Source organism: Drosophila gunungcola (genome assembly GCF_025200985.1).
Source record: "Drosophila gunungcola strain Sukarami chromosome 2R unlocalized genomic scaffold, Dgunungcola_SK_2 000006F, whole genome shotgun sequence".
In the NCBI taxonomy this organism is placed as follows: domain Eukaryota; kingdom Metazoa; phylum Arthropoda; class Insecta; order Diptera; family Drosophilidae; genus Drosophila; species Drosophila gunungcola.
Genome location: NW_026453168.1, coordinates 3801594 through 3940866, shown reverse-complemented (window position 1 = coordinate 3940866; position 139273 = coordinate 3801594). Strand labels below are relative to the sequence as shown.

The following is a 139273-nucleotide window of genomic DNA, read 5'->3' as shown; positions in this document are numbered from 1 at the left end:
TACTCGCTCAACGGTTTGTTTATTACTACTTACTCAATTTTGAGGGGAGATTAAAATTTCTGTACGATTTCCTGCGTATACATATGGTATGGCAATGCTTTTACTCTCTTAAAATTGGTTTACTTGGATTTATTAAAGCTGTTTGCAATGCAAGGTTATAGGGAATGTTAGCATTAATGTGATGTTTTCCACACAACAAAAATGTATTTATTAAAACGTAAAAACAAATGCTACAAATCCGATCATAAAAATGGAGTTTCAATATTTTTGTAATTTAAATATTGATTAGGATAGGCGCAAAAATTGTTTAACAGTCCTTACTTACCATTAAAAATCTATGGGGGAAAGAGTATAATGAAGTCGACCAGCAAAATTTAAAATTTTTCCAAGACTCTCTTCTTATCGCTCTTCGCTGGCTTTCTGGGTTGGAGAACATTGCTCATTTAAAATAAATAAAAGCCCGGTTTCGAATTCGAATTCGATTTAGAACAGTTTTTTCATATTGCTTCCCCATTTTACAGTCGCATCCCAAATAAAAGACCACACAATCGTTTGTTTTGCTTATTAAAGAATCTTATCACATTTATTTACTGCATTTTACTTTTTATGTGTTTACATCTAATTTGTTTCTTCATTTGTATCTGTTATTCTGATTTTGATGTTTTCCGGAAATATTTCGATAGCTCGTGAACTATTCTGCGTTTGAAATTTATTCGATTTGAACCCTGAATTGAGTTGATTCGAATGATGGTTAAGCGCAAATCTTCTTTTATTGTATGAATACTTTGTAAAAGTCGTTTATCTATTTATATATATATATATATATATTTACCGCGAATATTTAATTACTTTGTATTAATATTTTTACAGTGAGTTGTTCGTTAAGTACTCAATTAATATTAATTTCCATCTTTAATTGCCACATTGGCAATTTGATTCATATTTTCTGCGTGTTTTTTTCCGAGTGTCAATTTGTTTTCCTCTTTTGTTTGGTTTTTTTTTTATTTTTTACTCAACATCATGTGATTGTCATACAAAACATTTCACATAATCTTTAAATTATTTACAATAAACTTCCAAACAAAACACTCTACTAAAGGCAACGCAAAAACATTTCATCCATTAAAGTTAGAAGCTCAGAGCATTAGTAGCTTTTAAATATTTCTCGTTTAATAGTTTTCTATTTGTGGTTTTGGTTTAGTTCATTTACAATGCATTGCCTGTATGCAATGCTAAAATGTTTGCTTATTTTTTTTCTTTTTATTGGGTAAATCCTAAGATGAAAACATTAAAAATTTTGCAGAGAAAATCTTTAGAAAAATACTTTGAGTGTGTGTACGGGTGAGAGTAATGCTTAAGAGCTTCTTTTAATTATCTCTTTTGTTTTGGTTTCTGTTGAACAAACCTATTTTGGTTTTGTGTTGAATGAAGCGTTTGGGTTTTCCTTGATTTTTGTGTTATTATGGCAGTTTTCGCGGATATAAATATGTTTACTAAATGCAACGAGTCGTGTTTTGAGTTCTTTTTTATGTTTCGTGTGAATGAATTTCTGCAATATTACTAAAAACGTTTTTATTAGCCACATCAACTTACCTACGCTATTTACGGTTAAGTAATCATGAGCATGTTGGTCTCAATGCAGTAACTTCATGTATCTATTTTATTTATAAGTACGCGTATGCATATATAACTATGTATTGCTTATCGTAAACATTAGGCCAACGCACAATCTATACAGGAGCGAGTTAATGCCGAATAGATAATTTCAAATCAGAATCGGAGCCGAGTAAAAATCAAATTCAATGCTGGTTTACTTATCGTCTAAAGCTCTCCTATTTACAAGACCCCCTTATGCTATATCCCATATAGCCTTTATGCTGTGCGTCATGTCGAAACTGTATTTCCGTTTCTGGTTTTGGCTATCGTATTAAGTTGGTTCCATACTCGTCTATGACCTAAACAGGGGCAGCTATCCGTGTATATGCCTATATATCTTACGCTAGTTTAGTCGAACAAATATGGCTAAGTAATATACAAATTCGTTTAAGATCTTCCCAACCCCAAACCCGAAATGGCCAAGCGACGAGTTGCCGGAAACTGAACCAAATCGAAATCAAAATCAAATCGTTGCGCCTCATGAGCTTGGTTAATACTTTGCCTTACGTCAGATTCTCACTTAGGTGGTTGCAGTTCCATCTGTATCCATATCCGTATCTGTATCCGTATCTGTATCCGTATCTGTTAGATTAGATTACCTTAACCTTAGCTCGAAATAGAAATAGTGTCTTCTGTAAGTGTTTCTTGTGTGAGTGTAAAACCGTAATTTCCATTTGACTTATGGCAGGATCCTTTTGCTAGTAACTTTTCTCGTTTACTCCATCTTTGTATATCAGTTTAGTTAATGTCGAAAATCATTCAGTTTGACGCTGACAACATCTCAAAACGAAACGAAAGCATGACCAAAAAACGCATCGAAATTATTGGAAATATTGTCGATTTTAAAAGCTTAAAAATTTCAGTCTTTGTAGTGGTTTTTTTCCTCTATCTTCATATTTTTTGTTCTGATTTTTGTTTTTGTTTTTGTTTTTGTTCTTGTTTTTGTTTTTTCTTTTTTCCTCAGCTCGGCCCTTGTCACATTTTCATAGTGGTTCTCCGAATTTTCCTCGGATGCTTACTGCCTCTCTGCGCCTGCAAACAGAATGAACCCAAATAAAGCAAATATGTTTAGATATAGAAAGTGAGATTGAGTGGGCAGCAGTCGGGGAAAAAGGAGGGGGAGGTGGAGGGGGGTTAGTGTGGGTTGTCTTACATGGGCACTCAACTTACATTTACATTTTAACTAGAAACTTTAGAAGCGAGCAAATATGGTAAGCACGAACACGAAAATGTACAATTTGCGGTGGGCGGTGGCCACGCCCTCCGTCGACGACGACAAGAACTCAAAGCTGTACAAGTACTCTGGGCAGCGGCAACAACAATTTTTGTGGGTGGGCATCCGCAGCAGCCAAGGGGGCAGGGGGGGATGGACAAAGGACATTTTTGGTTAGATTTCGTCAGGGTCTAATACTACTAGAACTACGACTACTGGTTATGCGGGAACTGGTGATGATGGCAGGGTATATGTTACTCAGGAATAAAACACCTTCCAAAGTCAAGAGAATAATGATGGCTTAAAACACATAACTAGATTCATTCTAGAATTCGTACTAGTAAACTTTCCTTTAATTTAAATCTTGTAAAAGTGAAATACTAATGTAATTTTGATTTTTAATGTACAATATATAACTCTCTTGGTTGTTTTAAATTTTTGAAATCTCTCAAAAGTAATCAAATATATTAACACCTTTTTTTATTTAAGAATGTTCTTCTTGTTTTTATAAATGCAAATAGCAAAAGTAAGACATTTGTTTTCTGGACACTCAGCTTTGTTTTTCGGAGCACATACTTGACTGTAGAAGGCATTTTTCTCAGTGCTCTGATTATGCAGGATATCATGGGTTGCTGCTATATTCTATAACTCAAGGATACTCACTTCTGGGTCAGACCAAAGCATCGTTGCTGAACACATCATTCACATGCTTGCCGTTGCTGCTGATTGGTCCTGTTTTGTCCTTCAGGCCACATTGCTAATAAAAGGAATGAAAAAGATGGGGTAAGAAACACTTAGATCTCTGCTAGCAAATTACAAAATAATTAAAACTCTAAAAAGCACCCCCGCACCTGACGCCGAAAAATTAATTAAAACAATTAACAGCAGCTGGCGCCAAAGCCAAAGCTAAAGCCAAAAATATAATTCCCTGGGATACACACCTCCTGTTTGGCCTGCCATTGCTTCATGGCCGATTTGTATTTCTCGAACTCGTTGCACCAGTGCGAGTAGATTTTCTGGTAGTCCTGCTTCTGCGACGGCGGGGAGCATCTAAGTGGGGAAAATTAAGCAATAAGTTATTGACATTTTCGCGGAAATTAGGCTCCAGGGGGTTGGGTTTTTGATGCGCGCGGGCAGGGCAGTGTTGCCAAGTCGGGTTTTATTTCAGATTGCATTACTCTGGGAATATTACTAATATATAAAAAATTAATCTATTAAAAGCCTACTAATAATGCAACTAATTCGCTCTTGAAACAAATTAAAATTTTTTAAATTTATTTAGTTACAGACCGATTTTGCAAAATTTTAAAAGTTTGTAGTTTAATGAGTAAACGAATTTTAGGCTGTTTCAATGGGGACTCAAATAACTATAAAAAAGTTTGTAACTTAGTAATAAAAGAAACAAGCAAACGTCGATTCCCGATATAAACCATTTTATAAAATGTAAATTTATCAGATTTGCAAGTACCGTAGAAATAGAAATTTAGTTATAAAGCGACTTTACATAGTATATTAAAGTATGCCATTAAAAGTCTTTCGGTAATTTTGTACCATACTTTAAGACACCTTATTAATTGGTTTTTAATCTCAAGAGGTTTCTGTGACATCCCCTATATATATTTACATGTCTTATTCCATTTTGCGTTTATTTAAAGCTACTTTCAGCCCCTGTTTTGGCAGCACTGGCTGGGTGACATAGAATTTTAGAGCTGACTCACCTGTGGGCGTCCACGGTGACGCCGTAGCTGCAGAGCAGAGTGCCATCCAAGTAGCTGTCGTACCGCCCGCCGTCGCCCTCGTTTACCGCCAGCAGCACCAGACCGCCCTCGTTCGTCTCGATGTATTTGGTGGGCGTGTAGCGAACCTCGTAGCTGCCAGACAGAGATGGAAGACACACGGAGAGAGATAGGGATAGATGTAGAGAGATGGCTTTTCAGATGGCTGCTGCGATAGCGCGCAGGGGATTTTCCATTTTCTATTCTCATTGGAAACGCACAATAAAAATCAATATAAACTGTGTGCGCGAGACACACAGACTTCGACTTCGCTATTCGACTATTCGGTTGGAAAGTTGAAAGTTTTTCCATTACTTGGGCACCGGCAGCAGCGCAAATGCCAAAAAGCAGACTTGGAGCGCATTTTAAAGTGTCAATTTACCGCAGCATTGGCACGACTAAGTGAGATGAAGCGGCGTTTCCCTTACACATTTTCCCTTCCATTATTCGCTTTCAATTTTCCCTGAGATCTGCGATTCAGATAGATGAGAACAATGTGGTTTTTCCCCCAAAAAACTCAAAACACAATGGTCCCTCGGTTTTACTGATATTTGTTTGAAAGTTTCCTTTTTGTTCAAATGGATGGGCTTGGTTTACCATCTCATGAAGCTGTCATAGGTGTGCATACAAATCGCTTAGTTTTCTTTACATAATTTGCTTTGGGCTTGATTTAAATTTTAAATTAAATGAATTAAAATATTTGTTTTTGATTCATTTAATGGTTAAAACTTCTGCTTTATAATATTGAATAAAATGCTAGAAATTGTCATTAGCTCCTACATATTGATCCCTTTTCTTACGGATTGTCATGACTATAAATATTTACTCACCGTCCTTTTTCGGTGGAGTGATGGTACCAGCGCGTCTGCTTCTTTCTCAGCACTTCCGGCATTTTGACAAAGCAAGCGAGGTGCAGGGTTTGGCCATATGAGGAGGTGACTCTCTTTCGCAGGACACTGGTGTCGCAGATGCCCGACGTCTCGTTGGCCACGTCCTGCAGCAGACCCAGCTGGTAGGGTCGGCAGGCGTTGACCTCCTGGTCCCAGCCGCAGTAGGGATCCGAAACGCAGCGGAAGCAGCTGTCGTAGCGCCTGGCGCACATGGCTATGTCGATCTGCTTCACCTGGTGATCGGTGGCCAGGTACAGGGATCCTGTTTTGTGGCTTAGTGTCAGCTCCCTGATCGGCTCATTAGTGCGGCGAGGCCTCGAATATGTCCACCAGATTCGAGTGCCGCTGGCCATAGTGCATAAACTGCACTATCTTGTAAATGTGACCCGTCGTCGTGGCCACAAAGTACACTAGGAACTCCTGGTTCAGCTTCTCGATCCGTATCCTGCGGGAAAAACGAGAAAAAAAATGGCGGGGAGGCCAGCGTCAGTGGCAAGCGCTTAACTGAAAACACATCCTGCGGCACTTTGTTCACAAGTTCCGGCCAAGACAAAACATTTTTCGCTGCCAGAACAACTGACAGCACAGAGCCAGCCCAGGAGTCTGTTCACTTAAAAAAAAGTATTTGTTTAGGAGCTTGTCTACCAAAAATTAGTAAACTAGTAAAAGCAAATAATTTTTATAAAAACCCCAACTCTATTAGCAAAACAGAAAAACATTCATAAAAGTGCCTAAAAGTATGCTGTGAAAAATATACAATTTTCGTGCGGATTTTATTTTTAAATTCCGTATTCCATTGCATACTTTTAGACACTTGAATAATAAGAAAATTATGTGACACCTTTTGTGTTTTAAAATGGTTTGGAAATACTATTGTGTTTCTTATGAACACCTTAGTAGTTAAGAATTAGTATGTATTGACGTTCGTATTCTGTTAAAATAAGATCTCACTGCACCATTAGTTGCTATTGACAGTAGGTTATAGAAAAAAATACATAATTGTCAAATTGTTCTCCACAACAATAATACTTAAAAAAAAATGGTGTTTCTTCCAGTGTACCCATTCATAAGCCCCGGCAAATGTCAACAGGGATACTCCCATGCGACTGGCTGCTTGCCAGACGGGCAGACTGGCAACTGACTACCGACTACCGACTAGCGACTACGGACTACTGGAAACTGGCTGGCGGCGCTAATGAATACAGTTCTCACTTACTTGTCCACCACCAGCTTGGTGAGTATGACGTCCCGCTTGAAGAAGACCGGATTGCCAAATTCATGATCGACCGCCTTGTCCATTAGCGGATGTTTGCGAATGAAATTCAACACGGAGTCCGGCAGCGTGGCGGTGTCGTTGTGGCAAGTTCCCGGACGTGGCTCCGGCACTTTGGAGTTCAGCACGGGCAGCCAGGCGCTGTTCGAGGTGGCCTGCTCCTTGAATTTGCCTGGACGGAGTGGGAAATGTATGTAGAGACCATCAGTACGGAGTAGAGTGTCGGGAAGAATGCTGCACTTAATTTATGTGTGTCAGTGATGTGCGAGAGCTGACTTGTGGCACTGGCACTCGGTAAATAAAAATACAATTTAAGAGTCACAGTCAGAGCTTTAATGTTTATGGCAAGTGCAATTTACTAAATGGGTTTCAACGAAATAGGAGTCAAAACAAATCGGTTAATTATTTGGAATTAGTGTGAATTGAGGGCAATTTAATTTACTTGTACATGACATTTTTTGAATGATTTTATATTAAGTGTGAAATAAATTTATATGTTTTAATTGACTCATTAAATATAACATCGTCATTTCATAAATCTTATTAAATAGAGTCCCAATTGTGACCCTGAAAGTGATTTACATTTGCCTTAGATATTCTTAGACTTCACCAAGTGAGACCAAAAATTGAGTATCGGCAAGAAAATATAAGCAAGGCGAATAATCAATATAAGGGACCAAAAAAAAGCAAAGCCTCAGGAATTTTTCCAACTAATGGATATGTTTTCATTAAACTTCCTTGTCATACTATTTTCAGAGTCCCGCATGAACAGACGATATTACGTGGCAAGTATGAAATACAATTTAAGAATCGCATCCTGGCCTTCGAGAGCCGCTCCATAATCGTTTGTGGCCATAATTAATTGCTGTGGCTTTCCACTTTTTTCCATTTTTTTTTATCACACTCGCTGCTGTCTGTGCAACATGCCCGCAAACTTTTCGTAATGAATTTTAAGTGTATGCCAGATTTTTTGCACCACTTTGCCCGGTGGCAGTGTCTGTGTGGATCTGTCTGCCCGATTGTCTGCCCGTCAGTCTTGGCACCGCTCCACACACACAGCGAGACGCCCAACTTTATGGTGTTAATGAACTTTCCCGGGCCAAGTTGGGTTAAAAAAAGTGTTGGCTGTACTCATTACTTGGACCGGAGGCCGTGCAGTTAAAGAAATTCAACTTGAATGCGAGACTGTTTCAATAAAATGGGAATGAGGATGGGGCGGTGCGGTGCGGTGCGGTGCGGTGCGGTGCGGTTGCCACCATCAATTCAATGCGCACCATTTAACGCTCAAATTCCAGGGACAAGGCTTCCACCTGTGCGCGTAATTCCATCCGGAGTCGCCCGAGGAAAAGGAATCCCCCCGAAGAATTATGGACAGTGCAATAAATCACCTGAGCATCCCCCACACAAACATACACACATACACACACACACACACACACACACACACCTACGCTCATACAGTGAACACTCACCGTCGAAGGCCGCATTGATGTCCCGGATGTCGTAGCTGCAAACTGCCGACCCAATCAGACCATTCGTATTCGTTGTGAACGTGGCATAGAACTTGGTGTCGTCCGTGGGCATCTTGTACACCGACTGAATCTCGTTGAAGTAGAAGGGAAATTCGCTGGAGATGCTGCAGTTCATTCGCGCCTTCAGATAAGTCGCCCAATTCTGGCTGATCATGTACTTTCCACCTCGATCGTTCTTGCAAACTCGAGCTACTCTGGAGTACACCGCCTTGCCGCAATTTATGTACTCTACGGCATGTTCGCGGAAGAAGAAGTACACAAACTCTCCAATCTCAAAGGAGCCGACAAAGTTGGGTTCTTTAAGGAGAATTAAATAATAGTTATAATATTGTTATATAGTTTTAATTTTAACTTGAGCTAGTACACATTTAAAAGAGTTGATGGATGTAAAAGAAAGCTATGAAAAATCTCCTTCGACATTGACTTGTATTTTTATATTTTACTTGTATTTTGAACTTACCAAAAATTATAAGCCTCTTTATTTATTACATTTACCCTAATAGTACATTTTCTAGTAAATTAATTTAAATTAAAATTAAGAATATTAATAAGCATAGACATCTTATTTTTGCATCAAATTTTGTATTTAAGTGTTAACTGTGTTAAAGATTTATGATTCACATTTTAAACTTGTTCTACACAATAAAAATTCTAAAGCACGACGGTTTTCAAGACATAAAATGTTGAATATAAATTCAAACTTATGTTTGTCAGATAAACAAATAGGAGAATGAATTAAGATTATTACTTTCCCTCGATTGTTTATTTACTATTAAAAGGAATTGAACTATTAAGGTCCACAACTTACTGTCCAACAGCTTGGAGTCGTATTTCACGGTCCTCTTGAAGTTGGCCTCCTTGCGTCCGTTTGTCAGGTTGTACAGGTCCGAGCGGAATATGACGGAATCCGCCTTGGTGAACTCTGCATTCGTGCCGGCGTACTGCATTTTTTGGTTGGTTTTTGGGAGCGGGATGAAAGGACACAGACATACATGGTTAGCAAAGGAAAACTTTTGATAAGGCCCGAATATCACGCATACGCCCAGTAAGCCAAGGCACGCACGCACACAATTACGCACAAAGTGTACGCACGTGCCCCCTTTTCTTTTGTGCGTTTGTCACTCTGTGTGTGTGTGTGTGTGTGTGTGTGTGTGTGTTTGAGTGTGTGTGTATGTATGCCTTGCTCTAATTTAATTTCAGCTGGTTTATTGCTGCCTTTCTATGTTTTTGCTGCCTTTAAAATATTCCAGCCCCCCAAACACAACTTTGCCAACTTCCTTCTTTCGGCCCCGCTTTACTTTTGTAATTTTATTACAATTGACATTTTTCTTTTTATTTGCGCCTTCCTTTATCCCCACTTTTATTCCACTTCCGCTTTCAGGGTCGAACTTACCAGGGCGGGCAGGCCGAAGGGATTTCCGTTCTCCACATAGACGGCGGTTGAGTTGTCAGCGGGATCGTAGGGACACTTGCCAATGCCCAGACCGACGCCGGGCACGTACTGGGATCTGGGTAAATGTGTTAAGTTTGCCTGGGGGTTCCATGTGGCCCATTCGGTGCGGGAGGGTTAAAGCGAGAAAGAGATGGACAGAGAGAGCAGAGCGAAAAGCACATTAGATGACTTTAATTTTGGACGCCCGCTGGCCTGAAATGAACTGCTAAAACTTGACTGACATTCACAATTAGGCACATTGATGAAGTCGCTGAAAAATCCCTTTTTTCTACATCGCAAAAAACGGGTTTTTAAATTTATGTTAATCAATAAAGCAAAGACTTGAAAAATAAAGAATATTAAACTTTTAAATATTTATAATAAGGATAATTTTATATTTAGTTGTGCTTTTATATACAAATTTCTTAATTTTCATTTTAAAATTCTCACCATAAACTTTTGATTTGCAAGAGTTATGTCATATATAATGGTGCTTTTATACACACAATTTAAATATCTTTACATTTTAAAATCTCAAACATAAACTTTTGATTATCAAGAGCTACCTTTAGTAAATGTCAATCATCTTTTTCATTACTTTTTTTCTGTGTACTTACATTGATTACGTAATCCTTGGGATTGTGTGCATTGGTTCCGCAAACATACAGCTTCTGACCATTAAAGTTCATCGGCTGGATAACCCTTATGTGATTTCGGCATTCCACCTTCTTGTCGAGCGCCCGAAAATGCCAGTGCATTCGATTTTGTGTTTTTTGATTTGTGTAATTGTAATAAATTTTAGAAAACAATAGTCGTAAGGAAATCATACGGCGGTTTTGGTGGGTTTGTGGTTTTAAAAATGCAAATTGAAATGGAAAATGGGCGAGGCCGTGAGTTCACAAATTTGTTTATAATAATAGAAAATTTTGCACATGCTTTGGAATGGTTTTAATGGTTTTCATTGGGCCAGACTCACCTCTCGTTTGCCTTTGGACACACAATTCAGGATATCCGATCCGGTGGGCTCCAGTATGAGGACATCGCGCTGAAAGAATGAGAAATGGCATCGGGCTTAAATTTATGTTAGCCAAGTTTATTGAAAGCGTGTTGGAATGCGATGCCGGGGATGTTCAACCGAGAGCACGCGCCAGCATTTTTGGTATACTCGCATGTCGCGCTTTTATTTTGTTTTGTGTTTGGTATGTGGCTCACGTTGGACATTTGTTTATTTAATTCAATTCGTCTTTTTTTTTTTGGCGACACTTGAATCGAAAATGAATCTCCTTTCGGTGTTTGTCTTGCAGCAAATACTTCTGCCCAAGTGAAAGCCACAAATCAATGAGGGGGAGCCCAAGCCCAAGCCAAAGCGAAAGCCATCGACTGACAATTTTTATGCTTGACATATAGACACAATATCCGGTGCCTCTGTGGATGCACTTTCCACTTTTATTTCCACTTGCCCCAAGTGTCAGTCCCTTTGGCCGGGTCTAAGTGCTGGGACTCGACTTGAAATGGTGAAATGGAATTCCTTTTGGCCGCCGCCCGCACAGAAGTCAGCAGAAATAATTGCTGTTAAAAGCATTTGCTACGTCTCAGGAGGTGGCGATAGTGCACTGGGCTGCAGCTTACAAGGACGAAAAAAGTGGCGGAAAATGGTTGAGCGGACAGAGGCGGATATTGATAGTTGAAGATGGAATCATTAAAGAGCAATTGCGAGCTGTCAGTGACAAGTTGGTCACCCAGAAATGCAAAGGGTGGGTCTCAAACGCACTCATTTCTATAGTTGTCATGGCTTGTTAATTCATTGATTTTTATATTGATATGTAGACCGGTTGTACTATAAAAAAAAAAAAATATTTTTTATGGGGAGTACTTATAGATCCGTTATGACAATAACACAAAAGTGGCACTACTTAAAAAAGACGCGTTAAAGTATGCAACAATATATTTTGAAGCTCGGTAGACTCGTGAAAGACTACGTTCTGCTGGTCGCTGCATACTTTTGGGCATCTTTTTTAATGTGTTTAAGACAATAAACATTTCTGTGGTTTTTCCTATATATTATGCTTTACTTAACATTCATTTGAATATGAATATGGGATTATATACATTTTATGTATTTACTTATTATCTAAAAATTCCTAAACTGTCATGTATTTTTAGTATTAGTGTCCTTACGCATAGTTACAGCAAAAATAGAATATTTTAAATCCATTTTCTTACCTCGCAAATCGATTGGCTGATGTTGCGCAGATTGAGCCGAAATATGCGATCCCTGGAAGTGAGAAGGGCAAAGAAATGAATTAGCATGGTAAAGAGGAAAACTTTGTCATCCCGCGGCACTCGAGTTAATCCCCGGCTCGTGCCCCCTCATGCGATAAGTTAATGCCACACCAGTTGCCAGCTGTCTGGCCCCGGTAAACTTGGGCTCATTGACATTTTTTCTGTTTCACTCTGGTTGAAAAATCGTTGTCAGGCGCACACACCTGCTGTGCAGTGGGCTTGGGCTTTGGGGGGTGCCAGCGTACTTATTGCAGTCAGTGTGCCCTGATTGATTGATATGTCGAATGTGGCAATATTGCCACACAGCCAGCACTGACACAACTTTAAGCGCTGCCAGGCAAGCAGGCCATCTCTCACCGTTTTCCGGCCACTCGAAACTTTTGCGGCGCCACGGAAAACAAAAGGAAAACCGAACGCAAAGGGGCAGCGGCGGTCTAAAGTGTGTTTTATGTAGTTGCTGGCAGAGTTTTTGGTAGCTTTCCCCCGACAACTGTGAGACCATTAATCTTCATTTCCCTGCCTGCTCTAGGAGCCCGGCAATCGCTGACGAGAGCCGCCAGCTGTGGTTGCGTGGGGTCGTCGGCGGATCGGTGGCTCGTTTCCCCATCTCGGTGGCTCTCGAGTCAAGTGGTAATTTTGGTTACTTTGTTTTACCCGCTTTTAGGCGCCCCACCCCACCCCCCGTTGAATTTCCATGGGTTTTCCGGTCTTCTCCGCAGCCGCAAAACTGTGAAAATGCGGCCGTGTTCAACTCACCGCAGACAAATGAGCAGACGGGTGCGCTCCCTGTCAAATTGCAGACCCCCAGACTTTGCCCCGCCTCGGTGGCATTAATTCATAATTATGTATGCCGACAGTGTGGCCAAGACCCCTGGAAAAATGAAATATGCAGCCCCAAGTGCGTTCGGGTTGCCAAGTAGGAAGCCACATGCCGTCTCAGGCGGAACTTCCTAATTGTCCGCAACCGGAAAAGAAAGTTTCCCCTAAATTATGACAGATTTTTCTACATTAGAAGGGTTCTATGAAGCCCTAAATATTTATTGCCAAGAACTAATAACTATTTATATTAATAGTTAATTGTCTAGTTTCAAGGTAAATGTTTTCCAACTAGATGGCAAAAAGAAAGATTAAAGTTTGGCAAAGTTCGTATTTTATGACCAAATTTAAATGATTTACTTAGTAAATGTTTGATACGGGTATGCTAAGAAATGACTTGGGCTTTGTTATTACTTTATAGTGTCCAAAAGTATGCAACATTTTTTTAATTTATAAGTCCGACGGATTTATTGGTAAAAACGACTTTTTTTTATTTTACTGCATACTTTTAGAAACATTTACTAGCAATTTCCAAAGCCAACAGGGAATTCAGTTAAAGTTTCTAAGCAAAATGAATGATAAGGACTTAAAGAGTGCTTTTTAATTTGAAATTCCCCACAAATACCAAAATCTACTTACATGGCACCCACATAAAGTGCATTGTTGCGCTCATCCGTATAGAAGGTCTTGTAGTGCAGCGGTCCGCAACTGAAGTCCTTGACATGATCTACAAAAGAATGAAACAACGACAAGATTGAGTATACGCACTGTGTTCATTGATTAACAAAAAGTTCAGGCAGTTAATTAAGGCCTAATGAAACTGTCAGCAGCAGTTAGGAAAGTCAAAAAACGAAATGAACTAATTAAACTATTATAATTTCGGCTCAACAAACACAAAGTTAATTTATGGGGGCCAGAGTAAATACAACACAGTATGGGGACAGGTCCGCCTCGTCCATGTCCTTGCACATTTGACACTGACAGTGTCACGTACTTTGCCCCGTGATGTCACGTGCTCAAAGCCCAAGTCCGGACCCAAAAACACAAGCCGAAAAAGTTGCACCGCTGTCAATGCCATTAACAAAAGATTGAGGCATTTAGCTGAAATTTTTACGACATTAAGTTGTCAACTAATTTGGCACAATTAGTGGAACAACAAGAACACACTGCACAAACAAACACAAGAACACCACAGTGCACAAACAAACACAGGCGCACAAAGCAAAGGACAGTGGGCAAGGACAACTTTTTATTTTTGGGCCAAAGCCCAAAGCAAATCCTTTGATGGCCGCGCTAAGAGTCATTTGTGCTGACTTGGCCGGCTCCTTTGTCCTTTGTCCTTTGGTCACTGGTCATTGACAACCCTAATGGCCGGACAACAACAAAAGCAGTTACAAAAGTGATTTCCATAATAATGCATAATGAGTGATAGATACGGAACTGTTGGTGACCTCATGCAAATTAGCCCTCGTTTTGACAGCGACTTATTCAGCACAAAATGGCTTTTCGGCTTATTTTAAATACAAATTATTTCATTTGTTGTAATGGTTGAGCTATCAAGATTGTCTTGAATTCTTATAGCGAACTTTCCCTTATTTCCTTGTGCCGACCTATGCCAGTAATTATTTAAATTATATAAGACCCAAAAAGTTTCAAGCCGAAAGAGGCTTTGAGCCCCATATCATTTTATCCTTCAACACCGAAATTTCCAGAATTTTAGTTAATTTAGAGTTGCTTTTCTTTAGGCAAGATGAGTTTCTTTAGGATATTGCATTGTGGTTTTACACGTCAAACAGCCATTCCAAATGCACATCAATCAAATTCTAAGCGCAATACGAACACATTTAAATGTAGTGCCCCAGCATATGACACAATCCGGACTCCATTGGAGTTGGTTCTTTCCAAACAGAGTAACAAGGTAAGTCCAACAATGTACCAACAATTATCGAGGTACTCTTAGTATAGAACTCAACAGTTTCTGGGCTTCACGTTGGAGGAACGCCAGCGTTTGGGCATCCATGGTCTTATGCCGGCCTGTATTCGCTCCGATGAAGAACAGATGCTGGCCATCGAGTCGAACTTTTTGGCCTTCTCCGATAATGTCGCCAAGTATCGGTACATGAGGGCCTTGCGACTGGCTTACGAAAAGCTGTACTTCAAGTTCGTGGCTCGAAATGTTAAGTTGGTGTTGCCTATCATCTACACGCCCACTGTGGGCGTGGCATGCACTGTATATGGGATGTTGTACCGCGGAGTTGTGGGCATTCACATCACGAAACACGATCGCGGCCACATGAAGCAGATCCTGTTGAACTGGCCGACGCGGAGCAGCACCCAAGCCATCTGTGTGACCGATGGCGAACGCATCCTGGGACTGGGCGACCTGGGAGCCAATGGCATGGGCATATCCGTGGGAAAAATGGACCTGTACACATGCTTTGGCCGGCATTCCACCCTCCAAGCTCATGCCAGTTTGCCTGGATGTGGGCACAAACAACAAGTCCCTCCACGAGGATCCATTGTACATCGGGCTGCGCGAGGAGCGATTGAAGGGCGACGAGTATGTGTCCTTTGTCGATGAGTTCATGGAATCAGTGGTGGAGACCTTCGGCAGACAGACACTCATCCATTTCGAGGACTTTGCCACGCCCAATGCGTTCATGTTTCTGAACAGATATCAGGACTGCTATTGCCACTTCAACGACGACATCCAGGGAACCGCTGCTGTGGGCCTGGGCGGATTGCTGGGCATTCAGCGGATAACCAAGAAGCCACTGGAGGAGCACGTCATCCTGTTCGCGGGAGCAGGCAGCGCTGCCATGGGCATCTCGAGTCTGCTTAAGGAGGAACTGCTGTCCAGGGGCCTCAGCGAAGTCGAGGCAGCCAAAAACATTTACATTTTTGACCAGGGCGGTGCCATAACCAAGAAAAGAAAGGATATACCAGAAAATATTGTGATTTTTGCAAAGGAAATGTCGCCAATTAAGTCGCTAGAGGAGCTAGTTGAGAAGATCAAGCCCTCAATTCTAATAGGTGCCACGGGAACAGGAGGACTTTTCACAGAGAAAATAATACGCAGCATGGCAGCGAATCATGAACGACCCGGAATCTTTGCATATTCCAATCCCACCTCCAAGTCCGAGTGTACCGCCGAACAGGCCTACAAATTTTCAGATGTAAGACTTTCGAATTGTGCTTAAAGATAGATTATCCTTTGGGTTTTTTTCAGGGAAGAGCTATCTTTTCGTCTGGTTCCCCCTTTCCGCCAGTGGAATTTAATGGCAAGCGGCTGACTCCAGGCCAGGCTAACAACTGCTTTGCCTTTCCCGGTTTGGTTTTGGGCACAATGACCGTCCAGGCCGAACGGATGCCCAACGAGATATTCCTGCTGGCCGCCCACGAACTTGCCAAGTTTCCCACCGATGAGGATATAAATGGAGGACGCATCTATCCGCAGGTGGAGCAGGCCATCGAAGTGGCCCTTAAAATTGGCGTGGAAGTGGCAAAGTATCTAATAGAAAACGGTAGGAACATAATCCAAGAATCCAAAGTGCCCGATTTCTCAATGTCATGTTAAAAGTCAAGTTTGTAAATTGTAAGGGTGAGTTAACATGAGGTACAATTTTTTGAAAATATTTTTTGAGAAAGTAATTGTATCAATGTAACTCTATGTCAAAACTTAACATGCTATTGAGAAATCGGCCCAAAATTATGCTACCTCAAATTTATGAAATGAAATTCGAACTTGACTACTCATCTCACTTCCTTTGTAATTTATTTATAAACATATAAAAAAGATCTAGCTAAACGGGCTTTGGACCCCGATGAAGTTCACGACTATATCTTAAGGCATGCCTACCAACTGGAATATGGCAGCGCACTGGCCAAGACATGGAATTATCCAGAGATGAAGCCGCATCCAAGTACGGCGGGTCTTCAAAAGGAACTTGAAAAGAAAAAGTAGGCGCTATCAAAGGGAATATGTGAATTGTTGTCATTTGGTCTGAATCTCCAAATTTATAGATGATAAAGAGCTATTCAAAAATTCTCAGTATCTTGAACGATCTTAAAAACTAAAGCCATGACTTTCGCCGGCTGCATCCACTGTTGCGTTTATATTCCCGCCCACTTTTGAGTTTTTGCAGAAATATCAACGTCTATGATGATGAAATGGCACAAATAGCGCGACCCGACTGGCATCTTATCATGGATGGAAGATACAATAAGGTGGGCAATGCGATTTAAAATCAAATATTGATTTTAATATATATACACATTTAAGGGCCTTGCATTTACCATTGAGGAGCGACAGCGTCTGGGAATCATGGGATTGATGCCCTGCTCCGTGCGCTCCATTGAAGATCAACTGGATGCGGCTCGGGCGAATTTCGATGCCAGGCCGTCGAATATTAGCCGGTTCACCTACCTGAGTGCCGTCCACCATCGCCACAGACGACTGTACTATCGCTTTGTGCGCGATAACATCGAGCAGGTGCTGCCGATCGTTTACACGCCGACGGTGGGCGACGTGGTGGCCACCTACGGACTTAACTTCCAGCATGCCACCAGCCTGTTCATCAGCATCCACGACAAGGGACACATCCGGGACGTGATGCACAACTGGATCGACGAGGGTGTGAGGGCCATCTGCGTGACGGATGGCGGCAGAGTCCTGGGCCTCGGCGACATGGGCGCCAATGCCATGGGCATTAGTCTGGGCAAAATGGTGCTGTACACGGCGCTGGGCGGGATTCCGCCCACCTCACTGATGCCCGTCTGCCTGGACGTGGGCACGGACAACCAGTCCCTGCTCGACGATCCTCTCTATGTGGGCGCACGGATACCCAGAGTTAGGGGTCCCGAGTATGAGGAATTGGTCGAGGAGTTCATGGAGTCGGCGGTTAAGTGCTTTGGTAACTACACCTTCATTCACTTCGAAGACTTTGCCACACCGAATGCCTTAAAGTTCTTGGATAAGTATCAGTACAAATACTGTTGCTTCAACGATGACATCCAGGGAACCGGAGCCACTGGACTGGCTGCCTTCATCAATGTGGAACGCATCACGGGACTTAAACTGGAGGATACGATATTCGTTTTCGTGGGCGCCGGGAGCGCCGCCTTGGGCATAGCCAATATGTTGATAATCGAACTGGAGGAAAGGGGCATTCCGTCAGAGGAGGCGGCCAAGAATGTCTATCTGTTCGATGCCAATGGCTTAATGACCTGCGAGAGCAAGGATGTCCCTGAGCAGGCCAAGCGATATCTAAAGCCAGTGGAGCCCATCAAGCAACTCCAAGATGTGGTGGAGAAACTGAAGCCATCGGTTCTGGTCGGAGCCACTGGAGTGGGTGGAATTTTCAACGAGCAAGTACTGAAAACCATGGCCAAAAATCACGAGCGGCCTGCGGTTTTTGCCCTCTCGAATCCCACATCCAGTTCGGAATGCACCGCCGAACAGGCCTACACACATACCGAGGTTAGTTTTGGGAGAATATGGGACTATATTAACCATTTAACTAATATACTTTAAAGGGTCGCGTTCTTTTCGGTTCCGGATCACCTTTTCCACCCGTGGTGATCAATGGCAAAAGGTTTACGCCCGCCCAGGCCAACAACTGTCTTACATTCCCGGGCATCGCACTGGCCGCCATTACCACTAGGGCCAAATATCTTCCCAATTCAGTGTTCTCCGTGGCGTCGCACGAGCTGGCCAGGAACACCACCCAAAAGCAACTGGATGCAGGCACCCTATTTCCGGCCATCAAGGATGCCCACGAGGTGGCCTTCAATGTGGGAGTGGCCATGGCTCAATATTTGTTTGACAATGGTAGGTAATCAGTGGCTGAATTAGAGTCAGATTTGAATTTTGGGTGTGGCCATGGGAATCAATTTAAAAAGTGTCTAAAAGTATGCAATATAAAAACAACGGAATAAATGCCACGTTCTAGCGAACTAAAAATATATTGTAGCATACTTTTAGACACCTTTTATAAGTATTTTCAAAACCCTTATGCTTATGTTAGATTTCCCGAGAGCGGAAAGCGCTTCGTAAAAAATTTTAGAAAATTATGAATAGTTATGAATTTTAAAACTTGACTTTCCAGATCTTGCAAACATTTATCCCAAGCCCAAGAATGTATGTGAGTTCGTAAGGAAATCTTTGTACGAACTTGAGTACCGAAACTCGATGCCAACCACTTGGTGTTATCCGGAGCAGCCGCCGAAGCCCAAGGCAAAACCTAAACCCCAGCCAAAGGCGGAAGATGACGAGAAGTAAACTTTGAGGAAGACTGCTGACCTGCTTTTCTAGCTGAGAAAAAAAAGCGAAAGAGCCTTGTATAATTAGTTGCAACTACAGGCATTCACAGGACCAAATACACACAAGCTAGCACGATAAATGCCCGACATTTTAACGTAATTATTGTCCTGTCAACGGGAAGCCAGTTGACATGCTTGTGCGCCTGTCTGTGTGTGTGTGTGGTTGTGTATCCTGCTGATTTGCATATAAAATAGGACGAAATGTCTGCTCACCAAAAATGTCAATCAATTTCTTTGCCCTTCTTTTTTTATTTTTCTTTTTTTTTTTAGAGAAGAGAGAGGCGAGAGGACGTGCATGCATTAAAAAGCAATTGGTGTTAAAAGAGCAGTCAGGCGGCAGTCGCACGTTGTCTGCCTGTCTATCAGTTTGGCATTGGCATGTGCCCCGCCTCCGGCCCCTCGATTTTCCCTACGAGGAGAAGAGCTTTTCCTCCGCCGCCGCCGCCGCTTTCCCGCCCAAAGAAGCCCCGGCAAAAATGGAAGCAACAGAAATGCGAAATCATTTCCCTCGACTGACAGCTGTCAAAATATTTGCTCTTCGTCGATGGCTGCGTGGCTTCTGCCGCCGCGTGTGTCCTTGTCCTCTGTAAATTTCATTTTAATATTCATTACTTCACACTTAAGACCCCATGGTGACCACATTTGGATCTTTAATCGATGATGCGTTATGGGAGGAAAACTTAAAGAGCCGCCAGCCAAAAAATGAGATCTTGAGGCGCCGCTCGCTTTCGTTACGGTTAGCCTGGCTTATGGAATTTAATTGGCCATAAAAATGTATGCGGCTTGTTGAACGTGGCAAGCTGTAACCGTAAATCGTAAATTTCCCTGCCTTTCCAGCAGGGGGAGGGGAGGTGGGAGCAAAAGAAGGCAGTTTTCCGCATCGATTTACGCCCCACGATAAGGCTCTAAATTTAAATGCCAGTGGCAAAGGTTAAGGGTTTTTTTTTCGGTCTTCCCTGGGCTAAAGATTATATGATGCGTCAGCATATAAATTATAGGCCAGATAAACCAGATAAAAGGGAGCTAAACAAAGTCAGTACTTCCAGCCATCGGGGAGAAACTTAAGGTTGTTTTTATGTTTTATGTTTTATAAGCACGTTTTACTTGAAAATAAAAGTTCTTTTTTAAAGACGGATATTCCGCTAAGGCAATGAATTATTGTGCCATAATACTTTGCCCTTAGTTGGGCATAAATAAATATTGAAAGTTTAACATTTAAGCAACAAGTTATATATTTAAATATGAAATACGATAGGTGCTTTTACTTTATTTGTTTTGCCTTTTGTAAGAGCCATGCATATTTCAATATGAAACTATTGACTTTTTAGTATACTTCCTAGCAGTTAATTACCGGTTTATTTGCCAGGCTGGTATTTGAATTGGTTTCAGGCCTTAAGCCTCAGTGTTATCTATCTGGCCAAACTTAAGCCGCAAATGGGTCAAAGCCGAGGCCAGAAGTTGGGGGCCAAAGCTCACTTGACTGTGCTCAGTCGATAAGTAGCCCCAATAAACACAAAAGTCTACTCAGCGTGGCCTCTGTTGCTTTTCGCCGACCGCTACTTCATCTTTTTGAAGATTTTCATTTATCTGCTGGCCAAGATAAAACAGCCAGGCAGGCCAGAGAAAAAAAATGAAAATAAAAGGAGCACAAAAAAAGTGCGGCAGAAGGCAAAACGAAGGAAGGCGGCACTTAAATCCATTTAAGCGAATTTTTCAAGCATTAAATTTGCGTTTACGTTACGTATACTTAACTTCCAATGGCAACGGCATTTGCGAATGGAAACGGTGGGGATGCTGACTGAAATGAAAGTTGGAGGAGGAAAGTCTGAGGCTGGCAGCAGGTAAATGAAATATTTGCCTCCTTTTTCGTGGTGGCGCGTGGGCTCCAAATGTATTTTGCATCATTTGTCTTAGCCAGGCCAAGGATCTCTCTTTCCCTTATTTTTTTCACACACATACTATGCACCTGCCTTCGCATATGGTCACAGTTTTTGGACCGACTGTTGTTTCACACTTCCCATATGAAAATGGTGGGTTTTCTTTTTCGCCCCCACACACACACACACACGCAGTCAACAGTTTTGTTTTGCTGCGACTGCCATTGTTGTGTGTTTTGCGGCCATGTAAATGCCCTGCCACGCCCACACTTCTACTCCCCCTCCCCCCAATATGGCTGTTGTTATTGTGAAGCATTTTTTCTTATCTCCACTTTGCATGCCGCACAGTGTTTTCCCTCCGTTTCCATTCTTTTTTCCAGACGAACTGAGTCAGCACTTAATTTTTATTTGATTCTGTCTCAGTTTCGTTGCGGTTGCTTGACTTGACTTCACTTTACTTCACTTCAACGTAGATTGAAGTCGAGTGCCAGGCAGTGCGTAATTTTTTATGGCGTTAATTTAACAATGATTGGCTTTTCAGCAGCCCAGGGAAACAGAACCTGTACAGCCATGTCAGATTTTACTACGACAAATGAAATGAAACATTCCTGGGCTAGCATTTCAATGTCGGACTACATGGAAAGAAAAAGTAATATTCAAAATGAAGAAAGAAAAAGTTGTTGTTTAATTTATAAGTATATAACATTGCAAAACATTAGGTTTCAAATGGAAAATCATCGGAAAATAAACAAAATTGTGTACGATTGCGTTGGGTAGTGTGGCGGTTCCAGGAAGGCAAAGCCATGGGTCTTGGCCCATGCATCAAGCTTATCTCGCTCCCTGCAGCAGAAACTGTCGCACAAATCTCGAAGCCATTTGCCAATGTCCCGAGCCACCTGCATACTCCTTACATATAAATATGTGTTCGATATTTAACAGCTTCCAGTCGAATGCGCCTGGCAAAAGGACAAGCCGCTCGGCGGTGCAAAAGGAGATGCCAGGATGTTCGAGTTGGCTGAATTGGCGATGCAGACGAGACATATGTATGCAAAGTGAACTGCGGCTGATGTTGGCCAGGCTTAAATTTGGCTCTGGCTTTAGGGCAAGTTTGCTCAGCGAGCCCGTAAGCGCACGGGCCAAGTACAAATAGCAGTGGCACTGGGAAAAATATGTCAAGGCATTTCAAGTCAACAAAAAAAGTAATCTAGCTGTTTAAAATGTAAGCATAACATTTTAGTTGACTCAGCAAATTTAATTAAAAAAGTTTCATTTTTAATAAAATAATCAAATTAATTTAAATACCTAAAATACTAAATTAAATAGTGTTATTGTATATTTTACCATTATATATATATAACATATTATATAAAACAAAGGTATGGCTTAGTTTGTTTGGTATTTGAATTGAATTTCAACATTAATGTAGACAACGTTCCAACTTCAGGGAATTTTGGCAAAACTGTCTTATTAAAGGCACGAAAATTACTGTTACCATGGTATTATTATTTCTATATCATAGTTTTTTTCGGTGTTTGCTGTAAAAATCCAATAAGGTAAACGGCAAACAGCCTGCGATGGCAGTGTGTGTATTTGTGTAAGCACCTGGCATTTGTGTTGAGCACGTTCGTACCTTATGTGGGATTTAGTTTAGACTTCATTTTACTGGGCTGCGCTTTTGGTTTGGTTTCATTCCGTGTGTCTCACACTGGCCCTTTGCGCCCCTCTTTGGGCCCCTCTTTGTGCTCCTCTTTATGCCAGTTTATGATGGCAGAGCCGTAAAAAAGAGAAAAAGAAATTGGGCAGCGCGCGAGGAGAAAGCTGGAGGAGCATGGCGAAGTGGAGAAATGGAGAAATGGAGCAATGGAGAAAGCGCGCGGCGACGGCACACAGGAGTGTATAGTGGAAATAAAGCCATAGACAGGGCTGGCACCGGCACTTGAGTCCCCTGCAGGCTCACCAGCGTACTATAAGTATGTCTATGTCCCGGAAAGCTAGACAATGCTGTAATCTAGAAACACAAACGTGCAATTCCCTGCTCACTGTAAATGTGGAGTACGTCCGCTGGTATGTGTGCTTACTCGCACACTCTCGACACGAAATGGCGTGGGAATATATTACAAGTTGGTTTTAACAGGGAAGTATGTCAGTGGCTGGCTGGCTGAGAAAAACTTAAAGCACTCGATGAGCCACAATTTTTAAGGGCGAATCCCCCGGGGGGGAATGCCGGCCTGATCCCGAAACTGGTCAAAAATTGAGGCAACATAATTCAGCGGATGAGTTTTACGACTTCATCGGAAGCTGGATGTTGCAACTGCAGCAGCGAAAAGGAAACATTAGCAAGTCTAGACACCTACGTCATGCGTCAGCAGCAGCAGGAAAAGCCGAAAAAAGACGTGCAGCACCAGCAAAAGAATATGTACTCGAACGAAAGGAGCCGGAAAACGGCGAAAAACTAAGGAAACTGGGAAAAAATGAGACGTCAAGCAGACGATGAAGTCGACGTGGTCTGACAGCCAGCCAGCCAGACATACAGACAGACAGACAGACAGCCTGAGAACTCCCGAAAGGAGCAGACCAGAGTGAAGCAGAAAAGCAGGACCACCAGGAGCATTTGAACCTCTTGGCTTGCTTAACATGCTGAAAAATACGCGTCTCGACTTACTGCTGCCCGAATTTCCCTCGCCCCAGCTTTCCACTTGGAATGCATTTCCGAGTTTTACATTTCCATTTCAATGTAACGACACATGTATTTGTGGTTAAAGCTTAGGGGCAAACTGGAGAGAAGGTGCTCGGATAATGGGTGGGTACCACATTTCTCCGGAATTCATCAAGCGATCTGCGCTTTGAAGCGTTTTTAATTAGAGCGCATAATTGGAATTCGATATCTAACTGCGTCGAGGTCACCACCTGAAATTACTACAAGTGCTGCTGCAGCCCAGAGTACGTAATTCGAGTGTGTGGCTAACTTTTCAGCAGTATGATAAAAATTTTCCAATTACCAATTTTACATATTTCAAAGCGCCCGCATAAATATTTATGGCGAAAATTTATGAAATCTAAACGTGAGAGTCACACGATGGCAAAGTGGGTGCACAGCATTCGCATCCAAGTGCACTGAAAAACCAAACGTTGCTTAAAACATAAAGCATATAATTTAAGTTCTTTGAGAAATTAAATTGAAGCCCAGAATTTTAAGAACTATTTGTGAGAGGTTTCTTTTTGCTAAGCTTTTAGTTCCCATTTAAATTTTCCAATTAATAAGAGTTTATTAAAATGCCTTATTATTGATTAAGTCTTTGACTTGAGGCTCTTCAAATGTTAAAAGTTTAGTTGCCAAATTTCCCTATGCAACCCTTAGTTTCCCTCAGTGGTTAAACATATTTACATGCATCTGCGAGTGCAGTGGATAAGCTTTTACTATGTAACGTGGGCAGGGGGAAATCTCTTGCATATTTTTTAGGTGATTTGAATTTTTCAGAGGGGTATGGGGAGGGGGCCACTAAATTTTTGCCAGCTTATCCCCGGGGCTGGGTGTCACCGTGTTAAGGAAGCTGAATATCTCTGGCCATGAATGTGGCCCAGAACACTTTCCCTGCTGCCCACCGCCAGCCACCGCCGATTCCCAGCGGCCACGTGACATTGGAAAGGAAAACCACGTTTGCATGTCGAGGACTTTGTATGAGTGGCGCAGAAAAACAAAAAAAAAAAAAAAAAAGAAGAAATGCGAAAAACAACCAGAGCGGCGGCACTTTACCTTGATTTCCCCAAAGCTCAAGCGACCCCGCCCATCAGTCACTTACTCACTTACTCACCTACTCACTTACTTACCCACCCACTCACTGCGCAATTGGCCGCAATTTGTTTTCAGCTGCTAAACAAGTCGGGGGCTTCCCTCGGCGCCTTCGGTGCGTTGCAAGTGCTAATTAATCTTAGGCCCAGGTACACTTCAGCGATATGAAGTGACTGCTCACACCCCCCAGGACTCTGGATTCAGGAGGGCTGAGGACTTTGGATAAGTGAACTACCCCTTGCCCTGGCCATTAATTAAATTACGCAGAGGAAAAAGTTCAAAAACACATAAATCAGTCTGAATCATTGGGGTTGTCTCTCTCTGTGTGTGCTGTCCTGGGGGCCCAGGCAGATGGCTATTTTAGTGCCCTTGCGGGACTCTACATAAATATTTGTACTACTTTCCACTCCCCTGCAGATCCACACGCACTGATAAACTCATTTAAATGTTAATGCAGCGTCAAAAGTTTCACGAAACGTAGGAAATTGCATGCATTTTATTGGCCATTATGTGTCCGTATTGAGACGTGGTGGTTGCTGCTCGTTTGGGTGTTCTTTTGGGTGGTGGTGGTGCAATCCCCCGTTGAACTATTTCCCATCTTATAGTTTAATAACTGCAACATTGTTGGCTTAACCCCTGGCCTGCCAAGGGGCGAATGGTGGCCAGAGGGGTGCAAAACTATGGCATGGGTGTGTGCCTGTCTGCATGTTAATTACGTGGCGAAAAGAAAACTGAACAAAAACACACGAAACGGAATTTTTTAGTGGGCTTGTTTGTCGATAGAGATGTTTAGATAGAGACATTTACAGATATTATATAGTTAACTAAATATTTACACTTAAGATATTATTTACAAACAGAGTTATTTGTTTATTTTGCACAAGACTTTTACTTAGAAATCTATACACACGTGAAAGTTTTGCTAATTAGATAAGCGAAACCTTATGCAGTTGAAACTTTGCCCGACAAAATGAAGCATAACCAGACTTGATCCACCTGCCCCACCTGTTCCGCTCAACAGTTTCCAGAAAGCCTGTCCTAGCCCAGTTCATGTTATTGTTTATAACACATTTGCCCATCATAATAAGCAACATTTTCGCAAAAACATGCCAAGACAGTGGCGGCGCCATTAACCCTGTTAATGCTGCAATTATGCGGCAAGAATTATGTTCGGGGAGCAGGTGAGGTGGCAGTTACTAAGGGCGCACTGTTACAGTGGGTAACTGCCATAAATCCATGGCGCCTTCGCCGAAACTTTGGGCGGGCTTGTGTGCGGCATAATGAAAGCTGCTGGATGGCCTGGGAAAATTCGAAAGGAGTGAGTGAAGCTGCTCGAGTTGCTGGCAAAACACAAATACAAAGTGCACAATTTATACGTACCTACATTGGCACTAAGTTGTAAGTTTAATTACCCACATAACAGAGACATGAAAGGCGGAGAGACAGGAACTCTCGTCTAATTAGACAGACATGGTCTGTCCCCGGCAACTGGAACAGTTGGTCCGCCATCTTAATATATAGGAGCCTGATTCCCATTTACGATCATTTTATTGTGTTCTCGGTGTCCGTGCGTGCACTATAATTGCATTCGCCACAACGAACTACTGCTCTGCCATCGCCTTCATATAAATCGTAAAAATGTTGAAAAATAATCATCATAAAAGACAAACAAGAAGCCATGCGGCACGCAAGTTGAACTCCTGCTCCTGCTCCAGCTCCTCCACTCCACCACTCCACCTTTATGCGGGATATTATTTAAGTTTTTATGTCCTTTCTTCGGCTGGCGGTATCGTACCGTGGATACACATAAATCATTTGACTTGTTTGCCCATCCCGCCTTTCTCTTCATTTACTCATTAGATTTGGCCCATTCGCCCAGTGTCTCTGTTTGTGCTTGGGTTTTTGTCGCTTTCATAACACAAAGGACATAATAATATGCTTATTTCGGGAATACACCTTGTGTGTCAACAGTGTGCCAGCTTTTGTATCCTTATTTCCCCTCCTGCGTCAGCAAAATTCTCTGCAACAGCAACTGGCCTCGACGTTGATTGGCAGCTTTTGGGCTTGGGGGTTTTTTCGGCTGGTTGCCTGCTATTTTCTTAATTTTCAACACGTTTGCCTCTGCTTTGAGGCATTTCTGTTTCCGGACACGCCTCGAGGGCCGGACAAAGGAGTATCTGTTTCGTGACAAAAGGCAACTTTAACTTTTCCCCAATACCAATGCTACTTTGAGCCAAGACTGCTGGCCTACACCTGGCAGAAAAAAAAAGTATGCTAACGCCTTGCAGCACGCACATGTCGTGGAGTCTTGAGGACGAAGTGGAGTATCCTTTGAGCCTTTTTGCGTTTCGTATGCGCATAACTTTGCACCTCGACCAGACGCCGCCAAAGTGCGTGCGACACACATTTTTACAGAGCGAAAAAATACCATTAAAAAGTGGGTCAGAAATTCGGTTTTACAACTCGAGTGACGCATATCCCAAAACGATTAACTTACAAAAGCGGAATTATATTAAAACAATATAGTTTTGTTTAATCAAAGAAAGTCATTTAAATTTGACGATATTTTTTATAGCTCGAGTGACGCCTTTCGCTCAACGATTTAATTAAAAACACAGAATTATTTAAAATTAATATACTTTAAGAGTATTTTTAGTTTGACACTTGATTTTATAGCTCGAGTGACGCATATCGCAAAACGATTAAGTTATATAACAACAATATATTTTGGTATAAAAAATGAATTCATTTTCAATTCGAGAAATCTAAACTTTTTTTTTCATATAGCTAATATGTTGCAAGACTTAGCTGCAAGCATAAGCATTCTTTTTTTTCTTTTTTCCGAAAAATTTTGTTAATCTTTTAAATACATAAAATACATTGAGTAAAGCATATGGTATTAACACTGCTCAGATCTTTTCTCTGTGTTGAACACGACTTTAAGAATTCGCTTAAAGACAGCCCACGCAGCTTCTTTCTGTTTCTCGTCTTTATTCTCGGAAAATAAGAGGATGAATTGAGGAAAATTCGGACGCATTTCTTTGACGACGCGTGGCCTAAATTGTTTCAAATTACAGGACAGCACCTTGCCGCCTTAATCCGCAACTATGCCGTTGGTATGTATGTTTGTATCTCCGGTTTCGAGTGTGTGTGTTTGTGTGAGTGTGTATCTGTGTGCTTGCCGTTTCCGGCAGCTCATTTCCGTTTCACCTCAATTGGGTAAACCAGAAAAAATAAAAGCTTCTTCTATAAAACTCGTGTAGCACTAAAAAATCGCATAAAGGCAACTCAGAGGGGAGCACATGCAACGCAGCAGGTTGCGGCATTGCCTGCCGAAGGGTGCATAAATTAGAGAGTTAGACAGAGGGGGTGGTGTATGGGTGTGGGGGGTATGGATGAGAGTGGCAAGGTTGCAAGTTGACCGTAGACAGCTGGCGGGCAAAGACAGAAGGTGGAATCCACCCCTTGGGAGGAATAGCGGCCAACACCTCGGCACTTATTTATGGTGGAGAATTTAAAATTCAACCCACCATTGCTGCACACAGCCCGCACCTCCCCTCTAATTCGAAAGTGTGGCAAATTGCACAGCACAAAAAGCTCTCCTCCTACTAACCACGAAAAACAGAGCACAGAGCACCCCCCTGAAGGAAATTTGGCCCAAAAATTGCACGGTAATTGTAGCTGCTAAATTTCACTTTTGCTCGGGCTTTGCGCCAAAAGGTAGAGCAGGCAACAGCAATTGAGCGGTTACGGCAGCGGGAATAACAAAAGCAAAATAAAAAATAAAAGTGAATTATGCGGCAGACTGAAGTTCTCCCTTCGAAAACCCCGCCAAAAACCCGCCACCTCATCTCATGACAGCCTGGCCGGCAGTTTTCATTTTTAAATTGGCGGTTTTATGTGCAATTCGAAATGGCAATGCATGTGTGTGTGTGTGTGGGACGTGTGTGTATGTGTGTGTGTATTGGCATGACTAATATTTGCACACACCCACAAGAGCACCACTACAGGCGCACAAACGCCCACACCTACGGCCACAGACAGTCTGCTTGTTGTACGCATTAGCCAAATTTTATTGCATACTTTTGTTCGCTATTGCAATTTAATGTGCCACCCAACCCCCTTAACAGCCCGCCGCCCACCACCCACCAGCCCATGTCCTTTTCGCCATCTGCGCACTCCGTGTGCGGTTTTATGCTTTACGCATAATTTTTGCGTAACAATTGAAATACTCGCAATGCAAATGCAAAATTTCCACAGTCTGAGTTGAGATTTATATTTTGCTATTAAGCTATATTTTCCCGGGCAAACAAGGCGCGTTCCATTCCCCCGCCCCCTCTCCCCGCAGAAAACACACCTCTGCTCACCGCAAAGGGAAAGTTCATTTTTCATGGAAATGACTTTATATGATTATATGTGTCGGCCCTTATAAGCGAACGGTGCGTGACGGAACATTAAGGCGCTTTGAATGCCAACAGTCGATGGCTGCTGATTCTGATTTCGAACAAAGTGTCGAAATATTAACATAATCAGCTCAGTGCCTACATTATACTTTAAGCTAAGAAAATATATGCAAGGGTGCCACAGACTAACTAAAATTGTGTCTAAGCATATATTGTTAATTCAAAATTCAAACGGATTTTTTTATTATAGATGACGTCTATTTTTCACTGTAAAGTGAATTCATATATGGTAAACTCTAGTTACACCGTATTATATTCTTACTCTATAGAAATTGAGAACACTTTGGTTTTTAAGGCCAAAATGTTTTAATCCAAGTTAATTTAGAATTACAATTTTAATAAACCACCAATATCCTGCTAAAAAGAATTTAGCCTTAAAAGAATTTTGCGTATACTTATGCTACGCACTGTGCGAGTACAGATATGTTTTCCAAAATGACTTGAATATATAAATATACCATGCACTGCCATTGCGGTTACCATTTAAATTTCAGATAAAGTGAAAAGTATTTGTTTATCATCAATACTTTGTCTTTCTCACTTCCGTTCCCTGTCTCTTTCTGGCTCTTTGACTCTCACTGCCACTCATGAGTCATATACAAATGAAGTGAATATTTTCTCGCATTGATATCGGTTAGCGTGACTGCAGGACGCCATGGTGCCACACACGGCGAATGCGTAATAAATATTGAATATCCATATGAAGAAGTTGTTTGGCCATAACTTTCCTTTGTCTCCGGTTTGTGCGTGCGTTTGTGTGTGGGTGAGTCTTTTGTTTCAGGTTTATTATTTATTATAAATGACTGTACACACGGACGGAGCGGAGAATCCCGCTTAAATACTGTTATTGAGTGCGCCGGATCCGACTCCGATTCACAACCTTGAGTTGGGAGTATCTGCAGAGGAAGCAGGTCAATCGATTCCCATATTTTTTCCCCTTTTTCTGTATTCTGTCTTCTCTGCCACTTCGTAGGCGTTTCATTGTGAGCACAATTTTCAAACACAAACACACGGACAAGCTGCGCTATCTGGGCATTAATTAGAAATGGGTTTTCCACCCATTCCCTTGGCCTGGAACTTTGTCCGTCTGATTGCTTTGTTATCGCTTTCCATTGTGCGTCGATTAAATGATGTGTTAATTTTGCAGCCCCTTTCCTCGCTCACATTCCAACCGGAATATATCATGCAAAAACGTTTCGATATATCCATTTAAATCAGACAATTCCCATGCAACACGAGTATGAAAAGGGAGGAAGGCTGCACTTAATGCAATTATTTGGCATGCCAGAAACTTTTTTCTGTGTCATAAAAATGGACAATAAACCAATTTAACTTTTGCAATATGCTGGCCAGCAACCCCCGGGAAACCCCCCCAAACTTTCCCTGCCTTATGCTTTCGGTCAAAATAGTTCGGTGTCCACTCCAAAAACCCAGAACAGACGAATTCGTGCAGCGGGTCTTCCTCCAATTTAACGCTATTTCATATATAAATTCCCAGAAAAAGGGGGACTCAAACAACCACCAACGCACATGTGCTCGGGGGTCAGACCATAACTTTAATATATTTCACTACGAATTATTTCTGACGGACATACACCATCCACCCCCTTTTCTCTTAATGAATGAAAATATTTCGGTTGTTCATATTGTTCCTCGACTGACGTTGCCGTTGCCATTGCCTTTGTTGTTATCCTTGTGGCTGGTGTGTCTAAATAGGAGCAGATAATTGAAATCGAGTGTAAATAAGTGCACCTAGAGGTGTCTGTGTGTGTACAGTGCGTAACGGAAGTGTATGGCGGGAGGTGGGTGAGAACGATAAGTGCTCTTCCTGGAGATCAAAGTTTGCAATTTATGTCTACTTTTAATGATTATTTATGTTTATGATAACCTGGTACGGGCCAAAGTTTTGAGTATGTTTGTAATGGCCATAACTAATGAGTGAAGGAAATGTGGCTTTACTAGTAGTGTAGTGTTCTTAAAATTGAAACTCTTCTCATTTTCATAGGCTTCAGCAAAGAATAGCAATCGCACCTAAATAGGAAATATGACATTATAATAATAGTTAATTTTCCTGCTTTAACAGTATTTGCTTTGTAAATCTGATAATGTTTCTTGTTTCCATTACTGATATTTCTTCGTTTAAATCCTTAATAATTATGTGTTTTTTTGGCATCATTCACGCGTATGTTAATGTTTAAAGAGTTTAATTAAAAGCACACGCTCGACAACAATAGCGGCGTTATATTGTCAGGTCGGGTGTTGTGGCCTTTGGGTTTTTGCCATCATGTGTCAACAGCAGCAGCAGTTGCAGATGCAGCTGCAACAGCCACGGGAGCAACATGCGTGCTGCTGCTGCTGATGCTGATGCTTCCTGCAACAAAAGCCGCAACGGTCATGTAAAGTTAATTAAATCAAGCGACATGTGTTTTAAATAAATTGAATAAACTCGGCATTAACATAAAATGAAATTAATTTTAATAGGCTTTTGCCGTAAGTTGTTAAGCCAAAACTATAAACAAGTTGCCGTTGTCATTTGAGCGGTTCCAAAGAAAAGTTGAAAGACCAAAGTTTTAATGCCTGTTTTTTTTTTATTATTGGGGTTAATGTGTACAAGTAAAGCATCATTATGTTAACGAATTTATGGCCAAAGTAAAAAACAAACACCCACACACACTCACAGTCGGAGGGAAATTGGAATGGAAAACGTAAACTTTTATAATCAAATTTAGTGGTGCAGACATTTCTGGCTTAATTAATTTGTCGTCATTAACTTGAGCCGAAATGAGAGGGGCTGTGAGGAAACGTGAGGAGGGCTGGCCGGAAAAGTCCTCCGCTCTCTTTTGCGGTCGAGGAGCCCTATCCTTGGAGGTGTCGATACGCACACACACAAACACACACACACACACACACACAGTCTGGCTTTTGTTTATAGGCAACGAGAAACCGCAGCTCGTGTGGGTGTATGGGTATTTGTATCACGATATCTTTGTATCTTTGTATCTCGGGCTGCCGCATCTGATCCTTGGGAAGGTCGTCGCTATGCCTGCGCCTTTTGCGTTGAGATAAATTACACACTCTGTGTGTGTCAAACAAGCATTTGTACTTGCGGCGAGGCGAGCTGAATTATGGCACTCGGAGTTGCACTTACAGCTGGCTAATGAATCCGTAGGCCAGAAACCAGGTCAATGCGATTGTAAATTATGGCTTAGACGGCTTTGGATTTGGCCCAAAAACAGGTGAATCTGCCCTGTATTTGTGGCGGAAACACACACACATGAAAGCGAACACAGAGGCGTATTGATTTTCTTAAATTCCGCCCGCAGTCATCATCCCCCACATTGCGTATACGCCCTGTTAGCAACACATTGATTGTGCTTGCGTGTGTGCTTTTCGTTTGGTTTTGGGCAATTGTACCTTTGACTTGACTTCGATTGTGTGAATTTGCTGATGGACTTATGGAATGCCTGCAAAAGGAATCCTGCCAAAAGTTTTAGTAGTCAACCAGCCCGCCCGTTGCTCGTCCTTTGGCGTTTACAGCTGAAAATTGCTGCTTAATTGCTGAGCTGGGCTGGCTAATTTAGCCGACGATGGCTGCCCAGAGTACTTCCACCTGCTGGTCGAACGTAAAAGTTTCCTCGTTTTCGGAAAAATGTAAAAAACAAAAAAAAAAGCAAAAAGAAAACAGGGAGAAACAAGAAACTTTTGTTGGCTGCCAGCGCTAAATGCTCGAAATTCTTTAAGTTTACGAGAGGAATGAACATTTGTGAGCAGTTTTCATTTTGCTGCTTTACGGCTCCCCCAGCCATTTTCCTGTTTTCCCGCTTTCCCGTTTTTTGCGTTGTTTTTCTGTTTTCTGTTGTTTTTTTGGCTTTGCGTGCGTGAGGGAAATAAGGATCCAAGTTTTTTGTGTGTGTGCCTTTGCACCCCTTTTGCGCTGTTTCTATTTACGCAATGTCCGCAACTTTGGACCAAAGCCAGGTGGATATCGGGGTTGCGGCCGTGGTTGGGATTGGGACTACCTGGGGGTCATTCCGGCGGGGGGCGCTAATATTCGCCATTAAACTTTTGCTTGTTTTTCTTTAATTAACAACGCAAACATCTGATATGCTATCCCAACGCTTTTCGCCTCGAACTTTCCTTCTCGTTTTCCCTTTTTTTCTCCGCTTTTTGTTGCTTACTTTGGTGTCTCGCGAAACCTTTATGAAGTTGAAAAAATATCCCTCCTTCGCCTTTTCGGGTCGCCGGAAAGTTTGAGCGCTTAAAACTCGTTTCTGTTTACATTTTTGCGGCCGGAAAATCCCTCCCCAGATTGCAGTAATTGTAAAGAGGCGAATCTTTTGCGTAAACCGAAATTGTTTATGTAAATAAAAATGCTAAATAAAGGCGTTTTTTCACACATAATAGCCCTCGCTAGTCATAATTTCTCATAAGCATTAAAAAGTTTGGCACTACCGTGCTGTTGGATAGTGTTGCCCGCACTTTGTTGGTTAAAGCGGATTACTTACTCACATTCATCCGATATGCGAAATGAGTTTTAATTATTCAGCGACAGCTCAGTAAAACGGGAATCTGTGTTGGGCTTAGCTCGACTTTAGTCCATAAAAAGTCCACTTGAAAACTAATTAAACACTAATAGTTGGGGCAGGGGAAAAAAAAAAACCGGAGGAGCTCGGGTAAAATAAAACACATCTTAAGTGGCGGAAGTGACGGTCAAGATGGTTGGAAGGGGAAGGGGAAGGGGATGGGGAAGGGGTGGAGGATGAGGATGAGGATGAGAGGTCCTGCCATTGAACAAACAACAAAACGAAGTCCGTGCAGCAGGGCAAAAGTTTTTAATTTTGCTCGAGCACACTGGCGGAAAAGTAAAGTACAAGGAAGCACAGGCTGCTGCGCGCGAATGAGTCTATAAGTTCAGCAGAACCCCCGCACTTAACTTCACACAGAAGCGTCCTATCGGATTCACACAATACGGAAGAGAAATGTCTTGCCGATGAAATAAAACAATGGCAAAACAATAGCAATGCGAACGAGTTCTGCGTTCTGAGTTCTGGGTGCCAAATGGCCAGAGAGACGGGTGAAAAAGGATAACAGACGTCGCCGACGGAAGTGGAGCGAAATGGCAAATCAAGAAAAGTAGAAGGAGTCAGCGAGGACGATGGCGAGGGCGGCAAATCCGCTTAAAGTGAAAATTATTCCTTTTGGCCATAAAAAGGGAAACCCCCGCACACACACACACACACACACACACACACACACACACACACCACCACCACACCCACATCCATTTCGGCTTCTTGGCATTCGCGGCTATGTAAGCTGTTGACTTATTTCCCAAACTTCGATCCTGGCCGTCAGCCCATTGTTGTGAATAGTTTTGTATGCCGGGGCTTAGCTGGCCGAGAATGCGGGGCCCAACAAAGTGAGGAAAACGTTTAGGCCATTCCATTTGTATTTGCCATTCTACCCAAGTTTGGGCACCAAGAGAGAATATCTTATTTCAAAAGCTAAACATGTTTTTTAAGACTATTCTTGAAATTTGGGGTAAATATTTTTTCTGAGGGCCTACATTTCAAACATTTACTAAACATTTTAAAGACTCGATGAAAGTCGCTTAAAAATACTTCTTTGTCTAAATTATCTTTAAAATGCTTTTTCTTGCATACATTAAAATAAATTCTATTGAAAATAGTATTTTTCAATTTTAGTAATTATTTAACCAGAAAAATAAAAAGATTAATTGAATTGTAAATTGTTAGTTATTGATAAGACATTTATAGAAAATATATATAATAACATAAGCAAACGAAAGATAGAGCATTAAAGGAATATCTCTTTTCTTTTTATCAGTAAGCTACATATCTCCCAGTGCAGTGCCTAGTCAAGCTGAATTTACTTGCGTTGCTGTATAAGCCTCCCTAATCCGGCCACAAATTAGTCGGGGCTGCTTGGCCACTCACTTACCTTGACTGTGGAAGCTGTGGGTGGCTGAAATACACTAAAGCTGGTCAAGTGGAGGGACTCACCTTTGTGGTGGCGCAGATGATGGCCGGCAGAGGAGCCCGTGCAGCAGGGCGGCTCGTAATATAAATTCCAGGTGTTCTCATAGTCCGCCCGGGCGTACTCCACGTGGATGGCTTGAACGAGCAGGACGAGGAGCAGCGCTCTAAGGCTACTAGGGCGATTGAGGAGCCGGCGGTTCCCCGGGGCACACATGTTGCCTGCCTGCCTTTTGGCCTGGCTAGAGTCCGCGATAGAGTTGGTACTTATTTTGATGGGGCAGTTTTAGTCGCTGACTATGGTCACTAGTTCACAAATTGAGCAATCTTTTACTTGGCATTGAGCGATCTTTTCTTTGTATTTTTTTTGGGAGTGATCAGCGTGATCTTCCCGTCACACACACATGTTCCTTCGCTTCCGTTTCCGTTCTCGGTTGCGCACTCGTTTCCTTTCTCGTCACGTTTTCGTTTACGTTTCCGCTTCCGCTTTCCCTCTTCACTGTGGCGCGCACTTCGCGAGCAGCAGACACGAACTGAAGGCTTTCGCAACGAGGAAGTGTGTTAAATAAACACACTCGTTTTGGCTTCGCTCGTCTCGAGTTTCCTCGAGCCCGTTCGGCTGTGTTCGGAAAAACCTGAAAGAGCGACAGAATTCGAGAGCGTTATTAGTTGGGAAAATGACGCCGGCGCAGTGCGAAAAGTCCCCACGCGATGAGTGGATTTCCCAGTAATGTTTGTGTTTATGCCAAGTGTATTGAACTCATTTGCAACGGGCAATGTGCATCGTGCAACGTGCAACGTGCAGCGGAGTCTGCAGCGGCAACATTTTCAAGGGTAAATGCAGCAGACACTTTCGAGCTGAAGTGCATACAAACCCCAGCCCATTGCCACCCATTTCCCAACCTCCTGGAAAAACTGGACAGCCCAAAGCGAGAGCAGACGGCTAGACGAGTGAAGGGTTTTCAGATGGCAGATGGGGAACGGGACGGGGGAGCGGGACAGGGGAACGGAAAGCGGAAAACGGCAACGGGAATATAACAGAGAATCGGGGCTTTGAGCCTAGCAGACGCCTGCACTTAAAGTATTCTCGTGCATTATTATTTATGCATATGCCCGTAGTTGTGTGTGTCTGGGAAATTCTCTTCTTTTTCTTTTATTCTTGTTATTTTTTTTTTGTTCCATGTCTCTGCATCGCGTAGCGTCGCGTGTTTCAATTTGCAATGCAACATTGTATGCTGCAAAAAAAGTTCTCTAAAGCCAGACATAAGTCACTCAGACAGGCCCCACGGGGGCGGAAAGGGGCAAGGGGGAGGGGCCGGTCGACCAGACATAGTCGAGCCCAAAGACAATTAGGCATTGTGTGAGTGTGCGGTAACCTTCAGACAGTCGGCTCTTTCGAATGTCTTGCAGCTTACTTTTCCTGTCCCTGCTGTTTGACTTGGGAGCTCTGGTCGAGACCAAAAATAGGAGTCATAGTCTCGAAGAGAGGGAGTTAGAATCCAAAACTCTGGTCAGTTCTGGCCAGCCAGAAAGTTTTCCGGAATTTTCGGAGACTTTTGTTTGACAGGTTAGTCCAGCTCCACTGCGGAAAATAGCTCAAATTATATAAGGAGCCCATATTGATTGTATACCTAATGATTTCCAGACCCCTTATAAGTTGTACAATTTTATAAAACCATTGTCTTAAACATTATTTATCTTGTGAAGTTGATATTAAATAAAGATTGCTTGTTTTAAAGCCTTACAAACGAATTTGTAATTGTTGTTGATATAAAACCAAAGAGAGCTTAATATGACTAATATTGGATTTACATTTCATTTTTATGTTGTGTATAATTGTAGACCAATTCGTATAAATAATAAAATATTCCAATACGTGCTAAAGGCTTTTTAATATTTTTCATTTTATTAAAAGGAAGGGCTTTGGAAATATTTCTTTGATATGTTGCAATACAACTATATACAGATATCAATTTTAAGTGGCTGATTGAAACTATGATGCTTAGGGATCAACTATGCTTCTCAGTCTCTTCTCACTGTGTTTGTTGAAAAAACTAGCCATTATATATTGAGCTCTTATTTTCAGAGCCATCATTTTTCTCAGCGTGCTGCTGAATGTTTGGCCCTAATGCCATATGGCTTCAATGTCCAATGCAGCCTGAAAAGAAACGGGCCAAGAAGCCGGCACCCACACACACCTGTCGTGGCCAACGAAACGAGCTCCACAATTGCCTTATAAATGCCCTCAAACTTCGACTAAGCCCAACGAAAAACTTTGATTAATGTGCGCTTAAAGAGGAGCCAAATACGTGGAAAAACCTCAACAGAAAAGAAGAGAAAACAGCAGGAAGGCAAGAATGGCAGGCGGCAGGCAGGCAGGAAAAACAACGACAAAACTTTTCATAACTTAAAGCCAGAAAGGAGATGGAGGAGGAGCAGGTCTAAACGGCGTGCAGCCAGCGGCTTCTTAGCCAAAGCGCAGCACAAAAACTTGTGCAATCAAGACGGGTTAGCGGGGGGGAGTGGGGGTTCAGGGATGAAGGACGAAGAACGGAGAACGAAGGACGAAGGACTGCAAAAGGTTCAAGGCGCCGCACAACAATGTCAGGGACCCGCTGGCAGGACGAAGGAATCACAGCGCGAAAGCGTTAAAAAAGCGAATTGTAAAACAAGCAGCCAACAAACGAGCAACATTCGCTCAGGGCTGCTACAACAACATCACCCCACTATTGCCCTCAAGCCCCCCACATCCAGCCCCACCCCTTTTCCACACACAAAGTAGCCACACGATCCCAAACAAAGCTCCCCCCTTAAAGTTGGTTAATAGAAAATGTAATTCGATGCATTTAATGTTGGCAACGGTTGCTGAATGGAAATCAGTCTATGGCAACCGGAGTGGTTTGGGAAACCCCCCAATACCCAGGTTCCCCCCAGCACTTTCCAGCTCAAAATTGGCAGGCCATGTCTTTGTCTATTTTTATGAGTTCGCATTGCATCCTGGCAAAGGTCCTGGGCACTCGTTCCTGTTTGAGTTGCTTACCTAATCCCTGCAAACAAGTTAAAAATGTTGTAAAACAAACAACAGTACAAAAGTGGGTGGGTTCGCTAGTTGGGGCATGGGTGGTGCATACTTTTTCGGGGTTACAAATGGAATGGCTTTACAGTCGAAGTTCGCTAAGTAACATTTTCCTCGATTCTCACAAAATTGTGTGGCAATAGCGTTTAACGGCCAAACTTCACAGACTTTTCCTAAAACGTCTCATGAATGTAATTTTCGAAGTAATTTTGAATCAACCCCGTTGAATGAAATTCTAAATTAGGAAATTCTTTTACTGCTCAAGAAGTACATACATATTGAATTACAAATTAATCAATTTTTTACTAGAAGAAATTTGAGGTAACAGTCATTGTTGTCAAGGTATTTTGAAAAAAAAATAACTGAAAATTGCTGTTGTTTATTGAATAGTGTGGTGTTTCAGATATAAACATATTACATTTATATATATAAAACCGCTCTTTGTGACATTTTTAGTTGTTCGAGCTATGGATGCTTGCCTGTTTGAAGTTTGGGAATGGGTGGAAACGAAGCGATTTTGACTGACATCGAGTGCCATGAGAAATACAAACAATCAAGCCGGGCAGACAGTTGCATTCCCTCAGCCACGAGCCACCAGCCACCAGTCACCCTTCCACCCCCACCACCCACTATTCCACCCCTGCTGCAGGAACTTTTTCAACCCCACCAACCCCTCGGGTAACCTCAGCAACCTGCGAAGCGTGCCGCAGCAATGAAAACGAAGCGACAGCAATGCTAATAGAAATTAAGCGAAAGTTTGTGGGTTGGAGCGGGGGAGGCAGAGGCAGGGAAGGTTGTCATTCCCATCCACCCACTGCAACCACCTGCACCACCCTGCTGAAGGTCGCCTGTGCAACGCTTGCTTTCATTTCGTTTAGCTGCCTTTTATTTGCCGACTATTTACATTTGCTTTTATTAATCATAAAAAAGTGAAGAGACGGAATAAGGAGAGGAATGTTTTGCTGAAATTGCCAAAAACGTTGATGCGGCTCGTGACCTCCGCCTGGTTACCACCCTCCTCCATCCGCCACCCAAATTTATACTTCCTCCTGTTTCTGATTCTGGCTTAGTATCCTGGCCTGTGCTGCACGAAAGTGCAATTTGATTTTAATGGCGGCAAAATGTTGAATTCTAGTCGCATAGCCAGACAGGCGGAGTAGCCCCGTTCCCCGGCTCATCCCTCCATATCCCCATAGCTGTTGCTTCCTGCCTGCAATCAGGAGCCATTTGTGTTTGTCGTTGATCCTCCTGGTGCAAGGCTCACGCACGTGCACTGAGCAAAAAGGATTGGAGGAAATGCATACCGAATACGGAAGAAGGTTGTTTCAAATTGGAAGTATTCTATAGAAGATAGATATTTCTGTAGCTGGAAATGGGAAATGGCACACAAATCACTAGTATTTAATATGGCTTATAAAGGTGTCTAAGAGTATGCAACAAAAAAAAGAATGTCGTCTTCGCCATGATTCACACGTACTTTCAGACTCAAAACATATTTTTGCGTATTTTTAGGTAACTTTTGCCAACCCTAAATTAAAAGATTCGTGTTAAGGCTAATACCAATGCTAACAAACAGATTTATAGAATATTTTTTAATTATAATAAATTATGATTCTAAAGCTTATATTTTGTCAGGTATAGTATGATAGACTTTAACTTAACTAAATCTAAGATACCTGATATAAGTATTATGTCACCACAAGCTTATCTTTTGATAAGTTTTACACTACATACTTACGAACTATAACCATCTTAAAAATATGATTTTTCCAAGTGTAGAGACACACACGGTCACTCTCCCCATGGAGTGTCGTCTGCCTGGTTCCGTTTTGCATTTTGATTGTTTTTTATGAGTAAGTGTGAGTGTGTGTCGCCTGGAGTACGTGCGTGCACTTGTTTGTTTGTTTGTTTGCGCCGAATGTTTGGTCGAGAACTGAGGCAAACAACCGCTCGTCACTGTCATTAACGTCATTGTGGCTCCGGTCAGGAGCAGTATCCGCCACGCCAAGTACCTCCCACAGCCCACCGCCCACCGTCCGTGTCCCTGATGTCCTCTGTCTGACAATCGAACGCCAAATGCGTCTACTAGTTTAAATTATTCAAATGACATTCTTCCACTCTGGCTGTGCCTATACTCTTCCCCTAATTACATTTGTCCAAGGTTTAGTTCAAGGTGGAGTTCGAACAGAGCCATGAAAACTATCAATTATTCATTTATTTTCATTTAATTGACTGAAATTTCAGGCAAACACACGCCGACTCACGCACAAATGCCATTTGCATTTTGTTCTCCTTTTTTTTTCAGAACACGCCTTCAAAAGAAATTTATTGCCAAGCATTGACCTTTATAGGAGGAATAAAAATAAAGTCAACAACTTTTTTGGTTTTTTCTAATAAGGGAAAAGAGAAAAACACTTTACTTTGGCTATTTTTTGTAACCGAAATATGCTAAAATCCGATTTAAAAAAACGAACCGTAAAATTTACTTAGTCAATTCAGGAGTCTAAGTTTTGTGGTTTATAAAAGTACAAACCCTATTATGACAGTCAGTATTTTATTAAAGGTATACAAATTTTTCTATTAAGTTCAAAAACTTATTATTTAAACTATATCAAACAATCATTAATCTAAAAGGTTTTAAATTTATAAACCAATTTGTATTATTATTATACGTTTTTGCTCCACTGTCCGAGGAATAATATTAAAAGTGAAGTGCTGGAGTGAGCCTTCCGCTTTTGTTTGCTGATGCTTGCAGAAAGTCAAGTCGGGGTTGGACCTGCCTGACTGTTGGTGTGTCCTTGATAAGGGTTCCACAGCCCACCAGTCACACACCATCCACCCACCACCCCCTTAACACCCCACACAGCTCACAATGCAATGCTGTGTGCATGGGCTTAACTCTAGTTTATTTGTTAATGGTTTATTTATTAATTCCTGCGGATTATCACATCAGACAGACATTGCCAATGGCGACGAGATAAGGCATGAACGGACAACGGAAATCCATATGCCATTTAGTCGCAGGAGGGTGAAATGGCGGCGGGAAATGCTTATCGGGCTGCAGCTAATTCACGCCCATCCAGAATCTTGAGCAAATTGCAAATTTGTGTTGAACACTTTGCCTCGTGTATTAATAATGGATAAGGAGCAGGTTTAGCTGGCGAAATAGTTTCCCACATATACTATATCCGCTCAAGAGTGCCAGAAACATGCGTAGACAATTTCCTTAAGCGCGAGAGAGTGGGTGGGCCGGAAATTTGAAAATTTTCAAGCAACTTCGAAAGGGAAAAAACTGCAAGGGGATTTTCAGTGCGCAGTGCGTTTGACAGGCTGTGAGTGTTCAGGCGTGTGTGAACTTCCGCACATGCACACACGCACACACACACACATTCGTCCAGGAACTCGTTCAAGGAGAAACAAATTTCCCAAAAATATATATGTATATATGGCAAATTTCTAGCAATTAGTAAATAAAATGTTTCAACTAAAATTTTACCAACCCCGAAACTCACAAAAGGACAAGGGAAACGAGTGAAAATTGAGCAAGATTCGAGATTGGAAGTGGGGGTAGCCGAAAAAACCTTTTAAAGTATTCAATAACATGAAAATGCCAACCCTGTTCCACAAATAAACCCCGCCACTTTCATTTTAACCTGATGGACGTGACAACAAATTGAATTTCTCACGCCTTCAGATTCGGTTGCTACAATTTTTTGTCGGTATTTTAAAACTCGATATGAACCCAACCCCATCTCCCAACGTCTACCCCTTAAAAGCATATAAATGTCATCAACTTCATTTTAAGCAAAAGGTTATCGTAGGAATGTCATAAAAAGACTAGATATCCAAGAACTCGATTCCGGCGAGCGCATCGAATTTCCAGGAGTTCGTGTTTAATCTTGAAATGGTTGGAATTTTGATTATTTAAACTCTGTCCCCAGCCATAATCATGAAAATAAAGCCACTTAGCCTATGCCCCATTCTCCTCAACCCATAAAAAAACAAAATTGAATGTCAAATTCATACTCGAGCTCAAATTCAAATTCAAATTCAGACTGAGTCTGACATTGAAATTTGCATATGCCATGACGGTGCTTACGTGTTTTGTTTGCTCTTTGTTTCTGTTTTCCCCCCAGCCCCGCCCCCAAACATATTTCCGGCGGGGGCGGTGGAAAAGCGTGGCGGCCTTTGAAGTGTGCCAGCATGGCGCTTAGCTGCTGATAATCCTTTTTAAATAAATTTGTTGGCACAAATCGTTATGCCAGCCCACACAGAGGGGGGTTCAAAAAACGCACCTTTTCTGATTTTATTTTTTTGCAACCCCTTTTTCACATCAGCACTGCGTTTTGTAGCTTCCTCCGACTCTATTTCGATGTTTTGCTAAGCATGTTAATACACAGGAAATTAAACACTTATGTGGAAGTCATTGAAAAGGCAACTCCCACACATATGCACCGAGAAAAAAAATATTTATTTTGCGTATTGTATCACTGATTTGCCAACCAATAGTACAAATTATACAAAAGCTCTTTCTAACTAACTTTATTCACTTCTAGGTTCCTTGCAAATGGTAAAAAGATTCTACAGACTTCTGAGGTCCAGTGAAATTTAAAAATACTCAAGGATGATAGCTCAAATTTTTAAGGAACAGGATTAAAAAGTAAAATTAGAAAATTTTAAGCTTTTATAGGTGAAAATCTAAGGACCTTACCATATTCAAATGTTGATATATTGCCTTACTTTTTTAAATGGATAATCTCTTAAGAGCAAATATTGTAGATAATACTAAATGCCATTGGTATTTTTTCTCTATGTAGGCAAACGTATGCAACCCGGGCATTAAGTGGAATTTGAAAAGCGTCTGAGCATTCAATTATGCACAGGACAATGGAACAATGGGGCCAAGGTAACATCGGCCTTGTGAGGGCAAGTGGAACTACAACGGCGATGTTAATGATGATCATAAGATGGTAATGATGATGAGGATGATGTCTGCGCTGATGTACATGTAGCACCCTTAATAGACACCCCCAAACACATTAACACACAGCCGACAGAGCTGGCAATGCGGAAAACAAAAAAACCCACAAAGCTTGAGCATGAGGAAAATTTCATTTAGTTTGCACTAACACGCTGTCAACAAACGGGGCGGGAAAATGGGGGGCGGGGCAAGCTGTGTTTTCCCTTGCCGACGAACTTAAGCGATTTTGCATTTCATTACGGCTTCCCTTTATTTTTTTGCGGTAAGCTCTCTCTTTCGCAGCAGCAGCAGCAGCAGAAGCAAAACAGAGCAGACAAAAACTGAAGATAAACACAAATACATAATCCAGGAGGGCACACAAAAAGGGTTAACCCCCGACCCCCGCGCCAAGCCGTCCCATCCTTCAATTTACCAAATCCCATAGCCACTATCCGTTCTCCTTCAGCCAAATCTGTTTTGTTGGTAACGGCTTGAGTTACTTAAATACTTTGTGCGGCGCATTCGAGCGCAAAATGAGGCACGGATTGACCCCCACAGGATTGTGTTATAAGATAATTGCTTAAAAGGATAAAATCCTTGCGGGAGTGGGGTGAATCTCCACGGGGAAAGGCACCAGATCCAGTACGAGTCCCATAAAAATGGACAGGAAGCGTATGTATGTGTTGCGGGGACTTCTGATTGCCGGCGGAGTAAAGTTTCATTAAATCGTAAATTGCCATAATTCAACGATTTACATTAGCCGCTCTTTAAAATCAGGGATAAGAGCGGCGTAGATGGGGTGAAGTGGAGCACAGGCCAACAGCCAGACATCGATTAAATTGCGCAACAGAATGAAGCAATAAACATTTAGAGGGCTCAGGACCCAGGACATAGCGAACTCGAGCCAGGACCAAAGCCAGAGCTCACGACAAAAGCAGAAAAATTATCCCAGTATGTGTGTGCTACCCAGTAAAGTACACTGGTCAAAAATATATAGTTTTTTTTTTTTTAATTATTAAGCTGTATTTCAAGTCTAACCTCAATCTAATGCTTGGAAAAGTTTTTCATAGAAAGTAATTGCTTTTAAATTTTGTTTAGCTTGTGCGAATAATATTTATTGCACAAACTTTCTTTAATTCCTAAAATGTTATTATCTTTGACTTTTTCATACATATTTAATTTGTATAGCCTTTCATTTACATTTAACTTTAATTACTGATTAGAAAAACCATGTCATAAAATTAGCTGAATTATATTAATGTACCTCAAAGACATTTATACATATTTTTTTTAGTTTTGTATTTTAAGTTTATGATTATGATTAATTTGAAACGGCTAAAGCCTTATTAAAACATTATACTAAAATTTTGCTTAAAGGTATTGTCTAAATTGTTATTCATTGAAAACATACAATTTCATAAGCAGCATTTTCATCTCCTTTGCTCGATTTTCTGTAAGTATTGTTTTTCTGCGTGTCTTGTTTGTGTGAATATTTGCCAGTGGGTTAAACGTGTGCACATCGACATCGACGTCCGCATCAAATGGCCATGCGACGTTTAGCAGTCGATAAAGTCATTCAGTGCAGCACGTGAATGGCGGCTAAGTTATGCATGTGTGAGTGTGTGTTGGCCTCTGCCGTTTGGCCCTGCTTTGGCTCATTTTACGCTTTTGTGATAAAGTAATCAGCTGATGCCGTCGGCCAAAGTCCAGGGAGCGATAGCCATCGATGGACGATGTCAACTGGGGGCCACGACACTGACCGTCGGTAACCGCAAAATGTTTATTGATTATATGCGACACTCACGCACACTGGCATGCGAATTGCGAATTGCGAATTGCATTTTATGCGGTTAAATATTGATGAAAATTGTATGCAAACTTTTCGAATTTATTTACCCAACAAATAGAAGGGACAAAAAATATGTGTAAAACAAATCAAGCCCGAACCAGTCATGCCGAATTGGCCAAAACAAAACCGAATTGAGCAAATACCAAATCAAAATAGTTCGGCCAAAACAAATAGGGCCATCAAACGGGGCTGGGCCGCTGCCCTCGAAAAGCCTCTCTGGACAGCTCGGCGTCTAGACGGGATTGCATTTCGGCATTGGCCATGGCCATGGCCAATAAAGCAAATGCGAACAACACTCGTCCTGCACTAAAAATTAACAACGGCGACGACACGTTCTGGCCAAATCGAAAAAAAGCCACGAAAATGGGGAAAAGTGAGAGGGCAAAAGGCATAAACCAAAAGACAGACAACTGACAGACGGCAAAATGGAATAAGAAATGGCAATGAAAATAATAAAAGTCCCGAATGAAAGAACACGGGACTAGGCGAAAAAAAAGGGGTAGAGTGGGAAACGGTGTGGCCATGAATGAAAATCGGAAAATGCTAAGCAAACACACACTCACACTGAAAAGGCATAACTCCAAGTGAATCTGTGTGAGTGCGACGGTGTGTGTGAACAGGTTGTGCAGTGAAATAAAAACGCAACAATGCGCAATCATCATTATCGTTAAAAGAGGCGCTTACAGAACTAGACAAATTGCCACTTTAGAGAGCCAGTATCCCGACTGGACCAGGCCAAAAGCCAAAAGGCTCAGAGTGGCAATGGCAACGGCAACAACATCAGCAACACTTGCAGATGCCGCGGCAACATGGCCACATCAAGAGCAACAAGAACGGAAGTTGGCGGCCACAACGTGTCGAGGGGAGCAGCAGGACCAAGCAACCGTCTATAATGACCTCTGGGCAAATGGGCCAACACGCACACTCACACACACACACACCACACACACCGCCACCGACCCCGCATAAAACTAAAATGGCGCACATTAGAGACCCTCGGCGCACAGAAGTATGCTACGCTTGGCCATTTCTGGCCATGTCGGCTAACCGAAAACGACCAAAGAGCAAAAGAGCAACAAGCCAGCTCACAAACAGAAAAAAAAATAGAAAAAAATAAAAGCACGAAAAAAAATAACACTCATAATCAACTGCCGCCGACTGAACAATGAATAGAATCAAACAAGCCCAAATAGAAGCCGAGTTCAGCAGCCACATCAACAGCAGAGCAAGTTCAAGGTTCAGAGTCTCATTGCTGGCTTTTGTTTAGTCGTCAGAAGAGCATAGGCTGGCACTTTTTTGTTGGCCTTAATTATAGACACGCACACGAGCACACCCATCCACAAAAATGAAGGGAACAATTATGTAGGGTTCTGCACAGCAGCAACAGTCTAACGCAGCAGAAACCTGAACCTCAGATTCATGGTATTGCACAGGAAAAAATCTACTTTCCCATTTTACTGACTATTACAAGCCACACTTTATTATTATTTTTGATTATAAAGTCAATTTGTATTTTAAATATTTTACTTGCTTTGATACTTTAAGGATATCAGGACTTCTGTTAAATTGTGTAAATGTCATTATTTGCTTTAAGTCTTGAGATTATGGTATCCTTAATGTCTTAAAATTAATAAGATGAATGATATCTTAAGCAGAAATATTTTTAAATACAAGACGTATAACCAAGTGTTTAAATATGTTTGGTTATTACATTTTTAGAAAAATAGAATCTATAATTTTTAATGATTTTACTTACTTGCATTTGTTATTTTAATCTTAGTTGATTTATAGTTTGTAAGTTTTAGATTAAGTGATACCAATATTACAAGGCTTTAATTATTTATAAGGGAATTATATAGCACAAACAAATAATTATATACAAATAATTATATATTTTAAAAATTTTAGTTCACGTTAGGAGTATTTTAAGAATTTAAAATTGAAATATTAGCTGGTTGTCTTACTTATCACTTAATAAAAAAAACATAAACCTATAAAATATATGCAAGGTACTCTATTTTTCTCAGTACTGCTGCTCGGTAATTTGCAGGCATCTAAATGCTTTCCAAGAGCTCTCATTAATAGGAGGGTTAGACCCCTACCCCTACCCCTTTGAACCTTCTTAACAACTCTGATTGCTGCTACTGCTGCTGCTGCTCATGCAATGGCGACAGCAATTATTGTTACAATTAAAAAACCATTAGGCGTAATTTGGTTACTTTTTGTGGCTCCTTTTTCTCGACCATGTTGTGTACGAGTATTTGTTTGATTTGGCCACACGACACTTCCGTTGGGAAGGCGCCGGAAAACGCAATGAAAACATTAATTTGCCGCCTAAGAATCAATAAGGAAAAGTGAGCAAAGAGAGCCAAGGATAACTAATCCCCTGGCTTAGGTATTTAACCCCGATTTCAAATATTCATGGGTAATAACGCAGAAATTGCTTAATTCCATTCAATAAGCTGAAAATGTCTCTCTCTGCTGCAATTGATTGTGTACACACGGTGTGTAATTTACTGGCTGCCTCCTTTCTCCCTTTTTATTTCTAGGAGAATGTAACCAACTTTGAACTTAACTATTTATGAAATTGAACTTTGACTGCCATTAGCGCATAATTTCCCCAGTTCTTGGCCGAAAGGGAAGTTCGAAACGATTTCTGAAAACGCTTTTCCTCCTTTATTTTCCTTTTTCGACTTTTTCTATGGGCTTTTTCATTTATATTTTCTTTTTTTTGCGTTGTAACACACATGCAACATGCCACGTAGCAGAATAGCCGCAAAGTGATGGGCCTAGGCTGCCATTGATTGGCAGCTGTCTCACATGGCACCCGACTCCCTAATCCTGACCACGCCTCCTTTCATGCCACCAGCTGAGTGTCAAAGGCGCTTAAACGCTTTGAGCATGCCGGCCCCTTCTTTCTTCGCCCCCCCCCCCCCTCCTTCTTCATTTTTTTGGCCAGGTTCTTTTGGCCTTTTCTTTTTTTTTGGTTCTGGCCAATCTTCTCAGGTTCTTTTGTGCCGCGCGAATGCCAAGCGAAACTGGCTGAAACGCTTTTTGTGCCTTTGCATTTAATACTCTAACTGTCTGCGGGAAATGGCATCACGTTTTTTGGGGACTGTGTAATTAAAGTGCATTAAGCTGTTGTCTACAGCGGATAATTTCATGGACTCCTTTGGTCAACTTTAGCCAGGAAAAACACAGAAATTTTTGGTAGATGCTCAAAGGTTTTTAAATTAAAATCACTTTTTACTCATAAACATAAAGGGAAAACTAATCCACAAAATTAATACAGTAATGTCATTTATATATTAATAATACTATCAACTTTATATTTAGTAAAATAAAATAATGAATAGAATATGAATCATCCTAGATCCAAAACAATTGTTATCGTCAGAAAGCTGTTTTGATAAACTTATCCATGTTCTTTCAATAAATATTGTAAAATTTTTATTTTAGTGTTTGTCAATTTATATTATTTCACATACAAAAAACAAGTTTCGTAATCAATGCTTTTCGTATCAAACACGCCACTCCATTCATAAAATACATTTTTACCACATTCTTAGCATTTGCAAAGCGTATGCAAAACATAAGGGCATTTAACTTGCGACTCGTTGCACTTCTTCTTAACCCTCTGTTGCCGTTCTGGGCTCATAATCACCAAAAAAAACAGACGGAGGGTCGGAGTGCTTTTGAAGTTCTTTCTGTTTCGCATTGTTGTTGCTCTGGGGCGGCCAAGGGGGGTATGCAGAGACGTGGCAGCGGGCAGAAGGGGGGCGGAGGGGCAAGGGCATGCGAAACAACCTCGACATGCGATGCAATCGCCAGCGCTTTTTTCGACCACCTTTTGTGTCTTGGTAGCGTTTTTTTTTGTCGGAGCCGCGAGTCGCAAGTCGCGAATTGCGACCAGGTGGCTACTGTTACGGCCAAGATATTGCACACTTTGCTATGGAAAAAGTGAGAGAATTCCGCTTAGAGCTCTTCTAAGTGGCAATAACAATTTGGCCGTTTGCATTTGCAATTTATGCCCTGAATTGGCCAAGTTGGCTGCACAAATGCAAATGGCAACTGATGGCCAAAAATAACTCCTTTGTCTCCGTTCTTCACCGCTTGTTGCCGTTTTTTGCCGTTTTTTGCCGCTTTAAGCCTGCAAAGAGAACGGGTTGCAAACAAGTTGCAATCAACTGGTCAGCGCGGGTAATGCAAAGTGAAACACGCTTGGCAGGTAGCGCTCAGGTAGGATTCTGATTGGATTCGGTTCGAAGAATGTTGCACAGACTCTGCGTTCGAGATTTGTATATTCACCTCACTGCTGGAAACTGAGTCCCCCGATGACTATGATGATGAGTTGTTGCACTTAAGGTTTTTGATTCATTCGTTTTTGTACTTGTTTGTTTCTTGGCACTGCTCACAACTATTCACGAGTTTTCAACGGGGTTTTCCGCTTTTCCACTTCCACTTTCCCGTTCACTGTCCGCAAAAGAGAATCGCTCGAGTCGCGAGAACAATTTAATATGATTTTCGTCGACAGTCACGATAAGAACCACGAATAACCATGCGCTCAAGCACCCACGATAACCGTCCGAATCGTCGGAATAAACGCGAATGAACGTGAATGAATGTAAAAACTGGATTTTCAACCGAAAACAGCATTGTTAACAGCAATGTTAAAATACATGGTAAGGCCAAACTGAACAAACTGTCGATTTTGCTTTGCATCCGAAGTTTTCGCCCATGTCTTCGGCTCTTACCTCGGGCTCGCTCTCATTCGTTTCACTGGATATTCGCTTCAGTTCGGCAAAAACCAGTTTCAAGCTGGCAATGCCAAGCAAACTGTTACTGGGAACACTTTCAAGGGCTTGCCGGCTTTTTTAACATTTTGTTTTGCTGTTAAATCTACAGTTATGGCTTTTGAGAACAGCCTACCAAATGTTAAGATATTGTAAACCAAAATCCACTGTATGAATATTTTAACTTAGAAATGTTTTTAAAGTCTTCTTAAAACATTTGGGTTAAATTTAAGATTAATCTCTATATTTTATATTATATGTACAACTTTTTTTTATTCATTGTATACAAAATTGAAGGACGAACTCTGAGAGTTTATATTAATTTGATTGGCTTAAATTTGTTGTTGAATTTTTTCTCATTAAAAAAAAAAAATTTTAAATACGATTTAAAATAAAACAAAAACACTAAAAGAACAACCAAAATATATATTAAAGTATACAGTTTACGGATCTATTAATCCCATACACTTAGAATATATAAACTAAAGCTGTTTTTCCTAAAATTTAAGTCATATTTTGTTTTTCAGTTGTAAGAGTATCCTAAACTATACTTGATTTTTACAAAGCAATTTGTGTTGTTATTGTGTTGTTCAAAACAATTGTCAATTTTTCTTTAAATTTCTTTTGGGTTACATGAATATTTAAAATGTGTGCTGGATTTCTAAATCAGAAAACGTATATATATTTATACATGTCTATGTTGTCCTGAGATCATTCAATTATTAAGCTAACCGTATACGTTATTTATCCCTTAAAACGGGCATAAAATGAATTTCATGTACATAAATGATTTTTGATTATATCAGGCACAGTAGAAGGGTAAACCTCATCTGCACACAGTCTTAATAGGTCCAGGTTATTAATAAACGCAGTAAGCTTAAAAGGACATTTCTCTAACACCTTTCTTGGCTTTTATAGAACTTTCACTTAATTGCCATAAATTAGAAGTGCCAATACGTGTTGCATTAATATTTCAAATCCATTTGGTGAGCAGCCAATCAAGTGATTGACCACAGATTGCGCGGCGGGGGAGGGAAATCGTTTGAATTTAGGGCATGTGGAATAATTCATGCTCGAATTAATAATGGCACGTAGCCAATCATTTGAATGCGAATTAATTAATTTCCCATGCCGACCTTCACCTGGAACTAGGCTCAGTAATGACAGGACTTAAGCCGCTCGTTGGCCGAGATGAATATGCACTACTTACGACCGCTTGTATATCAATAAAATCAAATAAATATATCGTTTGAGTCCGGGTCCATCCACCTGAGATCCGCACGCATATAAATAACCAATGATGCGGCATTTATCTGCCCACCACTCCGACTCCTCGTTTCCCACTGCTGGCCATCAGTCTCGGCTTACGTTCCATTTAAAATGGTTTTGGGCCGCCGTGGGGGCCATTGAAACTAAAGACGAAGAAATTGTTCTTCCACTGCACTGCGGAAAAAGAATGGGTCATAAAAGTCATTGTTACTTTTCGTAATATAATATTTATTTTATTTATTATTTCTTTTGGGTAAGAAAGATTTATTCTGTAATATGGCTTACCAGGAATAGGAAACACTAACTTAAAGTTATTCACAACAAACAAAGTTATATAAAATATATACCGAAGGGTACATATATTTTGCAACGCTTTAGGTATTTATATTTTTCATTAAAAATATCAAGGGAATACATTGCTCTTTAATTAGAACACATATTGCTTAGCCTAACATAGTATCTAGATGGCTTTAGCTTGTCTTCAAAGATCTAAATAATCAAAACTGATGAAGTGTATTCCCAAATTCACACCAGCAATAATTTCTCGCAGTGTTTCTCCGCCATTGTTCTGAAGGAGTTGGCTGGATTCCTTCCGAGCCGAACTTGGGGCTAAAAGGGATAAACGTTTTTAGCATGGCCTGCACGATTTTTATGCAGGGTACGTGTTGTTGCTGCCCCCCTTGGTCCTTGGCCCCCTTTGCCCCTTTTGGCTCAGAGGCTCTTGGCCATGTCCGTGCGACTGTTTCGCGTCATTTGCTCTCTGCTGGATCGTAATTTTATGGCTGCCAGCAGCTTCTTGGGTCTCCTATTGCAGGGAAAGCGGGAAAAGGGGCGGCTGATGGCATAGCAGGCAGTCAAAGCAAACGGAAGTAAACTGAAGCCAAAAATTCGCCTTTTTATTTGACGAAGCGTTCAGTTCCCAGAGCATTCCTCCAGAAGTTGTCAAAACAAAGCGAGCGAAACTAACAATAAGTGAGTCGAGTGGAGTGGAGTGGAGTGGAGTGGAGGAGTATGATGGAGGCCAAGGTAGGGTAACAATGGACCAACTGCATCACCTGGCATCGAACCAAATAGCAGGCGGACTCGAGAATATCGCTTACCGACTCGTTTGGCAATTTTTCTCAATTTTCACATTGAAAACTAAGCGCCACAGCTACGAAAGAGCCGCCCCTCAACGGTATCATCCGCCCCTAGCCAACCCCTTTAAGCCCCCTCTTTTCGACTTGATATTTGGGCTTCCAATTTGAGTGGGGCGAGGGAACGGGCTGGCAAAGGGGTGGCAAGAGGTGGCAAGGGCGTTGCAAAAGGGTGGGGTGCCCAAGGGGAGGTGTCAGCGGCATAAAGCCAACTGGATTTCCGCAGGCCAACTCAGGTTCGCTGGGCACTGTTAAAATCAAAACGTAAACCTGGTCACTTAAATCACATTCTTTAATTATACCATTAAAACAAATTTAATGCCCTTGAAATTAGTTTTTATAAATTTTAATAGCTTTAGATTAATTAATTTATATAATTAATTTTTTTGCCTTAATTAAATGTAGAATAAGGCAAAGAATGTTACAGGATATTTAAAGTAATGAAAGTCAATGTTATTATTAAATTTATAACTAAACAAATCATACTAACAATGCATAAAGGGACGTAGTCAATTTAAAACAGCAATTAAAATAAGACACTGCTTTTACGATATTAAATTTAATATGCTTTTCACCGAAACCCAGCTACATGTCAAACTGTTTAATTCGAAATTTCAAAAACATTTCCAACTCATTAAATAAAATATCTTATAAAAAAAAATTTTTTTAAACAAAAAGGTATATAATTATGAAGTTACATATTAACAAGGCAAAAGGCTCACTAATAATAAAATATCCAACAATAGCATTCATTGAAATCTTTGTGGTAGTGTTTTCTGCGTGTGCAGTTATAGTATCCACCTCTATCTTGGGGCTGCTGGCCATGTTGCTGTTGCACGATTGCTCTTTGGTGATTTGGATTCCCAACTCACACACACATGGCAAAACAAAGCACAAATTGTTGTATGTAATTGTGCGTTGGCACACACGCCACACACACACTCGCTGGCATTAACACAACAAGAAGAGGAACAACAACAAGTGGAGCAGCCACACGAGCTCACCTGCCGCTGCGTGCGCCGAATTCCATTGCATACTTGGCGGCGCCTGCTCCAGCATTCCTCCCCCTGCCACGCCCACTACTGCAGGGGAACCCCCATGCCCCCTTGCCACCGCCTACCCCCTCTACCAACCCTCAAACTACGACGCTGTGCAAATAAAAAGTGATATACGCGCGACACTGAATGAATATTAATCGCCTTCTTTTTGCAGCTCCCATTCTGGTGAGAAAACCTTTCTGGCTTCCTGGCCTTTTGTTTGGACCATCTGGCTGGCTGATTTGGCAGCTTAAATGATTTCCGCTTCGACTTGACTGCGTGCGGAATTCACGGAAATTTATTAGTTAAGTCTAGCTGATTGTTCCTGGAATAACTCTGCTTCCCTTGATTTTCCGTCTGGTTTTCATTTCCCTCCGTTTTCGGAAATTCACACTCTTTTTTTTTGGACAGTAGGCGTGGCTACATTTTTTTATACCGAAGCACTTAGACGAAGCAGGGAAATAATAAAAACAAAGTAAAGTCTGGCCTTACTCATTAACTACACTCAGGGAAATAAGTAATAAAATACAATTTTAGACTTAGCTGTAACAAGAAACATTCTTTTAGCAAGTGAAGGCATTTTTTTTATTCAAACTTTGCTTGATAAAAAATTACTGGTAAAATATTTATTTGTATTAAACAATATATATTTACCCCCCTTTTTATATGACAAAAACTTTTATGAGTGGAAAAGCCCCCCGAGCCACAACTTGTCACGAGGGTTAACACCTTCCCTGTTGTTTTGGTTTGTCTTCCCGTGTACTTGGCACCTTTGAAAGGCTTCACTGTACAACCGACGAAAAAAAAACCCATTACAAATTTCGGGCAATTCAATTTTGGGCCCTTGGTGGATTCAAAGTTTGTTTCGCAATTCTTTGTGCTGAGGTGTTTTATTTTTAATGAATTTTTTCGCATTAAATTTCGCAACAATGAATCGCTTTGTGCCGAGGGGTTCGATGTCATCAAGGTGTTTGCATCGCTTGACACCTCGTCTGGTCGAATGACCCTTCCCAACCCAGTCCCCATAATCTAAGCCCACCCTCCACTACCTCCTGGGTTCCCTGAGTCTGTCAGGTATATCCGCAAACATGTTTGCATGTTTTGCCACACAGAATTTATAGTTAATTTTCAATTTTGTTCAACAAGCTGCACAGACACTAGCGCTCACAGGCTCACATAGATTTGAATGAATGGATTCCATTTTGCCGCCATGCCAGGTGGAAGGGGCGTGGCCGAAGGGGGGTCCTAAAGGAGGCGGAGCAGGCACCCCGTGTCAAAGGCAAACTTTGCAGACAACAAAAGCCCGTCGCAGACTGGGAAGGAAGATGCAGGATCTGTGGACAAGAAGGATCTGGCGACGAAGGAGCAAACGGGGGGAAGTTCAAACTTTACGCTCTCCATTCTAATTGCCAGTGAACACACCCCTTCGGTAGGTGTCACAGGCTACGCCCATGCGGCTTTTGATTCTCTGTGGTTGTGCGTCTGAAAAAAGACAACTAAATAACAACTAAAAAAAAACTCAGACACACTCGCAACGAAACTAATCTGGTAGTGAGCCCGAACATGACAAACTCACTGGAAAAAAACACATCGTTACTCCAACAGGAATGCGATTAAAGCGTTATTGTTTTTAATCAAAATATTTACACTTTTTTTTCGGATTTGTTGGCTAAGTCAGTGAAGGGGTTTGAAATTTTTACGGGCTATCCCATGATGATTTACCTACCGCCTTTTGCCGGGTTTCGCTTTTTTTCTCTGAAAGCTTATTGATGAATTTAAATCAATTTAATAAAAAATATAATTTATTTCTTGTCATATAAAGTTTTTAAACATTATTAAACGATTTGGTTTAACAATGAAAGGAGCTTTTTAGTTAAATACATAGTGTTATTATTAATGAAAAATAAACCTGGTTGTTAGATCGGTTTCAAGACCTTTTAACATAAGTATATTAAATGGCTAATTCTAATAAATAAATTTCTTAAAGCTATTCCTATTTCTTAGTGCTGAGTAAATTATTGAAAATAACCTAATTTTCTCCGTGCAGACAGATCCCTTTACACCAGAATATACATAGAAAAGCAATTTGTTTGCGGCTCTCACTATTGTTGCATGATTATTGTTTGTTGGATGCGTCTGCGTCTCCCAACCAAATCGCGGCTCGAGTTGCTCCCCTGAATTTTCCCCATTTCCCGCCACTTTTCCCCACCATCTTTGTCACACTTTTTTTGCAGCAGCCCCTGTGTGTGCGAGTCTGTCCTTGCGGTGTATTTAACCTGTCTGCTTGTTGGATTACGACAACCAGTCCACAGACAGACTGAAAAGCGGCAGGGGAAAGGGAAAGGCGGGGAGCAAACAAAACGGGCAACAAAACATGTATCTATTCATACGCCACTTTGTGCCAAAGGGGGTGGTAAAAAAAAGGGGTGCGAGTGGGTGGTTGGAAGGGGTGCAGGTCGGGTAATGCAATACGCATGCAACGATACCGCAAGAGCCCCAGAAGAGACCCAGAGCCAGACCCGTCGCTTCCACTGGGTTATAGCAGACATTTTAACGCTTATTTTACTTTTGGCTACAAAAGCACACTCAAACCCCCAAGCAAACACACACCGACCGCAATGCTCACACTTATTTGCCCTTACACTCAGCTCAATTGCGTTTCACTGGATAAAAAGTGCACATTAATGCCCCGCTTGCACCGACTCGATTATGCAGTTTTACCCAATGGATTGAACTTGCATTTGAAGAAAGTCCTGGAAGACTTCGTACACGTAATAGGTCCAAAAGCCTACAATAAAAATTCACTAAGTTTTAAAATTAAATAACTAATTAGGTGGAAGACAACCTGCAATGATTTGAAGTAGGGGAACCACCATCAGCAATTTTCCATCCAAATAGCTCAAATAAGCAATAGACTTGTAGCACAGCGTGTAAATAAATATGCAGGCAGCCACCAGCCACGGCAAACTGAACCAGTGATTATTCTGCAAAATAAAAGTAAAGAAACAAGGCAATCAAAAATTAAGTTTCAAAAATAAGCTCACATTTTCTTGTTACACAATAACCAATTTTATTAATTTATTTATATATGTGCTTAATAAAACACAATTAATCTCTAATATGAGTAATTTGTTTCATTTTTCTAATGCTGTAAGGCCTTAGAATTAAATTAAAAAACACGAATGAAAATGTATAAAAGGGGTTTTTTTTTGGAAGTGAAAAAAATAAACAAAAATAAACAACAAAAATTATAGGTAATATAGGAATATGAATAGTTTTCTTACCTTTAAGGAACCTATGAAGAGGAGCATGCCACCAATGAGCTGCAGCAAGCAAACGTGTTTCCAAACACTTATTTCATGGCACTTATAGGTCTCCACCCATGAAGTAATAAATCCCAAAATGAGGAAAGAAACAATTGCCGAAAGACCAGCGATGACCATACGCACGTGTTCAGCTTTGACCGATCGAAACATTTTCTGCATTTGGAGGACAGAACTCCACGAACAATCCACAACAACTGAACAGAGCTTATTTTTCAGAGCTCCCAGAGCTGGGAGCCCTTATCGATAAGCTTATTTAAAGTAAATAGAAATAAGCGAGAAGTGAAGTTTGTTTTATGAAACCGTAACTTGCATACCCTTACAGCTATGTTATCAAATGGAATAATCAGTTGTTATTGTTAACTATAAATTTTTAGTTATTTAACAATTTCGGCTGTGCATCTCCGGCTTTATGAGTAAACTTAAAGAAAGGCTATTGGAAAGTTATTTTTAAAATAAGCGAAAAATTCTCAAATAATTATGATACCCCCAGTAAGCGTATACATAATTACTCATCGATATATACATACATATATATATATTTTTTTTTGCGTTAAAACTTCTGATAACCCTTATGACGTAATTATAAATTTTTGTACGTTAAAAACTACGCTTTGTTTTATAGACCTGCGTTTTTAATAACTATGTATAGGTTGTGGATACTTTCCGTTAGTCGTAATTTATTACCAATAAGTTTATAAATCGATCCAGTGAGAATCAATCTCTGTTTTCAATAGTCATTGTCGGTAATGACTAATTTATAATTAATAATTGTAAAATTAACTTTAAGCCTGAATAAAAATGTTTGTAGATTGCTTACAATATTGCTTCCAATTATGTTTATTCTCAGACATCAATTTTTGTAAATATTTATTTGTGCAATTCAATGGAATTTAATGAGTATCAACCATATATATGTATACCATTATTTTTGTACTTTTGTTTTTTTATGATCCCAAAAACTGCTTACGAAGAACTTTAACCAAACTGGAGGCTATGGGCATGGGTCGCGATGAATGTTCGTCTTAAGTAGCTAGAGCTTTTCGCGTAAATTAGCCAAGTGTAGACTTCATTAAGTTGGGCCAGTAAATTAAGTGCTAATGTCGAAAGTTTTGACCGACAAAGTGCGCAATGAAATGCTGTAGTTGTTGCTGCTATCCGAACTGTTGTGCTTGATATTTTTGCGCCACTCTAGCGGCGGAAAACAGCCAGGGGCAATAGAAAAGCAACGGCAGGAGTGAAGGAACTTCATCCGTATCCGCATCCGCATTCTCATCCCCAGAAACCGCAACAACATCAACAACAACAACAGCAGCAGGAATAACACCAGAAATTCGAATCATCTCTTAGGATCGAATATTAAAACACCCTATTAAAGCCACCCAAACCATTTAATAAGATATAATGATAATAATTTTCCAGAAGACCACACACAACTTATATTTATTTTTCATTTTATCCACTTAAATACATATTCTTCAAGAGTTTGTCTTGCCAAACAGCTCTGCTTAATATTCTTGGTTTTAGAGTTACTTAATTAACTTTAATTTCTGGATATTATTACATTTTATTAGAATTTTGTAGTATACTTCAAAGCATTTGAGACCCCTAAAACGAAATAGACCAGAAGAGCAAAAGTGTAACGAACGCTAAATTGATGATGTAGACCAGTGAACGAAAATTGCACTCACTTTCCCCGTTAAGCCCTGCCTCCAACCTCCCTCCCCCCAAAAAGGGCAGCTGCCACCCCCACACCCCACACACCATTCTTTCCCTCCTTAACTGCCTGCGTGAGGCAAAAACAGTCTGCAAATTTTTAATGCTTTAATCTTGATGCTAATAAATCTTGAAGTTGCCTGGCACTTTTACATTACTTCCAGGCGAAAAGGGTTTGCGAAGAGGCGGTGGCAAATACAATTAGACAGCTGCACGCTTAACGTTCTTAGTTTAAGCCAATTTGAATGCACTTTAGTTCCCTGCTGGCCCACACCACCCGGCGTAATTGCAAGTGACACTTGAGGCGAGTGCCTTGCTGACATCGCCTCTAATCGAATTTCAAGCTGTTCGGTGCGTGTGGTGTTCTGGCCATTGATTAACCCCACCGTAGTTCCAGCCGATCGGGGGTATCCATCAAGCGGGGGGTGGTGGTGAAAACTTTGGGTATAATTTCCCTGGCAAAAGTTGGCCACAATGTCATCAGCGGCACTTGCCGGTTGACGGTTTTTGCGGTGAGGCAGGGATGAGTTGGGATTGTGGGCTGTGGGCTGTGACACACAACTGTCAGAATAGCGTGTGACAAATTTTTGTTATTAGAAGAGGGCAAACCTCGTTTTATTAACTTGAAATTTATGGCCAGCCATTTGCCAAGACAAATTAATCAAAAGCCAACGCTGCTTCGCTTTTATTTCCGTGTACATAAATTTGTATTTAAAAATGAGTTAGACGCGGAGCTTTGGCTCAATTTCACGCCATCTCGACTCCCAGATTCTTCTCCCACCTGCCAAAAGCCAAATGGATCCCATTTCTCTTCGCCCTTCCACACTTTTCTTATTATGTACGAATTTGTCATTTCCTCGAGCTGAAATGCAATTTAAATGCTGCCGGGTAGCGAAAAGGAATTTTAATGTTCTCCTTTTTAATGGGGGAGACATTAAAGCGGCGGCGAGTAAAGCAAACTTGAAGTCTTCAGTGAATAGCCCTCATCAACTCACTGTGTTGTCCAGTGGAAGCAGCATATGTTGACCACCCCGTTGGCCTTCTTTATGAGGTGGACCCCCACTTAATACTGCGAAGAGCTGAGAAAAAAGTGCAAAAATATGTTGCACATAAATTCGTATTAAGTTTGGCCCGCTGTCACTTTTTCTTCGGCCGCCTAAGCAATGCGGGCAGACAGCATAACGACATAATCATAAATTTAAATATGCAACCCAAAGTGACTGCCCATCCGCCCTTTACATCTGTGCCAAAGTAAGAAAAAAAACAACAGGAAAAGCGGCTGAGTCGAAAAAAAAACGCATAAGGGAAAACCTTGGCAATGACAGTTTCACTTTGCCTGGCATAAGGAATTTCCCCGGCTTGCCAGCCACACATGCTGCCCCAGCTTTATACGTCTTAAATGGAGTTGTTTTCCAGCCGAAGAGATGGAAATCGGAAAATGGGAACACGGAAGTGCTCCACTCCACTGGGAAAAGGTCTTTATTACCCCAACCTGGAATCAGATTAAAACAAGCACTTGGGGTTCAAGAGTCCTCCTAGCATTCAGGAAGACCAACACTTAAATACATATATGAAAAGGTTTTAAAAATTAAAATGGCAAATATATTTATTATAAATGATTTCTAACTGGCCCGTGCTGTCCTTCAATTTTGAATGTTAATTTTTGTTGGTAATTGGATTTTAAATGTTTTCGGATTCTCATAGAAAATAAATTAATTGCCGAAAAAGCTTCTGATAATTTTTAACTTTTAAAAAATATAAAGCAAACAAGTTTTAATTTTATTGAATTATTAAATATCCTGACAATTTGATTAGAACAAGTAAATAATTGATCACATTTAATAATAAACATTTCTCTTTAACATATTTTAAGTCTTCAAATTTAGTGACTCTTCCTTTCTTCATATCCCTTCTAATAAAATTACAATTAATTTTGGAGTAATACCGAAGAAAACTATTAATTAAATGTTAATCAGCAACTTATTTGACAATCTCAGTCCGAATGTCTTGAGTTATGGTCACCGTTGGCACCATTACTATATTCCCTGTTCAATCAAGTAATTTCGGGCGATTTACCGAAGAAAAGTGGTGGGAAAGAGTTAAGGGAATCCAACACCTGGGCCACCCATTTCACCCCTTTTTTCCCCCGAAAATCCCCAGACCCCCATCATCAGACCAAGGCCCCAAAATCTGACGCAAACATTTTCGAGTAATCCCGGAGAGAAGAAGGAGCGAGGCTGAAATGACAAATAAAATGTTTCGCAGAGCAAACTATGGGCCAACAATGGATTTGGGACCGCCAGGGGAACTGGAAGGAAGGATGGAAGGTGGCCCCAAAGGAGGGACATTAGTTTATTAGAGTGTGCGAGAAGCTTTAATGCCCGAATCCCGGACAGAAGATAAGATGAGAGCTGGAGAATCCTTGGCAGAACTGTGCGAGTGACAAGGCAAATGCATGTTATTGTGTGTGCTTAAAAATAAGAGAGAAATCTACTTAAATGGTGAAAAGTTGCGGACATGGAAGGTGCTTCCGGATCAAGGATATACGCAAATAATATTTGTAAACAATTTTTATTGCTTTCTGGTTGAGATGCGGCCCGCATTTGCTTACAAAAGTAAAAGTTGTTGATAGAAATCACAGAACATAAACAGAGAGATGCCAGCAATAGATAGAGATACGGATCGGGGTGTGTACAGTGTACACAATAACATAAATTGCAGAATGTGACAAAGGGTTGCCCTTTGGCCCCCAATCAACCCTTCGAATTGAGTGGGTCAGCAGCCCGAGGAATATAAATAACAAAGGCCCGAGAAATTCCCCCGGACTTCTGTCGATGACATCAGCAAACAGTCGAAGAAATTGAAAAACCAATCCGAGTTGGCCACATACATGAGTTTCCCCGGCCACCACATCCACTGACATGGCCCAAACCAAAGACAGCGCCAAAACCAGCCAACCAATTCGCCAGCAAAGCTTCGACTTTAAAGTTAAAGCCAGATCGGAAACTGGTGGGGGTGTAATCCTCCAAAACCCATACACACACACACACACACACACACTTACCTAGCCTAAAAGCAGACGAGGAGGAAATTGCTTGCCTTTCCTAACTAAAACTTGGGGAAATTATGAAATTCATACAGGAAGACAATTTTCTTCAACATCTAATTCGGTTGCTGCATCTCCAACTATTTGTACAGTCAAAATAAGTTGTGTTGAACTATGCTTTTATTACAAATACACACATTTCTTAATATGTACAATTGAATATTTATTTTGGGGTTTGCTAATCAAGTTTTCTGTTCAGTATTTAAAATCGTATGTTTTACAAAATAATAAATTTCTTAGAGCTTTTGTTAAATCCCAGAAAAAGATTTTTTAAACTATACATATATGGGATTTTATATTTAAATAATTTAAATATTAAAGGCAATCCAATCCCAGTGATGATCTAATATTAAAAGATTTTTGATTTTAATATTATGGCTCTTAATATAAAGCAAGTAATTTAATGTGCATATTATTATGTTAGCCAAGTTATATTTCCAAAATTTGCAATATGGTCCATTCAAAAAGTTCCACTTAGGTGAGTTGGCCCGTACATCTGTAGCTACATTGCAGCCACCCGAAATTTGTTTGCGGTCTTAGCCATAAGTTTGTCCGTCGACAGGCAACTTGTGGCGGCTGCTGGCTGTTGGCTGTTGGCTGCTGCTCCTTGCCAGCTTTTGACTTCTGACAGCGGTAGCTATCCAATCGCAAGTCCCGCATCCCGCATCCCGAATCCGGGCTGCCCTGCGCGAAATCTTTGGAAAGCCCTGTCAGTGAACACACTTCGGGGACGCGGTTAAAGTGCTCAAGTGCTCAACTCAATGCATTTATATGTTTCACCTCCAGTTGGTCTCGCAGTCGGCAGCTTGGCCTGGAAATAGTTGCGAAATCCCGTCGAAAGGATAACCAAAGTTCGTTGCGAGTCTTGGTCTTGGCCTGGTCTTGTGGCAGTTTTGACGGAAATCCTTAACCGCTCGCCTTCCGCAATCCTGACCAATTCGTTTGGCTTTATTTAAGTTGCAATTTGCCAACAACTGATAGGTAGCCAACCGCCAGTTGGCCAAGCTCCGACATCTTGACTTTCATTAAGATTCTGCATATTTGGCAACGTCTCCGTTTCAGTTTCAGTTTTGGTTCGTAGTCAGTGGCTGAGATAGCTGATAGCAGATAGCAGATAGCCGACTTTCTGGGCAACAGGTTTAATTCATTTTGGATTTGCTTATTTTTTATGCCAACCAAGGATTTCTTCTTCCACTCCAGCCAATGAGCAGCAGAAGGAAATCTAAAAATTACATAAGGGATCTGGGGATTTTTCGATGGCACGGCCTTGTCGCACGCCAAAAGGAACAGGAGCCACAGGAGCTCCTCAGCTAGATTCATTTGTTATTGTGTTCCAGCTTCAGCTCCAGCTTCATCTACTGCTCCCGAGTTTAGCTGCCTTCCGATTCCCAATGCAATAACTTAAAAAACACGAAGACAGCCTGACAGCTATGCTCCCAGCTCCTCTGGATTCCGTTCAGGATTCAGGACTCATTTCTCGGGCCTCAGTTCGCACAACAATGGACGGCAGGCAGGCAGCGCCTCTGGGCCGGAAGTGCCGCCATGACGAGCATAATTTAACAAGGCCAACGCAGCAGCCATAGCCAGCAGCCCACAGAAGGACCAAAAGGCCAGCAGAAGGAGCTGAAGAAGCTGAAGGAGCAACGGCAACAGCGGTGCCGCCAAATGGCCAATGGCAGTGGACACAGCGACCCAGGTCGCAGAGCTGCAAAAAAAATCATATTTCCCCCCAGCTATTGACAGCGTAATCAGCAGAGTTGTAATAAAAATCCAAATACAATTTATTGTGTTCAGAAACAGGTAATTCATTACTTTATCGCTGCGAGTAGTTCACAATACAGCACCTGCGACCACACAAGGCACTTGGAAAAATTTTACGAAATATGGGTTTGATCACTAATAAAATATGTATATTAAACATATATTTAAATAGAGATTGGTTAAATACTTTAAACCGGAGACCTCTTTAGATTAATTTATTACATATTTAAGCAATTAATGAAATTTACCTTTTAAAAATTAAAAACTTTGTTGTATTTCTAAATAATTTTAAATATTAGACACGGGGCGATCATTTTAGATCAAGGATTCCAAACACGAATCTTTTTATACTTTTACTTATAAGTCTGTCGTAAATGTTATGAGGATATTAGCCACATTTCGCTCAGTGTTCTGACTTGCAGACTCCCACTAAAGCCGACAATTTATGGTCTCTAGCCGGGCTTGTATATAAGATTGTCTAAATTGTCGCTGGTCCGATGCAAATGGTACAACATATTTCGATATTTTCCTTAGGCTTGCTTGGGCCGCAGACAAAGCCAAGACAAACAATCAACAAGCCAGCGACGGTGGACAGTGTCAACAGTCGTGTTTGGACAAGATCAATAAACACCTCAGAGCAAATAATAATGAATTTCTGGGGCCAGCTCTTTGTGCACAAATTATTGGTGATAGCCACTAACCCATACAGATACTATATATATCGTGCCAACAATAGCACGTACAAGTTTTCCCATTTTCCTCATTTTCCTTATTTTGGTTGGCCCGCAAAAGTATGCTACGGAAAGCGAGTGGACGAAAATAAATAAGCATAAATGGTCAACCAACCGACGGAATAACAATAATGCCTGCAATAATAACAAAAGGCCACACAGCTTATGCGACAAGAAAATCAAGTTAAAACACAAGCGGCCACAGCTGGCGAAAAAGCCTAAGAGAAGTCTCAACTCAGTGAATATTTTAAAAATAATGTCGCCCGGCGGCAAATTGAAAATTAAACGAAAAACTTTAAAATAACTATAAAAAAAATGCGGGCCAAGGAAAAGTTTCACAGCTCGCTGCTGACCCCAAATTGTAGGCACAGGCACAGGCGGCATTTCCATTTCCCATTTTCCATTTGCCAGTTGGCTGTTGCGCAAGTGTTGCCAACTTAATAAAATGAAGCTCAAACATGAAAAGTTGACCAGGCCAAGAGCACGCGGTCCGGCAACAACAAAACGCGGCAAGTGCATGTAAAAAGTTGTGCCAAAAAATAAATTTCCTCTTTTGTTTTTTTTTTGTGATTTTTCCCGCTGTCACTAAGTTTTCCCATCCCCTGGACGTCCCTTAGGTAAACAAATGGGGTCAAAATAGTATAAGTATTGTTTTCTTTTAAATGGAATTAAGAAAAATATTTATCTTTCGTGAATTAATGTTTAGAAAATTTCTAAGACTTTAGAGATGAAAGCCAAATTAAAATGTAAACTTTATTAGGCTTTGAAAAAGGATAACTTTCTCAATCTTAGCTAGGTTCTGATTATGTTGGGTTTGGGGTTCTCAATTGAAATCTTCTTTTTAAATTGCTAGCAACATATTTTCTTAAATATATATAATATATTTCCATAAATGAAAGAGCAATTTGATACAAGAATACTCATGAAACTGAGTTTAATATATATAAAGGGAAAATAGAGTTGGGTAGCCTCTTGAATTTCTCTGTTCATTAAACATACATATATAATTAATTTCAAATACTAAAAGTATTTTGAAGGGTCCTAAGTGATTTACCTATTTTTCTGACCAGATCTGTTTTTGTGTATCCGTGCACATAGGCCAGCTCATATTTTACAGTGGCTGCCTCCATTGTGAGTGCGCGAATGTGTGGACTTTGGGTTGGGGGCTCAGTGCCAGAAGTCTCAGCGGAGTGCCTAAATTGAATATCATCAAGGCTCAAATTAATGTCTTCAACAGCCAAAACTTTGCCACTTGGACCACGGGCCCACGGATCCAAGGACCACAAGGATTCGGCGGCTACTCGCCCGAGAAGTTTTGCACTTTTTCCTTTTGCTCATTTTTTTTTCTTGGCTTTCCTTCGTTCTTTTTTCTGCCTTTCCTGCTGTCCGCACATTTTGCGTTATTCCAAAGTTTTTGGGCGAGCTCTGACGCTCTGAAGCTCCAGCTTTTGGCTCCTGGCTGGTTGCTTCTTCCCGGAAAGTTTTATGCGCCTCAAATTGAAATATTTCCATAGAGCTTTGCACACACTAACGATATGAGGGTACTTTCAACAATCGAAGGGTCTTGCGAGAGGAAAACAAATGGTATTGTAAATATATATTAAAGTGGTATAGCTCTAAGGTTATGTAGAAAACATTATTTAATAAAATACAATAGTTTTTGAAATCAGAACTGACTATGTAGGATTATTGTCTGAATATACGGGGAGTAAAATGCAAAAGCTTTTTGAAATCAGATCTTACGTTAAGGATTATAATTTGCATCTATAATTAAAGCGCTTCATGATGTGGTCGCTTTCCTCTATTTTAATTTCTTTAGCATTATCAACCTAAAAAGAAACAATTTCTTAGGAATTGCTTTAGTGTTCTTTAACTCTACACCGATTCCTTTGGTGTTCATTAAAAGAGGTTCTTTATGATAATTAATATTATTCCGCCACCCTTAGCTGAGTTACCCCTGACCCAACTCATTTGTTAGAGTATCTCAAACTCATCCTCCATTAGCCAGATTCCCTTCCATCACTCCTGTCTAATTGCACGCATTGCCACCGCAGCCAAATTGGTCAGATATTTGCCCGCACATCCTATATTTCCCCCCAGATTTAGCAGATTTCCAGGGGCACGCGTCGATGCGTAAACCGCGCAATATGTTATGCATCCCTTGGGCCGACCAAGGAAACCAAAACCAAAACTAAAACCAATACCTGCGGTCACCCCTCTGACCCATCAGACCCCATTAGCCCCCTTCGATTCAGGGCGTCTATATGGGCGAATGCGTGTGTTATTAATCCCAGGCAATCTATTAAAAATGTAAAATGCATGAAGCTCGAGACAATTGCAGTGGCAAGCAGGCCAAAGTCTGTGCACTAGGGAAATGTCTGAATGTCTGGCGCACCGCACGTAGCCACTAAACAGGGTGGAACACTAGACTCTGGGTACACTGGGCGAAACGGGAAGGTTGGGATTTGGAAATCTCATTATTCAGATTTAGGGAGCCATACCTTGAAACTAAGTTTAAAACTCTTAAGTCGGTAACTAGAAAAGAAAGATATATTTTTGTGGATTACGATTTTATGCCTGAAATTGATTGCACATTCAATTAAAATTGTTTTCTTTTTAATTTAATCCAATATATTAGACTAGAGTTTCTTAGTAGATGGCTTCATATATATTTTTAAAAATAATAATAAAATATAGAAGCTTTTAAAAAGTGAAGCAAAATATGTACGTTTAAAAAAATTCAAAAAACACAAAACATTTTTTAGGTGTCCCTTTAAATAGCAAAAACAAACACATTAAGTCTAACCGATTTTTCTGATTTGCACTGCACAGTTAAGATTTAAACAGCGATTCAAAAATATTTTAAAAATAAATTAATTTAGTTTAAATTTTAGCAATTCAATCCTAAGCCATTCCAAAAATTAAAAAAAAAAACCCTTTCGGTAGAGGTCTCAGCTAAACATTTCTAGACTACTTTAAGGCACACAATCTTATATACTGAATATAATGAAAGTTTGTTTTATTATTATTTTTAAGGCAGAAAAATCCCGAAATATATATTACTTTTTTTTCAAGTGCATAGATGACTTCCACGGTTCCGGAGACGATCCGTGCGTGCTCGGTGACTGGTGACTGCCGCCGAATGCCGGGTGGGCAGGGCAAGTCAGTCGAACTGTGCAGCGTCTCCGGGTGCTGCATTATTTACGCGACGGTTCTTGTTTATTGATGTTTGTCTGTCTCGGTCGGTAGGTATGGTTGGTTTGGTGGGATGGTGGGATGGTGTCTTCTTGGGTCGGTGGGTCGACCGCCACTATATCTCCGCTGCAGGCTGGTCTTGCTTGGCTGGGCAAAGCCCACCCCTAGCTAACGGGCTTACCTTCCGAACTTACCGTCCTTACAGTCTTTACCGTCTTTTGCCGTCTTTACCGTCCTCACCTGGCCGGATCTTCCTTGGGACGCCGTCACACCGAGTGCTTACATATTCATGAGGGTTGCGGCAACAAAGTAGCCAAAAAAAACGTGGGGCAAAAGAAGGCGAGCGAGCGAAAAGCTAAAAAGGAAATGTCTTTGCATGTATTGCCAAATAAAAATTGCGGTTCAAGTTCGTTGGCTGCGTTGAGTCCTCTCGTTACCCTTGTTATCCCTCGGTGATGCAGCCACTCTGGGGAATTCAGCTCCTTCTTTTTTCTATCTGCTTATTTTTCTCGTTTTGATGGCGACGATCCGTGTACATATTTGCCAATTGCGATGCAGCAATTTGCTGTTTAAATATGCCCGCTTAATTGAGTTTAATTGTGTGTGCGCTAAGTAGGCGGATCATTTTTTTCTAAATTTGAACAAAATTTAAAAGACCATATCCCACTAATTTTCTAATAATCGATATCAAATAACAGGCTTACTTACGGCGATGGTCGGCTACAAAAGAGCCGAAAAGAGCTTATTAAAATTTATATATTTAAATAGCATTTACCGCCAACCGCCAACCACCAACCTTAACCCCTGTCATCCAATCCTCGAATCCCTTGCAATTTGTTGTGGCCCAAGGCGGCATAGATGAAAGTTTTCCCCCCCTGACTCACCAGCACTTTTTGCACATACTTCGGCACTGAAATTGACAAAAGGGGTAGTTGACACACGCACACACAGTCACACACTTAGATTCGGAGGGTGGGCCACTAGACAGAAAAAACAATTTCACGGTTATTCCTGGCAAATATGAAAAGTAAAATGTAATAGCCCCAACCTCTGACAAACATGACAACAACTTCAACTCAACTCAGCCCAACTTTTGTGGCAGGGGCCTCAAGGGGTGGAAGCCAACCCAGCGGGGGTTGCCAGCATCGTAGCTTGTCAGGCGGAAACGGAAGTCAGACACTTACATATGCGCGCGTAACTTTACGCCCATCGTTCTCGATGAGTTGTTGCTGCTGATTTGCCATTTCTCGACTCTCTTTTATGCAGATACCCTGAAGCAGAAGGGTAATCGAAATCAGCTAAATAAAATGTGCGTTCTTTTTTATTTTTGACTATGCACAATAATTCAAAACAAGTGTATAAAATATTTAGAGAGGAAAAAAAATATTTGTTTATTTATTTAACATTTAGCAACGAAAAACGGGCTTTATTTTGTCATCTTCACAAAAAATGATTATTTTAAGCTGAGAAAATGCATACAATCCTGCAATTTAAAACATACTTTAAAGCTTATCATGAAAACGAGAAACACAACTGAAAAAAACAATATTACTAAACATTTTCACTTTTTTTCTAACTTTCTTAGTAGCCGATTTTAATATTTTGTGAATTTTTCCATAATTACAGCTTAAATTTCGATCAATCAAGGCTTTATTTATATCAAAACATGACATTTCCTCAATAACATTAATATTTGTTAATATACATTCGAATTTGTTTTCAAATTCATTTCCTAAGTAAATATTGTGACATACCAAACACTTTATTCGGATCACTCGCAAAGCTGGAAACTAAGAAAGAGTATTTCCAACTAAGCCATCCCGCTACTTATTTCTCCATTGAAATTTTTTCGATTTCGTTTTTAGGGGTTTGGGTGCGGGGTTTAGTGGCCGAGGGCATATTTCAACAGTTGCCAGTTATGTTGCTGCTGTCATAATATTGGCATGCATATATCATTCTGACGGTCTATAAAAGTTTCCACACCCCGACTCGAAGGAAGGCGAAGGAAGTCCGATCCAAGGGTTGATTTCACTTGTCGTCGCACTGTTGCACTTGTCATAGATATGAATGATGGGGGGTGGAGGGGGGGACTGGGCAAATGGGGGTTTGGTCGTTTCATTCTCGCTTTTTGAAATCTAATAAGCCTCGATGGACTATCGCTTATTCCGATCCTAAGTGGTTGATAATAAATTGTTAGTGAAAAATGTGCACACTTTCGGTTTTGGGGTGCAGGAAATGGGGGAAAGTCATCCCTTTATTCGCGTTTCAGTGTCAGATTTGTGGGATTAGAAAGTACGGATGGGGCGACAAATCACGACTGGAATTTGCAGAGCAGGCTTTTTATTTGGCACGTCCTCGAAGCAGAGACACCTCCAAATCCACCTCAGACGTGCATTTACCTGCAACTCCCCGAGGTAGCGTTTTTATTAATATTTAATGCGAGTTTGGCCAACTTTCCCCTAATCCCCGCACATCAACCCTCATAAAACGCAACTTTTCGCACAACTTACAACTCAATTCAGCATTACTTGAAGCGCAAAAGCCCCAGCCACCCATTTTGTATCCCCCATCTCCGAGCACGTGCCAAATATTTTGGCCCAATCTCTCAGAGAACGCCCAAGTCCCCTGTCCCTTTCCCTTTTCCCTTCCCCCTTTCCATTCATGCTAAATTTGCGGACTCCATTAGATGTCACTCCTCTTTGGGCTGCCACTTCTTGCCTTTCTTATTGCGCGACTGCATAACTGTGTAATGAAAAATTTTCCAACATTCGCCATAGCCACGCCCCCCTGTCCACCGCCCACTGCCTGAGTTTCGAGGGTGTGCCAGCTTGTTCCCGGATTTTCGTGTTCTTTTGTCACCCCCCCAGACGGGAAACTAAACATAAATCATAAATATTTTAAAGTTTCAAATTACCAGTGGCAAAAACAATCAATGCCGCCAAACCACCACCCACAGGCCCACCCATTTATCCCATGGCCCAAGGTCTTTTTGAGGCGGTCCCCAAACGCTGTCACACAGCTGTCAACATTTGGTAATGGTGGGGAGGGGATGGTGATGGGGTTGGGTGGTGGTCGAGGGGGCAGCGCAATCAGCGCTAATCTAATGAGTGTCACTGTTGCATGTGGCAAGTGTAACTAGAACATTGTTCGCCATTGTTCGGCAGGTGTTTCGGAGGTCCCAAATGAAATGACAAAGTGCGTTTTCCCATAGCTCCTGCAGAGTGAAAAATTATGTTGTAGTACGCAGCATTTCTTAAATTTTAAAATCAATTATTCGTGAGCATCACATTTTAGAATAATATTTGTCATTCATATGAAAATTTTCTATTGTATAATATTGGTTCCTCCTAACACAATAAATTAAATGTTTTCTAGATTTTTAAAATAAATAATTTATAAAATTTCCATCCAATTGTCATTATTAATGACTCATTGAATATTATGAGCTAATATAATATTTTTCTCTACTCAATCAACCTTTTCACGCAGTGTTCTCGTTGGGTGGCAGTTATGAATATTGCAGGATGTCGAAATGACATCTTGTAACTTCTCAAGGATGTAACGGGGCTTTTATGTGCAGTTACCGTTACCGTTGGCAACAGAAGAAAAAGGAGCGGCGGAGGATTCTCCTGCAGAAGCGCCAAACAGACAGCCGCCCATGCCATCCAGCCGTCATATAAAAATAATTGTTTGCCAGCGCATTCATTACCCATGACAGCCTCCGATCCTTGCCAAGGATATTAAAAATGCAATTTCTGGCCGAAAAAAAAAAAAAAACGAAAAAAGAAAAAAGAAAGAAAGGAAGGGTAAAAGTGCGTCGCCCACCGCACTTCGTGTGCATTTGCAAATTGGTTCGCTGGGCAGATAAGGACAACTCTCGAGTTGCAATTCCATTTAACGTCTCATCATTGCCGACTTGGACACGGACATCAAATTAAATGCTCGAAACACAATAAACATTAATAAAAATACGAATCAAGGTGCAGCATCCAAATGGGAATGTCATGGAAATGGCTCATAAACAAGTCCATCAAATAAAGTGCACACAGACGGTCCAAATTTTTTCTTTTCCCCCCTCGTCCATCGGTGACTTTTGGCGTTAAAACCGCAGCACAATATTAACAATGACGCATGGAGTACAAACACACACACACACACACACACACATACACACAGATACAGATACAGATACCCTCACAGACAGGGCACACACGCACTGGCAAACAGTAGAACACCCATGCAAACCCATACATGCAAACATGCAGAGCAGACTATCAAATTTTAATACGCCATCCTGGCTGTGCCTTTATATTATAAATTTTTAATGAAATTAAGCGGCAAAGCTTTTTGGGTTTTCGGGTTTCTGCCGCCGGTGTCTGAGTGTGGCCAGAGTATTTCGAAATAAATCATAAAAAGTGAAATATACATAAGTAAGCCCCACAACAGCCACATATCCAGACATTCAGAAGGACGAACATTGTTTGCATACCTTTTTAAATGGTTTTTCAACTTTCGGTTTTCGTTTTTTCGTTAACCGCAACTAAAAGTGCGCCCTGTTAAATTATGAATTAAGCCGTTTTATGCGTCTCTATATATGCACACGGCACACATTCAGGATTTGGTCCTTTGTTTTTAATGAGTGCGACTGCAGGGGCTTGCATTTTTAAAAAGGTCAACTAGAACACAATGGGAACTTCCGGGAAATCCAACTGGAGGTGCACAAGGTTTTTTCGTATTCGGTAAACATTACTTAAAGTAGGGCTTATTATTGAAAGCAAAGGTTCGGGGTCACCAAACATTAAGTGCTCTTATTTAAATTCAAAAGCTGTCTAGAGAAAATGAGAATATTTTTAAAAATGTACATGGCAAATATTCTGGTAAGCAGATAATTAGGGAATTAATACTTATATATTTGGCTCGGCTTTATAAGAAACCTAGTAAGTCTTTAAATTATTTCTGATTTAAATATTATTTCACTTTTTTTTAACTGTCATTTTTTAATAATAGTTTATTATTGAAAAAAATTGACAATGTTTAGCAAGCTCACGACTATTGCAAACACGACTCACGCACCCCTCTCTAAATCCGATCCCCAAATGCACCCCAAAAAAGTATGCAACGAAAAACAAAAAGGAACAAGTATAAAAAATAAGACACAACCCCCAGAAACCGGAGGACATGGCTGCCATATGCGAAATCAAAAGTTGTTTATGACTCAATTTGTAGTTTTGAACATGAATTATTGCAGCTGTGTGAGGGGCGGACCGAAAAAAAAAGGACTTATAGTATAACATAGAGAGAAGGAAGAGGAAAAAAATAGAAAAAATCCGCAAACACGAATATGTGCTGCACACAAATTTCGAATGAGGAAAAACTAATTTCGCAAAGAGGAAATTAAATATGGCAAAGTTTGACATATGACAGATTTCTCGTTGTTGTTTCAGCTGCTCCTGCCGCTTGTTTCGATTTTATATTCATTTGTGCATGCGAATAATTGAAACATTTCTGGTGGAAAACATGCAAATTTCAATTTCAATTTGCAGCCAAACAAAGACTGAGCTCAGCACTATGGACATTCTCAGCAGGACAACTCAGGTGGAGAGCACTTTTTGACAGGTCAAAGTGGAATTATTTGAACTGTTGTCATCCGATATAATGCCATCTGAGCCAAAATCCCTCTCCATTTCATTTCACTCGGTCGTCTTCTCATTTCATTTCTTTTCATTTCGCATAGTTTGCTTTGTGTTTCGTCTGCTGGCCAATTTCGCATATTTTTACAACTTTTGCTTGCCACTTAATTTAGTCAATAACATGCAAATGATTCGCCCAGAGTCTAATTGGAAACGCAACTCAGCAGTCTGCGAAGTCGGCAGTCGGCAGTCTGCAACTTTTTCCCAGTTCGCCGTTCCTAGTCGCGACTCTCCGCCGGAATCCGCATTAAAGGCTGCGGTGCGTCAAACTTATAATCAAGAGGGGATTTCCGGCGACGGACGTGGGGGCGGAACGGGACTAGATGGGCGGGGCTCGGATGTAGGAACCCGAAGACTGATGAGCTACAGCGCTTCTGCATTTCATCACCGCTTCTTGACTAGGGACAAGGTTTGCTCCCAGTGGGAGTATACCCAGAAAAAATCTTGAATTCGAACTTCGTTCTCCGGTTTTTATATTTTAACACTATCTGACTAGATAAGCCAAGGTATAGCTTTATTATTTATTTTACAGATACTTATACTTTTAATAGCAAAGTTGTGCTACGCGAATTCTTCAGTTTCCTTTTGAAAATTACCTCATGAACGGTTAAGTAGTCAGATTAAAAACATAGCTGTTTATTCCAAGCAGCTTAAATTACTCTTATCAACTGTTTTAAATTAAACAACTTGATTATGCATACACTTGACCTATTGAACAAAGATTAATATTTTTAATTCAGCAATATTTAAAACTTAAGTATTATATAAAGCATAGTATGGATTACTGGGCACAAGTTTTTTGTTAATACTAAGGTATGTATTTCACTTCCAAGAACGCGCCATTTCATCTCATGACTTACCTTTTGTCCTGGCATACTGAGAGTAAAATAAGTTTGTTCCACTTATTTGTTTTCAGTGCTTTAAGTGCCATATGCAGGCGCTGCCAAGGATGCTCACATTCTTCATCATCAAGTGCTGCTCAGTTGCACGTCTGTGATATGACTCGGTTATTCGGCTGTGGTTACGATTCCCGCCCCGAGTTTTCCCCGTTTGCCTGGCATTCCCTGCCTGTCAGTCTTGGGTTTTCCTTTTGGCTGCTCGGTGTGGGTTTCAGCTCTTATTTCGCAGCAGCAGAAGCAGCATCATCATCCCAGAGAAGCACACACAATGCCGCGGCACTGTTGACACATTCCGCTGACAAATGGCCATAAGTGTATAATTGGATAAGAACTCGGAAGCGAGAGGCCATGGGGGATACGGAATTCAGGGTATCCCTATTTCTATTTATTCTCCAAGCCGAGAACCGAAAATCGAACTCTTTTATGCAAAATCACACGGAGGGAGAACGCCATTCAATCAAATTAGCGTGGAGTGCAATCACCGGGCGAACAAACTAATATCTGTGGCCAAAATGCTTCATGGCTGACTACTTATCGCTTAATCACATCATGGGACCGGTGGTATCGGGCATCTGCATAAAACATTTAGCATTTAGCAACATCAAATCGTTACTCGCCCATCCACACACATCAAAGCCAATCAAAATGGCATTTCAATAATATCAGAGCCATACAATCGCATCAGCAGGGGGTTTTTGGGAAGCAGTTGAATCGGAATGGATGGGGTATGTTCTGTTGTAATGGAGCGCGCATATTTCGGTTCGATTCTCGATGGGTGTGGGTGTGTGTGGGTGAGCTTATGAGTCAGTGAGCAGCTGTTTGTGTGTGTGTATGAACACATCAACGATTCGTTCACAAATATTACAAGCATGAGCACACACACACACAGTTGGAATGAGAGGGCTATAGCGCAGTAGACAGAGACAGAGTCAGAGACAGAGACTGGCGAAAATTGTGTCAAAGGATACTTTCGCTTTCCCCCGAAATGTGTCCTTGTCCAAATGTATATCGCTCGGCGGGTTTCGGATGGGAGTGGGCGCGTCATAAAGATATTGACAGGCCCATAAAGATAACCGTGGTGGATTGTGAATGGCATGTCAAGGAAGAAATTAGGCGATGTTCTCACTCACACTTTAACTTTCTCTGAATATTTTTGCCAGGGGATAATTTGATGGTGTAATAGGAGATCTAGAAGAACTTTGATCTGGTAACCCAGTTAATATGATGCATGTAACATAGAAATATAACACTGCGGGTTGATAGTTACATACAATCCAAATATTGTCTACTTTATCCATTGCGGTTTTTAGTTATTTTAAATATAAAAATACTAAAATTAAAAAAAAAATTGTTTTGACTATTTTTGGAATATCTTAAAACCGGGTTTAAATTTAATCCATATTATACACGTTTAGTGAAATATTTTATTATTAAATAAAGCAATTTAATATGCACTGTATTTAATATTATGATCTCATATTTAATTTAAATATTATACTTAAATTTTTGAATTCAATAGTTACATATTAAGTTTTTCTATTAAATTTTTTTATTAGTGCAATAAATTAAACTTTATAGCTAAGTAATTTTGTTTCACTTTGAACAAATTTTCTGGGATATTTAATTGTTTAAAAGAAATGATTAAAAAGTGGTGAATTTCACAATTAGCTAATTATAATGGCTCAGAAATCATAAGTTTAAAAAATTTGACAACAATACATTCTTGTAAAAGAAAAAATAAGAAAAGTTCTGTGTACTCTTACTTCAACAAAGTAACTTTATTTTTCAAAATGACTTATTGAATAGAATACAATAATTAAATATGTAGTTGGTGGCCAAATGTCAAGGTCTTAAAGCTTTTGAATTTTAAAAGAGTTCTAAGAACTTATCACACCTAAAAATTTGCTTTCAGTTCTTTGGTTGGGCCTTCGCTTGATTTGATTTAATTGTAGTTGATCTCTAGGTGAAGTAGACCTATTCCTCCTTTTCATCGCAGTTGCAGCACTTTCTCTTCTTGTTTTTCTCCTCATTGACCGTGGGACAATCTTGGATCTTACTCACAGGATCGGCCAGTGGGAATTGTTTGTTGTAGAAGGGCCTGGGTCCATGGCCCGGCGGATAGTCTGATGCCATGAGAGCCTTGCAGGGACCACACTCTGGTTTCTGGGCACCACTTGAACCACCTGCCACCACCTTGCTGTGACCACTCTGCAGACCCATGCTGGCCAGTCCGCGAAGCTGCTGACCCGCTGCTCCCTTGGTACAGTCGCAGTCATCATCCAGCGGCAACGAGGGTCGATTGGTGCCAACCGACTGGCTGGACACGTGATTGAACTGCGCCTCACTGGTTATGCCACCACAATGCGGACATATGAAGGTGGGCGGTGGTGCTTGACCTTGACCTTGACCCAAGGAGCAACTGCAATCATCGGCAGCTCCATATTGCTGGGTCTTTGGCTGAGCACATTCCGCAACGGGTGCCCGTTCCTGGTTATCCTGCCCACTGCAGCCACAATCTTCTTCCGGAGCTTCCGGGCAATCCTCCCTGCCGCAACCATCGCATTCCGTCTTTTGCGGTGACGAGTCTTCCTGGGCATCTACTGAGCATTCATCCGCTTGCTTATCGACCACTGGAAAGTAGTGGCCAGTGAGCTGGTCGTGTTGCCTCTGCAGCTCCTGATCCTCGTCGTCCATGCAACCGCAGGCGCCTTCAGATTGCTGCTGTTCCTGCCCCTGACTCTTTAGATGCTGGGAGCAATCCTGGGGCATTGGTTTCGATGAGCAATCCTCCTTCTGATGGTCGCTTTGCAGCTGCTGCTGCTGACTTTGATGCTCCTGTTGCAGCTGCTTTTGCTGCTGCATGCAATCCTGTTGCTGCTGCTGCTGTTGCATCTGTTGCTGCTGCCGCTCATCAACGGAGCACTCGCAGTCCGCATCTTCCGGTGGATGTTGTCCCTGGAAGACAATGGTTCCTGGTCCCTGGGCTTGCCCCTTTGGTATTGTTTGCTGCTGGCCAGAGCAGGGACAATCCGGATTGTGCTGGGATCGTAGTTGCTGCTGGTATCGCGCAGATTGCACTCCTGCTCCACAAGAGCAATCTTCTTGAGGTTGTCCTGGTTGCATCTGCTGCCGAGATCGCTGCGTTTGGGCTTGCGATTGCTGCTGTTTCTGTGCACCGCATATTCCGCAACTGGCTGCATTTGGAGCACCCACTGCTTGTGATTGCTGCTGGGACTTCTGTTGTTGCAGACGTGCTCCTGCTCCACAAGCGCAATCTGCTCCTGCTCCCTGATTTCCCTGTTGCAGCTGCCGCTGAGATCGCTGCATTTGAGCTTGCGATTGCTGGTGAGTCTTTTGCTGTGGCCCACAGGAACACTTGCCATCCTGCCCTGCTTGTCCTTGTTGCTGCTGATTTTGCTGCTTGGCAGCTTGGGCAATGCCACAAGAGCAACTGTCATCCAGTTGAGCTGGTCCGCTCATTGTAGATGTGGATTTGTTTGCCGTCGCTGCTGTTGCTCCTGATGCTCCTGTTGCTGTTGAAGGAGCAGCACAAACGCAGGACTTCTTGGATAGCTGGTCCTCCATGTACGCCTCACTGGTAATGATGTACGAGTGCTTCCCCTTTCTCGCCCCTGGTGACTTGCGCGACTTGCACTTACAGCCCTCGTCGAGGTCGTCGGCCAGGTTTATTTCCTTTCCGTACTTGCAGAGAAACTCGATGACCACGCCGTTGGACCAGCCGTAGCCCACTGGAGTGTTTTCCGGGCTTGCTCCTCCGGAAGAGCCGAATTCCTCGCAGTAATACTGGAAAAAGGAGGGAGAAATCGAGTTATGTTATTGCCATTTTATGCCGAATACTGTTTTAGGAGTGATATTTCAATGACTGGTACTGAAACCTACATATATAACAATTTTTAAAAAGTAAAATTTGATGCTTAAATTCATAAAATACTAACAGGGACCGGAATCATTGTAAGCGATATTATATTTAAATAACATATATTTTATATTTTATATTAGCATTTAATTAATAATTTTGAAATCATGCTCATTTTGCTTTGTGGATTTCGAAAGATGATCAATAAAACATACACTCAGAAAACTAAATTGCTTGATTTTAGGAAAAGTTCCTAAGAATGGACTTAACCTCTTATGTTATTTTAAAATTATATTTTATTTTAAATTTATATTTATATTTTTAAAAAGACCTATGGACTGTTACATAGCCTTAAGTAAGTCATGTCTTCCTAAATTTATGTTTACATTTATTTAAACACACAGAAATAATAAAACTTTTGAACAATCAACCGATTGTCATAGATAGGTAAGTATTTACCAAATTAAAGTTGTTACATTACCTTCTCAAACATGAAGTTCTCGTACTTGTAGGCCGCATAATTGGACTTGACCCAGCGATGAGCCCATCTTTTGGACATGGCCTTGGAAGCCGGAGTGCCCAGATTGTCCAGTCCTTCGATGACCAGGAACATCATGGGCGGAAAGACATTTGGATAATCCCACTTCTGACCCGCCTCCTTATTCAAGGTGTGCGGCACACCCCCGTACTGTTCATCCAGATTATTGGTGCGGATGTACTGCATCACCCCCTTGGAAACCTTGTCGCTGTCGACCAGGGGATAGGCCCTGGCCCACAAGGGGGCGAAGTTCGTGCAGCAAAAGTAGTTGCGCGGCCGGTTGTTGGCCACATCGTAGTCCAACCAAATGCCTGCCCTATCGTTCCACAGATTATCCCGAATGGCTTTGACCAGGCCACAAGCTCGATCCTGGTACTCATCGGCCTTTTTGGTGTTGCCCGCCTTGCGATTGAATTCGGCCAGGATTTTGCCACTTCGGAAGACAATGGCGTTCAGTTCTACGGGCACAATGGCCGAGGTTTTGGTGTCCGCAAGGGATCCCTGATTGGAGCCATCGGCGGTCACAAACCAGCGGGAACTAAAGTCCATGCCCGACTCAGCTGCTGATTTTAGTTCAGTGTACAGAACCTCTCGGTCAAGGGGATCCCTGATGGTGGCCACACTCCTCAGATCTTCCCTGTAAGCCTCCGGTCTTGGTCCTGCGGATAAGTCCCTGTACTGATACATGGTCCTGCCCCTCACCTGAATCGAATGCTTGCTTATGAAGGTCTCGTACTCGGTCTCCAATAGCGGCAGCGAATTCAATGCGTACTTTTCGTCCTTGGTCACCTCCACATACGCTTTAACCATCATGATGAGGAGTGGCGGATTCGATCGTCCCGTGCAGTAAATCCGGCCACAACCAGGCACAAATCCGTATTGCTGAACTAGTGCCAAAAAGTTGTCGATCATGCCTCGGGCAGTTTGATGCATGCCACACTGAAGTAAGCCTCGAACGATCCAAAACGAATCCCAGTATCGATACTCCCGGCAATGCGAAGAGGACACTATGAAAGGATTTGGTATGTAGAGTATAGAATACTGATCGGGACTCTCCTTGACTTCATCTTTAACGCGACGCCCCAATTGCCTCCAAAGTGTGTTGACATCAGATCCGAATTGCTTTATTTCGGGGTCGGAGATCTTGACTAGAAAGGATGGCTGAGCCTTCCAATCGGGAGGAGTCCAGGGTTCCAACTCCGAACCAGGCTCATTAAAGTGTTTCTGCAGCAAATAAGGAAGATTTACCAATTTTGTAATTATTATTTTAACTTTTTATAAAAAAGTATAATAAGTATTAATAATGTCAACCAATTATTAAGCTTAATTTATATTTAATTTTTGCTCTACAAGCAGAACCGTCTTTAGATTATTTTTAAGACAACCTTACTAAAACTAAACTTTCTGTTTTTTTTTTTGGATGTAGGCTAGCTTGAAAATTGAATAAGGTAGTTTGTAAAAGATATTCAATGTTTATTCAAATTTACCTCCACAAACATTTGCAGGAACCTCACGGAACCGTCGTTCTTGCGGCAATGGCAGAACATGTCATAATCGGCCATCGTTTGGGTGGGCGAAAAAATGCAGCTCATGTCCACAAAGTGCTTGCAGCAGGGAAACATATTCGACCGCTGGACAGCGTCTAGCAGGGGACCCTCGCAGAAGACAGTTCTGGAATCCAAATCAGCATGAGTTGGGGGAAATTTAAAGATCCAGGACAGACCAGGACTCACCTGTTCTCCCCACCGATGGTCTGTGTACCGCAGCGGCACTGGTTCGCCATCTTCTAGCCAGGAGTTTTCAGTGTTTCAATGCGAAGGCCAAGCTGATGAACAGAGCGTCCGATAACCAGGCCAAGTTAGGGTTTTTCGCCGACCAACGACTCCCAGGCGACTGGGGTTCGGGGCATAAATCAAAATACAGAGCGCCAGCCTCTGTTATATTGACCATTAAAGCAAATTTGTCGACATTTGCCATTAAGAGTCAACAATGCTCAGCTATAAATCAGCGTAAATAGACAGGAAGCGCTTGCGAATCCTCAGCTCCTTCCAGGGCCACACATTTATTTTAAATTACCATAAATGGCCCTGACCGAAAAACGAATCCAAAACAAGAGCAGTGCGGGAGAACTTTTGCCTAAAAGCTATTGGCCTCTGTGTCCATTTGTAATTTCCAGACAATTTATCAAACCAGCTAAGGGCTGCCAAGGGGAAGCCAAGCCGAAGGCCAGAAGTCGCAATGGAAATGGCGCAGAAAATGCGCTTCAAGTGGCCATGGCCATGACCGTCCATGACTGGATGGATGGATGGCCGGGAGATTCGAGTTGGAATAAAGTAAAAATTCTTCGATTCTCCTGGACAATCAATTGGTAGAACGAGGAAAGAGGTTTGGTGGGTAATCAGCCGCGGGCACGGCACTTCATAAATTCCTTTGCCCACTTCATCCACTTCAATGCAAGTTTTTGGCATCGGCATCGGCATCGACATCGGCATCTTTATGGAAACTTTTCAAGAGGGAGCAGTCGTGGAAACACGGAAATTAGCCTTGTCGCAATCGCATTCCCTGTGTCGTCTGCAAAGTTTCAATTGAATTTTCGTCCTGCAAAAAAATGCAGCAACTTAAACTTTCCGCCGTGCTCGAGAACAGATCCGCCAAATAATTAATTTTGCATATGTGAAAATGCAGCCAGAGGATGTGCAAAGGGAGTGTCGACACTTGTCCTGACACTTGACCCGCTGGCAATGTGATCAACTTAACGAGCTGCAAGATGTGAGTCGTGGAGCCAGAGCACTGAGAAAAAGTGTGCTACAATCTGTATTAAAAAGCTGGATTAGCACTTTTTAGGAAAAGCTAATAATGGTTGGCTTAAGTTTTCGACTCTAAAACAAATACTTGTTAATATAAACATATTGAATATTTTTAGAGCTCACAGCATATTGAATTTCGATAATATTTTCCCGATGAAAAACCAGTTGGGAATTACAAGGTGAGCAAAAATGTTTGATTTTGATAATATATTTCTAACTACAAACAATATTTGACACTATACCAGAAAAACTGCATATTCCATTTTAAATTTTAGTTATATTTTCCGGTCAAAAAAAAAAAAAATTAATTGGAATTTTAAATTAGAAAGACTGACAGTTTCTGAAAATAATAAAATGTTTTAATTGCAATTTCTAAGTAAAATTAAGTCTGATAAAGTTTGAGTGACAGAGGGTATTAAAATCCCTATTGTAATATTGCGTAACTGCAATAATTGCCTTAACTTCTTCAACGTCCAGCTCTCTGTGTGCCATTTTTCGATCAGTGTAGCTGCATGGCTCATCATCGTCATTCGCAGTCGCAGCTAATTGAGTATTCTTCCCTTAAGTGGACACAGCCGCCGCTGGCGCCTTTCAGCCTCATTTGCAGGCTCCCGCACATAAATCAATAAGTTGCATTCGGCCTTAAATTAATTAAAAAGAAAATTCGCAGAGAGCAGTGAGCGGATTTTAATTTTATTTTTCTTTTTCATGGAGTCCTTATAGTTGGAGTCTGTGCTATAAACACTCCGCCAGCTGACAGCAATCAATCAAAAATTGCACTGGCCTTAGCGCTACGGGTGGTGCCGTTCCGGATGTATCACGTCGCACCACCGAAAACCACCCAGCACCACCCAAAATTCACCCACTAGCCAGTGTTCAGCGAAGGAGCAGGAGCATGATAAATTGTCAACACGCTGACGTTTGTCTGCAGCGATTTAAAAACTACTTAAAATGTAAATGTTGTTTCCCTGTTGCTGCTGCTGTACTCGTGTTGCCGCTGTGTTTGGGTTTTATGCACACGTCGCGCAGCGTAGACTGCGAAAATCATGTTGTTGACTTTGAAAAAATATGTGTAAAAATGCGCTATTGTAAATAACAGAACATAAACCCCGTGAGACGAGGGCGGGAGGAGGCAGTGCCTAGTTGACTGACTGTCTGAGGGAGAGTGATGACATGGCAATGTCAACGCCAGCAACAGCAGCAACAACTGCTGCTGCACGGCAGCAACATCAGAAGCGGCAGTAGCAGCGGCAGCGGCAGTAGTATGAAGATGCCTCGGCTCTGTGATTGCATTTCTACACTTGTCAGTGGATTTGGTGCCACCTTTGTTTGTCTCCGCACTTTGTCGTCTAGTGTTTGAAGTTAACACCGAGCAAAACACAACAAACAGCCGCAGCAACATCCTGCTGTCGCCTGCTTCCCCTGGAGGCCAAATGAGTTATACTCTAACTTCTGCTGTCAAGTATTTTGACAATTGATTAATTGAAATCGACTTGGTAACTTTAACTACAGTTGATAAGCAGGCACATGCACACACACACACACACACACACGCACATCAGTGCGGAAGTGGGCTGTCAATCACCCAGCCCCCCAACAACATCCGTGGATCATTTGTTGATGAGCTAAACTTTGACCGGGTCAGAGATCAAACAAAAGGGGCCAAAGAGTAGAGGGTAAGCCGCAGACGTTCAAATTAAGCAGAAGTCTAGTTAAACAGAAAAGTTTCGGCCCTTCCACCATCCACCGATATACATCTTCGTCCTGCCCTTCAAGTTGACAACTTAAATTGTTAGTTGGCTGATAAGCCTCCAGCCGCCAGCCGACTGCCGACTGACCCGCCCCCTTTGCAGCCAGAGTGGGCGTATATAACATTTTTATTTATATCAGTATTTTTTATACGGCAGTGGTGGAGGGGTGGAACCAAAACCAAACGGAACACGCGCCACATGCCAACGACAAACAAATAAATAAAATTCCTCATTCGGTATAGATACCACCCTCCCGTCCATCCAGTGTAGTTTTTTCGAGGGGTCAACACCGAAGAAGTGTGTGTGTTTTACAAGTCTATTAACTTGTGGCGCTTATCTAATGCTGACAGCAAGTTTTTCACTTTGCCAAAGTTTTGTGCCCGGAAAACGCAACTTCCTTTTCGGTGGGTGGGAAAATGCTGGGAGGGATAGGAGAGTTTAGGGGCAGTTCTGATGTCAATCATTTGTTGATCATTTTTCTTTGAGCCCATGCATAATATATGGCCATCATTTGTAGATGACCGCAGATATATTCCTCTTCCACTGAGCATAAAAATGTTCTATGGTTTTGAAAAATTAAAAAAAAAATTTAAAATAATCGAATTAATAATAAGTCTGAAATATATTTATATAATATTAAGATTTAGTTTTTATCTTTATTTCATTTAATTCCATTTAATTTTAAATAATTAATTTAGTCGTTACAATTGGGAAGTCTTTAAAACATCCCTTATCTATTTGATACTAAGAAAGTTCATTCAGCATCAGAATATTATTTAGCTAGATATACAGATTTACAATGGCTAAATCACACAATTTTATTTCAGTTTCATATAACTTAGAAAGTGCTCTGCCATGTGCCGAAAGGAAAAGTGCCAGACTGTCGGAGAAAAACTTAAGCTTGGGAAAACTCTTGATTTCTTTGGCCATATGGACAGGGAATTGGTCAAGCTAGTGGCTGCTTCATTAAATGCGACGCCAAAAAGTTGCATCCGTGCAGCTGCTGGAAATATTTATGAACTGTCCGACGACTGCTGGCAAAGCATATTTATAAGTATGTATGGCCAAGCAAGAATGTGTCACACCCCACCTGGCCACCTTTTTTCAATAAACGTTGAGCATTACGGTTATTAGTTTCAGGACGGGCACATAAAAACTTCAACCGGGGTCGAGTGGAGAGACACTGTTGCCCGACAAACAGTGACAACAACTTTGTGTTGCCACTTTGGCGATGCTATCTGCTCCTGCTGTTGCTGTTTGCTGTTGGTGTTGCTGTTGCCCTCTGTAGCAGCAACGTGTTGCTGATGCTGATAGTGCCTGCGTTGACTAGTTGACTATGTTGCCATTCTGGAAATGGCTGAATGGCTCGTATGGAAATTACGGAAACCGTGATACTTCCCAGTGCATTACATGCAAAGTCCTTACGGGAGTGACAACAGCAGCAGCAGCAGCAGCAGCAGCAACAGCAACTTATTAACGCGCAATCTGAGCTCTGCAATTGACCGCAATGGGCGGGACAGGGGGCCAGTGGAGGGTGAAGGCTGCGGATCCAGAAGCAGGAGCGATGACGCCGACGACGACAGACGGAAACGGAAACGGCAAATAAACGCACGAGCGCTGACGTGCGGGCACCAGCGTGTCAGCGTCCGTGTCTTTGTGTTGCTGCTGTGCTGCACTTGTTTGCATGCAACGTGGCAACATGGCAACGACAACGCCAGTAACAGCAATTGCAACAACAGCAGCAACTCCAACAACAGCAACAACTCCAACAGCAGCAGCAGCAGCAGCAACGGGCATTTATCTGGCTGCCCAGACCTGCCACGCCCCTCGTAATACATTGCGGTCGGGATGTTGCATGTTTGTGGGCGCTCGCCTGCGTTTGTATTTTTTCTATACCCATCAATTGTTTAACTTAAGGGGTATACTTCATTTGTAAATGTCATTAAGTTTTTGTAAACAAATTATTAAAGTGAAAAAAATGCATTTTCAAAATAAAGATAATTTTTGTATCATTTATTTTTAGAAATCCGTATGTAAATGCATCAATTGAGTAGATTGTTATTACCGGTAATATTTTTACAAATAATTAATTTTATGATGATTAGAATGAAATCAGATGAATTTTATTTTAATCATCATAAAATCAACAAAAATTCCCAATTTTAAATAATATTAGAATATAGAGATAAAATTGTAGTATGGAAAATATTAAAAAATAATAATCTATTGCTTGAGTGGCTTGTCATGAAATGTACTAAATAATGACACATTTACCATAAATTATGTTTAAATTCTATATTTAAATTCTTAAAGAATTGTTTTGTTTTATTTGTGTTTATGTATGTATATTTTTACTATTTTTATTTGATAAAAGAACACAGGAAAGTTTACCCAAAAACTGGTGAATAATTTAAACAAAAAATTACAAAAGAAAATTTTGTTTTAGCAGATGTTTAAGCCCTTAATATAGTATAAAATAAAATAGTGGGTATTCTCGAGTCCTTAAATGTTCCATTTACAATATCCTCCCTTTTGAATTTTTTTGTTTTTCGCGGCGCCATCGTTCGCATGCACGGCAAGGATTTCTCTGCTTAATTTGTGGTTTTCAACCAAACAGAGCAACGGGCAGCGATGGACGATGGACGATGGCTGGCAGATGGTGGAAAAGTGGCGGACGAGTCCAGCTAACCAACTGGTCAACAGCAATTGCAATTGCAATTGAGGTTGCAGTCGCACGAATATTCCAGGAAGCCCTTAAATATGATTATGGCATTCGAAAAGGCCTATGAAGGGAAGCGCCAAAGGGGCATTGTACCGATTTTTCGGCCATCTTCGCTGGAATCTCCTTCATTTGCTTTTGGCTCACAAATTTCTACGAACTTGATTTAATTGTCACACATTACGAGACCACAATTACATAGAAAAATGCGCCATCCAGCGGAAATGGCAACAATGCAAATGGCAAACAGAAATTGCAGCAACTGCAGCAAATAATAACAACCGAGTGCGGCCAGCAAGGACCTTCTCCTTCTTTTGGCTCGGAATAAAATGCGCCATTTGCAATTGTAGTTTATTTTAATACCGCAATTAGTGTTGTTTTCTGGGCGGAGTGGTGGGGGCTTCTGCGGTTCGGTGGGCAGAGCACGCAATCGTGGAAAAGGTGGAAAAGCTAGGGAAATGCCATGTTGCCACACCATTTGAGGTGGCCCAAACCTGCCGCCGCAGTAGTTGCATAAATATATCACAAGGAATTCCACAAAAAACCGAAATTGAAGAGCTCTCCATTTGTCTGGCCATTTGGAATTATTTGTGACGCAGCCGCTGTTAATTGATTTTTAAGTGGCAACTGCAATCAGGTACTTTGATACGCATCAGGTGACACATTCAGGCTCATGTTATTGCCATCCAGCTTCAAATAAAAGCATTAATGTAATCAGTGATAAAAAATAATTGCAGTTACAATCGAAGGTTTTGAAATACCCTTTTAAATTAATTTAAATGTGCAGTCTATCAAAAATGTATAGCAGAGTTAGTCGCGTTTTTTTAACTTTCAAAACAAATGTTTTATACGGTAGTCACAACTAAAAGGTTTATCGAGTAAAGATAAATACAAGTTTACATTACTTGACAAAGTTTAAAAGTTTAGATTTAAATTAAAGAAGATTTACAGGCAAAAATTCCGAGTTGGTTCCAAAGTTCTTATGATTTTGTTTAAATTCATAAATTACCCAAGGATAAGGCTCATATTTATTATAACATAGTAAAATAGTAAGGAACCTGAACCAGTTATTTCAAGTTACTAGAGGATTTGGTAGCACCCTCGATTATCGAGTATGACAATCCGATTGAAAGTTAATTGCTGCACACTCCTCGACGATCCCATCCTTTTTTTTCTCTGTACATCGGGTGTAATCACATTTTATGTTGAACGCACTTAATTTTTTGCCCCAACTAAATGCCAATTAAAATTCGTAATTATTTTTTAATGGTATTTTGTGGTCAATATCGGGCGATTGACGATGATTGCACAGCGGCGGACCTGCGGCGTTTTGGAGGACAAGGGAGTCCACTTTGATGACGGGATGCCGTCGTGACAATCCACTTTTATGACGAGCAAATGGCCAGTATCGATATCAATTGCATGACTTGTCAAAGCGGCGCTCGCCTAAAAGAAAAGTGCCTCACTTGTCCTCGCATATAAGGGCGAAATTGCAAGCAATTGCAGCTCAAACAAGGAATCGCAATAAGAGCCCCGATGTCCTGCAGCCATGTCCTGGCTCAACGAAATTCGAGCAATCATCACCATCAACATTTCGCTTTACTTCGAAGAGAACACGGCAACAACATGCCGCAAGTGACAATCATTTATATTTAATAAACAACTAACGCATGCAGAGCTTACAGCTGAGGTCAAAGAACTAGCATCGAAGTCGCAAACAAAGTCGTTGGGTTTTTTTTGCTATAGCAAATATATGGATGTGGCTTAGAGGAATAAAGAATCTTTTTCTAAAACTATTATATATTGAATCAAATTTCAGGAGTATTCTGGTTTATTTAAGTTTCAAATTTTAAAGTATTTTTGTAGAAAATTGTTTAATTTAAGCAAAAACATATTACAAGTGACTAAAGCGATTTCCTTATTCTTAAACCAGTTTCTAACGATTTATGTGTTAGTGTTATTGTATTAGAATAAATATTTCTCCTTTTTTTATGTTAAAAATGTTTTAATTTGTTTGATTAGTATCTAAAATATTTAAAACTTGAGAACAAGGTATTACTTTTTCTTGAATAAGGGTATAACTAGTTAATCGACAGAGACTTTAAGTTGAAAAGAACTTCTCCGTTCTTGGGTAAATGAATTTATTTTTCTATTCTTCTGATCGTTGCTGTGAGTTCTTCGATTAGGGGCGGAAAAAAAGGGGAAAACTGGACAGAAAAACAACAGCAAGATGACGAGACTAAGCGGCCATTGTCTCCGCCTCCGCCTTGCTCCACTTAGTCCCCCCCTTTCTCTCAGTGGAAATTGTTTATCATGCATTTTGTTCGATTCCGAGTCGAGGCGTCTGAATAATGCAGCAGGTAGTGTACGGTGATGGAAAAGCGGAAAAGTGGGCGTGGAAATTGGGGGGCGGTCAAATAAATAAGCGAGCATGAAAACGAAGACGAAAACAAAATGGGGCAGAAAACAACAACGAGAAAAGGACAACAATGCTGCAGACACAAACACAAAACCGCTTCGAATCGCTTTGGGCGGCATTCAAATTGAATATTGAAAGCATCGAGCACAAAACTGCCAAACGCTTGAATTATGCATTAATGATGTCTGCCACAGTGGACAATGGTTTGGGTTGTTTGGGTGGTGAGGGGTTTGGACTTTATTTCTAGGGTAAGGGTTTAGGGGCGTTTCGGCGGGACAGAAGGGTTTTTTATTCCAGAGACAAGAACAACGGCAATGCGTCGTCCTCGCTCGCGGGCCACCGCTTATTAATTTTTTATGCGTCTGCTATTTTTATGGTCGACATGAAAGCGTTGGCCGCAAGCGTTTTATTTTCCTGGCCATTTTCAGCTAGCTTTCAATAGTTTTTCACCGCTATTTCCATTCGCTCTAGACACACTTATGGGTAACAACAAAATGTTGCTTTGAAGCACTAACTCTCGGAACTGTGATAGCAAATTACATGGGTAGTTAAGTTTAGTAAAATGTAAGGGCTTAGATTTAAACATTACAAATTAAAGTACAAACACATTGCACCTTGGTCTTTCCTTTTCTTAATGTAAAAGAGAGTGCGATAAATAAATTTAAAATTGTTGACTTTATTTTTAAAGAACATTGGAACTTGATTGCTTAAACTATATATAAACTTTATTAGGTTCTTGGGACTTAAAAATCTAGCAAACCCTGAAATTGATTTACATTTTTGATCTGTTACCAAATTTATAGAGTATTACAAAATTAGCTCAAAGGGATAATAAGGCAAGGATTGCTGTTCCCTTGAAGCACAACTGTCAGTACATTGTCGGCACCCATTGTTCGCTAATATTACGCCAACAAAGTATTATGCTTTGTGTGGACAGATTTTCCATTTGGCTTAATTCTGTTTGTTGGTCAGTGTTTGGAAGGCTTTTCTGCATAAAGCGCGCCCTTGACAATGGTCGTCAATATCCCGATATCGGTGGACAGAAAGACGTTAATTACAAGCATTACCGCACACCCCATTATCAGCCACACAAATCAGCGGTGATGTAGGTTCGTGGAACCTGATGCACCGTGTGTGCGGGGCAATTGAAAACTCATTACATGCCACAGGAGCCGTCATCCAGGATACGGGGTGCGGACCACGCCCACACCCGCACCCCCTTCTCCGCCTCCGCCAAACAGCAGCGACCGCAACATGCTGTAATGCGTGGCCCCATCAGCATTTGCATGTGCGGCTGGATTCGTCCGATACTTAAAGCCATATGTGAGGCTGCACTGACAAAGGACAAACTTAATGTCAACACGCTAATCTGTCAGTCGGCAGGAGCCGTGCTCTGGGATCAGGAAACTGGTAGCCAGGAACGGGAGGCAAAGGATCTGCCACAATGTCGAGCTACTTAAGGAGCGCCGCTTTCGACGCGCCTTGCTGCACAAAAGCTCAGGGACATTAGAAGAGCACTCCACAAAAATGGCCTGGCTTTCAAGTTATAATACCTTTAAAATTTTTTTATTGGGATACGTTCTCTAAGTTAAACCATAAGCTCACTTCTGCCTAAACCAGAACAAAACAAACATTTTTATACAATCAGAAATCTTTGTAATAATAATTGTATATATTTTATTAAATTTGTAAATTTACTGTACAGATAAAACCTTGATTTCATTTTAAACAAAGTTAAAACAGCTAAAGCCCTTTTTAAAAAACATTTTTTTAAGAAACAAATTTACATAAATTAAATCACAATTTCCCTTGTACTACAAAGTCAAAGATTCTTTCTCTATTTTGCTATCATCAGCTATTGGAGGGCAGTAATTATCATTTTTAAATCGAGGAGTAAACAATTTATGAAAAGTGCTTTTAATATTTATAGAGAAATTATTTTAAAGTGTAGCTCCGTCTTGATGGTGCAACAATAATGCTGTGTCCTTTGGAATGACAAAAATTGGTTGCTCTCAGTGAGGCTTGACGCCTGACTTGGCAGGAGACACTTGCGGGCACCACAAGATGTCAGCCAACCCAACCACCCACCCCCTCAACCACCCCACCTCCCACCTCCCACTCGACCCCAGCCCCCACCCCCCGAAGGACGCGCCTTATCAACTATGCAGAGCTTTGTCTCTAAGCGATTGCAGCCGCCCCCTTTTCGGTCCCAACCTGTTTCCTTCCAGCCAGCGTCTTTTGTTGCGCTTAATGAATTTTACGTAAATTTTACGAGCGCTGATTTCTGGCAGCAGCAGCAGCAGCAGCACCACCCCAGCTATTAATCCACACTTTAGATGGGTGAGTGGTTGAGTGGGTGGGATAGTGGGTGGTTCTGATGACTGGTACTCCCTGTTTGTGCGTGTGTAATGACAAGTTCAACAACAACTCGGCATTGTCGACTGCTGACGAGGACGACGTGCTCCGACATTTGTTTGCCCAAGTTATGCAAATATTTTTCCAGTCAAGAAGTTTTTGTTTAATTGCATATTTTGACTCGCATTACGCGTGTCATAAAGCAAGGATCCGAAGCTTACCACAATAAAAGGAGTTGGGCGGAGATTAAGTCCTTTCGACAGACATGTTCCTGAATTTTAGAATTATGTTAAGTGTAGACAAACTAAACACTAAATGTGTCCTACAATTTATTTAGTTTACCTTTAAATCTTCTTCTTAACTAAATAAGGTCTGAGAACAATAAGTTATTTGACTATTATTTTATTTAAGCATGACCAATAAGCTAAAGAAAAACTTTATAAAATTAATGTTAAATTGTAGAATATTTTAAAACATAAAATATAGGAGGTGTTCTTAAAAATGTACACATTGGCCATTTAAAGCTGGTTTCACTAACAGATCCGAAAAGCGATTTAATTTAACTTGATTTTAATTTCGGTGGGCACTGCTATCATAATTGAAATAATGTTAAGTTCATTTAATACATCAATAAAATGTTTGGGTGAAATCAACTTTCTTTACCCACATAAATATCGATTGTTTCAATTCAAATATACTTTAACAGAACAGAGTTCAGTGTTCATTATTTTATTCCTTTTGCGGCTTCGAGAACCTCCTGTAGAAAACCACAAGAATGTTTATAAAAAAGTTTTACTTGTAAATAAGTAATGGCTTTTTAAGTAGTTAATTTTCGATTATCAAGGCTCTTTAAGTTATTTTATAATCGATTTTAGGAAACCGTTGGTGGAAAGTCAAAGACACCGGCTTTTTTTTTTGCCATCCCTGACAGCTTCCGAGTATCGGGTATCGAGTACCTACTTTCTTTCTCTCTGACATAATGACAGAATGACAGGCGACTTTCTCACTTTCTTCTTGGCCTTTTCCCTGGCGAATCAAAACGCATCATGACAAATGCCGAAGACTGGATTTCCGTGGAGCTGGAGCCTGCCACTTTGCTGTCGGAAAAGGAGGAGGACGGCATCGTTACCCGGGTGCATATAGCTCCATGCTCGGAACCGAGGATTAGGGAGCCACTGGCGGAGCAAAAACCTGCAATTTTCCCAGCGGACAGCACGCTGCTTTTCCACTGTCCGTTCTGTGGCAACGGCATTCGCACGGCCGGCGCTTTCAAGGTCCACATGCTAGCCTGCCAGCGACGCTTCGAGAAGATGGAGCGGGAAGGAATAGTGATGCAGTGCAGCATTTGCAAGGAGACCTTTGACTCTGTGGAAGCCATGGGCAGCCACTGGCTCCTTCACGACACTGTCCAAACGCAAAGGAGGTGCGTCTTCTGCCATGTGAAGTTCGAGACGGAGCCCGAGTATCGAGCGCATTTGCGCACCCATCTGGAAACCCGGAAATCCCAGAAGGTCTCCCAAAACGGCGAGTTGGTGGTCACCAAGTGTTTCAATTGCCTTTTCTGCCAGTCGAATTTCTTGGCCAGCTTTGGGCCCGGCGCAAGGGCCCGTCGATATGCCTGTGACGACTGTGTCCTACAACTCCGGGACAAGGAAGCGGAGAAAAGACTAACTGAAACCCTGAAGAGAAAGGCCGACTATTGCTGCGATCGCTGTGGGAGAACGTACAAACTGGAGGGCTTCCTCAATCGTCATTTACAACTTTGCGACGGTCGCATAGCCAAAAAAAAACGTGATTATGAAATCCGCGAGGTCAGTTAAGTCTGCAGAGGATTGTTAAATAAATAGCTTTGAAACCGAATTTGTATGACAAAAGACCATATACATAATTTAATAGTATATTAATAAAAAAAACATTTTTTATATGAAATCAATTAATAAATTAATTTTTACAAGTTTATAAAAAATTAACTTGAAACTAAGTACAAACTAAAATGTACTTATTACAAGGTGCAGAGTGAATGAATAAAGTTGTATGCAAGTTTATAAAAAGTTAAATGCTCAAAATTATTCATATTTTTCAACTTGCTTAAAGGTCTTACTTAAGTATTATACCTACTATTTATTTTCTTTTTATAACATTGAATTCTCAATTTTATTAAAAAATTCAAATTCTGGCGCCCCTCACTTCGATATCTGCTCACTTGTTCTATCGATGTGGTGACATTTATCGATAAGTAATCTGTCTTGTGGTATTTTGCTCAGTAAGCGTTAGTACATTTCCCGCCCAGCTGCACGTGTAAATTTTTGTGCAGCCCACGAAGAGCTGCCTAAATAATCGAATAATTGGGCACTTGAAGCGATTGTTATGAGTTCAGACGAGTCCAGCGATGGCCTGGAGGACCTCAAGGACCTGATGGCCCTGTACGGCAAACAGGAGCAGAGGAAGCCGACGGAGAACCAGATGCATCACCTTATGCCGAAGGCTTCGCAGGCCGAGCAGCTCAACTATGTGGAGGTGCCCATGGAGAAGGTGCTCTTCGGCGACCGCCAGCGGTTCCTCACCAATCTGGCCAAGTCCGTGGGCCAGAAGTGGCAGCAGAGCGACGACGACGAGAAGAAGGAGTCAAACCCTGGCCAGCAGAAGCCGGGCGACAAGCGAAAGGCCGCCTGGTCGGATTCCGACGACGAGGACATCCAAGTGGGCGATGTCAAGAGGGCCACCAAGCACACGGGGCCACTGAACCACCTCCGCAAGGACAAGTCCTACAAGGAGTACCTCACGGCGCGGTTCCAGCGCACTCTTAACCAGCCCAAGTGGGCGGAGAAGAAGGCCAAGGGGGACAAGGAGGAGGAGGACCTCTCCTCCGACGAGGAGGATCTGCTCAGGACCGTGGGCTTCATCGACCGCCGGGCTAGAAGCAGTGATCTGCCCCAGAAAACGCTGAACTTCAAGCGGGTCAAGGACCTGAACAGAGCCACCTATGCCGAGGGCTTGGTCACCAGCGTTCAGTTTCATCCGACGAGCACAGCCGCTCTGGTGACGGGCCAGAACTCCATAGCCACCATCTACACGGTGGACGGGCAGAAGAACGAGAAGCTGCACAGCATGCGCTTCAAGAAGTTCCCGCTGATCTGCGCCCGCATTGCTCCCTGCGGCACGAAGGCGTTCATGGGTTCGATTAGGAGATTCTACTACGCCTACGACCTGCTGGAGGCCAAGGAAGTCAAGCTGAAGTTGCCGGGCGAGTTGAACACCATGCACCGATTTGAGGTCTCTCCTTGTGGCAAATTCATCGCCGCTGCCGGCAAGTACGGAGCCATCCATCTGCTGACGGCCAACACGAACGAACTGGTGCACAGCTTCAAGCAGGAGGGCCAAGTGATGGACCTCTGCTGGTCTGGTGACTCCAAAAGGGTCCTCGCCTGCAGCTCCAGCACCAATGTTACAGTGCTGAACCTGCGGCAGAACCTCATCGAACACACATTCATGGACGACGGTTGCATCAGCGGAGCGTGCATCCAACTGGCGCCGAATCAACGCCTCCTGGCCACTGGCAGCAAAGAGGGCGTGGTCAACGTTTACGACTACAAGAACGTGTTCGCCTCCAGCGTGCCGCAGCCCGAGAAACGCTTCATGAATCTGAGGACCGCCATCTCGGATCTGCAGTTCAATCACTCATCCGAGATGCTGGCGATGAGCTCCAGCGAGGCGCCGAATACCGTGAAGCTGGCCCACTTCCCCAGCGCCACCGTGTTCTCCAACTTCCCGGATCGGGACGAAAACGTAGGCTATGTCAGCTCGATGGCCTTCTCGCCGCACAGCAGCTTCTTGGCCTTCGCCACCAAGGGCAAGCGGGTGCCGCTCTTTAGGCTTAAGTACTTCAAGGGTTATTAATTGAAAGTGGTACGATTTAAATAAAATATGTATTCTTATAAAAAATGTGTATGAAATTCAATTTCTGGGAAGTTTAAGCACCAACAGGTGCTCCTCGAAACAACAATTTAAAATGCAATATCAATCGAAACTTCAGCTTCACAATAATAACAATCAGGTACAAGTTAATAGTAATAATAATAAGAAAGTATATATAAAGTTTATACGTTTGTTTTTATATGAATGTAAATAAATTTTTACCATTGGAGTTGGACTAATGATTAAAACAGTTATTAAGTTCTAAAGGATTTTCATTAAGACCACCACTTTTGTATAGTTACAAGAAATCTTTTATTTAAGCTACAAGTTAACAGGCTTTAAGATATTAATCCTCAGAAGGGAGCTCGGAAGATGTCCCGCTTCTGGGAGTCCTGGATCTTGCCGATGTCGTCCAGCTTCTTGCAGATATTCGACGACTGCGACTCGATCCACTGCAGCGAGCTCATGTGGGCGTTGAGGATCTTGCCGATCTGAATGATCGGATCGGTGGTGTCCTGGCCCTTGTTGGCCTCGTTCAGGTTGTCGATGATCTCCTTGAGGTCCTCGGACATCTGCTTCAGCTGCGTGTCCAGGTTCTCCACCATCAAGTAGGTCTGGCTGCGCTCCATGTCCACCCGCGGAAGATTCACGAACTCCTTCTCCAGCGGCGCCAGGCTGTCCTCCAGCTCCTTTTGCTGTGTGGCTATGAACTCCAGCTCCTGGTCGAGAACCTGCTGATCAGTCTTCACCTTCTTCACGGCATCGTTTAGCTCGACGATCTTCTGGTTGTTGCTTATGAGCAGCTTGTCCCAGGCATTGATCTGAGTGGCCTGTTCGGTGAACACCTTCTCCTGCTCCTCAAACTCCAGGGTCCACTTGTTAATGTGCTCCTCCAGTTGGTTGTAAGACAGCTGGGAGGCCGTGGAGACGGCCGAGGAGTCCGTGGTCTTGGTTTCGGTGGTTAGATTGGCAAAAGCTCCGCCGGTGCTAAGAGTTGTTGCCGCTGCAGCTCCTAGTTGTGGAGCTATGGCCGCTGGAGCTGTTGTCAACGTGGGTAATGCGGGTGCAGTGCTCTTGGGAGCTCCCAATCCGGTTCCCCCCAGTAGTCCAGTGGCTGCGGCAGCGGTGTTCGGTGTACTGGTTGCTATATTCGGCGCCACCGCTGCCGTTGGCTGGGCCATGAAGCCTCCGAAGGCGGGAGGAGCAGCCGAAGTCCCAATTGCCGGCGCAGAAGTGGACACCGGGTTGGCGGGTTGACCGCCCAGCGTTAGGGGCGCTGGAGTAGATGTCGCCAAGCCAAAGCCACTGAATGCCGGCGGAGCCTGTGTCTTGGCACTGTCCGCATCTCCACCGCCAGCATTGGGAGCAGTTGTTGCCGGTCCTCCGAATGAGAATGTGGGCTTTGCGGCGGGAACGGTTGCTGGTGCTCCGGGTGCCGCGGCTGGAGCGGGTGTTCCCGCGCTCAGACCGAAGGAAAACGAGGAGGCCCCTCCTAGCGGAGCGGCCGTGGTCGTGGGCAACTGGAATACCATCCTCAAAATCAGGCCAAACTTTAGTAAATAATAAAATTGCAATCAAACTAAAACACGCCAAACGTCACCAGTGTTACCACTCCTTGTAGTTAAATTGTCAGTGTTGGAAAACAGCTGTTACCGTTTTAATTGAAATTTAGCTTTTTTCAAGCCAAAATTTGCAGAGACTTTTTAAGTTGGGCGGGAAAATTGAATTTTAAATTCAAATTTAAAATTCAACAGCTAGATATTAAAACATTTTATATAAATACATATAGTATATATAGATAGCCTACTTCTCAAGCAAATTTATTGAAACCAAAAACCAAGTATAACCTTTGCGGATGAAAACATGTATTAAATAAAATATTCTAACCATATTATATATAAAATAACAAATGACATTTAAATAGCAAAAAACATTTGAAACGTTTGTTCATTCAAAATTAAGAAACAACAAATATTACATATTTATATTTTTAGTTTTGCTACTTAAAATGTAATTTAAATATTTTTAAAGATTTCTTCTCAGTTGACTGTGCCAATCGCATTCAACACTGGTACTTTGGCATTTTTTAGCAGTAGATTGGTTCTCACACAGCAGAAATCCGCGTAACTTGAAAACATAAGCTTATAAATAGGTAAGTTTTTCAACAACCAAATTAAGCCCACAAAAAGTGATAGATAAAATCAATAACAAAACACAGGCTCTAATTAGTCACCTTTCGCTATCTGCAATTGGAAAAGCGATAAGGCGACATTTGGGTCAAGAATTTAATTACAAACCTAGAGTGCAACGGCACTTGGTTCAGTAATTGCATTTGCTAACTCAGCAAAACACATGTGTGTATTCGTAATCACTATCACTATGTTACATTAAAGAGGTGAAAAAGGTAATATACGTTATCGCAAGTTAAATCAAAAAGTACCTAAGGTACAAAAGTTTTGCAGTACCTTAAAAGTATAATAGACATGGCCGTTGGAGAAACAAAGTTATATAAGATTTAAGCTCACTTAATTTCCTACATATAATGTTTATATTATTTTTAATATTTTACAAATCTATAAGTAGGTACATTTTTTTATATGAATCAATAACTTCTTTAAAGTATTTTTGTTTTCAAGGGAATTTTGCAAAATTTGTTTTAATCGAACTAAAATGTATTGTTTCTAAAACGAATTTCACTTTATGTAGAGATTTTCTGTCTTTACATTTTTATGTCAAAGCTTAGTAACTGTTTAGTAACTATTATGTCCATCTACCGAATTTGAATTAAATATACTTGGTTGTTTAATTTTATATATTTAATATTAGAATGTAAATGCCCCCATTTGCTGTCTTTTAAAAATAGTACCTAGTAGGTACTGTCTTAATATTCCCATCACTGTGCGCAGGTTCTAAGCCTATGCTCTCCCAATTCCCCAATTTTGTAGGCCAGTTTAGCTGAATTGAATTGAACAACAAAAGCATATCAGAAGCCTCTGTTCGCTCCTCGCCTTTCGCTGTTCGCTGGTGCTCCCTGTGATCGCTGTGAACTTGGCGTGATAAGGGGCTCCGGCTCCTCCTGCAATCGAAAGAGCCCGCTGTTTGTTCCACCCGGCGAGCACCGACACCAATCAGTCGATGGGTGTGCTCCACTGCAATAGCAATTAGCCACTAACCTTCTGGCGGGTCTCCTGCTCCTCCACCTCTTCCGCTGCCTCTTCAGGTGCCCCGGGCAAACAGACTTAAAACTTATCTGGAGTGCCGCCGCAAGAGCATATAAATTGCCTGGCAGCCCAACAGCCAGGATTCAGTCGGTGCCAAATGCTCGCGATGTGCGGAAGAACGTGGGCCGTCTTTCTGGGCGGGATTCTCCTGCTACAGGTTCTGCATCTAGCCTTGGGCCTCGACAATGGCCTCGCACTCAAGTGAGTATTTAATTATGATTAGATTCGATAAGCCTAAATTGAAATTCACTCTTTTCAGGCCACCTATGGGCTGGATGTCCTGGGAGCGGTGAGTAATAATCTTTCACAAGGATCTCTACATCCAATCACTGAAAATGATTAGATTAGTATACTAGCACCCATTCATTTGTAAATTCTGATGAATAGAGGCTGCTGAATAATGGAGATTATTATTTTTAGGAGGAGAGGTCTTTAGGTTGTTATTTTTCCATTTCCAACAAAACATTTTTTTTTTATATTATAATGCCTATCACTGGCATTACGTTTAACAAAAGAGAAGACTAATATTTATATATACTCAATTTTTACGATTTAAAAAAAAAAATACAATACAAAATCATTTGCATCCTTGAATTTGAATGGGAAAAGTTATATTCTTGTGTTATTCAATTCATTCCTGATGGTCAGATTTTTTTTTCTATTAAATTTTTTGTTGGTTTTAAAAACAATTTTTTTTTCCATTTTTAAGCTGCAAAGGCTCAAATGATTAAAGGGCAGATCAATTTAAAAGGTGTAGTTGCTACACATATTAATCCAAAAATGTAACAATTTCCCTTAGTGTATAGTTTTAACTGAACGGATTACTTTCAGCTTTCGTTGCCTGACCGACTGCCAACTTTATCCGGACGAGTGCATTAGGTAAATTCCAAAAAAGCATCTTCATCTCAAAAATATTCTAATGGCTACCTTATTTTGAAACACCCTTCCAGTGAGAAACTCTTTAGTCGACATGCGGATCTTCTGGTGTCCGAGGGCTATGCGGCTGCTGGCTACGAGTACATCATCATAGATGACTGCTGGCTGGAGAAGGATCGCGACAACGATACCCAGAAACTGGTGCCGGACAAAAAACGCTTTCCCAGTGGACTAAATGCCCTGTCTGATCATGTAAATTGTGCTACTCTTACACACTAAGAAATAGTGGTTGATAAAACATTTTGCAGATCCACAACAAGGGTCTGAAGTTTGGCTTGTACCAGGACTACGGCACGAACACCTGTGCCGGCTATCCCGGAGTCATCAAGCACATGCAGCTGGATGCCCAGACCTTCGCCGACTGGGATGTGGACTACGTGAAGCTGGACTGGATGCTATGCCAATATCAGCGACATGGCCACAGGCTATCCGGAGTTTGGACGCCTGCTGAATGAGACGGGTCGTCCGATGGTCTACTCCTGCAGCTGGCCCGCCTACCAAGAGGATGCCGGCGAGATGCCCGACTACGAGTCCCTCAAGAAGCACTGCAATCTGTGGCGGAACTGGGACGACATCGACGACTCACTGGAGTCGCTGATGCAGATAATGGACTACTTCGCCAAGAACCAGGACAGGATTCAGCCGCACGGAGGACCAGGCCACTGGAACGATCCGGATATGCTGCTGCTGGGAAACTACGGCCTCAGCTACGATCAAAGCAAGCTGCAGATGGCCATTTGGGCGATTATGGCGGCACCTCTCATTATGTCCAACGATCTGGCGGCAGTGCGTCCTGAGATCAAGGATATTCTGCAGAATCGGTTGGCTTAGCCTAAGCAATTAGTAGATTTAATGCTATGGATTTCTTTTTTTTTCAGTGCGGTAATTGCAGTGGACCAGGACGAGTTGGGCATCCAGGGACGTCGTGTGCTGTCCCGTAACCAAATCGAAGTCTGGCAAAGACCCATTACTCCGGTGGCCAAGAGTGGACACCACTCCTATGCCGTGGCCTTTGTCAGTCGTCGCGATGACGGCGCTCCCTACAGGATCCCATTCACGGTCAAGGAGCTCGGACTGACCAATCCCAAGGGATATCGCGTACAGGACCTCTACGATGCCCGCAATAAGCTGGGAGTCTTCCAGTCGGAGAGCCAGTTCATCACTCGCGTCAATCCCAATGGTAAAATCGATTGTCAAACCCAATCTAGCGCTTAATTCATTTTCTTTTCCTCTGCCGCAGGCGTAACTTTCTACAAGTTTACAGCGCTGTGATCTGAAGAATATGCAAATCAGCCGCTGCCATCAAATCGAATATGCTCTTTTATACACCATTTTCCACATTGCCCATCCACGTTGCCACGATGAGCTGGGAAATAAGTTAATTCCCTTAATAAATAGCAGGTAAATGACCGAGAAGTTCGTTTGACTTTGTTGATTTTTATTGTTCGTTAAACAATTGATTGTGTGCCTTACACACAGGTATAAGTATTGTACATTTATAGGCATAAATTGCAGTACCGACGCTACTTAAGACTTGTTCCATGGTATAAATAAGGTCTGACTGGATGAAAGAGTGGATTCGCAAGCTTGTATAAATAATAGGGTGTAGTAGGTTGAAGGTGTAGTGCTATCTATATACGCGATTAGGACCCGAATAAGAAGAGAGAAAGGAAAGCGACCCTTGGGGATCGCACCAGTTATAAATAGTTACCGTCTACAGCTACAGCTTACATGGGGTTTGGTCGAGGGTCTTGGAGTTATTGTCAAGTTGGAGGCGAAACCAGAACCAAACCGTACAACCGATGGTCCGGGGCTAATGCACCCCGTTGCTGATGGTCGGTGTGCGCTCGTAGGTGCGTCGATGCAGCGCGTCCACGTCCTTCAGGTAGTAGGTGCCGGGAAACAGGGCGGAGATGCTGCCCGTGGGCGTGTAGGGCGCCGCATGGTTGTTCTTCTCCCGCACCTCCATCAGCGCTGAGAACTGCTCGGGGGCCACCTTCTCGCGCGAATTGAGCAGCGGCTGCACATAGTCCAGCTTCGAGACGAACTGCTCGAAGGCGGCCGCATCCTGGGTCACACTTATCGAGTACATGGAGGCCGCCAGTCCGGATCCGTAGGAGAAGACGCCAATGCGCTTGCCCACCAGCTGCCTGGCCGGCTCGCCAATCAGCAGCGACACCAGGCCGGAGTACACCGACGGGGTGTACATGTTGCCCACCTGGTTGGCCAGCAGCAGCGTCTTCTTGGTCTTGCTGGCAAAGATGTCGGCGGACTGCGTGAGGAAGGCCTTCTCCACATCGCGATCGAAGTAGGTGCTCTCCAGGCTGGAGCTGTTAAAGCGCTCCAAGCCAGGGAACTGCTTCGTCCGCTCCGCCTCGCTGCTCAGCAGGAAGTCGTTAAAGCTCAGGCGACCCACCGATTTCTGCACCAGCTTGCAGAAGGGCGTGTGGAACAGGATGGCGTCGAAGGTGCTCAGGCTGGCCGTCTGCTTGGAGCTGTCCTTCTGCTGCTGGTCGAACTTCTTGCGGTACAGCCGGTAGCAGGTGTCCAGGGCCGAAAGGTAGCACTGAATGGACAGCTTGCCGTCCACCGTGGGATACTCGGAGCTGAGGTCCGGCTTGTAGAAGTCGTAGGCGTGCTCCATGTGGGTGGCGCGCAGGCCACGGTCAAAGACCAGCGGCGCATCGGGACCCACCAGCATGGCCACCGCTCCAGCGCCGCCAGTGGGGCGCGCAGCACCCTTGGCATACACGGCAATGTCCGCACACACGGCCAGGGCCAGGCGGCCGTCCCAGCTGGACGACTCCACCCAGTTGACGGCGTTGAAGAGCGCCGCCGTGCCGCCGTAGCAGGCGTTTGTGGTGTCGATGCCCTCGATGTCCGTGTTCCCGCTCTCGGCGAACAGCTGCATCAGCACCGACTTGACCGACTTGGACTTGTCCACGATCGTCTCGGTGCCCACCTCCAGGCGCCCGATCTCCGAGTGCTTCACATGGTGCCGCTCCAGCAGGCGGCTCACAACCGTCAGGCAGAGCGAGTTAACATCCTCGCGGTCCGAGCAGAAACCCATCTTGGCCTGGCCCAGACCAATTGTGTACTTGCCGGCGGAGGCACCGTCAAAGGTCTCCAGCTCCGTCTGGTCCACGTACTGGGAGGGGAAGAGCACCTCGATGGCGCGTATTCCAACGTTCTGGGGCCAGTGGGATGCCATGATTGTTTCCGGTTATCTATTTAATCCTGAGCTCTGAAAGAGAAACATGTGCATTACTAAAAGTAATTCTTTGGCCATAAATATAACAAAGAAACAGCATGGGATGGATAAAATAATTAAATGAGAGTCTGAAAGAATGGGGAACACAAGTATTTCAAACTAAATTTATCAAATTTTATTACAATCACTGTCCAACTGTTGAATTCGATATTTTTGAGTAATGTTGTTATATTTTTTTCCTTTTTGGAGTTTTTGTTTAAACGAAGATATATTTCTGATGTTCTTTGTACTAAAGTTCAGTTAAATTAAAGCCAAGTTCTCGGTGTGTCCCGAATTCCACTGCCAATTGGCATTGGAAAACTTTCTCCCCGCGCAATCACGGCGTATTTATAATGCTTACAAATTGGACGAGGGCAGAGACAACCTGTTGCACGCTCGAGCTGCGTTGGACGTGTGTAAGCCAGTGACTTTGAGTTGGGCTGAAGAAGTCATCAAAGTCTCGGCCAGAGGCGCCGTCTTGGCAATGGAATTGGGGAGCGGAAGGGGGCCAACTGATTTCCCTGGCTGAGAAACTGAGCGAGAGAAAGAGAGAGTGGCCAAAGCGGAGAAAGTTTCCCCGCTCAGTCGAAGTTCACAAAAGAGAGCTCGAAACCAACAAGCGAGCCAAAGTAATGTAAACCAAAACACACGCATCACAGTAAATGTGAAGCCAAGAAGGCAAGCCCAAAACTTAAGCGACAGGGGATTGGAAGCTGCGGCTACACACTAAAAAATATATCAATGACCGTAGAATGGGTATACTATACAATCATTTGTACCCACATATACGATTTGAATTTAATTTGGGCAATAAACAAGTGTTAATTGAATACTTCTTATAAATGATATCATTGATAATTTCATTCGTTTTTGTATAAACATGCTTTGATTATTATTTAATGGAAACCAAGTTTAGAGCTTTACTAAAATTATACACACAATATTTTATAAAAACTACCTCGTAATATTAAAAAAAAAAATAATATATTTTATTAAAAATGTCTTCTTATAACCAATGAAATACTGGAATTAATACGAAATTTCACATTCTGTATAACAACTTTGGAAAAAAATACTTGTAAATTTAAACGTTAGAAAAGCTAGTTTTCTTGTAAATATTAACGGATTAAACGGATTTTTTTCGGTGGAGTACTGTGGGACAGGTTGGGAGCGTCTTCACCCATATGTAGGTCATGCCCACTAACCGCTCTCCCTCCGCGGATCCCCTTCCGAAATGAAAAAAAAAAAAAAACACGCGTCTATATTGTATAACCGATAAGAGTGTCCAAACCCGAAAAGCGATTGACATGTTTACCGTTGCTGTTAGCACCTGCGACTACTTTTTGGCCTATTGACTATGGGTTTTCACTTTTAGGGGCTGGAACTTGGGAGGTTGGGAAGCGCGAAGCTCACTCGATCGAATCTCTCCGCGGACTGACGGCCACCGAGGCACTGCACTGGCATATGAATATGACCATGACGGCGGAATTGGCCATTGGCAGCGCACAACAGGCCTCAGACCTCACTCAAATGCCTCAGAAACAGCAAACAGCAAACAGCAAACAGAGGCGAGAACAGGCGCTGTAAGTCAATGCCAATTGCTGAAAGCGCTCGGCGAACAAATAGCGATCGTGCATAATTACGGGAAATATTTATCGCTTAGATACGGCCAGCGAGCACGAACGTCTGTGACTAAGAAGTTGCCGGAATATATAGATGTACGGATAACCGTGCTTGTCGCCATGGGGTAAAGATCAAAGGCTGTCAAACGCTGATAAGCCCGGAACAAAGCGGCTTCCTGCCATATACTACCGAAAAGATAGGACATTTTACCATTTTGGAGCAAATACACCTGGGGAAAAAAAGGGATTCTACATTTAATGCGATTTGTCCTAAAAAATGTTTATTTTCATGAAAATAGTAGCTATGACTTAACAGAAATGAAGCAATTACTTCCTTCTCTTTTTATTTTAATTTGTAATATTATATCTTTTCGATCCATAGTCTATTTATACAAACAGATTGAATTATAGAATTTCCACTAGGTTATATTTACAAAAAAAACAAAAACAAGGTTTGTTTTTTATTTCCTATATTAATATTATTATTATTTACCCATGTTGAATTATAAAAGTAGTTGGACAATGTAACGTTATCAAAAACATACCTTCAAGGCTTAGGAAAACTATTGGTTTAATTTATCTTAACGTTAAGTTACCAATTAACAACATAAGGTTTAAAAAACGTTTGATATATCTTTTGTTTTGCATGAAAAACTATTAAAATAACCAACATTTCTTTATTATTTGCACTTTATGTTGGAGTCGAAATAGTTTTAGTATCTTTAGCTTAGTATGTTTTAAACAACATTTTCAATTTAGCTTAAATATATTTTTGAAAAATATTTAAAAATGTTATACCTATGATAAATTTCAATTGTTACATTTGGTTATTATAATTTAAATACAATCCTTAAATAATTTATAAATTTCGCCAAAAGTAAGCTAGTACTTTACGCAGACGATTTTTATCATCTACTTATGAAAAGAATTCCACAAGTAAAGTCAATTAACTAAATTATTGTTAATTAATATTAGTAAGCAATATATAGAATTCACTAATATATAGAATTACTTTTGAATGATATTTAAAGTTTTTGAATGAAGAGGGCGGCATAGAGTGTGAGTCATGTTTGGACCGCTAATTTCCTAAAGTTCTAGTGAATTACACGTACTTTTTTCTTTACGTGCCCAAGTAAAATAGAGCTCACCCGCTGCGCCTAAGCAGCCCTTGGGTTAAGATATGGAAATGGATGCACTGTTTATGCGGTAAAGGAACAAAAACCGGGGAAAGGGGCACTGTTGTGGTTTTGTGCGTTATATTTTTAGCACTTCAGAATTGGGCAATATATTTGAGTAAACAGTGCCTGGAGCTGTTGCGCACTTGTCTAATTGTTCGCACTTGAATCATTTCTTTTTCGGGAGTCGAAAGGGTGTGGAGCGGGGGGCGGGGAGGTCAAAGGTCGTGGTGCTCCCGAGAAAAGCACACGTGTATCTGGGAGCCGGGAGATAAGCAGAGTTTAGGGGCCAGGATTGTGAAATCAGCCTGGGGAAGCTCTCATTACTGAAAATGTTTGCTTTAGCATAGCCAAGACTGCAAACAGCTGGGAAAACTCTATAGAACAGCTTTTCTTGATTTACAATTACTAATCCCAGCAGCACTAATATTGTTCCTCCGACTTCTGGTTACATCAGCGTGCAACATGATGCCTTGTACCGCACTCCACCGCCCTCCTGTGAATCGTCGATTTCCGTGAAACCCCCACAAACTTACTTGCTTATATTAATGGTCCAGGGCAGGCGATATGTTTAAAACTAAACTAAACTTGAATATAATTAAGCAACGAAACTGCGGCACCTCAGCCGGGCAGTGTTGAAGAGCGGGCGCAGCCGAACAGCTGTTTTCAGAGTCAGCTGTTCGGGTCAGGCACTTCGCAGCACTGCCACTATCACGTGAATCTGATGGACAATTGTGAACTGTCACTTTTTCGCCAGCGCTTTTCTCACCACACAATTTCGTTCGTATTTGTGGGTGGCGGCGGTCGATTTGCGCTGATTTTTTGGCAGAGAAAAACGCAGCTCGCTGTTCTAACATAGCACAAAAAGCACACTTGTTTCTTTTGCAACCAACCAGAGCCGCTCAAAAGTAAGTGCAACAGTAGATAGGCGGTTTTTTCACATCGCCGTGAAAAGTGCAATACTTCTTCCCCCCTTCGACGATGAAAACCTCCATATACTACATCGCAGTAGGTCTGCTGACCAGGAAAAAGTGCAACAAATGTTTTATAACTAACCGAAGATAGTGAGAAAATGTGTTTTTGCAATGTGGCTATGATTTTTTTCAAAGCAGTGTGACCCTGAAAAATAGAGTTCGTCAGTTTGCAGCGTTCCGTTTTCGACTGCAGCATTTCGTGCGGCAAGCGGATATATCTGGAAATATCCAGGTGGATACATCAAGGGGCTGTAGGCGGGAAGTCGGAAAAAATCTGTGAAAAGTGTTTTGGTTTTTGTGCTGAAGAAAACCCGTGAGCAGCGGAAAATTATCGATCGAAAACTGTCATGTGACTGTCAACGAACAGCTGACTGGTCTATAGAAACTCACCACAGCGAGGGGTGAAGAGAGTAGCTCTCTCTTTACAACTGTTCCTCTCTCTTGCTCTCTCTCTCTCTCCTTGGGTAAACAAAATAAGTTGAAAATTATTGTTTAAAATTTAATATACTTTTTGGTTAGTTTCCCACTAAGCACGTACTTGAATGATTAATAGATCATGTTGTGCGAAAACAAGCAAAAGCATTTAGTAACGCCGCGCGAGGACTAATAAATAATGGTATTGCGTGCAACAAGGACCTTGGTGAAAAGCGACCATACATTAGTTATACATATGTAGAAACTCGAGGCGAAAGTCAAACATGGCCAATAAGGCGGAAATTCAAATGGCCAAACAGCTGCTGGAATTCCAGCGCGTGCTTATCTGTGTGGCCGTATGTGTGTGCAAGGTCTCCTGATCCGCCCACTCCTTCCACTTTCGCCCACCACCCCCCACAATCCACCCCCCGGCAAGCACATTATTATTAATTAATTTGGGCGCACACCCACTGCGGCGAGGATATCGTCAAAACTTTGTTTTTTTCTCCTTTTGCGCCTTTGGTCATTGGTTTTTATTGTTTTCTGTTTTCGTCGCTGCAATTTCCTGTATTGGCTTTGGACTACCCCAACTGAATGTGGATATGGACAAGGACCTGGGGTCCACGGGCCCACTCCATTAGCGACAGCCGTTGGCCAGTCAGACTGGCTCCATTCGCCTGGCGACACGATGGCTGGAGCCCTCCGCCCACCGCCCCTCAATCCTCGCCTTGCCCCTGGATTCGGGCCAATCCACGTCACCAGTCCAACATGGCAGCATAACAGGCACTCCTCCTCCTCCTCGCCCGCTTAGTCCTCCCTATCTATTACCTCACTTCGCCCCGCAGCAATTTGACTTTCGCTTCTAAAAATAAACATACGTAGTTGTGCACTGAAAACAAAACACAGCCACATACTCAGCATGAGTTGTAGAACCGAATGGCAAGTCATGAAGTATCGAAAACATATTGCGAAACTCAATAGCATAGGCGGACTAAACATGAGTTGTTAATTATCATATGAAAAAAATTCTCTTATTAGAACGTCCCTTTTGTGACATTCGAACATTCATATCTTCATAGAAAAGTAGATAAATATTCACATACCAATTTCATATAACTTCACATGTCTTACGGCTTAAATACCTAAAAATTCCAACTTTAAATTCATATAATACAATTTTTATGTTTTAACTGTGCCTTGATATTCAAATATTTAATTTTTATGTTAAAAAATGAACAAATAAAAGATACATCAATTTGTTTGGGCCATAATGTTATCCTAGGCAAAATGAATCAGTTTAAAGACAATAACTTTAGTTTTGCATAAAGATATCACTCCGGTGTTGCCATATATACTTCTTCGATATAAACATGGCTTATTTAAAGCCCCCCAGTGCCGGGTCTGATCTTGTTATGTAATTTTCTAACCTTTATTTTCGAAACAAAACCCTATAGAATTTTGATGATATTTTTTCTTAGCGTGATTCCATTTACCATTTACCATTTCCCGGTTGTCTGTTGCCAGGCTTGTTGCTGTTGTCACTCCCATCCCCTTTTAGTTATTGTGGTTGCCGCTTTTAGCTTCCTGGGCGAGGACAATGCACTGCCTTGACTTCTGACTGGGGATAGAGGAAGGATTTGGAGATGGAGCTGGCCTGTTGTCACTCCTTGGGCTCGTGTTTTGTTTTCGTGTCTCTTTGTGAAGGCCATCATCGTGGTTATGTAATAACAGTGTGCCCACCATAGGCCGAAATTGGGTAAAGTTAGATTTATATCTCGTGGCGTTTGCTGTGTGATTACTCATACGCCCTGTGCCAGGAGCAAACAGACGAGGAGCGACGCTAGGAGTCAGCGACACTTACCCAAATTGAGCACTCGTTTTGGCTTTGGCCATGCCGCCATCTGCCTTCTATGCTTTCCGTGCTTTCCGTGCGGCTTCGTCATCAACCGCTTTCGGAAACAACGAATCGGATCGCAGATACTTCGGCCCCACGCTTTTCCGACTACCATGGCATCTGGTCGTTGTGCCAGCACTCATTTGGCAACGAACCACCGACAAAGAAGCACGGCAGCATGTGGTTGAACCGGAAAAAGTAGGAAAAACAAACGGAGTAGAGGAAAACCCGAAACGGCGGCCAGGGCAAAATGCCAGAAAACCTGGTGGAAAAGTTCCTGACCATTCTGTTGAGACGCAAGGAGTGCTAGGATCAAGTGTTTGTGTAAGCAACGAGGACTGTGTATATAATAAATATGCCTAAACCGAAACCGAAACACAGACAAACTGGCGCTGGACTGTCTGGCGCCAGAGTTCGGGTTTGTGATGGTTCGGTTCGGTATACTCCTTTGTCTGGCAAAACTGCACTGTTCAAAGTTCGATCGTGCATACTAATGAATTGCTCCGAGTGTCAATTAAATTTTCATCAGCAGAAACTTTCAAGTCATGCAAGCAATAAAAGGAGTTACATAATTTAGGAGGGGGTTATCGATTAGTCAAGGTCACAGACAAATTGGCTCCAACTTTCACTCACTCTCTCCTCCTATCCTTTCGCCCACTTTATAGCCATCAAGATGATGTCCGAATATTGGATTATCTCGGCCCCTGGCGACAAGACCTGCCAGCAGACGTACGACACGATGAACAACCTGACCAGCAAGCAACACAACCTGTGCAATAACTACAAGTTCCATATACCAGACCTCAAGGTGAGTTCACTTACGATCATAAGAGACTATAGGATATCCTTTTCTCAAATAAAATATATACTTCTTATACAAAAGTTACAATATGATCTTTTTCTAATCACTGATTTTAACTGCAGGTTGGCACCCTGGACCAACTGGTGGGCCTGTCCGACGATCTGGGCAAGCTGGACACCTATGTGGAGCAGATCACCCGCAAGGTGGCCAACTACCTGGGCGAGGTGCTGGAGGATCAGCGGGACAAGCTGCACGAGAACCTGATGGCCAACAACAGTAAGTCGTCTGCCTGCCAGCACTTATGTTGTATTCTTAGCCTAGCTTAGTCTAGCTTAGCTTAGTTCCGTTTAGTTTAGTTTAGTTTAGTTTAGTTTTAGTTAACGTGGTTAGGTGATGCCTGTTCCGAGTCACGAATCTCTATATCGTTTTGGTTCTTTAGTTATTTCTAAGCAGTTCTCCTGAACGTAGACACTGTTGAATCGGAATGCTCAGATATGATCGTACCATGTGTATTGCCCACATCTATTGTTTACCCACAACTGTTCTGTACTAACTAACAACCAGTGAGAGTACCATCGAATTCCTTATTTTCCCAGCCGCCGTGGGCTGTTACTATGGAATGTTTTGATCTATCTAAGACTCTGTTTGAGAAAAGCCCAACCTAACTAACACGAATCCCGTCTATTACAATCACGATTTTTATATACATACGTTAACCAGTAGTTCAAGATTATGCGAGAAACAGATTTAAAAACTAATCGATTTTCAGCCGAAACCCTCGGGCCTTACATTTATTTAATTCGATTTCCTAGGCCTTTTACGTTTTTCGTTTTTCCATATTATTTTGTTTTACACTCCTGGGTTCTTTTTGATTTTAATTTGATCTATTTGGTTGAATTTTCATTTGATTTTCTTTGAACTCATGCGCACAATCATCACCACTGAAAAGAAGGATATTACGTAGATATCTAGTTCGAGTTGGTCTGAAAAGATACAGTGCCATCCAACAACAATGGAATTAAAGTTTGCGGCCCATCATAAACAAAATAGTTGCAATTAAAAAGAAAGAAAATTAGCCGAATGGGAATTTGCGTTGTTTATTTTGTGTTGCGTTTGTTGTACATTTTAATACGCACCGACCTCACACGCTATATAAATCTACAACTATACTATACTATTCTATACTATGCCAGCTGAGACACACACAGATACACACACACACCATCGTATTTTTGGCCCCATTCAAGGGCGCCCAAATTCCCGGTCAATTACTCCGTGCTCTCGGTTGAAGGTCGACCCAAGAAAACAAAAAAAAAAAAAACAAAAACAATATATATATATATATATATATATATATATATATATATATATATTATAATTACACTATGCCAAACAATAGAGAGAGACACTTACACACGCTAAAGGAGTACAGTGAACACTTTGTATATTTTACATAAATTGTTGTACGTTTCTTTTCGGTTTTTGATACGATTGAGTTCGACAAGTTATTTGTGGTTTTCCGTCATTTGAAAGCCCATTAGTTTTTAAATCATTCACCGCAATAAACAGAACGAGAAAAAGATACAATGAAGATGAAAATGAAGGAAAGCTAATGTGTAACGATATATAGACCCATAAACTGCATATATATATACTGTATAAATATTTGACCATAAACTTTTGCGCGAGTGTCGTTCCCTCATACTTATCTTTTAATTTTTATTTCGACTTTACATGTAGTTTTATTTGTATAAATAACTATGTAAGTGCGTGCGTGAAAAAGTTGGCCAACTTTTGTTCTGTACATATATGTATATCTATATTTATATAGACTGTTGTAACTGTAACTGTTGTGTGTGTGTGTGTGTGTGCCTAATTGGAGTGTGTGCGTGTGTATCTGTGTTGTCTCATTTCCTCACCTGCATCGATCCGCTTGGAAAACGCTTATTTTTGTACCATTTTCCCCGAAGAACCCACTCACACACAAAACGCCTGCAGTGCAGAGAGATGCAACTCAAAGGACCTGCTTTTCCGGGTACACTTCTGCGTGCGTGTGTGTGTGTGTGGGTGGGTGGGCGATTGTCTGTGTCCTGTACACCTGTTCATTCGCCTTACACATCCAACGCATTTCGCTAATTGGGAAAGTTGGGTAAAGATACTTGCAATTAGAGCTAATTGGTAAAGAGTGGCAAGAGCACAAGAAAAACAACGACAACGAAACGCTTTTACACTGCAAACCAAATACCAGAGTACCAGAAAACGCCCAAAACGAAAGCACAAAATGAGACGCAAACATCTATCAGCCATGGGATCACTGAGTTCCCCCGATTTCATTTTTTGTTCCACTGTTGTTCATGGGATGCCATTCAGTTCCGATGCCTTTTCGCACACAAAACTCCTAAAAGCAACTAAATCCAAAAAACCAACCCGCACACATGAGTTTCAAATTATTTACATTATCCCATATGATTTTCCTTATTTATTTTAAACGATATTTACAAAACGATAAGTAACTTTTGGTTTCGCTTTTGGTTTATGTTTATGATGATAATGACTATAATGATTATGATAAAAACCCGCAGAAGAAGTGCGGTCTTAGAGTTATGAAAGCAGTTGATCTCGAGAATGTGTAGGCAAATTGGGATAGTGAGGCTTAGCCCCTAAATGTATGCTATATAGTTTAACTTTTAATTTATTTCGACCTTCCCGCCCGGAAATCGAGCCGAAATCGAGCCGAAAACCTAGCTAAGACTAAGTCTGCCATCGAATCTAAATACCTTGTGTTGTATTGTCTGTATCGGTAATTGAATCGCCACGAAAACACGAAACTCCATCTCAAATCGAACCCCGATCGCCACCACCATCCGTCAACTGAATCCTGAATCGGCTCAAATCAAATCCTGATCGAATCCTGATCGAATCCTGGTCGAAACCCGAACGAATGAATCCCGATCGAATCTCGCGCGGATGCAGGTCCTGGGCCACCCGACGACAGCATGCCGTGTCGCCACCACCAGCGCATCAAGCATCTCAGCCTGCGACACCAGCGAAAACACCAGCACACGCACCACCAAAACAAACCCCAACACTATCATCACCACCACCATCACCACCAGCTGCCGCAGGATCTCAAGGGTAAATCCGCAGGGACCAGTTCTCCCGCCACGCCCCCGCACATGCCCTCGCCCCCCACTCTTCCGTCTGCCTGTGCCTGCGACGTCCTCGCCCCCGCTTCCGGATCCTTATCCGGCGGCAGCCTGACTAACCTTTCGTCGGGCCACGACGCGGAGCCGGAGCCGGAGTTCGATGGCTGTCCGTGCGACGAGTGCTTCGCCTGCGCCCCGCCCAGCACCAGTGCCACGGCCAGCACGCTCCTGGCGGACGAGTGCTACTCGCAGACGGCCTCCTCGATGCTGAGTGCCACCCGCTGTGCCCTGTCCACGGTGGCGGCGATAGCCACCGGGAGTGGACTGGGCGGCGGCGGCGGACTGGGCAGCGGTCCGAGCACCAGTGCCGCGGCCGCCGCTGCTGCCTCTCACAGCGTTGGTGGTGGGGTTGGGGGTGTGGCTGCGCCCGCCTCCTGCTCCACGCTCAGCTCCTCGGCGTACTTCTCCACGTCGGCGCCCACGACCAGCAGCTCGGTACACAGCAGCATGTCCCGCTCTAACAGCAAGCGGCTGAATAACAACACTTGCAGCATCAACAATAACAAGCTCAGCTTCCGCAGCGGCAGCCACGTGAGCCAGCTGCACCTGGCCACGCATCCCCAGCAGCAGCAGCAGCAGCATCATCATTCGCATCCGCATCAGCAGCAAACAGTGCATCACATGCCACATGCCAATCCGCTGCAATCGCCCACGCAAAAGTCCATGTCGGAGGACGACGAGGCGGCCCCCGAAGATGGGGAGACGGACGAGGACCCCAAGAGTCCGCACAGTGTGCAGTCCGATCTGTCGGACACCTTCGACTGGTGGTTCAATAAGCCCAAGCGTAACTCTAAGAAGAGCAGGTATCTTATCATCGCATTACCTACTTTGTAGAACGTTGCCAAATCGCCAGCACCCCAGACAAAAAAAAATAAATAAAAATAAAACAAAAACCCAAAAACCAGAAAAAAAAATAAGTCAGTCACCTGCTGTCATCCCGCTAAGCTTAGCCAAACAAAAAAAAAAAAAGAATAAAACACCAGCCCAACAAAAGCACACTACACACGCTGTAAAAACACAAGATACAACACACAACACCACACTGAAACAATGGCGCACCCGCTTTGCCTGCCTGCCCTCATCCAAAAACCGCACACACACACACACACATCCAGCAATATGAATACCCAGAACATCCATAAATGTTTGAGTTGATTAAGAACCGAGAACCGAGTCAAATGCAATAATAATGTATTTCTTTTTTAAATCACTCCCCATCGCACATTGCCCCACCGATCATTTTGCCATTTCGCAATTGAAACACTGACACCGACAGTGCACAACAGCAACACGAGACACCAGCACCACCACCACAGCAACATGCAACCAACAACCCACTGACCTCACAGCAACACCAACAGACACACCAGCAACAAACACAACAGACACAACAGCAACATACACAACAGCAACATACGCAACAGACACAACAACAACAACAACAACACCTATCCAAAGCAATGACATTTTGGCATCAAGCATCGACCACACCGCGCTCTAGTTATCGCTCTTTCTTCAATTCTCTTGCCGATCAAATTTATAGCAAACGTTCTACACCGAGTCAATTAAATATAAACAATGGATTTAATTTAACACCAACACATAGATCGTCTCCAGTGAGTAGTTGTTGTGGCAGTAGTAGCCAGGGGCGATCCAGTCCGGACACGGATCCCGCCGAGCCGCCCGAGTTTCCGCTGAGTCCAGGTTAGCATGCCTGGGTTGGTCTGGTCTTGGTCCCCACCCAACCCAACCCAACCCAACCCAATTCAATCCAATCCAATCCAATCCACTTTGTTGCAGATCTCTTGATCGGCGTTGACATATACCCTACTTTAAGTGTACATGTTGATGTTGCCGTTGCTCTGCAGTTTCCTTACTTTATTCCTTTCGTTTCGTTTCGTTTCGTTAGATTTTCCTCATATTTTCTCTGATTCTGATTCTGTATCTAATTCTAGTTTTCGATTTCCGATTTATGTTTTTTTTTTCTTTTGAGCAACTTGATGTTTCCCAAAGCCACACCACCACCTACCTTTCCACTTTCTTTGATCGTCGTCCACTCGTCGGGAGTAAATTGCAATTGCAGACGAGTTTCTGTTGTCTATCTTTTAGTTGAAGCAACTATTTTGCCCAGTGATCGTCACGAAGTTTTATCCTTCTTTCGCCACTTTTGATTTGCCTTTCACTCCTTTCTCTGTGGTATTTTGCAAACGCCTTTTGTTTGCGCTTTCGTTTTGCTTTCTCGCGATTTGACCATATGAATATGAATATGAATATGAATATTTGACTATAAGTACACGGATCTGTTGATTATTTGTACCAGTGTAAAAGTGTAAAAGCGATTATGTTGTTCTTTCAGTGTACGCTCACCACCACCAAATCACCAAATGTTGTTCTGCGCTCCACATTATTACAGCCACGTAAAACGCCGATTCCCATTAAGCTATATATCAGCAACCTCACCTCAAAACAATCACAAAATAAATCTAAAAAAAAAAATGCAGCTTTGCCCAGCGCCAAATGTTGACTGTTGACCAATCTCTGAGTTACTGTTTGCTTTGTTCGCATTTTAATTTGTCCTTTGAGTGTCTATATATATGTACTTACCACACAGCATTATGCTTTTCAAAGTCCAGCTAACGTGTTGTGCCGTGTGACACGAAAGGTATTTCCAAATTGAGACTAATATGCGTAGTCCAAAATCCCCTTAATTCCCGTAGCCTCTATTATTAAACTGCATCCAAATTGTTCGTTAATCGATGTTCCTTTTTAATCTTAACCAATTTATATATCCTGTAAGTGTGCGTGTGTGTGTCTGAGTAATCCTAATGTAATGTTCTGTGTGTCCAGTCTGACCAACTAACTAGCATTTTTCAGTTACCTTATTTACTTATACAGCTTTATTTATATAACTTTAATTTAAAATAGCTTTCGAGCCTAATTCTATACAACTTTTAGATCAATTACTATGTATTTTTTCAATTTCGTTTTGTACTTAAACATTAATTGAACAACCAAACGTTTGTTCTGCTAGTCAACTAAGTGAAACCATTGAACCATTGCGCCATACAGCTTGACTAATACCCTTTCTCTACGAACCAAATAGCCGAACTGCCGCAGTACTTGACCCGCTTCCAATGGGATATGGCCAAGTACCCGATCAAGCAGTCGCTGCGCAACATCGCCGACATTATTTCCAAGCAGATCGGCCAGATTGATGGCGATCTGAAGACCAAGTCGCAGGCCTACAACAACCTTAAGGGAAATCTGCAGAACCTGGAAAAGAAGAAGACGTGAGTGGGGATAATTGAATTAAGTTGGTAACACCCATTAACACATGTTTTATATATTTAATCCACCCCCAACAGTGGCAGCTTGCTGACCAGGAATCTGGCTGACTTGGTCAAGAAGGAGCACTTCATTCTGGACTCGGAGTATCTGACCACCCTGCTGGTCATTGTGCCCAAGTGAGTTACCACCCATCCTATTGATTGTTTGAACTGTGGATGTAATGTAACTGAATCCCCACTTATCCACAGGGTCATGGCCAACGACTGGCTGACCAACTACGAGAAGATCACCGACATGATCGTGCCCCGCTCGTCGCAGCTCATCCAGGAGGACAACGACTACTGCCTCTTCAACGTGACCCTCTTCAAGAAGGTGGCCGAGGAGTTCAAGCTCCATGCCCGCGAGCGCAAGTTCATTGTGCGCGACTTTGTCTACAACGAGGAGGAGCTGGCCGCCGGCAAGAACGAGATGACCAAGCTGATGACGGACAAGAAGAAGCAGTTTGTGCGTGGCCCCCTTACAATATAGCCCCCACGGCAGAGATGTACTAATCGTAAATCCATTTCCATTTCAGGGTCCCCTGGTTCGTTGGCTAAAGGTCAACTTCAGCGAGGCCTTCTGCGCCCTGATCCACGTGAAGGCGCTGCGCGTGTTTGTGGAATCCGTGCTGAGGTAAGTGGTAGCTATACTATAATAAGCATTAATAAACATAAGTAACAATGATTTTGTGATCCCACACAGATACGGCCTGCCCGTCAACTTCCAGGCCATCTTGATCGAGCCCAACAAGAAGAGCGTGAAGCGTCTGCGCGATGTGCTCAACCAGCTTTACGGTCACTTGGATGGCGCCTCCGCTGGCGGTGCTGTCAGCAGTGCTGATGTGGGTGCTACTTAATCCCAATCCTCCCTTGAATAATTTTGACTTAATTTTCATTTATTTTATCCCACAGAATGTGGACATCCCCGGCCTGGGCTTTGGCCAGTCCGAATACTTCCCCTATGTGTTCTACAAGGTTAACATCGATATGGTGGAGCAGGCCAAGGTCTAAGATCGCCCGCCGTCGTCCCCATACATTGCACACATCCAGCCACACAAAAAACACTTTACTACTACTATAAAAACAACCAACTTCAACTTAAAATCAGCTGAACCATTCGCAGACATCTAATGAAACAAAATTAATAGATTACTTTAAATAATTTTAGTCATTGTTATCTAATTATTGTTGTTATTTATGTTGCGCGTTGCCGAATATCTGTTTCAAATCAACTTCCGGTTCGAGAAATCGAGACACGCGCGTCAATCGAGCAAAAAAAGAAAGAAATCGTTTGCAATCACCCAAGATCTTGTAGAACTTCCCGATCGTTCTTTGTCCCCCTTCAGTTCGCAAAACAGTATTTTATGTTTTTCATATGCCTTACTATGATTATGATATGATGAATGAACAGAGTGTTTAACCCGTAGCCAAATTTACACACATTGTCGCTGAAGCTCCGGCTTTAGTTCTCCTTTTTCGTTTATTTGTTTGTTTGTTTGGTAGCTATACAATAAACATTTACATTTGAGTTACATTTTGTTTTACAAACATTTCGTCTCGTTTCGTGCTTGTGCTCCACTTGGTATCTGTATATCCGTGACTAACAGCCAACATACAAAAACATGCCCAAAATAAATTTAAGCCCAAAAATGGTGTCGCAAATCGCAAACCGAACTAATTGCGCTCACAAATTTCCGATGCAATGGTACGTTTCGAGTAAAGTCAAACTATTAATTAACGGAAGTATTGTATTTATAAATGTTGCCTAGATGTTGAAAGTCTAAAAACAAGTCTAAGCCATGCGCGCGCTGTTTGCATACTACTAATCGCTGAGGAGAACCGCTCGAGCCTCTTGTGGTTCTGCCTGTTTTGTTTAAGCCCGCGTGTTCGCTAACCCAACCAAAAACTACCAGCAGCGGACAAGGGTGAACCGGATATGAGATATGAACAATAATATTATATTCGTATGTAGAGTTTTTCAGTTTTTCCTATTGCTAAATCGAGAATTGTGTACCGAGTTAAGCGAAACGTGAGAGAGATACAGTATCTATTATATAAATATTTTAACGTTATGCATACTATGTGTAAAAATGAAACGAAAGAAACCATGTAAATGTCATTGCGTTATATAAGGTGCAATTAAGCCATCCTTGTAAATAATTATAAAGAAAGAAAGACATTCCCAACTTTGTTTTGTTATCAATTGTTTGGATTGGAGCCAAATCCAGTTCGCATTTATTATTAAATACTTGTATCTTAGTCTAAGGTATCAAACGCTTCTTGGACTTCAACTTTCACAGAGTTCATTCGAATAAGTTAAAATTATCGTTTTTAGAGAGAACAAATATAAAAAATTGATAAAGAGAAATGTATAAATTGGGACATAATTATTTCAAATTCGATCAAACTCTGTGAAAGTGGAAAAAGGCGTTTGACTATTTCAATTAATGATCTTTAGGTGCTAGATCTCCTGTTTGGGCTTGTTCTGCGAGGAGGCGTTGCGCGATATCTTCAGAATATTAGGGGGCTTGGGCTGATTCTTGTCCGCCTCGTATTGTGCGCGATGCAATCGCTGGCGATGCTTGTACATGTTGGCGCTGCAGAAGAAAGTCATCGGGCAGTTGGGACACGTGTAGAGTACCTCCCCGGTGTGGGTGGATGTGTGTTCCTGCGGGGAGATTCACAAAGTACAAATTTACAAATCTGTTTTTGCGAAGATGTCTTAGCCTCACCTTAAGCTCCTGCGGCCGTTTGAAGGCCTTCTCGCACATGGTGCACTTGAACTTGCGCTCACACTCGTGATTGTGATAAATGTGACGCCTGAGAGCTCTTGCATTCGGTGACACCTTGGCGCAAATGTGGCAGCGGTGCTCGCCTGCACTCTCCACGTGAATGCTCTTCATGTGCTGCTTCAAACCGGTCATGCCCTTTAGCCAGGCGCCGCAAATCTGGCACTGCTTCAGCTCTGGCTCCGGACGCGGCTTGTCCGAGTGCATCAGCTCCTGGTGCTTCTTCAGGATGATCTTGGTGCGCATCTGCTTGCCGCACTTGTCGCAGATGATGGTGCTCTCCGGGTCGTGCATGGAGCTCATGTGGTTCTTCAGCTTGCGCTCGGTGAGGAATCTGTTGGGGATGGTTAAACAAAGTTGTAGAAGGAGCGTTGGGTTGGTAAGGATGGCACTCACTTCTTATTACACTCGGAACAAGTGAACTTGAACTCCGATTTGGGCACATGCTTGTTCAGCTTGTGGTAGTCAATGGCCGTCTTGCTGAGGAAGGTCTTTGAGCACAGGTCGCAGCTGAACGTCAGCTTAATGGCCGGATCCATGTGGACCTGCTGGTGCGACTCTAGGTGCCGTGAGTTCTGGAATGACTTCTCGCACACGGTGCACTTGAAGTGCTCGGGATTCCAGTGGACGAGCACATGCTCGGCCAGCACTTTGCGTTGCGTGAACTTCCGGCCACAGCACATCATGTAGCCGGGATCGACCTGGTGGGTGAGTCTGTGGTGGCGCTGCATCTCGGTGAAGTTGTGCACCAGCAGATTGCAGATGGCACACGGCAGCACGCTGGTGAAGAACTTGGCGATGATAACGTCGTACTCCTCCTGCTGTTTCTTGCGCTGCTCCAGCAGTTCGCGGGACATGCGCACTTTCGGCTCCGCCGGTTTCGTCCGCTTCTTGTACTTCTTGGGCCGCACCACCGTCCTCTTGGGCAGCACGGCGAACTCCTGCTTCCCGGGATTGTCCAGCTCGAAGTCGGAATCAGAGTCGAAGCCCCCGCTGCCTCCATAGTTGTCCTCGGAGGAATTGTCGCTGGGCACCAGGTCGTCGTCCAGGTTGCACGAGAAGTCGGGATCCGCAACCTCGTCCATGAACTCATCGAGCTCCTCTGTCTTAAAGTTCAGTTGGATGTCTTCTTTTGGCTTCTGCAGGACGGCAGTGGCGGTATCCGATTTCCGGGGACGACCACGTCGCTTTTTGGGCGGCGCGGGCTCTGTGGTTGCATCAGCGACATCCTCATCCTTGTCCTTGTCCCCAGAGGATCCGTCCTCTGCCTTTAGGCGCTTCCTCAAGCGTCTGGCTGTGCCCTCCAGTTGATCCTGGGGTGTTTGCGTGCTGGAGGTGCTTTCCAGGATCTCGATGCGGGGTAAATGGTCTAGTTCGTGCTCCTCTATTTTGACCTCCGGGTAGAAAAAGTTGCGCCCGCAAAGTTCAGATGGCTCCTGCGCCCGCGGCTCCTCCCCTTCCGTTGGAAGTTTCGCGACTTCCGGGAAGGAGGAAGTGCCCTGGGTGAGGGGATCATCCTCCATGAGCAGCACTTTTGTTTCCTGCAACGAGCTCTGCGCCGCACTAACGAATTCATGCAAAGTATTAAAGTCGGACACGGTTTTCCAGCAGCGTCCGCAGATCCTGTCGTGGCTTTCCTTGGAGATCTGGAAGGGGAAGTGCTGGTTGACGATCCTGGCCACCTCCAGTTGCGCGGCCCGCGCGGAGTGCACGTCTATGTAGTCGCCCATCATGGCCGAATACTCGCACATGCAGAGTAAGCAGCACGAAGAGGAATCTATTGAGATAGTTAGAATATAATGTCAACAATTGAGCAAAACTGGCTTGGGCAGGAACAGCTTCCTCTCGCCGATTCCTGCATTGTCTTGAGCTTACCCATTGCTAATTGTACCCTTTGTTACAAGCAATTGAAAGCCATCTAATGATTGGGCCGTAAAATGCAGTTTTTTATTTACTAATTTGTTTAATGCCGCAGTGCACTCAAAACGCCAGCTGTTTTTCAGTTCACAATAGCAGAGCAAGCTGCGGGCATTTAACAACACTTTCGCAGTCGATGGGGCGAAATGGGATTTTACAGCTGCAAAAGAGCTGGTCACTCTAAAGGTGGATGCGTTAAAACTTATTGTTATTATTTTAATTATTTTTAAGGGAAATAAAGCTGTTAATGCAGTTGAGTTAAGTTTCTTTGAAGTGGAAACCTAAAGAAAGCTTTCCAGTTAGAGAAAAACATCACTGCAGGTGAGGAAATACTGTAATGCTTTAGGGTAGCACATTTGGCCATTTGTTTACGTTTTTACTTTCTTATTTCCAGCAGATCCAAACATGTCGGATCCAGAGAAAGTTGAGGTAAGACTATATTATATACACAATGTTTTACAAATACTTATCCTACTTGCCTACCTAGACCGAGAAACGCCCTAGTGAAGTCCCCAATGCCGTGGAGCTCAGGGAAACCATTTGGTACTCCATAGGAGAGCTTGTGGAGATGATTGTATGTCCAGGCTGTGGAAAATCTATGGTATCCTTCAAGAACCGTTTTGCCCACGTCAAGAAGTGCTTCAGCATCAAAAGACGGGGTCCATTGTACAGGATCTACGGATATGCCGAGTGCAAGTGCGGTTTACTCATTGCAGACACGGCAAAGGCTCGAAAACTGCATGTTTGTATGGTAAATGATGATGAAGATAACAATAAGATAATAAGTACTAAGATGTATCTGCTTTTTTCAGGGTAAAGTTCGACCCTGCAAGCCAATTTGCCCAGTTGAGCCGAAGAATCCTCCGGCTGAGGCACAGCCTTGTGATGAGTTGCCCACCAAGCCTGTGCAAAATGTGGAGCAAACTGGGAAGGTCGAGAATAAAACGTGGATTCACAATTTCACCAGCCCCATCCAGCAAAAGGATCTCTCGTTCCTGGACATTTCCTGTTCCATTAACCCTGATCCCAAGCCAACGTCGAGGCCGCGGGTCCGTAACTTCGACAAACCTTCCCGATTGTTGGCTCCCAAGGAAGTCTGTGTCTACTCCATAATTCGCAAGAATGGAGCTATCACGGTGGCGGGCAGATCTATTCTAAAGCAACGCATGTGTAACGAAAACATTGTCTTAATTAAGAAGCGAAAACTGCGATTGCCTGCGATAAAGCAAAGTGAAAAATCCTGACCTTCAGTTCAAGTCGAATTTAAATCATAATTAGTAGTAAACTAAGCATACTTTAACCATTACTTTAGCATTGAAAGTGTATTTAAAATATTGTTTTTCGTAAAAACTTTTGGACAATTAGAAGTCGAATACATGTACATTTTTTATTTTTAAGTTGAAGTGCACTTTATTGACTACCTTATTGTAAGTGTTTAATTTTTTTCTCGGTAACATAAAAACTCTTAAATACTTAAAATGATAAGTAGAAAAAATGTAGGAAAGGGATGATTTTTCCTAATAAAGATACAGTAAGCTAAATCTATATGGTTGTTTATTGAATCTCGCTTATAAACAATATTACAATGGCAATAATTTTCTCAGGGCGTTCAAATTTATTTCAGCAATTAAGAATTTTTGAATCTAAAATATATATATTATTTTGAAGTCCGTGTACAACTATTTTCAAAAATAAGCGCTCACTTAAAATTACATATTTTTCGTCGAGTTTTTGGGTTAGGTGCGATACCTTTCCACCGCCTGGTCACACTTTCCCGCGAGCAAAACAAAATAATCCACGTAAAAAGGTTGATATCCCGGCGTTTATTTATAAATTATCCGATGTCAGCCGCCAGGAGCCAGGAATACGACTGCACCGCGAAGTGCAGACACCGCCAGCATGGAAACACCATCACCGCAGCGCTAACCAAGCGCTCCATTGACCACCAGAAGCTGGCGGCTTTTATTTTCAAGACGTGCGGCAATTTCGCCAGTATTCTAGACGACCTGGTAAGGTGGTGAAATTACAGGGCTCCTTCTATGGGCCTTATATCTATCGCGCTTTTCCAGGGCCGTTCGGCGGTGCACATGGCCGCCTCGACGGGGCGCTACGAGATTCTGGAGTGGCTGCTCAACCACGGAGCCTACATCAATGGCCAGGACTACGAGTCGGGCAGTAGTCCACTGCACAGGGCCCTGTACTACGGCTCCATCGACTGTGCCGTACTGCTGCTGCGCTACGGGGCCAGTTTGGAGCTCCTGGACGAGGACACCAGGTGCCCGCTGCAGGCCATCTGCAGGAAGTGCGATGATAAGGATCTGGCCACGGATTCACAGTGAGACGTGCACGAGAGCTAATGATTCCCATCCTAATAACAAGTGGATATCCCTCTAGAAACGATGTCCTGGTGTGGGGCTCCAACAAGAACTACAACCTGGGCATTGGCAACGAGCAGAACACCAATGCCCCGCAGGCGGTGGACTTCTTCCGCAAATCCGGCCTCTATCTGAAACAGGTGGCTCTGGGCGCCTACCACAGCCTGTTCTGCGACAAGAAGGGTCACCTGTACGCCGTGGGCCATGGCAAGGGTGGTCGCCTGGGCATCGGCGTGGAGAACAGCCTGCCGGCACCCAAGCGCGTGAAGGTGTCCTCCAAACTGGGCGACGACTCCATACGCTGCATCAGCGTTTCCCGCCAGCACTCACTGGTGCTCACCAATCGCTCGCTGGTCTTTGCCTGCGGCCTCAACGCAGACCATCAGCTGGGCGTGCGTGATGCCCCCGAGCAGCTCAGCCAGTTCAAGGAAGTGGTCGCCTTGCGTGACAAGGGTGCCAGCGAGCTGGTGCGCGTGATCGCCTGCGATCAGCACTCGATCGCCTACGGCAGCAGGTGTGTCTACGTGTGGGGGGCCAATCAGGGTCAGTTTGGCATCAACGCCAACACGCCGAGCATCATGGTGCCCACATTGGTGAGTTATTACCATGTACATGTACCATGTGAAAAGTGTGGCGACTAAGGGTATTTCCTGCAGATCAAGCTGCCTGCCAAGACTGCCATCCGTTTTGTGGAGGCCAACAATGCAGCCACGGTAATTTACAGCGAAGAGAAGATGATCACTCTTTTCTATGCAGACAAGACTAGATACATTAAGACGCCCAAGTAAGTTTACTCTTACTTAGGTCAAAGTTATGCTATACAAATGTGCAACCCACTAGCTACGAGGATCTCAAAAGCATATCTGTGATGGGTGGCCACCTAAAGAACTCCGCCAAGGGCTCCGCGGCAGCTCTGAAGCTACTGATGCTCACTGAAACCAATGTGGTGTATCTCTGGTACGAGAACACTCAACAGTTTTACAGGTACAACACATGAGCTTGATTTAAACCCCTTAAATAACCATGTATTCCCCTTGCAGATGCAACTTCTCGCCCATACGACTGCCCCAGATTAAGAAAATCCTTTACAAGTGCAATCAGGTGTTGGTCCTCTCCGAGGATGGCTGCGTTTATCGGGGCAAGTGCAATCAGATCGCCCTGCCAAACGCAGCGCTGCAGGAAAAGGCCAAGCCCAATCTGGATATCTGGCAGAACAACGATCAGAACAAAACGGAAATCTCCCGGGAACATGTGATCCGCATCGAGCTGCAGCGTGTGCCCAACATTGACCGCGCCAACGACATATTTTGCGACGAGGGGTTTTCATCGTTTGCCGTACTGCAAGAGTCGCACACCAAGTACTTCCGGAAGCCATCAATGCTACGAAGGGAGCACAGCTTCAAGAAGTTGCTGCACGAGACCAGCGATTGTGATGCCGTCCACGATGTGGTCTTTCATGTGGATGGAGAGAAGTTCGCGGCCCACAAGTTAATCATTTTCAGTCGAGCTCCAGGACTCAGAGAGCTCATCCGGTGTTATCTGGACAAGGATATTTATCTAAATGTTGAGCACTTGACGGGCAAGATGTTTGAGGTGGTCCTGAAGCACATCTACTCGAGCTACTGGCCAACTGAGGATGGTGAGTTATGGGTAGTAGTATACAAAGAAAGATCTCGAAAGGTAACACTGTCAATATCCTTTCTAGACATTGACTGCATTCAGCAAAGTCTTGGGCCGGCGAATCCTCAACAGCGAACCCGCACCTGCGAGATGTTCTTACCGCACCTGCAGAAGTTCCAACTAGTCGAACTGGCCAAGTATGTGCAAAGCTACGTTCGTGACCATCAGTTCCCAATGCCCAGTACCCGCCAGCGATTCAATCGCATGTATCGTTCAGATTATCCGGAGCTGTACGATGTAAGGATTGTGTGCGAGGACGGTAAGGTTTTAGAGGCTCACAAGTGCATGCTGGTGGCACGGTTGGAGTATTTTGCAATGATGTTTATGCACTCGTGGGCTGAGCGTTCCTCTGTCACGATGGAGGGAGTTCCCGCGGAGTACATGGAGCCAGTTCTGGACTACCTATACAGCCTGGACACGGAGGCTTTCTGCAAGCAGGGCCACCTGGAGACGTTCCTCTACAACATGATCACCATTTGTGACCAGTACTTTATGGAGTCGCTGCAAAACGTGTGCGAATCGCTCATCCTCGACAAGATCAGCATACGAAAGTGCGGCGAGATGCTCGAGTTTGCAGCCATGTACAACTGCAAACTGCTGCAGAAGGGCTGCATGGACTTCATTTGCCAGAATTTGGCCAGAGTTCTTTGCTACCGCAGCATCGAGCACTGCGATGGAGAGGCTCTAAAATGCCTGAATGAGCACTATCGTAACATGTTCAGCAGGGTATTCGATTACCGCCAAATCACACCCTTTTCAGAGGCTATAGAGGACGAGCTTTTGCTCAGTTTTGTCGACGGTTGCGAGGTGGACCTGGACTACAGAATGGATGCGGTTTGTGTTTAGGTTCTAAAACTTCAGACTCCATATAACGTGAGTTTTTTTTTTTTTTTTTTTGTAGGAATCCCAGCTCAAGCAGGCGGCCAAGCACAAACAGAAGGATCTGCGTAAACAGGATGCTCGACACCAGTACGAGCAGCAGGCCATATCCAGCATGATGAGATCTTTGAGCGTCAGTGAAGCGGTGGAGGTCCCTTCATCGCCCCAGGAAGGCGCTCGCAACGAGGCTAAGAACTGGTCACGAGTGGTGGACAAGAAGGATCAGAAGCGGAAACAGGCTGAAACAGCCTTGAAAGTTAACAACACACTTAGGCAGGAGGAGCCACCATCTCCTGACCTGTTGCCCATTGAAAGGAAGCTCCTGAAGGAGCAAACACCGCCGCCTACTTCCCCCGAAACGGAATCCACCTCGCCACTGGGCAAGAGTTACAATTTAGACTTTAGTTCCTTGACGCCCCAGTCGCAGAAGCTTTCGCAGAAGCAACGGAAGCGTCTCTCCTCCGAATCGAAGAGTTGGCGGGCCACTAACCCACCGCTGGTGGAGCAGTCCTCCACTCCAGTGGCTGTGCCGAATGCCTGGGGAGTTACTGCCACGCCATCGGGCTCGTTCAATGACGCCTTTACTTCTCCCACGACTGGAAGCACTTCGGATCCCACTTCGTTTGCCAACATGATGAGGGGACAGGCTGCCGCCTCCACCACGCCCACGGAGCCGGGCCAGAGCTTCTCGCGCATCCTGGCGGATGAGAGGAGGCAGCGGGAAACGTATGAGCGCATGCGGAACAAGTCCTTGGTTCACACGCAGATCGAGGAGACGGCCATTGCCGAGCTGCGGGAGTTCTACAACGTGGACAACATTGATGACGAGACCATCACCATTGCCCGCATGTCCAGGCCCAGTGACATCAACTTTAGTACCTGGTTGAGGCAGTAAATTGGCACCTACAATCAGCGCTCAGGTAGCCAAGTAATATGGAGTGTTTGTCCATTCGTTTTTTGTTTTTATTAGTGTGTCCGAATTGTGAGGGATTTGGAAGCGATTTACTGCGGCAGGGTCATCAAATGTAGAACTCGGAGCCGCCTGCAAAGAAGCTCACGATGTACTCGTTCTGAACCGGATGCAGTTGGGAATCGGGACGGCACATTGGGTAACAAACTTTATTGCGTGAGCACATAGATAATACAGATAGATATAGATATTTACAAGCTGGGGACACACTCGACAATGAGGCAACAAGACAAGTGACGAATAAATAGCCATCTAAGCTAAGCTAAACCGAACCGAACCCGAAATAAACCCGTTGCTTATGCAAATGAGATGAACACGATGAACGCTGGGGATTGAGATTGAGAGAGATTGGGCACAGATGAGCAGGTGGACGAGGAGATGGAGGCGAGAGATGGATCTTGTTCAGAAGCACTCCTTACGAAAGGCGAATCCGTACTGGTCGCACTTGTACCGCAGCGTTTTGGCCAACTGCGGTGGGCCGCAGTAGAAGACGGTGACCTTGCCCTTCTGCTGCGCCTGCAGCTGCTTGAACACCTTGTCCCAGTTGGGTCTGCCGGCATTGGTGCGGGTTTTCAGGCCCGTAATCAGATCCCGTTTGCCCTGCAGAAATAGTTTATACAGAAGTAGCATTATGTTAAGGATTAGCTATTAGATGGGACTACCTTCTCGTGCAGCAAATCCAAAGCTAGCTGAAGACCCACTGCCTTCATGTCGGTTCTTTGCAGCGCACTCGTTATGTACATGTGCATGTCCAGGAAGCTGAACAAAAACCATTGAAATACTTTATCCAAAAGATACATGATCAAGAGGAAACTCACCGCTCCATGGCGCCGCCCAGCTCCGCCTGCTCAATCTCCAGTTGGGACAGCAGGTTGACGAACCACTCGAAGGATCGCTGATCCCGGTTTATCCAGAAGAAGTCCACCTTGCGCAGGTTCATCACAGACTTGGGTATCTCGCTGGCCCACTCGAACTGGCACCTCGGACAACTGTGGCGGGCCTTCCAGTAGCGATGCATGATTGACTGGGATCACACAGTTAGATTGGCTTGTGTGCTGTAAGGGATTAACATACCTGGAGTATGGAGGCAAACGGGGTGACTCCAATGCCCGTGCCAATGAGCACCGCATGCTGGGCACCGAAGATGTGGCTGGAGGGCGCTCCATACGGACCATCGATGAAGATCTGGGAGGAGGAGGAGGAGCACATTGTTAGCATTGGAACCAGTTAGTGGGTTAGCCCTGAAGTGTGTGTGTGTGTGTGTTGGTGTAACCCGCACCTCCATGACTCCCGCATCGAGTGTGACCTTGCCACCGCTGTTAGTTGTGGAGCTACCAGTTGATCCGCCACCGCCACATCCACCGCCTCCGCCTGATCTGTTATTTATGGAGGTGGACAGGGAGCGCAGGAAAGTGGGTCGCCGTAGAATGGACTTTCTGCTGCCCGATCCCGTCTGAGTTTGGTCCTTCGGTTGGATGATGGTGATTAGTGGCTTACGATGGGTTAGTCTGCCAGATCGGCCAGCGAACCACTTACCTCCAGTGGCTTGGAGGCCACCTCCGCTGCCAGACTGAGTCTGGCCACCTGCAGCTTATCGGCTGCATCCAGCTTGGAGCCAACACATCCCTGCTCCGCCCTGCTGGCCGCACCTGCTCCATTCGCCTCCCCTGCCCCCGCACCTGTGCCTGCTCCTACTCCTGCCGCCAGCTGATACTCCCGCTCCTCCATGCTGGGCGTCTTGAAGGCGATGATGGTGGGCTTGGTGCGCATGTAGCGGAAGCTCTGCGCCAGCGACTTGTTCTGCGGACTGAGGTAGGCCAATCCCACGCTGTTGTTCCTGGCCCGACGCACTCGCTTCTCGTCGAAGGCGGACTCGGATTCGGAGCGACCCAGGGCTCGAAGGCTGCGGGATTGGGATGGGTGAGTATCTGAACAACATTAGTACCCTTACAGAAGGTACTATAATTTTAGGCAAAAGTTTTCAATGCAGGAGAAAGTTTCAACCCTATAGGGTATATACGTATATTCCCGTTTCTACTTAAAATAGTAACTCTGTTTTAAAGCTATCTGAATACTACTTTCCCGGAAGTTGTCATTCTATTGCAGGTAGTTTATAAGGACGACTTTATCATATAGTAAATATTAATGAAAAAATTATAAAGTTACTGTTTTAGTTACGGTTACGGTTTTAGTTTTATTTATATCAGACGACTATATCATCTAGCTATAAAAAAAAATTGTTTTTAATTATTATTTTCATTCTTTTTAATTTTTTTCAATTCTTTGGCTTATTGTTTTGGTTTAATAACTCAGAATTATGGTTTAAATATTTATACCATAGGAAACTTCGACAAATTTAGCGGAAAATCATAATAGCTCCAATGTTTTTTAACACATACGTATAAAAATCGGATTATATATATATATATACATATATAAAATATATTGATGTATTTATATATCAATATATATATAATATTTGCAATAGCTGAAAGAGCATATAAACTACGGCTTGCCGAAGTTTGTTTCCTTTCTTGTACTTCTTGTCTACTAATATTACTCACGCCTTGAGGCGACTCCGCTTTTTGCTCTTCACACTGATGTCCGGCAGGGAGATGCTCTTCTCCAGCGGTCGCTGCTTCAGGCTGGAGTCCTCCCGCTCGCCATCGCCCACGAAAGCTCCGTTCGGAACGCCCTTCTTGGGCTCCACTGCCTCCTTCCTCGAGAAAGTACGCTGCAGGCTCTTCTTGATGCTGCGGATACGATTGACACCAGTGGCTGGCGGATCGGAAGCAGTTCCCGCCGTTGGCTTGCGATTCTGGCGAGGAGGACGCACTGGCGGCACCGGCTGCACGGCCAGATTCCTGGCCAGGAAATCCGTCTGGGGCGTGGCTGATCTCTCCCCGCCCATCACCGGATTACGGGATTCGTTGAGGAGCATAAAACTGGGCGTGGGTATGGCGTGCATGTGCTGGGGAATCTCCTGCGGGGATCCGTTCTGCTGGAGCTTCTGCTGCTCCCGCTCAAAGTACCTGTACAGGCGGTTGGTCCACTCGCCCACGGTGCGTATGTGCAACCACATGTAGTCCTCCTGCTCCGGAGCCGAGCTGATGGTAAACGGATGCCATTCGTAGTTGGCAATGGCCGGAATGTTCACGAACACGTAATCTCCGGGTCGGAAATTGAAGTGATGCGGTCGCTTGATCACCAAGTGGACCACCTTGGAGGGCAGCAGCAGGCCGGAGCTAATGTACGTCTTGCCGTGCTCACCCTTCATCCAGATGAAGCGGAGCGCGCGCTCAATGACGTAAACGAGGCCCGGCAGCAGGAACCACTTCCAGAAGTTGGGTCCGTGGAACAGGCACAGCACCCAGAAGGGCACGTACAGCAGATGGGTCCAGTAGAAGACCTCGAAGCTGCCCTTCCGCCGCACGAAGGGCTGTGAGCACACGAACATCACCATCAGGATGCAGAGTAGCGCCACTCCCGTGGGATTGGCACATCCCGGAATCAGGCCAAACAGCCCCGGACGATCCGTGAGCAGCCACTCGCCGATGGTGTAGTGTCCCGCATTGATGTTCGGATCGTTGATCACGATGATCGAGAAGTTGAACAGGTGCATCACCGTGTGCACCAGGCTCAGCACGGAGATCGTGATGCCCGTCAGTTTGTGCAGGTAGACGTGGTGGTCCAGTGGCAAATACGAGGACAGGCCACGACCCCTCAGGTAGGTCAGTGAATGCCGCAGCATCAGCACTAGCACCCAGGCGCAGTTGAAGTTCAGACATTGTCCTGCGGGTAGATACATATTCGTTAATCAAACAAGCTATATTGGCAAGTCAGGATTTTAATAATTAGTGCGTGTCTGGCACTAAAAACCGTTGATAGCTTCATAATTTATGAGTAATAAGACTTACAGAAATAATTTCAATTTTAAGTCATTTACTTGTATAATATCATGATAATCTAAAAAAGAATCACTGTTTAACGATTTTAAAAACGCAAGAAAAAATTGAAAAATTTAATAAGACAAAATTATAACTTTTTAATTTGCAAAAATACAGAAATATAGATATATAGAAATGGTTTTCTATTTCTGAAAAATGGCTTACATTTTATTAAGATCAGAAATAAGCTTGTTTTTGAGGATATTAAGAGCTTCTTGATCATTAAAAAAGTATAAAAGCTAATTATTTTATTACGCTGCTTTTTTTATGACTTCTCATAGTTTTATGGCTTAAGCAAAATCAAATTAAATAAGCTACTAAAACAAAAGAGAGTGTGTGCGCATTAATTTGGCAGATTATACACAGTTGTAAAAGTAATGGCTTTTACAGGTTGAGTGAGATTTATTTTCAGACACAATCAGTACTTACCACAGGCTCTGGCTATAATCACGAATCCATTGCTGGCACGGTACTGAATAGCGCGGGATATGAAGAGGCACAGGTTGACGCATATGTAGAAAAAGAGGTACGTGACGAAGACCTGGTTGTTCTTCATGTAGGCCAGCGAGAACTGGTGGGGCAGGGAGTTCCAGAATCCGCCCTTTGCGGCTCCTCCCGCCTGTCGATCCTCGGCGATGGGCACAAGCCATCGATCGATGCTATTGGATTGAAATTTCAGTATGAGTATTAAAAAGATTTCAATCTCTGGCAGATCTCACGTTATGCTGAGGTTCTCCAGGAGGCCACCGTGCTTGTGCAGCTGGTTCTTCAGCGCCTCATAGGTGATCTCACCACTGTTGTGCGGATCGGCATCCTCGAACATGGCGCTGGTCAGGTCCTCGATCTGGTCCTCGGAGAACTCCATCCCGTTCTCCTTGATGCAGTGTCGTATGACATCATGCAGCTCCTTGTGCTGAATGAGTCCGTCACCTGGTAAGTTGGGAAATGCATGGTTTGAGAAATAGAAGCCATATCAATTTGCAAACATACCATCTATGTCGTAAACCTTGAAGAGGAAACGGATCTTGTCATCCGCCGACTGACCAGAGAACTGGTGTATCGCATCGATGAACTCCTGCAGGGAAATGGAACCCGAGTTGTCCTTGTCGAAGATCTGGAAGACGCGCTCCGTGAAGAAGGGCTGGCAAAAAAACACAGAAAATTAGATAAGTATTACTAAATACATAAGTTATATGTATCATAAACAGCCGCTATTGATTCCATTTAACATTTGATAAGAAATCTATTTTATACATATATTTTAACAAAATGCATTTAAGAAGTCTGAAATATAGAATTTCCGCAGCTTACCTTATTTTTAATATACAGTTTCGGTCAAAATAATTGGAGTTTTTTTAGGAAATATTAATTAAAAATAGTTTAGAAGAAACTTTCGAAAATTTGTTATCCTAATACTATAAACTATAAACCATAACACTTTAAAATATTTTTAAAAGATTAATAAAAAAAAGTGTTTTTAAAAACATTTTTATACCAATACAAACTGTAGATAAACGAGTACTTTGTGGTTATCTTCCCAAATTGTTATAAAATAATTTACCACAGTATATTAAAAAGTGAATTGTAAGTAATAAGCAATCAATATTAAATTTTTTTTAGCTTAACTTGTTTGTTAAATTAAATTAAAGAAATGTTGTTCTATGGCTTAAAGGCATGTTGTTGACCGTATATTGTACGTATACTCTAAAAGAAAAAGTTATTGTATTAAAAAAATATAAGGCTTTTAAGCCAATTTTCTCTAGACAATAAATTAAAAATATATAAATTAAATAAATTAAAAAAAACTCACAAATTTCAACAAAAAAGGTTAGAGTTTATCAAAAAACTGTAACTAGCGAAAAGAAAGATTGCAAAAACAAGTTATTTAAAAATAGTATTGTTCATTGCAGTCGCTGACTCACTGCGGCAACTCACATTCTTCGAGGTGACGATCTTCTGGAACTCCTCCCTGCGAATCTCCTGCTCGTTGCCCACGGTGGTGCGGAAAAGCTGCTCCAGCCGGGCCAGCGAGCTCTTGTCGAAGCCCGTCCTCGGACGGGAGTTGGTCAGGTGGGAGATGAACTCCATCACCTGGTTGGTGGACACCAGGTTGCTGCCATCCAGCTCGATCAGGCGGTACAGCTTGTCGAGGATCTGTTTCAGGGAATATGGATTAAGGGGAACTCCCTACCCAAGGCTAGCCAATACATACCCCCCTTGTGTGCCAGATGTCGCGGAAGTTCTTGAAGCTAACCCTGCTGTTCTCACCGCAGATCACATAGGCCACCGATTCGATCTGTTCGGCAAAGTCCATCTGGCGATCGTCGCTACATAGGCAAAAGCAAAAAAGATTCATATCAACAATCCAATTTAACGAACTCCCCACGCACACGTACACCGAAAAAGATTAGGTCATCCATTGACACAGAATTCGTTATTCTTGTTTATATTTAACGTTAATTTTAAAATGAGTCATTCCATTTTACACATTAATATTCCAATTGATCGTTAAACAATTTACAATCTCAAAAAAGTCATTGATAAGAACAATTTTAAACTGATTTATGAACTTGAAATCGTTCAATAAGATTTTATCGAACATATTACTTTAATAAAAACTGGATTTCTTTTTAAATTCACTGGCACATATTATTCCAAAATTTATCTTTTTCTAATTCCATTTGCTGATTTACATGTGTTCTCCATCAGCACTTGGCAGCCGAAAGCCAAATTATTTTGATTAGTGTTTGCGTTAAGAAATTAAATATATTTACAAGGCGCTTTGAGCTTTAAATTGTTATGGAGTTCTTGATAAATATCATCTGGATATAGAAATATGTGTCAGTGTTATCATATCGGTTCCATTTTTTTTCTGTGCACGCGATACCCGCTCCCCATTCCCCCCGCATCCCCAGAAATCGCTGCTGCTGCTGCTGCTCGCACTATATTTGTATTTGAATGACTTCATTACGACAGGCAGGCAATGACAGTTTCTGGCTGCAGAGTCCAGGTCCCAGTCTCAATCCCAATCCAGAGCCAACTTTAGAGGCTGCCGAGGCACGCGGACTATGTTAGCTGTTGTATATGTTAACACACAAGGCAGATAGCATCGCCATGGGCAACGGACATCGTCTGGGAACGGAGCTGGCATCTGGGATGTGGATGTGACTGTGACTGTGGATGTGGCAGGGGCTTCTGGTCGGCGCAGCTGGAATGCCTGGAGCACGCCAGCCAGGTGCGTGTGTGGATCGGATCGGAACGGATCGCATAGGTTCGTACTGCACTAGATCGGATAGCTATTTTTTCCAAGGCGAGCTAATTGTTTTGGCACCGTCGCAACAGAAAACAGCAAAAGCAACAGCAGCAGCAGCAGCAGCAACGATCTCAGAGGAGCATGAGGATACCAGGGAACCAGAGGAGGAGGATGCCCCGACCAACCCACACTTACGTTAGACGACCCTTCAAGTGCTCGATCCAGCGGTCTTGCAGGAGATAGCCATTCCGCTCGAGATCGAACAGCTGGAACAGCTTCTGCTGGAATTCCTGTAAGCAAGTCCGAAAAACAAGTTGTAAAGCGCTCAATTTATGCGTCTCCGCTTTCTGTGTTCAAGTGTTAATTAATTTACGTTCACATTGTTTGGAGAAGCATTTGTTTATGCCCCGCAATCGAAGATTTATATACGAACACGAAACACGAAAGTGTTTACACAGAGGCTGACCCACGTAATGAGCGTAATCAAGTGGGTTCTGGTCTCTTGGTCCCACGATCCGAACTCGAAACTATGCGGCAGTGATGAAGACCGATGCCTGGCATAAATTACTAGCTTATTAATATTTTAATGGCATTCGATCTCACGATCATGAGCGCATAGCATTGTCTGCAAATCGAAGCGCAGCCCCTCTTTTTTTGCATTTGGTCACAGTTGGCGATGTGATATGCCGATGGCGATGGCGATGCGATCTCCCGGCGATGATGAGAAATGTGCATATTTAACGGATGAGCCCTGACTGGTTAAACGGCTTTCGGGGAGCCCATAAAAACCAAATACTCGTGGCCGGGGAGCCGAAACCAAGTAAACACCAGCCGCAAAAAAACGGAGCCCATCAAGCAAACGGGTTTGGCGATCGCATCGACCAGCGGTAGGGTAAAGGACCACAGAATAAGTGGCACAAGGTCAGGCGGTCTGGATCGCACTGCCAGACCCATATCCATATCCATTACCATTCCCAATCCCATTTATTTGGATGCGTTTGATGATGTAATTTATTGCAAACGGCAAGAAACTAAAAGCGTCGCATCAACAGAACATAAATAAACATACCGTATTTAGCTTTAGTTTTATAGCTTTAAGTATTAGATTTAATTGATTCGATTAACTCACGATTAGGCTAACTCAATAAAATTAAATAAATTAAATTAAACTAGCTGAGTATTCAACGATCAGTACTTATAGTTATAGTTATTGTATACATACACCCAGAGAAAAAACACGGCAAATGCAAATATTTGCACTTTGAAATAAATATTTTTGGTACTGATTTAGCCTGATTTTTTTATTACAGAAAATTTAAAATGAAAAAAAAAAATGAAATCTACAATTTTTCTTATTGGTAAAACCAATAAAATATGTTTATTATTACATACCATATTTTTAGTTTACTTAAAGTAAGTTTATCTTTTGAAAACAATGTTACATTTAGACATTTTAATGTTGAATTTTACTTTGCCGTTTTTCTCTGGGTGTATTAATTACACTGATTCAGAGGTCAAACACCAATTTTACTTTCACTTTGAAGTACCTCCCATTATAAATAACTATATTATATATGCAACGGTTTTCGGAACACGTTTTTCTGTTTTTAAAAATATATATTTTTTAAAAGTGTTTCAGCTATGAATGTTTCATTTGTTACAACTTATCTATGTTTATTTATGTTACTTTCTTAAATTCTTTTTTAAGGATCCCCTCGAAAGGACTCACCTCGTCCAGGAAAAGCTTGCGGAAGGCCTCCCTTGTGTGTTTTCCCTCGCCCTCGTCGAAAAGCGCACTGCACTCGGATATGAGCAGCCAGCGCTGCTTCTCCCGGCGCGCCTCCAGCTCCATGGAGCTGCAGTTCTTATCTAAATTGAGGTTGTATCGTTCCATGTACGAATTTGATTGCCGCTGATTCGGATTTCCATTTCCATTTCTATTTCCCTGTCCACTGGCAATCGCTTCCTGCTTGCCAACGCTGGCAACTAGAATACTTGGCGAGCTGGCCGCAATTTGGCCAGCTTTTGCCGCCGGCTCATCAGCGCCGAGACTCACTGCATCCAGGTCCAGAACGGCAGCCTCACCATCCCCACCATCTGGCTGTTGCTGCACTTCCTCCTCCTTGGAGGGGGATTCGCGTGCGCCATGCAATCGCTCCAGATACTGGGCCGCCTGCTGAAGCACGTGACTCACGCCTGTGACGGCCGGCGGCTGGATGGGCTGCTGAACGGGCGTCTGCGACTGGGGCAGCTCGTCCGAGAAGGACACCTTCTTGGGCGAGCGCGAGGGCGTGGCGGGAATCTCCAGGGAGCGGCTAGAGGAGACCGAGCCGCGATGGTTGTTCGCCTCCTGTTCAGTGTCCATGTCCACTAACTGAAGGAGAAATCACCAGAAGCACTCGACACTCAGGCTAACCACATGCCAAAGAAGTGGTCTACTGCTTGGGAATATGTATTCCTTGCGTCGGTGGTCAAGACACAGCAGCAACACTATGAATGCACAGCAGCAACACTATGAATGCACAACAGCAACACTTTAAATTGCACAGCAGCAACACTACAAATGCACAACAGCAACAGTTAAAAACTAACACCACAAGCTAACAAAGTTGTATATTATATCCTTGCGTCGGTGGCTATGTTACAGCAGCAACACGACGATGGCACGGCAGCAACACGACGATGGCACAGCAGCAACACTATGGCAGTATTTTGCTTAGAATCAAAGCGAACTTGACTCTCAAATAGGGTTTTATACGTGGGTATTATCCTCGGTGGTCGGTGGCCAAGACACAGCAGCAACACGACGACGACGGTACGGCAGCAACACGACGACGGCACAGCAGCAACACGACGCGACTCAGTTAAGAAGCAACACCAATCGGCGGCAGCGGCGAGCAGCAACTGAAAGCGAAAGCCACACAGGTGAGGTGAGGGCCTCGGACCGATTCGAATCGAATCGAATACAGCTATAGCTACACTATAGCAACAGTTAGCTGTATTGGTGAGCGGGAATCGGACTGAGCCGAGCGATCGCTCGACGCTTTGGAAAACGCGTTTGCCCAATATCGGTTCAATATTTCAGGCTTCTGCCAGCCAGTGCGTTTTAGAATGGACATGCACTGTACAGTATATGTAATGTATCTGTATCCGACTCATAAAATGGCTGCTGTTTCCAATATTCGAATATGACTGCGACTGCGACTATGACTATGACTGTGAATGTGTATGTGTCTGGTGATATTCTAATTTGGTTTTTGCGACTCATACCGGGACTTGTGTGTACTTATTCGATAAGGGCTGCAAATAATTCAGCCGCGACACCTGAACGACGTCTTCATTTTTTAATTTCAATGCCCGTGTTTCGTAATAATCAAACTTGTTTATGTGCCGTAGCCGTCGAACGTGTCTATTTCCGAATTCCCGCCCAACAGAGTGCATGGCACATACCGCCGCCTTTGTTACGGACTGCAATCGGAATTGGAATTGGAATTGGAATTGGCTTTTGGGCTGGGCTCTGGATTTGGATTGGATTTGGAATTGGAATTGGGCTACTAGTTACCCATCGCACAATGGGTCAAGCCAGCGGGCGGACTGACTGACTGGCCAGGAAGTGATTGCGTGATCGGTACGGCGTGGCCAGCCACTTTTGGCCAATTCAGATTCGAGAGCTCTAAGCTGGTAAATTCGACCCAAGGTCGAGCAAACACTTCCCCACCCGCTAAATCTCGGACACTTTCAACAACTTATTGTTATCGAGTCGTTGAACCACCTATTCCATTCCATTCCCATTCCCCATCCCATCCAAAATAAGCGATTGCAGCGCCTTGAAGTTGAAGTTGAACTTCAAGATGATGAAGCTGTGAAGTCTCCGCCAAAGGGCAATAATATGAATACTTTGTAGAGCAACCGCTATGACTCGTGTCTTGTTTTCCTAAATGTTGCTACTTCGCTGCCACACGGAGAGAAAAAAGAGACAGCAATTAAAAGGGTTTCGTTATTTAAGCTTAAGGTAAATTGAATGATAATCAACTGACTAAAAAAATGTATAAATTTGTTAGAACTTAAAAAAAAAACATTTTAAAAGTAATAATTAACCATTTAATATCCACTAAGCAAATCACAAATTATTCAAAACATTTTCTTGTTTACTTTAAGTTTTGTAATTAAACAAACATTCTATACTTATAACATTGCAATACAAATATGTTATGCAAATATATGTTTTATAATGTAAATAAAGTTAAATGACAATTTGCTTTCTAAAAATACAAAAAAAATAATTTTTAGTTAATAGTTATTGTAAAACTTATAGTTATGATAGAGAAAAAAAAACCAATATTATTTTAAGTAAATAGATCAAAGTGTTTTACGTATATGACTGATTCTTTATTTTTGCGTTTAAAGCTTTCCAATTAATATTTACCAGTAAATCATATTATTTACTGAAGATCTTATTTCTTTGTTTTTAAGTCTCTATGAGTTTCTTAAACAAATAATTCTAGTACCATAATTTGAATTCATTAAAAGGCCGCATAAAACTGATGGCATATTTTGGCGATATATATTTTTCTCTGTGCCATAAAGCGGGCGATCTGCTGATTAATGTTCGACAGCGGCCTTTGCCTTTTGTTTACAGGTTAGTGCCCCACACGGCATCGGTTTTAGATACCAACATTGGAATGGGGTTCAGATTCAGACTCAGATTCATACTCAGATTCAGATTGAGATCGTTTCCGCCTCCGCTTCACACTCTGCTAATCTAAGGCTGCATGTGTAAGCCCCTTGTATCGGTATCTCATAGCTGCTATTTGGTATCTAGTATCTGGTATCTGGCAAGTGCTATCTGCTATCCGAGATTCGCACATCCGCTGCTGTTAAGTCTTAAGGCTTTGCTCACCTGTCCGCCAGGCTTTTATGGCCATTGTTAATTGCTGAAATTGGCATTCCCGATCACAGCGGGCGACTCTCTTGGTCAGCAAGTCGCATTCGAGCCCCGCTGGTGGCCGGGGAATTGGCCAGTGGTCATTAGACACTACACACTGCACACTACACACTATATACTACTCACTGGTTACTGGCCACTGGCCACTGGTCATTGGTCCCTCATTGTGATGGCTGTGGTGGCGCTGCAATTGACACCGCTGCGGCCAATTAAGCTTGCAGAGACAAACGTACGACGGCAAAAGACATCAGCGAATTCATACGCCGGGTGGTCCCAGTGCAAAACGAATCCCCGACTGCTGGCATGCAGATTGATTTGCTTGGCAAACGTTCGCCGCTTGTGGGCAATTTTCCAAGTGGCCGGCGACGAGAGCAGTGTCATCAATTTAAATTAAGTTCCAGCTTTTTATCGCCACTCGGCGGACCACTATCCAGTCTTCAGTCCGCAGTCCGCAGTCTTCAATCCGCAGTCCGCAGTCTTCAGCCTCCTGGTTCCATGTCTCCTTCTCCTGCTCCGTCATCATTATCCAAAACATGTCATTAGGCGGCCATGGCCAGAATCCTGTTCTGCGGCGACTGTCTTCGCTATCAACTTGGAATTCCAGCTCCGAGCTGCGAGCTCCGAAGCAGCGACGTCGGCAGCGACGTCGAGTGTTGCGTGCAGCGGAAATTGGCCAGATACAGATACTTCGACTCGGTTTCAGACTCCGCAGAGCCGCAGACGCGCTTACATCGATCGGTTTCGCCTAATAAAGCGACCGCGATCGCCACGCTAATTAAAATAATTGAAATTTCTCACGGGAAACGCGCAGCGCGACACTTGCAGGGCATCCTATGTCCAGTCTATATCCCCATCCCATTCCATACCATCCCATCGCATCCCATCGCATCCCATCGCATCCAGTCGACATCCCCATCCTCTGCCATATCCGTTGCCAGTGCGGCTAATTGCAAATTGCAACATGGACATGTGGACATGTCCAACAATCGAATTGACAGCTGCTTTACCCCTGGCACATTTGATGGACATTAACATGGATCATCGTCCGATGTCCATTCCTTCTCAACCTCCGACGATCGCAGGCGCTGGCGAGGATTGCGGCATAAATGCATAAATTTCATTAGCCGCTGACAGGACAGGACGGTTCCCGCTAGTGCTAGAGGCCCACTAAATTAAGTGTCCACTGTGCTGGACGGACCAACCAAATAACTCAACTTCCACCGATTGAGATACTTAACCCATTTTCTGGCCATGTTCAAATTTTGGCTAACTTTTTGTCCTTGGTTGCCTAATTGGTTGATCAAATGTTGAAGACACTTTCTTTATGAATGTTGCTGTATTAAGAAATGGTACAGTTGCCATTAAAATTCTTCTCAATAAACAAATGAACTTTAAGTAAATGTAAAGAAAAGTTTATTTAAGACTTTCTAACTTTCACAAACGAAATTCACTTATTTGG

At 42.7% G+C, this 139273-nt stretch overlaps 16 protein-coding genes and 1 long non-coding RNA gene across 27 annotated transcripts in view; 9 read left to right on the top strand and 8 right to left on the bottom strand.

Moving 5' to 3' along the window:
• Nucleotides 1-34, bottom strand: part of LOC128255100 (uncharacterized) — a 1185-nt gene extending 1151 nt beyond the window's left edge. The window contains exon 1 of the mRNA XM_052984608.1: nt 1-34. This exon is cut by the window's left edge and continues 651 nt beyond it. The gene's annotated coding sequence lies outside the window, so the exon portion shown is untranslated.
• Nucleotides 35-2565: 2531 nt separating this feature from the next.
• LOC128255092 (semaphorin-2A) lies at nt 2566-49803 on the bottom strand. Its single transcript, XM_052984598.1, is given in 16 exon segments — nt 2566-2688; nt 3533-3626; nt 3811-3919; nt 4588-4740; nt 5475-5839; nt 5841-5979; nt 6751-6979; nt 8280-8636; nt 9148-9280; nt 9733-9870; nt 10389-10499; nt 10748-10816; nt 11995-12046; nt 13510-13597; nt 35345-35952; nt 49511-49803. Coding segments are annotated over 14 exon segments (2220 nt in total). The 5' UTR covers nt 35535-35952; nt 49511-49803; the 3' UTR covers nt 2566-2688; nt 3533-3539.
• Nucleotides 6446-6963, top strand: LOC128255102 (uncharacterized). Its single transcript, XR_008267599.1, has 3 exons — nt 6446-6508; nt 6590-6768; nt 6837-6963. It is a non-coding gene; the product is annotated as an uncharacterized LOC128255102 (long non-coding RNA).
• LOC128255094 (NADP-dependent malic enzyme) lies at nt 14552-16837 on the top strand. The gene is given in 5 exon segments (XM_052984601.1): nt 14552-14788; nt 14846-15304; nt 15306-16046; nt 16100-16394; nt 16668-16837. Coding segments are annotated over 5 exon segments (1830 nt in total). The 5' UTR covers nt 14552-14620; the 3' UTR covers nt 16835-16837.
• Nucleotides 16884-19371, top strand: LOC128255095 (NADP-dependent malic enzyme). The gene is made up of 4 exons (XM_052984602.1): nt 16884-17097; nt 17153-18349; nt 18406-18700; nt 18978-19371. The coding sequence occupies exons 1-4, from the start codon at nt 17041-17043 to the stop codon at nt 19148-19150; spliced, it is 1722 nt and encodes a 573-aa protein (XP_052840562.1). The 5' UTR covers nt 16884-17040; the 3' UTR covers nt 19151-19371.
• Nucleotides 49804-55303: 5500 nt separating the features above from the next.
• Nucleotides 55304-56949, bottom strand: LOC128254733 (uncharacterized). Its single transcript, XM_052983997.1, has 3 exons — nt 56722-56949; nt 56283-56421; nt 55304-56225 (listed from the first exon to the last, which is right to left on the bottom strand). The coding sequence occupies exons 1-3, from the start codon at nt 56920-56922 to the stop codon at nt 56155-56157; spliced, it is 411 nt and encodes a 136-aa protein (XP_052839957.1). The 5' UTR covers nt 56923-56949; the 3' UTR covers nt 55304-56154.
• An 18658-nt stretch (nt 56950-75607) lies between these two features.
• On the bottom strand, nt 75608-80196 carry LOC128254718 (uncharacterized). The gene is made up of 4 exons (XM_052983970.1): nt 80007-80196; nt 79761-79944; nt 78217-79497; nt 75608-77662 (listed from the first exon to the last, which is right to left on the bottom strand). Exons 1-4 carry the CDS (start codon nt 80054-80056, stop codon nt 75833-75835), a joined length of 3345 nt encoding a protein of 1114 aa, XP_052839930.1. The 5' UTR covers nt 80057-80196; the 3' UTR covers nt 75608-75832.
• Nucleotides 80197-91261: 11065 nt separating this feature from the next.
• On the top strand, nt 91262-92189 carry LOC128254728 (transcription factor E4F1). The gene has a single exon (XM_052983990.1). It carries the CDS (start codon nt 91371-91373, stop codon nt 92142-92144), a length of 774 nt encoding a protein of 257 aa, XP_052839950.1. The 5' UTR covers nt 91262-91370; the 3' UTR covers nt 92145-92189.
• Nucleotides 92190-92585: 396 nt separating this feature from the next.
• On the top strand, nt 92586-94266 carry LOC128254723 (U3 small nucleolar RNA-associated protein 18 homolog). The gene has a single exon (XM_052983981.1). It carries the CDS (start codon nt 92692-92694, stop codon nt 94219-94221), a length of 1530 nt encoding a protein of 509 aa, XP_052839941.1. The 5' UTR covers nt 92586-92691; the 3' UTR covers nt 94222-94266.
• Nucleotides 94267-94523: 257 nt separating this feature from the next.
• LOC128254727 (nuclear pore glycoprotein p62) lies at nt 94524-95921 on the bottom strand. Its single transcript, XM_052983989.1, has one exon. The coding sequence runs from the start codon at nt 95769-95771 to the stop codon at nt 94593-94595; it is 1179 nt and encodes a 392-aa protein (XP_052839949.1). The 5' UTR covers nt 95772-95921; the 3' UTR covers nt 94524-94592.
• Nucleotides 95922-97196: 1275 nt separating this feature from the next.
• LOC128254726 (alpha-N-acetylgalactosaminidase) lies at nt 97197-99812 on the top strand. The gene is given in 8 exon segments (XM_052983988.1): nt 97197-97661; nt 97720-97749; nt 98292-98339; nt 98411-98588; nt 98645-98785; nt 98787-99217; nt 99275-99576; nt 99637-99812. Coding segments are annotated over 8 exon segments (1266 nt in total). The 5' UTR covers nt 97197-97557; the 3' UTR covers nt 99669-99812.
• A 5-nt stretch (nt 99813-99817) lies between these two features.
• On the bottom strand, nt 99818-105125 carry LOC128254724 (hydroxymethylglutaryl-CoA synthase 1). 4 transcript variants are annotated; one of them, XM_052983982.1, is made up of 2 exons: nt 104980-105125; nt 99818-101640 (listed from the first exon to the last, which is right to left on the bottom strand). In XM_052983982.1, exon 2 carries the CDS (start codon nt 101605-101607, stop codon nt 100210-100212), a length of 1398 nt encoding a protein of 465 aa, XP_052839942.1. In that variant the 5' UTR covers nt 101608-101640; nt 104980-105125; the 3' UTR covers nt 99818-100209. The 4 variants fall into 4 exon arrangements, with proteins under 4 accessions (XP_052839942.1, XP_052839944.1, XP_052839946.1 ...); XM_052983984.1 differs by lacking the exon at nt 104980-105125 and adding an exon at nt 102962-103115; XM_052983986.1 differs by lacking the exon at nt 104980-105125 and adding an exon at nt 102977-103091.
• A 65-nt stretch (nt 105126-105190) lies between these two features.
• Nucleotides 105191-117164, top strand: LOC128254721 (V-type proton ATPase subunit C). Of its 6 annotated transcripts, XM_052983979.1 has the most exons (11): nt 105193-105351; nt 108391-108533; nt 108650-108803; nt 111501-112536; nt 113010-113437; nt 114837-115023; nt 115099-115197; nt 115270-115525; nt 115596-115693; nt 115763-115901; nt 115972-117164. In XM_052983979.1, exons 2-11 carry the CDS (start codon nt 108399-108401, stop codon nt 116068-116070), a joined length of 2631 nt encoding a protein of 876 aa, XP_052839939.1. In that variant the 5' UTR covers nt 105193-105351; nt 108391-108398; the 3' UTR covers nt 116071-117164. The 6 variants fall into 6 exon arrangements, with proteins under 6 accessions (XP_052839936.1, XP_052839933.1, XP_052839939.1 ...); XM_052983977.1 differs by lacking the exon at nt 113010-113437 and having other exon boundaries at nt 105197-105351; nt 111501-111662; XM_052983978.1 differs by lacking the exons at nt 111501-112536; nt 113010-113437 and having other exon boundaries at nt 105199-105351.
• An 82-nt stretch (nt 117165-117246) lies between these two features.
• LOC128254720 (transcription factor grauzone) lies at nt 117247-119879 on the bottom strand. The gene is made up of 4 exons (XM_052983972.1): nt 119724-119879; nt 118245-119625; nt 117792-118182; nt 117247-117727 (listed from the first exon to the last, which is right to left on the bottom strand). Exons 1-4 carry the CDS (start codon nt 119725-119727, stop codon nt 117521-117523), a joined length of 1983 nt encoding a protein of 660 aa, XP_052839932.1. The 5' UTR covers nt 119728-119879; the 3' UTR covers nt 117247-117520.
• Nucleotides 119880-119935: 56 nt separating this feature from the next.
• LOC128254729 (uncharacterized) lies at nt 119936-121262 on the top strand. 2 transcript variants are annotated; one of them, XM_052983993.1, is made up of 4 exons: nt 119936-120086; nt 120160-120194; nt 120253-120516; nt 120578-121262. In XM_052983993.1, exons 2-4 carry the CDS (start codon nt 120171-120173, stop codon nt 121007-121009), a joined length of 720 nt encoding a protein of 239 aa, XP_052839953.1. In that variant the 5' UTR covers nt 119936-120086; nt 120160-120170; the 3' UTR covers nt 121010-121262. The 2 variants fall into 2 exon arrangements, with proteins under 2 accessions (XP_052839953.1, XP_052839951.1); XM_052983991.1 differs by having other exon boundaries at nt 120163-120194; nt 120578-121261.
• A 332-nt stretch (nt 121263-121594) lies between these two features.
• On the top strand, nt 121595-125650 carry LOC128254717 (inhibitor of Bruton tyrosine kinase). The gene is made up of 8 exons (XM_052983969.1): nt 121595-121774; nt 121835-122100; nt 122160-122733; nt 122797-122924; nt 122981-123124; nt 123181-123779; nt 123846-124654; nt 124722-125650. The coding sequence occupies exons 1-8, from the start codon at nt 121607-121609 to the stop codon at nt 125592-125594; spliced, it is 3561 nt and encodes a 1186-aa protein (XP_052839929.1). The 5' UTR covers nt 121595-121606; the 3' UTR covers nt 125595-125650.
• A 154-nt stretch (nt 125651-125804) lies between these two features.
• LOC128254716 (NADPH oxidase 5) lies at nt 125805-135788 on the bottom strand. 2 transcript variants are annotated; one of them, XM_052983967.1, is made up of 14 exons: nt 134599-135788; nt 133065-133159; nt 131829-131943; nt 131552-131770; nt 130607-130757; nt 130336-130546; nt 130046-130275; nt 128234-129461; nt 127206-127572; nt 126949-127134; nt 126744-126854; nt 126488-126693; nt 126332-126428; nt 125805-126269 (listed from the first exon to the last, which is right to left on the bottom strand). In XM_052983967.1, exons 1-14 carry the CDS (start codon nt 135232-135234, stop codon nt 126072-126074), a joined length of 4050 nt encoding a protein of 1349 aa, XP_052839927.1. In that variant the 5' UTR covers nt 135235-135788; the 3' UTR covers nt 125805-126071. The 2 variants fall into 2 exon arrangements, with proteins under 2 accessions (XP_052839927.1, XP_052839928.1); XM_052983968.1 differs by lacking the exon at nt 126949-127134.
• Nucleotides 135789-139273: the final 3485 nt, after the last annotated feature.

Excerpts from the sequence above, each read along its gene's own strand:
- LOC128255095 (XM_052984602.1), top strand. The coding sequence starts at position 17,041 with ATGGCACAAATAGCGCGACCCGACTGGCATCTTATCATGGATGGAAGA. Across the intron at positions 17,098-17,152 it reads TGGATGGAAGATACAATAAG|GGCCTTGCATTTACCATTGA; the intron begins GTGGGCAATGCG and ends TACACATTTAAG. Across the intron at positions 18,701-18,977 it reads TCAATATTTGTTTGACAATG|ATCTTGCAAACATTTATCCC; the intron begins GTAGGTAATCAG and ends TTGACTTTCCAG.
- LOC128254733 (XM_052983997.1), bottom strand. The coding sequence starts at position 56,922 with ATGCAGAAAATGTTTCGATCGGTCAAAGCTGAACACGTGCGTATGGTC. Across the intron at positions 56,422-56,721 it reads TCTTCATAGGTTCCTTAAAG|AATAATCACTGGTTCAGTTT; the intron begins GTAAGAAAACTA and ends TTTATTTTGCAG. Across the intron at positions 56,226-56,282 it reads CCTACTTCAAATCATTGCAG|GCTTTTGGACCTATTACGTG; the intron begins GTTGTCTTCCAC and ends TTTTTATTGTAG.
- LOC128254718 (XM_052983970.1), bottom strand. The coding sequence starts at position 80,056 with ATGGCGAACCAGTGCCGCTGCGGTACACAGACCATCGGTGGGGAGAAC. Across the intron at positions 79,498-79,760 it reads TCCTGCAAATGTTTGTGGAG|AAACACTTTAATGAGCCTGG; the intron begins GTAAATTTGAAT and ends TATTTGCTGCAG. Across the intron at positions 77,663-78,216 it reads AGAACTTCATGTTTGAGAAG|TATTACTGCGAGGAATTCGG; the intron begins GTAATGTAACAA and ends TCCTTTTTCCAG.
- LOC128254728 (XM_052983990.1), top strand. The coding sequence starts at position 91,371 with ATGACAAATGCCGAAGACTGGATTTCCGTGGAGCTGGAGCCTGCCACT.
- LOC128254723 (XM_052983981.1), top strand. The coding sequence starts at position 92,692 with ATGAGTTCAGACGAGTCCAGCGATGGCCTGGAGGACCTCAAGGACCTG.
- LOC128254727 (XM_052983989.1), bottom strand. The coding sequence starts at position 95,771 with ATGGTATTCCAGTTGCCCACGACCACGGCCGCTCCGCTAGGAGGGGCC.
- LOC128254724 (XM_052983982.1), bottom strand. The coding sequence starts at position 101,607 with ATGGCATCCCACTGGCCCCAGAACGTTGGAATACGCGCCATCGAGGTG.
- LOC128254721 (XM_052983979.1), top strand. The coding sequence starts at position 108,399 with ATGATGTCCGAATATTGGATTATCTCGGCCCCTGGCGACAAGACCTGC. Across the intron at positions 113,438-114,836 it reads CGAGTTTCCGCTGAGTCCAG|CCGAACTGCCGCAGTACTTG; the intron begins GTTAGCATGCCT and ends CGAACCAAATAG. Across the intron at positions 115,024-115,098 it reads AACCTGGAAAAGAAGAAGAC|TGGCAGCTTGCTGACCAGGA; the intron begins GTGAGTGGGGAT and ends CACCCCCAACAG.
- LOC128254720 (XM_052983972.1), bottom strand. Across the intron at positions 118,183-118,244 it reads TGTTCCGAGTGTAATAAGAA|ATTCCTCACCGAGCGCAAGC; the intron begins GTGAGTGCCATC and ends CATCCCCAACAG. Across the intron at positions 117,728-117,791 it reads AACGGCCGCAGGAGCTTAAG|GAACACACATCCACCCACAC; the intron begins GTGAGGCTAAGA and ends ATCTCCCCGCAG.
- LOC128254729 (XM_052983993.1), top strand. The coding sequence starts at position 120,171 with ATGTCGGATCCAGAGAAAGTTGAG. Across the intron at positions 120,195-120,252 it reads CGGATCCAGAGAAAGTTGAG|ACCGAGAAACGCCCTAGTGA; the intron begins GTAAGACTATAT and ends TTGCCTACCTAG. Across the intron at positions 120,517-120,577 it reads GAAAACTGCATGTTTGTATG|GGTAAAGTTCGACCCTGCAA; the intron begins GTAAATGATGAT and ends TGCTTTTTTCAG.
- LOC128254717 (XM_052983969.1), top strand. The coding sequence starts at position 121,607 with ATGTCAGCCGCCAGGAGCCAGGAATACGACTGCACCGCGAAGTGCAGA. Across the intron at positions 121,775-121,834 it reads CCAGTATTCTAGACGACCTG|GGCCGTTCGGCGGTGCACAT; the intron begins GTAAGGTGGTGA and ends GCGCTTTTCCAG. Across the intron at positions 122,734-122,796 it reads GCATCATGGTGCCCACATTG|ATCAAGCTGCCTGCCAAGAC; the intron begins GTGAGTTATTAC and ends TATTTCCTGCAG.
- LOC128254716 (XM_052983967.1), bottom strand. The coding sequence starts at position 135,234 with ATGGACACTGAACAGGAGGCGAACAACCATCGCGGCTCGGTCTCCTCT. Across the intron at positions 129,462-130,045 it reads GATTATAGCCAGAGCCTGTG|GACAATGTCTGAACTTCAAC; the intron begins GTAAGTACTGAT and ends ATCTACCCGCAG. Across the intron at positions 126,694-126,743 it reads CGTTTGCCTCCATACTCCAG|TCAATCATGCATCGCTACTG; the intron begins GTATGTTAATCC and ends GTGTGATCCCAG.